The sequence below is a fragment of the Falco peregrinus genome, chromosome 3, assembly GCF_023634155.1.
Source record: "Falco peregrinus isolate bFalPer1 chromosome 3, bFalPer1.pri, whole genome shotgun sequence".
NCBI classification, from domain to species: domain Eukaryota; kingdom Metazoa; phylum Chordata; class Aves; order Falconiformes; family Falconidae; genus Falco; species Falco peregrinus.
The window spans coordinates 110051880-110156658 of NC_073723.1; the positions used below are offsets into that span (position 1 = coordinate 110051880).

Sequence of the window (104779 nt, forward strand, 5' to 3'; positions counted from 1 at the left end):
CAGCCCATCGCTGTCGCAATGTCTCTCTGAGTCATCCCTTTCCTCCCCGTCACCCAAAATGGCCTCAAAGTTTGCACAGATGGTGCTTAATCCCGTTTGGACAATGGGTGTTTGGGCTTTTAAACGACAATTACTAAATGCAAGCAGGGGGAGGGAGGGGAGGCAGCAAGGGGTGGGAGAGGGCACGGGCAGGACTGCAGGATGGAGGCAGCAGTGCAGGCAGCACTCAGCATCCAGCAGGGATGCAGGCAGCAATGCAGGCGGTGCTCAGCATCCAGCAGGGACGCAGGCAGCGGTGCAGGCAGCACTCAGCATCCAGCAGGGATGCAGGCAGCAGTGCAGGCAGTGCTCAGCATCCAGCAGGGATGCAGGCAGCAATGCAGGCGGTGCTCAGCATCCAGCAGGGATGCAGGCAGCAATGCAGGCGGTGCTCAGCATCCAGCAGGGATGCAGGCAGTGCTCAGCATCCAGCAGGGATGCAGGCAGCGGTGCAGGCAGCGCTCAGCATCCAGCAGGGATGCAGGCAGCGCTCAGCATCTGCAGGCAGTGGTGCAGGCAGCGCTCAGCATCCAGCAGGGATGCAGGCAGCGGTGCAGGCAGTGCTCAGCATCCAGCAGGGATGCAGGCAGCAAAGCAGGCGGTGCTCAGCATCCAGCAGGGATGCAGGCACTGCCCAGGCAGCCTGGCTTAGCCCGTAGAGGCTCAACACAACAGTCACTGCTAAGTCTCAGAGGGATAAGGCCCAGGTGACGTGTCCACCCCAGGGACCTCTGCCTGCCTGGGGCTTTCTGTCCTTGACCTGGCCATGAACCCTCTCCCTGCACATCGCCCTGGGGGGCCGTGGGTCAATGGCATGGCCATGGCTGCATGAAGGATGGTGGTAGGGTTTGTGGCCTCTTCCCAAGGCCAGAACAGCATCTAGCAGCACCTCCTCCTGCCCTAGATCTCACCCAGGTCTGGGAAAGGACATCCCCTCCCACCACAGATGGACACAGCTGAAGCTACAGGGGATGACGGTGAATTTGGCCTGCTCAAAGTGGGGTGACGCTGAACGATGCTGTGTCCAGCCTGCCAAGGGAAACGCTCAGCACCCTAGGGCATACACCCAGGTGCTGGCATGTCTGGAGGTCCCAGAAAAGCCCTGCAGAGCTCTCAGGATGGTGTTTTAAGGCCTCTCCTCCTGTCCTCAGCTGCACTCATACCAAGGTGAGGGAACTGAACCCCTTTGCATCACCACCTCAGCCCCAAAGCAGGGCCAGGTACAGGGAAGGGACAGTGATGGAGGGGGTCGGCCTATGCTCGTGTGAGGGGGAAGCCCTTCCGTGGGGCAAAATCTTCCTTTCCCACCCCTCATTCTTCCCAGCCACGGCACTTACAGGGGACTTACAAACAAGCATGAGAGCAAACCTGGGCTGAGAGAGGGCAGGGAGAGCCAGCAGGGCTCAGCACCTGGATGTGGGGCAGGGAAAGCCTCTTCCCTGCCAGTTCCCTCTCTCCAGCCCAGGAGAGATGATGTGGGGCAGGGAAGGGGGTGGCTCTTTCCCCACCGAGAGCAGAGCATCACTCCTCAGTCCCAGGGCTCCCGAGCAACTGGCTCACGGCTGAGAAACCTCCGCTCCCCGCAGATTAAGCGGGGTTGATGCAGCCAGGAGAGGCGAGATACAAAGGTCTTGAGAGCCCTGAGCATGGGGCCAGCTCTCCTCCCCGGCTGTGCTCGCTGTCCCCGTCACACGTCCGTTTGACAGAGCCCCGCACTTCAGAAGCAATTAGCAGCCGAGTTCAACTAATTCCCCGCCACGGTCCAACACAAACAGCGCAGGCTGGCCCGCGCCCCACACCTCCGCGTGCATTCACCTCTGTTTCGGAGGGCCAGGGCATCCCTGCCAAAAGCAACACAAATAACCCGCTGCTTCTCCAGGTTAAGAGGCAGCCCTGGAGGGCTGAAGCTTGGTGGCCGGGGCCATGCACGCCGCTGCCGGCTCCGAAGCTGGCAGAAAAGCAGCCTCTGTTCCCAGCTCGGGTCAGGGCAGAGGCAAGCAACAAGGATCCGTGTATGCAGCACTTGTCCCGGGGGGCTGCCGGGGGGGAGCGTGAGGTCTGGGGGCAGGCAGCGAGGGAGCCCCGAGCTGGGGAGCGGGGGGGTTTTGGGGTGGAGGGGAGAAGGTACTTGCAAACAGCACCTGCGGGGTGTTTGTCAGCCCCGCAGAGGCTCCGGCAGCTGAAATAACAACCTGGGGAAGGGTGGGGAAACGCTGCTGGGCCCCCTTGCCCCGGCACTGGTCCCTGCTGCTGGGCTCCAGCACTGCTGGGACGCAGGCTGGTGGGTCAGCGCAGGGATTGCTCAATCCCTTCTGGAGCCAGGGATGTTCCTGGGCTTGGTGACAGCCCCTGGCAGGGGTCTGGGACTCATCCAAAGCCTCCTGCTTCTGTTTGAGCCTCACAATGCTGCAGCACTTTCTTTCTGCAGGTTGCCAGACTCTCCTGAGGTGCATCGTGATTTTGGGTGCCAGGGGGTTGCAGAGTTAAACTCAGGTCCTCTCTCTCCAAGAAAAGAATGCAGGACAGGTCTTGTGACAACCAAGGAACCCAGGCTGCTCTCCAGGAGACAAACCCACTGAGGGCTGAAGACAGGAGGGGAGAGAGCAGCAAATCCCCCCGCCTTGGCATGCCAGCCTGCCCAGAGCCCTTTGGCACAGGGCACCACGCTGCTATGGCCAGGCCAGGATGCCACCCCCACAGCCCCAAGCAGCTCAGGGCTGCCCACCTTGGCAAGCACACCAGGACGGCTCCAGGGCAGCAGCTGAGCACCCATTGGAGCCGGCACACAAAGGAGACGCGGTGCGGGAGAGCAGCCGGCAGGGTTACGGCCGCGCCAAGCACGGTGTCTCACCTGGGATCAGCATGTACCAGGGATCCCCGGTGGCACCGGCGAGGCTGTGACCCCGGTGTGCCAGCTCTTCCTCACTTCTCACTGCTCCTGGAGTTGGGGCCGTATTGATCTCACGCATCACCTGTGCCAGGACACAGCTGGGCTCATGCTGGGTCACCGAGGAGAGGGAGAGGGAGAGGAGAGGGAGAGGGAGAGGAGAGCTGTGCCACCAAGCACCACCCCCAAACCCACGTCCCACGCATGGCCAGGGACAGTCCCCTGCCTCCCCAGGGTCCCTTCAGGTGCACTTGGACAGGCAGGGGCTTGGCTGCCCACGCTGCCTGTACTCCCCCAGCCAGCCCAATGACCCAGCAGAGGGGTAACCACGTCCCCCCGCAGACATCAGGCTCACACAGCCCACCCAGGCAGAGGGACCGGCGTCTCCCAGAGTGGCAGTGCACACAGGAGCCGTTGGCCCACAGATGCTCAGCCCTCTGCTGCGAGGGGAGGTCTGTCCTGCCCCTGCTGCAACGCACGGCCGCAGATCCACCCCAGCGGAGCAATGCCTGGCTCAGGACACGTTCCCACACGTGCTGCAAAATCCCAGCCGCTGCCCCAAGCAGGCGATGGAGAGGTCCCGGGGTCAAGCTATTAAGCCTCCTATCTGTTTAAACCCTTAAGCTGTCCTGTGATCTTGGCCAGGCATCCCCGTGCTGGAGCCCACGGCAGGGAGGGAGAGGGGCATTCAGCAAACGATGCTGCAAGCACCCCAAGGAGCCAAGGATTGGGGGCTGCCAGGATTTAGGGGGGGGGAAGTGGCAGAAGCAGGGTTTGGGGGGCTGCCAGCGGGCAGGGAAGGCTCCGCGGCACAAAGTGTCCCATTTTCCACCTCTGCCCAGCCCTTGGGCTCCTTTCCACCACGCCTGCACGAGCCCAGCAGCTTCCAGCCCCTGAAGGCATCTGCAAGGCCACAGGAGAGGAACAGATGGGGGGGCCAGGGCAGAGACTGGCGGATGGATGGGGTGGGTGGATGCATGTGTTGGCTGTGGTGGGAGAGCCAACCAGCCGTACCTGGCAGGACCAGGTTGTCCTTGGGCACTTACCCCAGGCAGTGGCTTGGCCTACTGCTCGGTGTCTCCTCAGTGTGTTCCACTGCTCTGGTGCATCCAGTGGCTGAGATGTGGCTGCTGCCATGTGCCCAGGGTCCTACCCTCAGCAGGGTGGGCAGGAGGGTGAAAGAAGCCACAAAATGCGAAACATGCCCTCAGATGAACTATACAGATGCCACAGCAGTGCCAGCTCATTGCAGGAACGTCCTGCAGGCAGGAGAACTCCTGGGACACCTACCCATGAGATCTCCACCCTACTCATGCAAGATCTTCAGGGACAAGGGAAGAGCCAGAGCTAAGGTGGAACCTCCAAAAGCCAGGAATGAACAGGCTGCTCCATAAAGCTCCAGGCCGGCTGGGTCTGACCCAGCCCTCTCTGCCACCAGCCACGCCACCAAGCAGACTTCTACTCCAGCATCACTCCAGCTGCAGGTAGGATGCACAATGTGTATTGTCACCCATGTCCCTTGAAACCAGGGATGTGCTGCAAACACTGCTCGGGCTCAGGCAAGCTTGGAAAAACCAATGCTTCCATTTTATCTTGGTCCCCAAGTCGCCCAAAACAGAGGAGACCCTCCCAGCCAGCCCTTGTGAGATGCTGATCCAGCTCTCCAGCCACCACACAGCCAGGTCCCAGCCTCTGCTGTTGGCTGTGGTGTGGGTCTCCGCTCCTTCAAGCTCCGACAGCACCCAGAGTGACCGAAATGATCCTTCTTGTTGCTGCAATGACATCAAACAGATGTAAGCACTCGTTCTGCCCATGACTGTGCCTTCCCCCAGCCTTCAGGAGGGAAGCAGGCAAGGAGCCAGAGCTGGCAAGCTACGCCAGCAGGTTCAGGGGCATTTTTTGGATGGAACAGTGTCAAAAGACTGACAGACCCAGCTGCATACCAGAGCCCTGGTTCTCTGAGCTGCTCTCAGGAATGAAAATAGAGTGACGCAGACCTTCCGAAACTAGCACCCCTGTCCTGAGACCTTCCCGTGGGTCATCAGAGCCAGCAGAAGCCCTGCCAGTGCGGTTTGTTTTCATGTTCCCCCCTTACTCGTCCTCATTCTCCAAGACTCCAGGTCCCAGTGTTGTTCTTCGGATACGGGCATCACCCCTGGAAAGCTGCAGGATTGCTTGGGTACCCAGGAAGAAGCCTTGTTCCCCCTGTCCCAGGTTTCTTGGGGGTAAACCACGGAGAGAGAAGGGGGTCTGGCGACGCACACGCAGCACACAGAGCCTCCCCTACCACCCCGGCTGCGGCGGGACCCGCGGGGTGCACCACGCTCCCTCCAGCCTGACATCTGCTAACTCCACCCAGGACAGTAATAAAAACGCATCCGGCACAGATGGGGAATAATACAGCTGCAGCTCTCCGGCTTCGTTATCTGCACGCAATGAGATCTCCCTCCTCAAAGGCAGGGGACAGGCAAGGAAGGGACTGGAAACCCGGCTTCGCTCGCAACGCAAGCCCGGAGCAAGTCTTGGGTGTCCTGGGCTTGGGCTGAGGCTCCTGCCAGGCAAGGTGACAAGGGAGCCAGGCTCACCTGCACCTCCAACAAGCAACAGCTGCCCCGAGCACCCCCACCCCGGCAGCACGCCTCTGCAAGCACTGCGCAAGTCCCTCCGCAGCTGGAGAGCTGGGAAGGGGTGCTGGGCATCACCTCCGGCCACAGCAATGGCACCACTGGGGGACTCAAAGCCATTTCAGAGACTTGGAGCTCCCCGTGGCAGAGATGGACAGTGCTCCATCCCCCTTCCCATCCCACCACAGCCTCTGAGCAGTGCCCCAAGGCTCAGCACTTGAGGGAGGGTGGGCAAAGCCTAAGCTAACCCCCCAGCGCCCCAGCCACACGGCAGGGAGGGCCAGCACCCGATCCCCTGCTCCCTTTTGCAGGCTGTCCCCACACGGGACACGAGTAGCAGGTTGAGTGACCACCACACTCACCTTGCCACGCGCTGTGCTAATTTTTAAACACCATGATAGTCAGTTGCACCTTTTGCAGAGCCGGAGCCTGCCACGTAAACTCAGTTATCTTCAGCAACCAAACCTGCAATCTCCCCAGAGAATGAAATCAGGGCTGTTAGACCAGGACTATTGTTTTCGACCCCAAATTGCTGTAGATCCAAGATCGTTCATTGTCTTCTTCGTAGGTTTGTTAAAAACAGCCTGACAGATTAACCCATGCTGGAGCCAGGCTAGAGCCAAGCCAGAAGGGACTAGAAGGGAGCGGAGTGAGATCAAAGCAAGAATCGAACTCCAGGCTCCTCACTCAGAGGCAAAGCCTGCACCACGCTGCAGGGATCGGAGGAAGGACCAAAAAGCAGATGCCTCCAGCACCACGCTGAGGCTTTCCTGCGTTCACAGCCAAGTTCATCACTGAAGGGCAAGGCAAGCACTGCGGGCATGCCACGCATGCCCCATTAGCACTGCCGACACATCACGGCAGCCCAGAGGCTTTCCTGCTCCTCCCAGGGTGAGAAGCACATCTGAACACCCCCCTCAGCCAGCCCCAGGGAGAATCATCCCCCATCATGTCCCAGACAGGGCTGGGGAACAGGACAGGCTCGGTCAGGGCATGAGGTCAAAGCTCACATTCCCAAGACCCCCTGGAGCAACACAGTCCCATCTTCAAAAGCAATATGGCTTTCTAGGCACAGCAGCTGAGCTCCGGCCAGACACCATGGACAGGTTTTCAGAGAGATTTCAGCCCCTCATAACCCAAATTAAAGTCTGGAGGGATTTGCAGAGGCAGCTCTTTGGGCACCCCAGTACCTGCATCCATGAAGCTCCTGAATTACTCGGGCGTCACAAAGTCTCCTGCTCTGGGGCATCTCAAAGAGTCTCCTGCTCTCCTGCAGAGGCACTGGTGTCCCCAGGTTCTCTGGGCAACATCTGAAGCCGGCAGCAGCTTTTCCGTTTCACATGGGACACATCAGCCCAGCAGATTCAAGCTGCCTCGCTCTCAGGAGACAGAAGATGCTGCCACTGTTTCGCTGAACCCTCAAAAGAAAAGCCCCAGCCTGCAAAACTGAGCAGCATCTTCCAAAACGTGAAAGCATCCAGAAGCCAAAGCTGGGGAGAGGCATCAGTCTGGTGGCCACGTCCTCCCTGGGACAGGTTTGTCCCACTCCCCTTAGCGATGTCTTTCACCAAAGAGGCCAAACCACGCCAGACTCACTGGGGCTGGACACTGGGGGACAGGGAGCACCCCTGCAGGGACATCTGCAAAGAGGGATGGGGTGCCTGGGCAGCATCACAGGTGGGCACAGGCTGCTACAAACCCGGATCAGGGTCCCTGAGAGCCCGCTCTGTGTGCCCGTGCAGAAACCACCACGCAGGGACACAGCTTGAGAGCAAACAGGCGCTTTGGGTGAACTTGCTCAGCAGCCAGGGGGATGCGGGGAAACCCAGGCTGCTCAGCACAGCCCATCCAGGGAACAAACTCCCGCACGAAACCCCCTTGCCTCTCTCCTCTTCCTCCTGATCCTCTCTAAACCAGTTCAGCCGGAGGAAGCCAAAAGCAACAGCGCCTGGGCTGCTCCCGGCAGCAGTCGGAGCCCAGCTGGACGCTGCTCATTCAGCCACGCTCTGTTGATGGCGAAGCCCCGGCGCAGTTGTAAACAGCTCAGCAGTTTGTACACTCTTCCAGTATTGATGTTATACAAAGGAGCTGGAAATGTAAATGATTGCACTAGACCTACAGCCGGTGGCTGCTGGTGCAGACGGCCTTCAGGAAAATAATAATAAAAAAGAAATTAAAAACAAAATAAAAATCTCCAACCCACTCCTTGGCACTGCAAATAGGGCCTGACTCTGGCCAGGAGCGGAGGAGCAAAGCTTTTACATGTTTGCCATCTAGTGGGCTTGGGAAAGCCTGCACAGAGGTGCAAAGTTTCACCAGGTTGCAGGACTGGAAAGAAAATCACCGCAGTTTGGCCGAGATGGTCGCAGTTCTGCCCACCGATGCTTTGCAACGGAGTCAAGGCAGGGTGGCAGAGCAGGTCCTTGCAAAGTATCCTGCTCGTGAGACCCCAGCTCTGGAGGTCACACATCTCGGGACAAGACAACATCCATCAGGGGCCAGGGGTCTGCACCTGCAGGGTATGAGCATCAAAACCCACCCCAGGGCAGCTCAGGTGGCCGCATCTCATGGATGCAAGGATGCCGCCTGCATGACATCTGCTTTGGCTGTTCATAGAGGAGGCTAACTACTATTTTTAGGAATAATATTTTCATTTTTACAATCAGCGGTTTCAAGGGAAAAGGGCTTAACATTTCCACCATGCTCCCAGCCAACTTGGCTGCTAGCTCAATTAAAAATCATTTGGGCTGTAAGGACCCACACAGGCCTGCTGCCCCATAGCCCACTGGAGTGTCTTTAGGATCATAAAGAAAAAGGGGCATAAGAAGAAAGAAAAACACATGATACTATGCCATAGCACTAACAAGTAAACTGTTTTAATTTTCTCTCGAATAATAATTCCTAAGGAGGAAAAACAAAGTTTGTTCAGCTGTAGTTAAGGTTGAACAAACATAACACTAATCGCTTTTGCTTTGCCTCTTGGAAAAGTGTGTCAGATTTGGGAAAAAAAAAAACCCAAACAAAACAACCAAACCACCAAAAGTACCCCAACCACCACAACTCTCAGCCCCTGGGAAAGCTCTGAAGAGCCGGTGCTGCTTCACCTCCACGGGGTTTAAAAGTCTTGCTGCAACCTGGAGCAAGTGACCAGCTCCCCCCACACCTGCCCAGCTCCAGCAGCACGTTTTCACCCTCCAGAAGGCTCCAACCATACATCATCCCACGGGAATCAGCTGCACAACTGCTGGCAGACCCTACGGCATGCCGAGATGGCTGCAAGAAGGCTTGAGCACGTGGGATCTGCTGCCTGGCCCCATCTCACGGCCTTCTTTGCCGGCATCTCACCACGCTCCCTGCCTTTGGGAAGGGGGGGACCTAAGGAGAGGCAACCCAAAAGGACAGAAGGTGGAAGGAAAAGAGAGAAGGATGCTGCAGAGGGAGGGATAGATGGAAAAGGAACACTTGTGGAGAATACGAGACAGGTGGAAGGGGTTAGAGGTACAACAGAGAAGCAGAACGAAGCCAGAGGATACTGGGAAGGCATGTGGGGGGCCAAGAGGTGGGAGAAGACTGCCAGTGGGAGAAGGGAAAGCAAGGGAAATTCAGCGGGAGCTTTCCCTCCCCTCCTCCAGCCTGCAGGGACAGTTCAGTGCAGCGCAGGGTGTCACTGCTCCAGTTAATCCCCTTTGGAAACACCAGGCTGCTCCTAAACCGCTCCTCTCAGGTCACCAAGGATTTGCCAACTAGCCCACAAGGAGCAGACAACAAGCATCTGCAGAAAAGGGGGTACCTTGCCCACCCCACAACCCCGTACCCAACCCAGCTGTACCACCCCTCTGGTTTGTCCCCACGGGGTCCACCCGCAGCAGAGGCCAAGCACTGGGGCAGACCCTGGTGCCCAGCTCCCTTCCAGCTTCACCCACAGCTCTGGCAGCGGTGCCGCAGCCACCCTGCACGCACAGGGACCTGAGCGGGCAGGAAAACTGAAAACCTCTGTCCCAGATGGTAGATTTCATCCCAGGGAAAGCTGCCAGGAAGCAGGGAAGGGGACAGCACGTCGCGGCGAGGTTAGCTGCACGGGCAATAGCAACCCATGTGCTCAGCAGCAGTGAGAAATTCCAGGTTATTTCTCACAGTCGACTCCGTCCCTGCGTGTTCCCCCTCTGCACGTAGGTGACAAATTACCATCTTTGTTATTCGAGCACATACCGAATCAGGGTGATCAGTATTTGTCAAAGAAGGGAAGAAAAATACATTGCGCAAAACATTTCAAGGTTTATTTTAACAGGGCTTTCAGTATCAGTCAGTGCCAGGTTCATAAGCACCTCTTGGGACGGTCGGTCCTGGTTTGCCATGAGACTTTTTATTTTTTTTCCCCTTCCCTTTTTCTTTTCATTAATTCAAAGGAAATAAAAAAAAAAGCCTGCTGCCTATCCCATCGGAGGACAAACCCCGCGCTAAGCAATGCCAGCTCTGCTGTACAGCAATGACTTATGCAGAGCTGGTGCTTCCCGTTGCATCCATGCGAGCCCGAGACAGGCAGCAGAGGCTAAACCCCTGCCTGTACACGGAATAAAACACTTTTCAATCCCCAAGCAGTAACGGGGCTGGACTCATCTCACCCTGCACCAGTGGGCAGAGCTCCCAGGAGATGCCAGTCCGCACCAGGCAGAGGGGAGACCCACACCAGCCTCCATGGCTGCTGGTCTCCCACAGCATCAGGTGTACTGACACAGACAGGCAGCTGGCCAGCCTCAGAAAGGCCGGCGGGCTCATTTCTTTGCCCCCCACCACCCCCCCAAATCCAAAAATCACTGCAAGCGCTCCCCAGTCCTGTAAAAACCATGCCAACAGCAAGTGGTACCTGCTGGCTTACCCCCAGAGCCCCACTGCGGATGCAGAATGTGAGCAGAGAAATGTGGCGATATGGAAGATGTTTTTTCTTGCGCTTCAGAGCCAGATCTGTGGGTGCTGGAAAGCTGCGATTGCTGCTGTACGCTCCGGTGAGACTGAAGGCAGGCGATGGTACAGGACAAGCTTCAGAGCGACCCACAGGTATCCTGACAGCGCAGGACAGCAGGGCACCACGCCACAGCAGTTACAACCACGGTATCTCCCGTTTAACCCTACAGGAGCCGCTGAGTGTCCAGCTCCGGTCCCACAGACCAGGAGAGCAGAGCAGATCCAATCCTCCACCAGGATCTGACCCAGGGTCACAGCTAGATCAGTGCTCCTTAGCTCACCCTTCGCTGGCACAGGAGGCTCCTAAGCAGGGCCAAATACCTCCAGGGATCTGCCGTAACCACCACCTTGGTTGCCAAGTATCCCCTTGTGGTGGCCACAGCAGCCACCTGCACACCCCAGTGTTGCCACCACTCGGGAGGAAGCCAGGGATGTCGCGCTCCAGGATGGGCCAGCCAACACCCCTGAAAACTGAACTTAGGATGAAAACAGAGAGCAGCAACCATGCAACAATACCACTGCCTTCTGCCCGCCAGCCCCGCCGCTTCTTCCCACTTCTGCGTTTCAGGAAGCGGAGCGGCTTCTCCTCCGGAGCTGCATTGCTCAGACATGGCCAGACTCCCCCGTCAGCACGCCGGCAGGTCGGACACGGCCAGATCCCCCCGTCAGCACACCGGCAGGTCAGACACGGCCAGATCCCCCCGTCAGCGCACTGGCAGGTCGGACACGGCCAGATCCCCCCGTCAGCACACCGGCAGACCAGCCCCTTGTGCCTTCCCGCAGGAAACAAGCAACAGCCGCTTGGCTGCCAGGACGATGCCTCCACAGTTTCTAAAAGCAGTGCCCGAGTCAGACATTGCCCAGGCGAAAGGAAGAAGCCGGAGCACGTTTACGGGGCAAACCCTTCACATGCCATTAGCTCCTACGCAGATCCAAGCATCCCCTCCACACCCTGCAGAGCCCCGCACCTCCACAGCGCATATTCAGCTCAGACAGGGCATGAAGGATCCCACTGCACCGTCGGGCCACGGACGAGAAGGCTGACGCACTCCTCGAGGGCCAAAGCAGCCACTTACCTCGCTCGGAAGACATCGGTTCCCAACCCACACGCAAAGGTGCTCGCTGCAGGCTTCCAGTCGCCGTCCGACATCCGTGCCGCTCTGTGCCCACGGCTGCATTGCAGAGGGATTGCTTCTCGCCCTGCGGCGAGCCTCGGGTGTAAGGAAGGTACCCAGCCCAGAACTGGGACGGGCAGGTGAAAGGCAGCAACTAACGCATCGAGAAGCAGGGGGCCGCCCTGCTGAGAGCTCTAGGAGGCAGGCTGTACTGTGCTGGCATCTCAAGTTCTCCTTGGGTACCAAATTGCGAAAGGCGGGAGGGAGAGGATTTGGGAAACAGAGAAACCAAAGCAGGGCAAGCCACTGAGCGGGAGCACAGGACTTTTTGAAGGCTCCGTCCTGACAGGAAGAGAAAAGCCTTCAAACCAGCACAGCATCATGAAGAAGGGGGCAAGATACCGACCTGCTTCACTGCCACCACAGCTCTCGGCAAGGGAACCTCCCCACCCATCTGATGCTCTCAAAACATTCAGGAAGAGTCAAAAGCTGTGAGTTTCTCCTGGGTAAGCCTCCTTTAGCTGTAACCATGCTATCAGGAGCACAGGGAGGTCACATCCACGTGAGGGATAGCACCCTTTAGACTCTAGAGCCCATGCTAAACTTGAGGAAGACGTATGCAGCACTCTGCTGCCCACCTGTCCCTCTTTCCAGGGCTGCATGTCAGATAAAAGTAACCATTCCCCCTCTGCGTGGATGTGAGGCATCCTCTCCCCTCCCCGTGCAGTCACAGCTACACTTTGGCGAGCATCATTACCGCTGAAAAAGAGATGCTGGTGTCCTCCCACACACTGAGCGTTGGCAGGTCGGCAGTGTCCCAGAATTGTGCAGAAAACACTTTTATTCAGGAAAGAGGAGCCAGACTTTTCAGCAGCAACATTTCCTGAGGCGTGGGATATCTGCAGGTACCGCGCTGACGTTTTTACACAGCTCAGGGAAATATCAGCCCATCAGACAACAGGCAGATGTATCTGGGGTCAGTTCGGCAGGAATAAGCCACACAAACCTGCCCAGCGTTCATCCAACTCCAACCAGTGCCTCCAGTGACTGTACAGATGGGACCAGTACACAGCTTGTACTGTGGGGTTTAGGCTTTTTGCTTGCACGCTTACGGCGACATCTTTCACACGGGCACTGCTCTAGCTTGAGAGGTGCAGCAAGTGGAGGTGAAGGAGTGAGCAGATGAACACACATTCCCTGTATGTGTAGGCGCTAACCCCATGCTGCACTACATAACCCTCAGCAGGGTCCCAATTTCTTCAAAACGAAGGAAAAGCCAGAAATTCACAACTAACAGAAGTATTTTCACACACGCATGAAGTCTAAAAGTCAGGAACTTAGTAAACATCTAGTTCAATTTTTTGTTTACGTAGTTTAGCGCACTAATACTGATGGTAAGGTGATAGCAAAGCTCTGCCCCAGAGCTCAAGCCCACCCCTTACCAGAAAGCCTGTAAGACAGCTGCTGTACAGCCCCTGGCTCGCATTTTCCTGCTCCAGAACTCCACCACCGCACCCCGAAACCTCCAGTCACCTCCCATGCACCTACTAACCCGTGTGACCCTTACAGCTGATTCATTTAGTCCCTCATCAGGCTTTATTAGCAGCACCCATGACCCAGGCACGGCTGGAGGCCATCCAGGAGGCCCAGAGGGCTGCTGGAGTGGAGCCCACCATGTCCCACCCTGCCAGCTCCTGCTCCGAGCTCCGGATGCTCCCTGGGTGTGGTGCGGGGAGCGCTCGGTCCAATTTGCTGCAGAAGCTCTTACCAGCGGCTGACGTAACGGAGGCTGATTTTTCATCTCATCCTTCTGTCCAAAACCACCAGAGGGCAGCTTGAAACATAACCATTTCCAGGCTTGGCGGCATTAAATATTCCATTTCTGAGCACCGAAACCTGCCCCAACAGCAACTTCAAAGTGACACCCCACCCCACCCTCTCTGCCCTTTGGATGAGCTTCAGGTGTGACGAGGCGGCTGTTGATGTCTCAGGGAAGCCCTCTTCCCTGCTGTAAAGTATTCCCAGTGGCCTGCCAGCACGCATCACAGCGGGTCTGTGTCTATTTGTCTATTTATTTGTCTATATAGCAGCAGGCTCACCTTGAAACTCAGGCCCAAAATCTCCTGGGAGTAAGGAAAAGACTTTACTAATTTCGAGGGACCGCTAGATTGGGCGGTGAGCAGACAAACACCCTGCCTTTGTTACTCTCAACCTCTGACAACGCTGGGAAGCAGGCAGAGGGCAGCAACATCAGGCAAGGGCTAAAAAAACCTCCAGAATCCATACCCAAGAGAGTGCTCAACATCGGACAAGAGCCCTGCTGTAACATCAAAAGTTTCATTCTGCTCCCCCTACAATCCAGGCTCCTCTGTCTGAGCCAAAATAAATGTCTTTTTTATCCAGGCTTTTTATCCTGGTCTAAACCCATGATAAATTATATTTTTATCTCGCCTTGCTATAATGGGGAGTTGATTAGCTGGCAGCAGCTTACCAGGGAGGGAGGAGGTCCTGGACTTGCCAGTGTGTTTATGACTGGGCAGCAGGATCTCTAGTTAAGATAACCTTGTTGTTGAGCTCAAGCCTGTGCCCTGCTACCAGTTTCTTACGCAATGCTGAGCAAGTCATTTAGGGCAGGAGTTCACAGGACAGCTCCCAGCCACTGACTCCCTGCTCATAGTTTCTTTTTTCCCAGGCTGGGTTTCAGGAACTGATTCAGCATATGAAAAGGACGGGACTAAGGTAAAAAAAAAAAAAAAAAAAACCCACACACACACCAGAAATGCATGGCCAGGAGCAGGGGTCTGCTTCTTTCACCAGCAAGAACTAATTTAATTCTTAGTTCAATCCCTTCAGGATTATTCTTTACAGGTTCTGAAGCAGTACTTCCCTTTCATGCTTGACCTTCCCTACTTGTTTTACCACTCGCTAACAGGAAGGTCTCCAGGCACCCAAATGGTGACTTGCAATCCTGAGACAGGAGACCAGGGGGTGAAGAGGAAGAACAGCAAGGAGGAGCGTTTCTCAGAGGAAGCAAAGAATGGGCAGCCAGAGAGCAAAGCAACGCATCTCCCCAGCACAGGACCCCAAAAGCACCCCACATAAAATAGTTACACAGCGACAGAGAGGCTGGTCTAATAGAAGTTAAGGCAAGAGGAAAGCTGGGTCAGGGGCAGTGCTGACAAAAGCTCTTGCAAATCCCACTCAAAAGTCTGTTTTTAAAAGGAGGCAGCTGCTGCCAGCTGCAAAATGAGACCTAGATGGTGGCCAAGTAAGAGAGGACACTGCTGCCGCTTGGGAAGATGCCAAAATCATCAGTCTGTTTTTAGCAGCAAACAGCAGAGATGGTAGGAGCAGACCTGCCAAGTGAAACCGTACCCCACAACACCACTGCGTGCTTCTCAGGGGGCCCTTCAAACAAACTCCAGCCAGGTCCCAAAGACCCAAACTCCATTTGCTGCTGGAGGACAACATCCACGTAAATCTTACCTAGTACAAATCCAACTAGCACACTCCAAAAGCACCCTGGGATGTGAAATCAAGCACGTAAAGTATGGACAGCTTGGGAGATTTGCACATCGATCTGACCTAACCATCACTGAGCTGCATCTTGTCAGATCTCCTTTCTGGGAGTCCTTTAAGAAAGGAAGGGCAGACAGACATGACCCAAGCAGAGACAGTGAACAAGGCAGAGGACCATCCCCAGGTCAGATGAGGCACCGCGCTGCTTGGAAAGCCTTTTAGGTGCTGGGCAGCATTTGCCCGGTGGCGTACCACAGTTTGGGCCACACCGTGAAACAAACAGCTAAGGAGCCTGGGTGACTCAGTGGTGCTGGTAAAGATGCAGTTGCTCCCAAAAGCTCCTCTCTCAGAGGTCTTATCAAACGTGCTCATCTTTCCTTACACGATACCCTACCCACGTTTTAATAAGGGCCACACCTAGGTAAGTATAATGCACAGTGCTGATGGCAAGAACTAGCACATTACTAGGGAGGAGAGGAGGAAATACGGCTGAGCAAATGAACTCCCTCCTGGGAAAGCTGCAGAGCTCAGCCTATCTCGCAAACACTTAAAAAAAGATGACTCTAGCTGCGTCCGTTCACAGCAGCACCATTTCTTTCAAGACATAACATCGCTTCCCATTGCCCCATCGAGAAACAGGCAAGGGGAGAGCAAGTAAAAGCTCACGTTTTCAGCATGTTCCTGATGGCACAGCACAGGGGAGCTTAGGGACAGCTTCTGGTTTACCAAAATCCTATCACCGGTCGGAGTTACAGCAGCCGTGCAGAGACCATGCCTGCACCAGAAGCTACAGAAACAGCAGGGTAAGTTACACCAGCTGACACACAGTGGGGAATTTCCACATATTAACCAAATCAGCAAGGGAGGAACTGGGCATAAGGGTGTGCTTAAAGTTATCTCCTGCTCAGGGAAGCAACCGCTGCCCTGGAGCACTCTTCCCACCAGTAATCAACCCTGGAGTCCAACCTCTTGTTTTGGATTTCTGATGCAAGTATGTCCCTTACAAGAGAGGCAGGACTTTTCTCCACGTTAAGTACTTGCCCATTTAGCTGACAGTCCTCAATTTCCACCTTACAACTCTGTTGACAACAGCACAGTGGGAAAACAAACTGATTGAAGCTATTTGTCACCACAGCATACATGTGTTTACCTGATACAGCTGAACTGGCCAGCCTGTGCGTATGCTTCCACCTCCTCCCTAATCCTCTGAGCCAGATCTGCTCCCCTACCTCCTCTCTTGCAGTCATTTTAGCATCAGCTTGACCATGAAAAACAGGCAGTAGAGTCCACTAGTTCAGCAGGAAAGTGTCCTGCAAGATTTTACTTCTCCGTGCTGAATGTAAACATCTTCCTATACAGCTTAATAGAGTTAATATGAAGGATGGGAACACGCAGAGACGAGGCAGGGAAAGGGGGATGATCGCTGCTTCAGGGACATCAAGCAGCTGATAAAGATACAGAGCAGCCTACAGAAGCACGAGCTCCACTCGCTACCTGCTTTTCAGTAAAACTGATTTAGTACCAGGAACTGGAGGTTCACACGAGAGCCAGCTGAAACCCAGAACTCGCTAACCTATTCCTTGTGCAGGAAAAACCAAAGCATTTCATTAAGGAATCGCTGTGTGTCCCAGCCACTAAAACAAGAAGCTGCTCTTCAGCTTCCATGCCTTCCATCCTTGGAGCAATTTTAATATCATGCCTTCCCATCAGAGATTTTTAGCCCTTTACAAGGGACACCATTAACACGTGTAGCAGCTGGTTAAGCAGCCAGCCCGGCCCTCACGAGTGGTTTGTGCTAGCGAGCTGCCACGGGAACCTCAAGAATCCTCAGAGATGAGAGAGAAAACAGCCTTGAGCTGTGGGTGCATCCTCAGATAGGCAAGTCCTCTACGGTAAAAGCAGTCACATCAGACAGCCCGGCTCACACCATGTGTTAGCTTGCCAAACTAGTATCAAGGGAAGTGGCAAGCATTCCCACCTGCCTCCAAGACCTTTGCTTTGGAAGAAAGCGGAGGTTTTGCCTGCTTTTGTGCCAGTTTTGCATGCCTTCACGCGGCGAGACAGTCATCAAGGAGCTCCTACAACCTGGCAACACAGAGCACATCTCACATACCCAGCTTAACACAGACCTCACTACTGAGCTCTAGCGGGGTGGAAAAAAAAGAAAGCATGGAGTGAAAAAGCTGGTGAGCTAAGGGGTTTGAGCTTCTTTAACAGATTCCACCACCTTGTCCTCTCTTGGGACTGGGACAGCCATGTCCTAGCAGATTTATGGAGCTATCAGACAGATTTTTGCAAAGCTAATTCAACACCGAGGGGAAGGAAGCAGCACCACTCCTTGAAGTGGATGTTTTTCCATCATCCAGTGCCTCCAGGATTCCCTCCAGAGCCAAGTTTAACCTCGTGGCACCAATTTAACAGAACAGACTTTATTTCTTTGCCAAATGGACCGGCATGAAAGGACTGGCACAGATCACTGCCATAAAAATCTATGCAGAGGGACCAGACAGCTACAGGCAACCCTCATGTAAGGATCCATCCAAGACAGAAAAAGCTTGACAGGGTAACCCTGCTACTTAAAAGCAGAAATCCTAAAGCGTTCTCTACTTCAGAGGCAATTTCCTGCTTGATTTCATGCAGGCCAACCCTTGGTCACCAGTCCTGCTGCTGGCTTTAGACAGACAAATTTGGTTTAGCTATTAGAAGGTGCAGAAGCCCATTTCAGTCTGCTGCGAGCACGTGGAGCAGCCACCAACGCTGAACTGTCACCAAGCATTACAAGTACCAGCCGTCCTTTGAACTGGGAGCCACAGACCTACAGCCAAGCCTCCCACCAGAGACAGCAATTAAAAACTGAATTGCAAAGTTGAACAGCACCACTAATTGCTAGGGAAAGTGAAAAAACACTTATTTTACACTAAGCTTCTGGATTACAGCACTCACAAGGCAGCTTCTTAAAATAAAAGTGACCTTTAATAAGGCCCTTTAGAATGTGTTTTTATCATTAATACAAGTTATGCATCAACAGTGTGAGACTTCACCTTTTCTTTAGGGAATTAATGAAAAGGTGTAATTAACCCTATGTGCATTTCTGGGAGGGAGATGGGTATGGTGTCATTTGTCCCTTTAGGGTTTTTTTTTTTTTGCTATCTGCCCATGAAGGGGGAAGAACAGGAAACTTCCCCAAAGACTAGCTTCTTGACAAAAGACGTGCAAGAGCCCAATAACCCCCAAAAGCCAACTTTTCGTATTTGGGAACACACACAACAAGGAGCATTCATTCCACTGAGAACCACCGTATCCTCTCCTCAGCGCTGGGTATGACAGCAAGGACATTGCAGCAAAGATTAGAGCAATCTCGACAGAACTGAAGCCAGCAGCAGAGATGAGGGAAGACATGAGCTGACAGGATTAAGCATTAAGGAGAGACCCAAACTAACTTGCAAGGAGGAGAGTAGGGCTCGCAAGGGGATAAAATCTGTATTTACAAGTCCTCCACACTCAAGAGATAGGCAAGGTAAATAACTACCCTCAGGCAGGCTTGTGAAGATACTTTATGTTTAATACATCTGAAAAGAATGCATATACAAAGAACTTAGACATGAAAAAGCATTGGTTCAACACTAATGAGTCTACAAGAAATCGGAATTTTGGAAGATGGAGAAGATTCCTTAAGTCTTAAAAAACTTCGAATTTGCAAGCCGAAATATATTTTTGGTAAAATCCCTCCAACGTTGCAGTCAGTCTACATAAAGACCCCGCACACAATCTTCAGCGGGCTGGAGCCAATCTTACAGGTTCAAGGTTACTTAGAAGCACAATGCAGAAAAAGGGGATTCCCTCAACTGGTCCCTATATGGTGCCACGCTAAACACTAGAAACCCTTCCCTGCAGCCCCCTCCTACTGACACAGGTCTAGCTTTCCACCCCTCCCTGAAGGATGACAAACCATCCAGCAAGAGATGCACCACCAGGGCCAGCTCCAGAACTCGTCTTTTAACATACACCACCTGCCTTCAGAGTGTCCAAAGAGCAGTGCATACACTGGTCACAGTAAAGTTTCTCTAATAATTAAGGACTGGCAAGAGATGGATTTGTTAAAAGCCAACTGCATCAGTTGGGCGTGCTTGAAAAGATGCCGTTACTTCTTCACCACGTGACAAAAGCTTAGAATGTGAAAGATTAAGAAAGAGACTGGCAAGCTAGTTTCAAGTCTGATGGTGCATCCAGAGAAAAAGATTCTCCTATTCCTAAGGCTTCATAACTTAGAGGATGGGGTAGAAATTCATGACCTGCACAGTGGAAAGCCAGGGGAAGAGATACAAGGCAACTTCAGAGGAGATGCAGATACATTTTCTACACTCCTCCTTAGAGGAGCACCAGCTTGGGACATTTTACTTTCCTGTATTTCTCTTAGTACTAAAGTCTTCTCACACCCAGGCTGCTGGCTGGCTGCAGATAAGCCCCAGAAGTTCTTGAAACCAGAACCAAGTCTTGCCAGACTTGCATAGGGGACAAGGCTTCAGTAAAACAGCCTAGAATTAGTCTGTTACGGAAAAAGTCATCACAAGCATGCCTGGATTTTAAACAAAAATTAGAAACAGTAAACAAAATAAAAAACTAGTACTGATCAGTGTTTTCTGATAATACATAATTACTCAAAATTAACTAGTTTAACTGAATTGAGGGGGCACTGGGGAATAAACACTAACATTCTCATCTCACACAAGGATCGTGTGGGGGAGATGGGAGTGCAGGGCATTTGTCATTATTGCGAAAACAAATTTTAAAATTTGTATCTTTAGTTTGATTTAAACATTGCTTTTAGTATGACATCAAACACCAGCTTTGCAGAAGGGGCCATGGAGGGATGTTCATAGCAGCACACACCTGCGAGTCTTCTTCGGCTCCGGAGGCTCCAGGGCAGCCAATATCGCTTCGTCAAATACATTCTTTAGGCCTTTCTGAAAAGGGGCAAAGAGAGAAAGGGGCAGTCTCATTTTTAAGTTTTCACACAAACAAAACCACAGAAAGCCAAGTGGCAGACAAACCCCTCCAATGCCGAATCGAGGTTTGCCATCTACAACTCCCAGAGTCTCCTCTGCGTTGCTGTGGTTCGCAGTTCCTTAGCACAGCAGCTGATTTTCTGAACAGGAACGCGAATCCTTCGAGACCAGACCAGTATACTTCACGAGAAGCAAAAACACACGTACCAAAGTCATTTCCCTAAGGCAATTTTTTTTTTCATTAGTTGGCTACTAACATGTTTCACATGCTAATGACAAAGCAGAAAGTGCCGCATACAAATGGAAGAGCTCAGTTTGGAGCACGTCAGGTACAGCAGCGCAGGCACCCAGGTGTCAGGGGAGAGAAGAGACAAGGCAAGCATGCAACGAGATAAATCGGTCCGGTACACACGCTGGTCACACCTCCGGCCCCAAACACCCGATGGTTAGAAGCAGCCAGGTAGAGCCCAGAAGCTGTGCATGGCATCAGAGAAGTCAAGATGGGAGGAGGACGAAGCAGGTACTGTACGCTGCGTTAAGTGTTAAACTGAAGCCAGGAAATGCAAATCGGAATAAAGCTTCATCAGTCATTTATACAAACAACTGCAATTTTTAATTTCAAAATTTAAAGACAAGCTACAATTGATGTTTTCTCCTTCAAACAATAAAAATCAGAAGCATGATATTAAGAAGCAGCTTTACATCTTACAGTAACAGGCTTAAGGATCTATTATTGAAACGAAGAGGTCTACCATGTTAGGGAAAGCAAGAATTTTAACAGTTCATAAAGCAGTAGCAAGTACATTGATATTTCCTTCCCCCCAAGGACTGACAAATACTCCACTATAGCACAGACAGCCAAAGCAATAGCAACAGAAAAACATCTCACTGCACAAAAGGAGAACCAGAAAACCCTTCACATTACAGCGTAACTTGCAGATCACCGTTTCATGTACTTTTGTCATGCAAATACAGTTAACAAGAGTCACAAGTAGAAATTGAAAAACACACGTATCGTTTCTTCCAGCTGGATTCAGGAAGATCAAACAACATGTCTCATTCTTTTGATCTTTCTTTAAATAATGATGTTGTAACCAGATCCTTTCCCCCAAACAGCCTGAATTATAAAGCTACCCACATCTGGCAACCCAAGCAGCAGAGAGTTAAGCGAGTCCAGTTCATGTTCCACGGTCACGTTTTACTAAAGAGCTTAAATATATTGTTTTCAGTCCAAGAGTTAATACAGAGGTTGCTCTAAGATGGTAAGCAGACACAACAGCTTTCAATCAAGGTGGTTTTATTCTTTTTTTTTTTTTTAACCAGGTTTCTACAGTAGTGGGACAGAGGAAGCAGCAGCAAGAGGGGAAGGAGAAAGTTTAGAATATACAGCACTTCCTTTTGGGCTGAGTTTCCGGAGGCTCGAGGGCAGCTAGGATAGCCTCATCAAACACATTCTTCAGACCTCTCTACAAGACAGAGGGGAGGAGAAAAAACAGCAGCCAGGTTAGAGGATTAGAGAAAAACAAGCAGATACAAAGAGCATTCAGGATAGACCAGGCTGAATTCACAGAGGCAGTAAACAGATTTACTTTGCAAAAAACAAAGTAGATCCCAGGAGGAAATCTCATGTAGATGACCCAGAAGTCAATGTCAGAGACAGACAGGACACGTGACAGACCAAGTTGGACAAAATGAACACCCAGAAGGGCAGAGGCACAAACACAGCAGCAACTGGCAAGAACACAGGGGTGGGAGGGGCTACACAAGAGATGGTGCTTTCCACTTCACTGCTGAATGTACACTGTGGGAGTTTACAAGGGAATAAACACAGGGGAGAGCAGCTTGCCCCACCACGGGGATCCAAAAGGTCAGGTAAACCTTTTTTAGTCACCCACTGCGGATAAGCAAGCACCTCAGATGCACCGACTTACTGCTGCCAACTTCCCCAGCGGCAGCTAGTCCAGAGCAAGGACTCCAGACAACTCCTCTACTTTGTGAATTCAGCCCCTGAATAACTGAAGATCTCCAGATGGCTGGGAGAACAGGATCTGGGATCGAAGCAGTACCTCTCTGGTAAGCCATCATCACCTTCAGACATTGGCTATCGGTCTTTTAAGAAGCGATGCAATACCTTACCAGCGCTGCTATTTCGACATTGCGAGCCAGCATGGAAACGATGCATTTCAGTTATTCAGTTTAGTTACCAAAGCAAGTATAACCACTCAAGTCACGGGAAAAACAGCAACGGTGTTAGGATTGGAATAACGGAGCTCCAACACCAGACAAGCAGTCACAGAGCTGCAAGGAGTCTGCAGGGATCACACCGGAGCACGAAGCATGCGTTGGGTTTGCTGTAAGCACAACAGGAACACTGCAGTGTGTTACCACTCCCACAGAACTCTGCCAAGTTACACAGAACACCAGGAGTGAAACCTGGCTCAGTTTATGCTAACTGGACTCGCCTAAATCTACTGTCATGAGTACAACCTTCATAAATTCAGAAGAAATGCTTTATCCCAGCTAAAAACAAACAGAAAAACTTGAATTACTTCCTGTAAATAATTGCAGTCTTTGCAAAATTAAGATTTTAATTTTCTTTTTTTTTTATATCATTTAAATGTAACTGGTTTCTCCCTCACAGGTTCGACTGGGTATAACCCTTTAAAAAGGTCTTTAATCTTATTTTACTGAAGCACATACACGGGCAATCTCTAAGGCAATTCCATCTGGAAGCATTTAAGTCCATCACGTTACAAGCAAGATTATACTTGAAAGAACAGAAGTTAAGAAAATTACCATGTACAATCATCCTGTACATCTTCCCCAGCAACTTTTTTTTTTTTAACCCAGCTGACAAAAGAGCTAGAGACCTCAGATAAATAATGCCTATGTGAAGTACTAATTAAAATTCTTCTTTCTTTGCAAGAATGAAGTCGCAGTATAAACTCAATTATGTACTGTTAGATAGATTAAGAACCCAGGCAGGCCAAGAGTCAAGAAAATCTGCTTCCTTAATTCTCCTACTCAGGGACTTCTCTTTCGGTTTCCTGTTGCACAGGAGAAAATTTGTTCAAGAGAACAGAATCTGGGGTTTGTTTTGAAGGACCTAACAAAAACGTGGGATAAGGGAAGAGGAGAAAAACAAACAGCACAGGGACAAAATTGTTGTGAAAAATGGGCCTGGGGTTAAGAGCCTGGATGATACAAGAGTAGCCACAGGAAGGGAACTGTGTTGGATGCCACTGGCACACAGACCTCAATACTCTGGCTCAAGTAATGGCTCTGTGCTGCACTGGGGAACAGGCAGAGCTCAGGCTCCCTTCACCCCCTCCATTCATGGACAGTTTAAGACCCTTTATAAAAATCTGTCAACCCAGCATCGGGGGGGGGGAGGGGGGGGGGAAGGAACCAATTTCAAAGTTCTCCCTTGTGTTAGGTACCAGCATTGAGCTTCAGAAAGTCTGCTCAGACCATTTAACTCTTAAGTGTAACAGAAGCAACTATCATTTTAGTTGTAATCTATTTGTCAGTCACCCTCTCCTAATAGCAGTGTTACCTACTTTTTACAGTGGTATTGGGTACTATTTTTTAGAGAAAAGTTGAAGACAGACATTGAAAGTGCCTTCATCACAAAAAGGGATTCCACAACCTGAGGAAAGGAGAGAGAACTGACCCCTCAGTACTGCAGTCATCCAAACTCAGGGAGAAGATACTCTGTCTTTACAGAAAAGACTCAGAAACTCAGCCTCGTAAGGACTCACCTCGTACTTGCAGAACATCGATTCTTCCACACAAACAAGCAAATTCCTCCCAGGAGAAAAAAAAACAAAATGCTCTGGCTCCAGGATTTTATGATCACTTGCTACTGTGGTGTCAAAGTCGTTTGTAAATTAGTTGAGAAGGAAAAAAACAGCCTAGACTGCCGAGGTGAACTGTGCAGACAGGAGCCAAGGTAAAGAGAGATTGAGCTAGGCAGGTAGTCTAGCTTTAGTTGAAACCAGCTACTACAACACTGCCTGGCAGGTAAGAAAACAACCCTCCTGGCTAGGGAAGCCAGCCGACTTGTGTTTAGCTAGCTGCCAGCTAGATCAGTGCCGGGAACTTCAAACAACCCTTTGTAGATAATCAACACTTCTGTTTGGCAGCTGTTACTGACAGCTGAGGAAAAAGGTGTTTTGTGAGGGGAGTCAACAACAAATGAAGATGAACAGAGCAGATGCGAACTGACTAGTCTTCCAGGTGAGAAGGCTTCTGAAACCTCCTCCCAGGTTACTCTTGATTCCTAAAACCATCAATGGGTTTGCAAGCACTAGTGCGCTGGAAGAATTCAGGCTGAGCTTCCAAGTGCGTAACGATGTTCTCTGCAACAGATACAGTTTAGTCTATCTGGAAGTGGGGAAAAGAGGAAAAAAAAAGGATGAACACTGAAACTTTTAATCATGTCAGCTCTTACTCGGGTAATTCTAGGTGCTCCCGTGCAATTTGAGCAGACTAAACAAGGCAAGTTTAAAGATAGAGGAAAGGGTCTCAGTGAGCAATACAGGACAAAAGTCCTGGTATGTATTTATCTAATTATCAGGTTCTACAGCCTAGTTAGCAGCAGCACTCAGGATGAGCCAGACACCATCTATAAAATGGTATTTTGGGACTGAACGGATCTAAGAATTACAGCACAAGCACGATTAACCCTCAGTTTGCACGTGGGCAGTAAGGAAGCACAGCCAAGGCCACCTTTTGATCAGGGATTCCCAGGATGAAATGCAGCGTGCCTTGGCACAATACCTCCAGCACCACTGTCCTGCACCTTTCCATCAAAAGCCTCTTCCTTCTCAGCAAACACTCAAAGCTTTGTTACAAAAAAAAAGTCTCAGGATCCCAGATGGAAGAGTCAACATGCAATCTGGGCAAAAGGTGCAAGACAAGGAGAACTTCAGGCTCCATGATGTTTGGCAATAAAGATTTGTACTCAAGAAACTCTAGAGATGAACACACAACAAAACTGAGAAGAAGAGTGAGGGACGATACTGTGCACCCCTAGTTCCCTGCACATCAGGTAGAGACAAATTCTTTATACAGTAACATTAAGGAAATCGTTAAAGAGTTGTAGCCAATTCTGCAAGAGTAGGCACACAAGATTCCCAGGGCATCCAAAGTCAAGGCAACATGCCAGCTAGCCAGCCAACAGCTCCCATCCACTCCACCCTAGTATTCCTAACTTAAAGGATAACCAGGTTTCCTGGCCTCAAATCAGCTATTTTAGCCTGCTTTAGACTCACATTCACGAGTTAGTCCACACAACGTCACAACGTTTACATCTTAAGAACTACTTCATTGTTATTTTCTTTCAACACTTGCCTCTTAAGGTGGACACAGGAAACTTAGCTCATCACCAGCTGCACAGGATGAGAAAGAAGCTCTCAACTATGAAGGCTTCTAGTCCTACGAAGTACCAAAACTGACTTCTCCAATAGGGTTTTTATTTTTCTTTGCCTGCTCTCTTCTACAGTGACCTGCATTGTGTCTTAACCCACCTACTGTCCATAAGACACCCTCTAAGTTTTCAATAATTATCTTCCTCCAACACAAAAGCAAACATGGCAAGCACATCCTCCTCCATCACCCCTCTACACTATGCCTAATCTTCACAGGCTGGTTTTCTTCGTACCACTGCCAGCTCCTTGTTCCTTAGATCAACAGGACAGAAGAGAAAGCTACACCATCAACAGCACAAACAGAGCTTATATACCCTCTCACATCCATATTGAGTTGGTTTTCCCCAATACTGAAAAAAAATTATGGCATACAAGCAAACAAAAATAGTCAAAGACCAATCCTCACCTGCGTAAGTGCAGAGCATTCCACATATTTGACAGCCTTCAGGTCCCGGGCCAGTTTTTCAGCCGTCTCTGGAGTTATGGGCTTCTGCTTATTCTTGGCAAGTTTCTCAATTGTTGAGGGATCATCTCTTAGATCAATCTGGGTCCCAACAAGCAGGAAAGGAGTCTTTGGACAGTGGTGAGTAATTTCAGGTACCCACTAAAGACAGAGAAGACACAATTATTTGTTACTAACCACCTAAGATAACGCCTGATGTATTTCCAGAACCACTGCAGCAGCCCCATTTTTAGGCAGAGTTCAACCAACCTTTTCTTTCACATTTTCAAATGAAGAAGGAGACACCACTGAAAAACAGACCAGAAATACATCTGTCTGTGGATAGCTGAGGGGTCGTAATCTATCATAGTCTTCCTGACCTAGAGAGGAGAAAATGAACACAGTATTAGACCCAGACAAGAAGTACTGCCCTTTACAGGTGGTAGGGTGCATATTCTGGCACAACAGTATTACTGTGATTAATCCTAACTCTTAAGCAAATACACATGCCCTGAACCCAAACATTCTAAGATCCTAGTTTTCAAATCCAGAATTTATTCAGTTGCTATGTCACAGTAAGCTGCCTAAAGTCACAGGAGAGTTGGGAAGTCTGATAGGAATATGATCTAATAAATTTTTAGATCAAACACGCTTTAGACTGCATAACGCTTTTCTCTATTATAATGAAGTTTCAGAACATGGATCTAGTTATAGATGAGGTCTTCCGCACCTAGTCCATTCATTAGAATTATTATGCCATCAAATTTCATTATCCTGCAAAAACCCTGCAGTTTGGAGGGGAAAAAAAAGCAATTTTGTTTACTAGAATGTTCTGACATGCTTGCAAATGCTTAGTGAAGTGTCCTCCAAGCAGTAAGAGGAGAATGCTGCTGTTACAGGTGAGACTGTGTTCAGCTCGTCCAGCGGCACTCCCCCAAAAATGCACCAAATTCCTGGCGCGGGCTGTGCCTCAGGGGAAGCCAGGCTCTCCCCTCTGGGTCCGACAGACAGCTGGCAGTCCTCGCAGGGCACCATCAGCACTGACCCACCAGCCTGACTCTGCTTGAGCTCATCCTTAAACTTCCTCCTGCTCAATTCAGCAGTATGCTGTTTTTAGAAACTACACCTGGCACTAGAGAAACTACTGCACCAGCTGGCAACCAAATCAGGACCGCTTGCTCAAAATGCCTCGGATTTCAGCTGACACTCTCTTGCCTACAATGCAGGACAAAAACCTCTGAGATTCTGAAGGAGCCAACCGAACCCTGGGGACATCTCAATGGAGAAAGAGCTACAGTTTGAAGATGGAGGTCTAACAGCTTGTTACAGCTATCATGCTTAGCTGGACACAGAGGAGCTAAGCACTGATGAAAAAAATTCATTGCAGTTAACAGACTACTCGAGAAAGCTTTGTCTTCACAGCCCAAGTTCAAAACAAGGACTTTGATTTTCTTTCTAAATTGGACAGTTAGTAATACAGGGTTTATCCATTGTTAAGATCTGTAATTTGTGCTGGCCACTATTTAGCAAAAAGCAGGTGACCCTTAAAGCACAAAGGCCACTCCAGAAGCCCAGCTCCAAAAGGAAAGCCTTTACATTCACAAGTACGTAGCATCACCCACATGTGCTAAAGCCACTTTCTTAAGTTTTCAGAATTACTAGATGGTTACTGCACTCATGTTGCTAGACAGTACACAGATCTGCCCGTCTATGCATGCAGCAGCTTCCAGAGCCCTGAACCTAGAGGACCTCCACAGAAAACCAGGCAGAAAAGGACCCAACGCAGCTTTTACCCACACAGGTAGAAGAATGCTTATAACAGAGACCCATCTAAGTACTGATCCCTACAGCAGCCTATACAATGTCCAGGAAGGAGCCTCTCTTCTCTACTTACCTCCTTTATCCATGAACTAGGGAGTTTGCAACACCTAAGCACACGAATCACATTTGGGAGAAGAATGTGAAGAGCTAATTGAAGCTCCAGTGTTTAATTGGAAGCCTAAGACCATTTCATTCATCAAATAAAGACACTAATGATGCATCTGTACGAATACAGCTGGCAACAGTCAGGTTAAGTTCTATCAAGACAATTTTAGGTAACAGCTTATCAACTAAGCTCTCTGGAAGGACTCTCCTGAAGAAGACTTCACAATACCAGATGCTGCCATACCACTTTGATATTATTACAGGTTGAGGACTGGTAACTAGCAGTTGAACCAGTTTCTACCCTTTCTTGCTAAATCTTCACACGTGCAAAGCAATGTGTGTAGCTGTTTAATCACTGTGCAGCTCTCCAGCCAGAAACTGAGATACAGTCTAACAACCATAAACAAAGAAGCCTGCAGATTTATTTTTCATTTTAAAAAGGCACACAATGCGAGGGCTTACAGAACTCCAGACATCCCGATTTCATCCGTGTTAAGAACACGGACACACATGCACATCCAGGATTTTGTAATATTAGTCATTCTGTCTTGACATTTGGTCAAAAAAATAGGCTATTTACTAAATAAAAACTACACAGAATCCACGTATTTTATTCAACACAACTTCTTCCTGTAAGTTTTGTTTAAAAACATAAAACCCCTTTATCTTTCAGGTATCCTGTAGATGAGAGGTGCAAGTTTGTAAGTTGTCATCTGGTGTCACAAAATAGCTCTAAAAGAAGTAGAGGGTTTTCTTGTCTTGGTTTGGTTTTCTGTTGTTTGGCCGGGTTGGGTTTGGTTTTTTTTTTTTTTTGTTTTGTGGTTTGTTTTTTTTTTTAATAAGTAAACTGAATTTAGCAAAACCCCCCCAAAGGTCAGGAACAAAAAAAATGATGAAAAGGGAAAATCTTTCTGGAAAACAAAACAAACCGTATGTCTTCATGTTCAACACCACCTCAGCTAAATCTTGGGCAGTTGCAATGATGCAAGCACTTGATTTCTCACCTGCAGTATCAAAGAGGCCTAGGGTGTAAGGCTCTCCTCCAATCATCACTGTTACAGCATAGTTATCGAAAACCTGGTAAGAAAAGAGAAATATTTAAGAGGATGTGAATAAGCTATTTTTTAAACCATCACCCTACTCACCTTGCCAGACAACCCCCACCTTGTATAATAGCCACCTGCACAGGATAACAGAAGCCATCAGGCTTACAACACTATCATCATTAAGGCTGTTAACAGGCCAATTCAACTGTGAATAGGGGTGCAAGAGACATTTCCATGAGGTATCTAAAGCAAAGGCACCCTAGGCACATTGCTGCATTCAACAGGGTAAAAGCAAAACACCTGCAACAGCTCTTGCCTGTAACTGCAAAGAGGTCTGCCACATCGCCACAGAAATTTCAAGCAGCATGCCTGGGTCTGTATACAGTGAACACATCCCCACAAAGACAGAACTGATAAATTCCAGCCCTGCCCTTCAGGGCACAGAGGTACGAGGCTTCTTCTAACAGGACCCAAGTCCTCTGATGTTCATCTTTCTGAGCATCGATGGAATTCAATACAGGGTCCATCTTTTCAACAGGAATTTATCCTCCATCTCTGGAGGAAACCATATAGTTGGCCACAATCAGTCTGTGTCAAATTCACTCTCAATCTAAACTGAGACTTGCACTCCAGAAGACCAAGACAGATTGTCTCGCTGTACAGCATGTGGCACAACAATCCTGTCCTCAAGGGCAGACCGACTACCAAAAATGTTTCACCCAGTAACTTGTTTACAACACAACTGAGCACAAGGGCCTACACAAAGCTTTCTCCTTCAACACCCACATACTCAGCATTAAGGAGTATACCGTCTGAGGTCAGTATCCTTCATTTCAAAAACAATTCTATCTTCAGAACCACGATAAGACAGCATTTCAGAAAGTAACCTCAGCAAAAAATCCTTCCCACTGGAAAAAAACACCAAACCCTGTCCCTGCATACAGTGCTGCAAGGTTACCCAGAGAGTGTCGAGGTCTCTGAATAAGGATAAGGAAGCCCTGCTTCAACACAGACCTAAAGTCTGAGCAGCCCCACACCTGCAGGAAACTGCAACATCGAAAAGGCTAGCAGTCACCTCAAAAGCTTTTCATGGAGGCTAGGAGGGAGGAGCATGGAAAAATGAGGAGTCACATGCATGTATTTAGAGGGCTTTAGTAAGAGCTTAGGTCCTTGAAAAAAATCCCACTAAAAACGGAGGTAGGACCAGCAAGACAGCACTTCAAAGCTGAACTTCCAAGAGGTCAGATGTCTCCTTTCCATTCCACCTGACACCACACCGAGTTTTTTCAACTTCTCGCAGCTCCCAGTGACCAAGCAAGCAGCTATGGCCAGAGCATGCTGCATACCCCCAAGACCACCAGCTAGAAGCAGAAGTCCACCTCGTACAATTTTCGATTAGCATTCAAGATTTTTAAAGCACTGCAAGAGATTTCACCACTTACCTCCGTCATCTGCAGCCCGATCCTTTACACATTGCACTGATTTTGCCTTACTGAACACCTCAAAGCATCCAGCTACAAATAAGACCTTCAGGCTGGAGGAGTGCGGAAGGCATTTCACATCACAACTACTACTTCAAGACTCCAAAGGACAGGTTCAGGATGAGAACTCATCTATTGCCAGGTACAGAACAAGAAACTAGTATGCTCTGCGCTGAAGGTCAGAACACATTCACTCTTTCAGGTATCAGATGGTTGGCAGCTTCATCCCCCAAAGATATCCCCTCATTTTCACCCAGTGGACAGGGAGTCGATAATACTACTTGTAGCTGCCCTTTAGGGGGATCAGCATGCACTCCCCCTCATTTTTATTTTATTTATTTTTGTTTAAGCTCTCAATTTCCAAAATGGGAATAATTTTTTTTTTTTAAAAGGTACAGCCACTATTGAAAAGGTCTGGGATTCAGCCCTAAGGAGGCCAGGATTGCAAGGCTAGCCTTCAGAACAATCCGGCAACTAATCTCACAGCATAATCCACAGACGATTCCACCCTCAGTGACACCAAACAGGCTAAAAACCAGAGCAAAAATTAGCCCAATAAGGAGTTTTAATTCCTGCCAGTGCCAGACATCCCACCACAGCAAGTGGATGAGTTTGTTACAGGACTCACACCTGATCTGCCACTACCCAAACGTTACCAGTGCCTTTCCACAGCCATACCCCTCGCTGCCATTTTTGTGAATGGCAATGACATCAAAACCATGCAGGTGACAAACCATGTGCAGAACCAGTATGAAACCCATCTCCCACTGGGAAATAGCCTCAAAAAAGTGAAAAGGTTGCAAAACACAGAGCCAAGTGAAAGACTCATCTGTCAGTCTGAACTGGCGCACTCTCCAGCAACATTTTGGCCACAGAGCTGCACAAGCACAGCCACGCAGGGCGACAGCACGGGCAGGTTACACCAGCCACTCCAGTGCTCGCACACACGGAGTAGCTCGGTTTGAGGCCAGCCCGTTAGTGATTTGCCTCAGCACCCCAACATTTACTAACTTTTGTGCCCTGTACTGCTGGACACCCTGAAGAAAGAAAAATGTAACCTTCCTCTCAAGGGAGGCCTTGCAGCAGCTGCTGCAGCTGGATTCCCAGTGTCTGTGGGCACACTGGCCTTGAGCTACCACCAGTGTTTACCAGGATCTCAACAACAGAACTTTCTCTCTGGGTTCTCTTCCTGCTTCAATGTTCTCGTTAAGCAGTTTTGAGTCCTACCTACTTTTCTCCAGGGTCCTTATTCAGCCACAAACATTCTGAGGACATTAAGGCTTGTTGGCTCTTGGACAGCTTGCTTTCATTTTGGGAACAATGCTACCTGTTACATTTCTTCGCCTATTTATTACAAGTATTAGCTGGAATATCAGAGGTTACTTACCAGTTTCCAGAGTCTGAAATACACCTCTAGGCCATACACAGAATTGGGAATAGGCTGTGATATCCCCAGAACAGTGAGTTCCTCAAGCCGTGAAGTACAGAGGTAAATACTATTCCAGAAACACGGGACAGTTTTAAAAGGCGCTATAAATAAGCCTTAACACACCTTGGTCACACTTTACTGGCAAGTAACTTGCTTTGTTTTTCCACACTGCTCATTAGCAGAGATTTACAGACAGTACTACAATCTGCAGGACAGCAGACAAACTCGCAAGCTTTCAAAAATACACATTTTAAGATTATAACATTTTTCAACATAATTAAGGGTCATTTCGCTAGGGGCAAGTATAGAAACACTCGCTGCCTGAACTCACCGACCACTTTCATTTTGTCTTGACCATAAAGAATAGCTTAAATAGGGCAAGCAGTCTCCCACAGGTTCAGCACAGGATGTGGTTGTCCTAGAAGCATCACAGCTGGCTACTTGATACGCCTCAACTTGAGAATGGCAAAAGGCAGTTTCAAACGTAACTTTCTCTCTACCCATCCCTAAGAGAGGACCTCCGTGAGGGAAGCTGAACGTGGGTCTCCAAGCCTGCAGCACAACCCTCAGATTCCTAGCAGCGACCACTGCATCCAACCTGAATACCCTCGGGTTTAGGAGCCCTTTCATCTTTAGTTCCTGCACTACAACTAAACACAAACATTTTCATTCTGTGGAAGCCTGTCCTATTCTTAAAACTTTCCATTTGGCAGGTTGCAAAAACAACTTTGGATAGCGTACAAAGCCAATACCTCAAAAAGAGGCAGTGACATTCACTGCAACTTATCTTCCACAAAGAGAAAACATTTTTATGAATTTTTATGAAGTAACTTCCAAAAGAGCTGTAAGGCAGAGCTACCTGGCATCTCAGAGGAGCTATCTGTTCTTTTAAGTTGCTTTATAATAGCAGAAAATATTATTGACTCTTTCACCAGCAGGTGTTCAACCTCTTTGCAAGGCATTTCCAGATCCGAATTTGTTTGAAGTAACTCTGTAAACTCTTCAATTTTCCTATCAGTAAAGATAGATTTTTTGGGTCCATAACAGAAAACTAGTAAAAAGAGCATCCAGATGTCAAAGTCTCTTGCAGCAACCACACTAAAAAACTGAACCGCCTCAGTGTCAGTGTGCTGATCTTGTATATGCAACATTAAGAAGAAAAGGACTGTTCTATTCGAAAGATAATGCACATGCCTCACAGGCAGTCAGCAAACTGCTCCCAATCTGATCTTTAGGTAAGCCAAGGGATTCAGTATCTCAAAAAACTGAGCCTGTAAAACTCAGAAATGTTATTCATAGTGAGGGACTACACACAAAGTTGGCAAATGTTTGGAAGTTCAAATGAATGAGACTGCGTGGTCTAAATCCAAACGTATTTCTCATGCTTAGCTGGAGCGAATTAGCCATGCTCCACAGTTCACTGCAAGACCTCAGGATCTTTCAGAGTTGCAAAGCACAAATCTACATCTGAAAGCATTAACTGTAGTCACTGACTATTTTAACAACATAAAATACTACTTTCCCTAAAAATGAAGATGTAGCAAGAACCGAGAGAGCAAGCTGAAGAGCAGGTGTTCCTGCTGCTTGCTCTCCACTTAGCAGTCCTAACTGCAAATAATTTTGTTCACTGAATCCAGCCAGTGGCCATCAACAAACAGAAGCTCAGAGTCCACAGAGCAATTAAGCAGCAAGAACTGACCAGACACAGGAAAGGCATCCCAGCCCTACCCCATAATATGAAAGATAGGTAGCAGCAGTGTATCAGACCAATCGTTACTTTTCCATCACGTATTAGTCTCCAAGAGGAAAGCAGACTGTAGGGACAAGTATTAGGGCATGCACGCTATAAAGGTTAGTTATAAAGGAAACTCATGCTACCCGACCCCATCATGCCCAAAGAACTGGAGCCATTCTCACACTTACCGTTGGTACATATTCCGATGGGAATTTATTTGTTGTGTAAGAAATTAAGAGACAGGTTTTACCGACAGCACCATCACCCACGACTACGCACTTGATCGTCTGCATTGCTGAAGTCAACTAGAATATCAACTCCAATGAGAACCTAGGAAAAAAAACACACATATTTAGATGTTTCTCATACTCACTAGATAACAGTACATTTCACTGATGAGCTCTGATGGGAGCCCAAACCACTAACAGCACATTTGGGATCTAAAACCAGGACATTTCTAAGTGAGTTGGTAGATCCATCCCTCCATCTCACACACACACACAACAGGAAGCTGTGCATTTGCATAAATGCAAATACCTCCTCCGTACAGTTAGACCCCTCTCACTGCACACAATTGCCAAACACCACCCAAGACTATGGCACCGTCACTTTTCTGCACTGGGAAGAAGGACTAGGTAAATACAATCTCTCTAACACAGTGCCATTTTTGACTAGTTATCTAAAGGTGGGCAAAAAAGGTCTTTAGGCTTTTCCAGACTGTTTTTAATGCATGGAAGCATCCAGTCTTAGATGCACTGAAAGCCTAAGCTTGGGTCTTGATAGCTGCTAAGTAACACACATGCCTCCCAAGAGATCTTCCCTCTGGAGAGCCCTTCAGCCAAGAAACCTCAGCAGGAAACAGCAGTATAAGCTTTGAAACTAGTTTATGGGATAAAAATAAGCACGTACAGACAGAAGTAAACATGATTACTCCTCCCCTCACCTTTAAGGCCTAAATACAGTTCCACAATCTTTTGGTTGAAGTTGCTACCTAACACATACCCCTATCCCCACTCTGAAGCAGCTAACAGCACTGAGCAGCTCAGCAGGGCACGCAGCTCCCAAGGAACCGGATTGCTCTCCAGCCATTACAAAATCACGATGCACCCAGCTACTTCAACACCACCCCAACACACACTTTAGCACGTGAACTAAATCAGTATTTGCCACCAAGAGCCCCTCCAAACATGAGCTAGCTACCTCCAGTTCCAGGCACAGCTGCCTTTCATTAATGTATTACTTTAATTAGAAAAGCAGCAGGCCTCTGGCCATTCATTCACATACAGGTGTGAAATCCTGACCCCAACAGCCTAGTGGCAAAGCTCCCACTGACTTTCAATGTTTCCATATTATTGGAAGTACTTTTATTTACAGCAAGGAAGACTTGCAAACCAAGTTACCCCCTGCCAGGGTGTGGGGGGAGGAAAGAAGAGACATCCCCTGCCGCAAATTTACCCTCAGAAAGGTGGCAATCCTTTAGCCTAGCAAGGATGTTGCAATGGCTCTCAGTTCTGGGTAACTGCATTAAAAAAATTGAGTCAATCCCTACTGAACTATGTATTCCAGCACTTCCTGGGGATTTAACTTAAGAGTGATCTGGAAGAAGTCCAGTGCAATTCCAAGTTTTTGAGCACTCTGGTCACAGCTAGCAACATGATTTGATATTGCAATTCACATTTCCAAGGAAAGACAATTGCTAGTGACTCAAAACAAACCTCACGCCACTAGCTTTTTCTTCAGGTGCTGCAGGGATGCTCACAGATTTAGACAAAGCCAGCTACCTTCACAATAAACATCCTCAAAAGTTCCTAAAAACAGGACTTGAAGGGGAATACTAATCACACACACACCCTGTTCCCACAAGCCACAGAGATATCCACAAACAGTCAATTTTAGGAAATAGCAGCAGACTCTTTCTCAGAGCAGGACATCAGCCAGTACCTGGTACATCACACACTCACATTGCTATCTATACATCTTCTTTCAACACATACAGATGATTAAGGATTTGCACAGGCATCAGGCATTATCGCCACTCCTCTACTTGATACTGTATTTCAATATCAAAATAATAGAATTTGTTGATTTATGCATCAGACCTCAGTTTCACACAAGACAACCCAGCAATATGCACAGCAAAGCCGTATCAACAGGCCCTTTATTAATACTACAAAAAAGTCTGAAATCTGGCCCTGAAGCGCGCACACATTTATTCAGAATGACAAAGCAATTGTTTCCATTTCAAAAGACATTTTCTACAGCTCAAACGTTTGTATTTAATATTAGTCAATATTGCCTCAGCTGCGAGGGTGCTCACATAGTTCTGCCTCGCCACACTGGTGGCACTGATCACAGAGAAAAAGGTCACATTTTAGAATTTAAAAGTCACCAGAAAGCAGGCAATGGAACAGAGCAGCTCAGTCCTCAGTCCCAAATTAAGAAAGGCTTCATGCTCTAAACAAAGGTGGAAAAGGATGAGTCACTTGTTGAGTACGTTTTAAAAGGAACACACATCAAAACAGGTATCAGGCCTAGCTAACCAGCTCAAGCATGCTCCAACTAAAACCAGCCTGAATTACCAGCATGCTCCGCAAGCTTGCCAGCCTTATCCATGCAATACGGCACCGTCATTGGCCTTTTGGTTTGGGATTTGCCCAAACACAGCCAGCCATTCAGCTGTGTCACTGCACAGCACAGGTAGCAGCCTTTGCTAATTCCTTTCGGAGTTAATAAATCAAGTGCAGAACAACTCTTCGCACTGGGTTTCCCAGCCACTGCTCATATGCTTTTTCAATTTCAACTGGCACTCATTACAGCGCCCCCCAGCCCCAGGGAGCCCCTGCTCCAGCTGTCCTTGCTCACTCCAAGTGCTATCACAGAAGGATCAGCACATCCACCTCCAGGCTAACAGCACTGTGCAACCACCCCTTGGGAGAAACCCGGCCCCACTTTCCACCCTGCCCTCCCCCCAGCAGACGCCTCCTCCTTCATCGTGTATTCTTCCCCTCCCTTCCTGCTCTACCTCCTCTTCTACCCTCTTGCCTAATTATTTGTATTTCCTTGTTTACCCATAATTTGCAGGTTACACATCTGCTTCAGACAGCCTACCCAGAAAGCACACCAGAGGAGAGCACTTCCTATGCACATTGCAGTGCACCAATCCATGAGCAACTATAAATCTTAAAATTCTGTATATGCACTTTGTACAAGAAAAGCTCACAGATGCCTCTGAAAAAAAAAAAGGGGGGGGGGGCAGGGAAATGTGTTTAATTGTGTTTAATGTTACTCTTTGACAACTTATTATTCCAGACAGCATAAAGCAAGCAACAAAATGAAACCACAGTATCAGAAAGCACAGGAGATCACCCGAGGGTGCTACATCCCTCTGCTTCTCTCCTGTCCTCAGACACAGCCAAGCCCGCCGCCGCCGCCGCCCCCCCCCCCCCCCCCCCCCCCCCCGGGAGACAAGCTGCTGTGCTCTGCTAAGGGCTCAGGTCAAAGACTCCAGCAAAGCCAAAGCACAAGGTGCGCACACGTGCCTTGCACGCCGATTGCACTATCCCTGCAACAGTCAACTCTGACTTTTCCAGTGAACCATCGACTTTACCTACACAATTACTCTCACACAGCAGAGAACACCAGCAAGGCAAATTAGGAGTATTTCCTGCAGAAGACTGCTTATCCTCAAATTCATTCGCAAAGTAAAGAGCGAGTATGGTCCACATCACCGATTCAAACAGGTACCACCCTACACTGGGGCATTAGTGTGAGGCAAAGGCTCTGAACTGAAGCCACACACCACCTTTTCCTGCCAGATGCCCCAACCCTTTAAGCTTTCTGGCAGCAGGAACAAAACAAGAGTGCAAATAACCCGAGGCATCACTCTGGAGGCGTAAAGCAGAACCTGAACTGCACAGCAAGGGACCTGGAAAAGCCGGAGTGGGGGTGGTTTGTTGTTCTTTATTATTATTATTATTTTCTAAAAGAAGAAATTAACAATATTTACCATGAAAAACACTGAACTGGCCCACCAGAACTTCTCTAACTACCAAGCAACTAATCACTTCTCTTACAGTTGTTTAATTGCCCCCCTACCCCACCAGACACTCCAGGATCACATCCTTAAAGGACCAAAAATGCACTCAAGCACATATTTAGGTACAGGGATCTCCTCACCTGTTTGGATTTTTTTTTTTTTACGCATATATATCTTTAAATACTGAAATAAGATGGGCTAAGTTATAAACAGATTTGGAGTCTTAAGCATGGGCCTCCAGAATCTTACCAGTGGGAAAGCAGAGCTGTTGAATACGTTATTTTACTTGGATTAGTAGGCTTTCTAGATTAGCTAGATGAGCTACTTCATGTTTCCTACTTCTAAGGAGTCCACAAAACACAGCTGAAAACAAGCCCATTTTTTAGGGAGCTTAAACATAATATCCTGGGACTTACTCTTCCATAGGAATGGCTTTAAAGACGCATAGAGTTTAAAAGTAATTTAATCCAATAAGAGATATGACTAGAAAATAACTCATCCCCAGAGTACAATGCCAAGGGAGGTAGAAACAAAGAAGTTACAAGGGGTCTGGGTTTGTTCCACCTCCAAAGTAACCTAATAAAAGGAAGTCTACATAAACAACACCCAGCAGGACAAGAAAAGTAGTTTTAAATATCTGAGGGAATTGAAACAGACTGGAAAGTGCACAAGTCATCCCAGTTTGAGGGCAGTGAGTGGATTCTGAGCCATGTAATCATGAGCAATCTGGCCAAGCCCAGAGAGGAGAGCTGATAAAGAGTGGAAATGTAATGCAAGTCAGTGTGACTTCATTCTGTTCAACAAGTTCTAAAGATTATTTTTAAAAAAAAAAACCAAAATCCAGAACAACTGAATTAATTTCTCAAACTTCTCTGTATTGTAATCAAAAACTTCAGTGCTGCAGTAAAGTACACGTTACCAGACCATACTTCAGGTTGGATTTAACCTGTTCAGCATGTGATCACACCAGCAGGATTTCACAGAACTCAACAGCATCCCGGAGAGCCAGGATCTAGCACCCTGGAAACTGCAGATTACAAAGCCTTGTAAACTCTGTTAAATTCATCATAACCCTATCCCAGGCTGAATAGACCCCTTTTACAGAATTTTGGTTCAAAGCTTGGTTACGCTTTTATGAAAGGCAGCTGATCTGCATTTAGGATTAATCCCAAAAAGTGGTAAAGACATGCAAGCAGTGCAACGAACAGTTAACCGAAGTCTCCAGTGGGGTGCTGTGTAGACAGGCAACGCTTCCTAGTGCAAAGGAAAATTTGGAATTACACACTTTCTTCACACAGGCCTGTGCATGCACCAGAAGACACTGACAGGCCGCTAAAGGCTGAAGAAATCCACGGTACCTGTAGCAGGTTCCCATTTACCAAGCACAAGTTGCAAGAAATGCTGCCCCAAATGCACCCTGACACCGCAGGCCACTGCCCCTCTTGTGCAAGCCTAGTTTTCCCACCTTAACGGCAAGCACATGAAATGTGCTGTTATTGTGGGAGCTCTTTAGTTTTAAAAACTGTCTGTAATTCAGAGTAGCTGCAATATATTCTAGTTGCTGTATGAACTACCAACTAAAGAATTAAGTGAAATTTTGTGGGTCTTTGTACACAACCAGTGTACCCCTACTACACCAAGGGGTAAGAATCTGCACGATCTTGCCCTCACTCGTAACTAGACATGCAGTATGAAGTAGAAACCACCAGCTTTCAAGCTTGTTAAGATGCCTTTTATTTTTAAGCTACTGCAGTCTGTTTTCAGGTTAAAATGTGTACATTCCCCTAGCCAAAGGAAACCGAGCTGTCAAATCTGTCTACACATCCTGCACTAGCTTCCTGTGGAGCCTCAGCAGCACCATGACTTCCTCTTTCAGGCGGGACTGAAACTGCTGCCATTTCATCACAGGTACCGGCTAAACTCAGCCTGCTGCAAGCAACCGCCACTGATGACCAAGAACCATTTCAGGATGCCCTTTAGCACACACCATTAACTCACAAATGGAAGCCTAACCAGTCCGTCACGGCTTCCAGATCCTGTTTGAGAGCCTGCTTCACACATTGCAAGGAAAGAAACACAGGCATTTCTAAAAAACTAAGAATAAGACCTCCCTCCCACAAGCAATGCAATTTTATAGTGAACAGGTTCTATAACCAACGCCTGTGGGGTCAAAGCACTCCAGAGACCACAAGGAAAGCAGCAATATTCACAGGATTTTACTCGTGATCTCCATTAACCACTTCTACACAACTTTCGTATCTTATAAAAAACCACACATTCCTAAATAAAGTATTTGTTTGAATTTCATAATTTGTTCCTAGTCACACCAATTTCAAGGTACCCCTGCCCCACCATTTCAAGGTCCTTACCCTTTGCCACCTCCTCTATCCCTACTACAAACTAATATTTATGCTTTTCAAAGTGACAAGGCTCCCAAATCAAGAGCACCAAAGAGAGATAATCAGCTACTACAATCCAAGGCGTCAGGTTTTCCCCACCAGAGATAGTACCTTCTCCATATAATGCTGGTAGGTAACTGCACACGCCTATGACAAACCTGGCGCAGCAAACACTTCATCACAAAGATCACTGCATACAACACGCCAGTTCTCTGCAAAGATTGCAAACCACTAATGAAGAGACAGCACAAGTTCAGTCATAGAGTTAAAAAGACCTTGGACCTCTTGGTACACCGCTACTGTCGCAAACCTATGATGCAAAACACCAACACAAGTCACTCCCTGATTGAGAGCAGAAATCCAGAAAGACTAACAGGCACAGAAGGCAGAACTGGTTTCAAGAGCAGTATTACCACGGCCAGCATTGTCCTCTGCAGGTACACAGCAGTCATTTTACAGACGAGACCGAAATCTTCCAGCTTGCTAGGAATCATCTTCGTCAAGATCTCACCCCAGGACTTCAACACCTCTGCCACTTCTATGCTAGTAACGTGGTAAATGACATTTAAAAGAATGTGGTATGCTCTAAACCACCTGGTGCCCGAGATCACCTGCTTGTCTTGCCCATACCTCAGGCTGCCGCAGGCACATAAGCTCTATACACAAATGTGTTTGCTCCCAAGGGCATCAAGTTGAGCTTAAGACCAGAGTATTTAGTTTCTTAAGCAGAGCTTAAAAAAGGCTGTCAAACTACAAAGCACCACAGGAGCTGCACTCCCTTAGAATAAGGCAAATCATGAAGTCCAAGGCAAAACCTGCAAAAAGCAGAAGGGCCAGACTCAAGAAACAATCTTGTACCACATCAGTTCAGGATCTTGGAAAAGATACCCTTCTTTTTAAGCACTGGTTGGCTGGCTGGCTGGTTGTTTTTAAACTGCCACTAAGTAGTCAGACAATCCTTTAAATCTTATCTCAGAATTTGTACTCCACCAGGGAGAACTATCTCCAAAAACCAGTGCTGCTGTTTGGTTTATATGGCAGGTGTCTAATTAGGAGACGTACAGCCAAAAAAAGCTCTGTTGTGCTACAGGCTGGTGTTAAGACAAACAAAAATTTGGGTAAAGATCCAGACCTGCAGCCAGCAAGCCTCAATGTGCAGCTGGAGAGACTCATCACAGCAGAGCACGCTGGTGGGCTCTGCCTTGCGTGCCTGCTCACACCCACACTCAACCTGCTGTTGGGTGGGAAATGTTTAGGCAGGCCCAGAAAGCGAGCTGTATGAAGAGACACAGACGGGATCACCATCACCAAGGTAGCTGGACCAGCACCACAACAGAATTGATTTAGCTCTCAGGCTGATGTTCTTGAAACCCACAAATTTGCTACCTTTATGGGAATCCCTGTTAGAGATGAAGTATGTGCCTGGGATCTTGGCACATCCCTACGTCTGCCACTCGACAGGGCTTATCCCAACATCTCTGGTTTTGAAGCATCCATTTCTGGACAAGTTACTATGAATTACCAAGGAAGTAGTAAGAGATTTAAGAGGTTTCTTCTCAAAACACAACTGTCTGAGATCAGACAGTATTTTCTACACTTAATTCAATTTTCTTTTTCTGATTAGGCAAGAATTGACAGCTACTTTGTACATCTCCATACAGGCTCCTTATAACAAACCAGTAAAGCAGAGATGTACACAAGATAGGAAGCGAAGGTAGCTGGGTGGATGAATTTTAAAAGCCTGAACCCAAGCTACCAGCAGTACAGTAACATGTTTCAAGTTCTACAACTTCAGAAAAAGGTGAAAGCCATGTCATTTTGGTTTTAGTCCTCAATTCAAAACAAGAAAGCTGCCTGTGCAGCCCGATCAGATAGAGCGCGTGACTCGGTGGGCTCTTTGCTGCCACACCAGTTACCCGCCTGCTTTAGCACTGGCACTGCTGATCTATCCCACTTCACGGCTCAGAAAACCTGCCTTAACTTTATCAGGAACTTGACAGAAAGAAGCAAGTGTGTCAACTTTTCTGTTATCGCTCTGATTAAGGTTACACTGTCAAAACTAGCCATCAGCACTGGGAAAACCTGCTCCAGACTAAACACTGGGAAGTATGTGGGCTTCCATTAAGTCCTTTTCTGTCAAAGGCATTTTAATCTTACATTATTACTCTTCACTTGCATACTCTACAGGAAGCTGCTGTACTCAGCCATGTAACAAAATCCTGTTCAGTATTTTAATACCACATTAAAAAAAATAATTACTTCCAGAGTGTTAATATTTAAAAACACAAGCTATACCTATACTCCTGTTTGCACATACTACCAAATCACAGCGCTCACTAGCCCCAACATTTCTCTCCTCATACCCACAGCACGCTACATTTAGCGGTGGTAAAACAGAAGTTCCTCTATTTTGAGGCACATTTTTGCATAATGGGAAGCACCCTGCATGCACAGCGGTTGCAAGACATTACCCCCATTTCGGTTAAGCCCAGGGACCAGGACAGTTGCAGGTGCTCTGTGCACACGGCCTGACAGGTGCCTGGCGTACAAGGTGCTCAGGTGGAGGATAGCTCAGGCCAAGTAACATATACTACCTGAGGAGTGAAGAAAGCAAGCTTTGTTAAAAAACACTGCAAAAGCAACTTTCCCCAGAGATTGAGCTACCTTGGTGTTTCTGTTGAAAGTAAGGAAGTAGCTAAGAAGCTCACTGACTCCAGGACTGAAGAGGGAGAGGTCGCCCTGCACTCACCTAACCAAAGGAACTACAGCAGCCGAAACCACCCTCCACCACACAGCAGAAGGCAAGCCACCTGCAGCGCCATGACTCCAGCCAAGGCTGCAGGACCAAGAGCATGTTGGGCAACTGGTTTCTCAGTTTCTCAGCAGCAGGTAAACACAGAATACTCAAGAAGTAAAAGCCCCCACTTCAGGATGTACAAAATGAGGATCCATTCTCATAAGGAGCCAAGCCTTTAGCTCAGCAACACTTCACAAGCACTAAAAAAAAAAAAAAAAAATCACTAAACTTGAGCTAACTGGTCAAACACACCAAGGTGAACCGTAACCAGAACATGCCTGCCATCAAATTCAAGCCCAGCACAGCCCTCCCACAATCGCTTTTGCATTCAGCTGTTTACCAACCACAGCTGGCCCAACGCAAACAGCTACACCGTTTACGAAGTGGCAAATGCCTTCTTTCCTTACATCCAAAGCTGCAGGAGCATTTTTGTCATTTTTTTCCCCCAAAACAGAACATTCATCATTGGCCAAAAACATAGCACAGGATCTTTCAACTTGAGAAGAGCTGAGCAATTCAAAACAGCTTGTTGCAAACCAAGACAATTCTGGCAGCCTTGGCTATTGCTGCGAGGCTGGCACCACAAGTGACAGCAATCCTCTCCAGGCGTACCCGGCCGTCTGCCTCTGGGCCTTGATGAGTCCCACTCCACCACACAGTGTAAGGTTTGCTCCAGCACCGTATGAGCAGAGTAAAAACCTTCACCTTGCCATAGTTTGATCTACACGTAGAAAACACACACTGATCCCACACAATCTGACCACAGGCACAGGAGTCTTAGTACAGACCAGCTAGTACCTGCACACCGCCTCCAGACAGAGAGGCTCAAAGAAAGCCCCTGCGTTACTTTTTTAATAAAGGGTTTGGATTTTTAATGAGACCAGAGAACAGCGCACGGACCAACTCTCCTGCTAGGAATTACACCATAACATTTGAAAGTAATGCAGTGAATTAGCAGTGCAACAGCTTAAAATAGAACAACGGGTTTTAAAAGCTTTTGCAAAACTAACTCCTTGTTTTCTTTTTATAGAATGTCATTATTTTAGAAGAAAAGTCAATACATCTCAAGAACAGAACAACTCCTTTACTGAAAACAGGCCAAATACAGTATTTTGAAGTTTTTTTAAACCTCTTTAAAACTGAACCCGCTATCTGAAACTCAATGGGAAGATTACAAAGATTAATTACACAACAACAACATTGAAACTTGGCTTCTTGCACTCGCCACTTTAAATTTACTGCACACATAGGGCTGGTGTGCAAAACAAATCCAGTTCTTCCATCCAAGAACAGCCTAAAGGTTCCACACCAAAAGCCGGGATACCTTGTCCCAGCACCATTTCTGCCATCTCCTACCTGCACAGCATTGTAACGACACAGCAGGGACTGCACAAGGCAGCTGACCACACACAGGGGAGGGCTAACTTTGTGCCAGGCTTTAGCCCTGGGCGATACTCTGGTGAAAGGCTTTTACCTGCCATTTCTAGGGGAAAACAATCCTTTCCGATGGTGCAAGTCTGGTGTAAGCTATTTTAAACAGAGCATGAAGGAAGCCACTTAATTAAATGACAATAAGCTGCAGAAGTGTAGAGATACTTCATGTTTCTCTAAAAACTCAGCCTAAAAGCTTATCTAGTCACTAAGTTATTTGTCATATATTAAATACTAAAAATAGGGCTTTTTTCACCTGCTATTAGTGTAATGGGGTGAGAGGACCCAAGGCAGAAGTCTACAATACATTAAGTCGTTAAAGAGAGCTTCTTGCTACCTGGAGTACCAGAAACCAGTTTCACTTCCATTTAATTTGACAGCACCTTCATCTTCTACAAAAGGTGCTGTTCTTTCCTCAAGAGCAAAGATAACTACACCCCCTGCAATTCCTCCTTACAGGCTATTTACTCTAGAAGCTCAGATCATTGAAATTCTTATGATCGAGCCTAATGACAGCATGAAGGCTTGGCTGACCACAAAAGGCAGGGAGAGGAAAGAGCTAGCTAAAATACACAAGCCCACAGATGACTTTTAAAAGCTGTGAGCGCTCACATTAGCGTAAAGCAGAGTACACACACCTCAGCTGCAATGATGCATGTTCATTTATTGTACAAAACCCAGCTATACCAACACGCTATACTAACTTAGAAGCTTGTAGGGTAACAGATAGCTGTTGAAAAAAATTTTAATTAAAGATGTCCAGCTGTCTATATGCTTGTAAGACTTGGAAATTTACGGTAGCACCACAGCTGCATTTTAACCAGAAGGAACTTTTACATCAGGATTGGCGGTCAACTTCATGCTGCACTTCACATTGGCCCTTCACATGCTTTACAGGAAAAGTAAGAAAAGCACAGTTGCACACTCATCAGGGAAGTCCCTAGGAGTTTCAGATGGGCTCCATTTCTCTTCACTATTTTTCTTTTTGTAGAAGATCCCCAGTTTCCATTTCAGATATTCTAGGATTTTCAGAGCATTTCCATTAAACAGTGAAAACATCATTCCCAAAACTGGCCATCAGGTTCAGGCAAACAAACAGCCCCAAAGCACAGCATAATAATGAATTAAGAGCATCAGTTCCAGGTCATGAATAACCAAGTTCAAAGTATGCAAATCTAACGATTAAAATTTCTGCCTAGAACACATTACCAAACTGCAAACATGTTTTATCTTGCATTGCAGTAGTTTTTATTCCTTGCCAAGACTTAAAAACCCTTTTCCTCATTGTTACTGAAGCATACAAATCAACAGTTTAAACACAGAATCATTTCTACAGTTAGCGATACACTGATTCAAGTTTTATGTGCATCCGTAAGACCTGTTTCAAATATACTTTGCCTATATTGCCTTCCCCATAATCCCACACTAACAAGAAGGAACAGTTTACAAAGCAGAACAACAGATTTTCCACATATAGCTAGCCGAATACAAAGGCTTTCTATCTAAAGTTGGTTTTGCATGAGACCTTTTCGCTAATTGGGGGGAAAGAAAAAAAAAAAAAAAAGAGAGAGAGAGAAGCTTTAAATGCTTTCTGAGTTATTCCAATTAGCAACGAGGGGCTTGAACCAGGTTTCAAATACACTTCCAAAAAAAAAAAAAAAAAAAAAAAAAAGATATTTGAGGCACTGCGGTTTAACACTTTGAATCAAGACAGCTAGCACCTCCTTTCCTAGGAGAGAAGGAGCAGAGATGAACAGGAGACAAAGACGATCACAGATGGCCACACCAAACTACTTCTGACTACCCGCTTGTCAGTTAACATGGCCTCCTCCTTACGGCCTGGTCTCCCCCGTGTCTTTCTCAAAGGAGAGTAACAAAGCTGCTGTGGCTCCACCGGCTGCAGTACCCACACAGACAGGGCAAGAGGAATTTGAGCATTTTACAATTCTTCATTAAGCACAGGTTTCCCGGTGCTGATTGGTATGTTTGCAGCTACCTGGCTCGCCGAGCGTCTCCCGCTGCCGCTGCCACCAGCTGCAAGTTCTACCCGCATACAGGAAACAACACACGGCTGAAGTCCAGATCACTAAAACAAACCTTTAAAACATAACTAGGTGATGTGCTGCCGCAGTGTATACACCCTGATGACATTTTTCACAGGAGAAACATATGTCAACACCAGCCACACCGGCTCCGACCCGGGCCAAAACCAGCGACATCGTTGGCACCGTGCAACAACAGCTACCAGGCGGTCTTGGAGCAAGACAAACACCTCGCACCTAGGGAGGCAAAAGCCAAGAAGCGTCTCCCAACTCCTTTTTGTGCGGGAACTGAGTTTTTGCGGTGCATCCAGCTTGAGCTAAGCCTTCCACAGCGCCTGCACCCCCCCAAGGCTCACCCCCTACCAGGGGAGCCGGCGTTGCTCGCCTGAAAGCGGCACGACAGCTCAAGCTGCAGCCCCATGGGCCCAAGCAGCCCTTGGGACGCTCCCCAGCCCCAGGAGCAGCACAACCCCGGTGGGGAGCGGGAAGCCCCCCGTGACGGCCGATGCACGCAGCGCCGCAGCGGCCTCCCGAGCGCCGGGGGTCCGGCCCCCGCCCGCCGCGCCAGGAAGCGGGGGAGGGGAGGAGGCGGCGGCCCGCCACAGCCGCCCCCCGGTAGACCCGACCCCACAAAGGCCGAGCCCCCCCGCCCAGCACGCACCGGAGGAGCTCCGCAGAGCCCACACACACACCCCTCCTCCGAGCACCGGGAAGGGCCCCCACACACACACACCGGCGGCTGCCCGAGGAGGCCCCACACACACGGTGGGCCCAGGAGAGCGGCTCCCTCTCCGTCCCCGGGAGGGACGACGGGGAAGAATGGGGGTGGGGGAGGTCGTAACGGGGGGGGTCGCGGCGCTCCCGTGCCCGCCCCGGCGCGGCCGCTCACCTCAGAGTCTCCGCCGGGCGTTGGCAGCTCGCTGCGGGGTCTCCTCGGCTCAGGCACAGGGGCACGCCGCCGCTGACGTCATCACGCACCGGACGTCGGGCGGGGGGGGTAGCGACGGGTGTGGCCGGTAGGGGTCGCTGCTGGTTTGGCACGGCACGCCCCGCCCCTCCCCGCCCCGCCCCGGGCGCGCGCGCGCGCCCGGGGCGGGGCGGGGCGGGGCGTAGGGAGCTCGGCTGCGGCTTGCCCGCACCCTGGGGGTGGGGGCCCCGGCCACGGGGGAGGGGGCCATGCCAGGCGTGCACAGCCCTCCGTACACCCCCTGAGGCCGTGGGATCCCCCAGCCGCACCGCCCTGTGTGCACCCCTGGAGGCTGCAGGACACCCCCCCTCCCCACATCTGCATCACCCTGCATGCACGCTGGGGGACCCTGCACCGCCTTGTATGCACCCGGGGGGCTGGGGGACCCCCACCCTGCATTCATGCTGGGGGCTGCAGGACCCCCACCCTGCACCGCCCTACATGCACGCTGGGAGCTGCAGGACCCCACAACTGCACCACCCTGCATGCACCTGGGGGGCTGAGGGACCCCCACCCTGCAAGCACCCTGGGGGCCATGGGACCCCGCAGCTGCACCGCCATGCAGGCCCCCCTTGGGGACCGTGGGAGCTGGCCTGAAGCACACCACTGCTGAGTAATTCCATTTTTCGAAGCCAGGAAAGCCCCCCGCCCCAAAGGCCAGCGAGCGTCGGCTCTGGGGAGCAATGGCAAGTGGCTCAGGCGTTCGGAGCATCCTTCTCCGCTGGCTCTTCGAAACGAGCCCTGGTTTATCTGCCCATCCAAAAACGGAGCAAAACCCACCCTGCCCAAGGCTAATGGTGTCAGAAGCACATCCACGTCTTCTCCTGCAAAAATGGTCCATCCCTGGGGATTTCGCAGCCAGGCGCTGCCTTCAGACCATGTTCACTGCTGCCCTGAGTGCTCATGAAAGAGCAAAAGGAGAGGAATATTTTCAAAATGCATTTTCAAGACAAAATCGTGAATGGAAATGAAGTCTTGCAGCAGACTGCTGATTCTTAACCTTTTTTACCAGGAAATGCGTTGCAGACTGCAGCTGCGACAGCAGCATGAGCCTGCAGCCCCCAGTTCTGTCTTCGTCACCCCTTACCAGCTGCTCCTCTAAGTAGAGGGCACACGCTCGCCTAAATGAAGGGCTTGAAAAACATGCAGGAGCGAGACATGGCCCATATCTCACCTGCGGACAGCGTGTGCCCTCCGGCACCACGTCCCACTGACTCTTCCCAGCTGCTTTTTGGATTAAAACCCTGCCCCGTTGAGCCAAAAACCCATCAAGGCACCGGCTCAGTAGAGGCTGAGCCAAGCAGATGAGATCATGAACGAGGAGTCCTCCACCATGCACCATCTCCTGGGCTCATGGACACCCATCCTCGCTGCGAGCGCTGCAGGAGGCTCCGGCTCATCTTCCTGCCACCAGCCCCATCCCTGCCCGCTTTCCAGAGGATGGGTTGCTCAGCTCTGCAGCAGCACCCTCCGGTATTTCTGATGCTGCCTCGGCGCTTTGGGTTTAATCAGAACAAAAACCAGCTGAGATGGCGACACTGGGCGAGCTGTTTTGGGGGGGAACAGTTCCCCCTTTCCAGCATCACCTCCCTGCACCGCAGCAGGACCATTTGGGAGCCACATCCCTGCTTCCCGCAGAGCAGGGAGCACCGAGCATGAGCCCACCGTCTCCATGTCCTGCCTCTTGATACCTCCTGTGTAATTTAATACAAAGCTACAGCCAGAGGTTTTGCTCTTCTGGGAAGAATCCAAGAAAAGGCTGGCAAGTGCCCAGAGGAACTGCAGGACACCGGCGAGTTGCGGGGTACGGAGGGTCAGGGGGGCTTGTTGGAGGTGTAGGAAAGCACACGCCAAATCCCACCAAAGGCCAGCGTGTGAAATCCCAAGCTAGAGCTCTACGAACTTCACCCCGATCCCTTCGTGCATTTCATTGTACGGATTTTAATGATAGGAAACAGAGATAAAACTGGGGCAGGAATCCCCTCTTCCCACAGGAGCATAAATCAACACATGAAGGTCTGTGATGTTGCTGTAATTAGCACCGTGGCAAAGCCCATGCAGTAATTAACTTTCTCCCTTCCAACTTCAGATTTAATAACATGCAGTAAAATAAGACCTAGGGCATTGAAACAAGCAGGGAAAAACCCCATCAAATTAGACACTTGCGACTCGATAAGGAATTAATTATACTCTGGGCTAATAATAACAATCATACATTGCTTTTAATCTGCCCTTGTGCTCCAAGTGAGGGAGGGCGCACTGGGAAAAGGTGACTGAAATGTCCCGCATTGACTCCGAGGAGCAGGGTTCTGCCAGAGGCTTGGCCACACTGGGATGGGGCTGAGCTACCACACCTGGCAGAGCTGGGAGAAGAAAATCTAGGACAAAAACATCCTGGGCTGACAGGGAGCTGTCCCAAACCGCCCATCCCTCTGTGATCCTAGCAGGGAACAGCTCTTCCCATGGGGAACAGGCGCTGCCAGCAGCCTCGAGCATCAATCAAGGCAAATCCCAGGGTGTGCCAGGGCTGTGGGGATGAGAAAAAGAGGGAGACCAGAGGCAGGAGGAGAGGCTGCACCCTGCCAAAGTGGGAATAAACCACAGCAATGGCAAGACCCAGTGATGGTGCTGGTCCCCAAGGGTCTCTTGGGGATGCAAAGAGGCCCTCCCCCACCTTGGCAGTCACTGCAGCACCCAGCCCAAAGCAGCAGGTTCTGACATTGAGATGGAGAGGCACAAGACGAGGGTGACCTGGGAGAACGTGGTGCTGAGCAGCCTCCTCTGTAGGACTCTGGTGGGGCACTCAAACCCCTCCCAGCTGCAGGTGAGGGCCAGGAGGAGCACAACCCTCTGGGGACTTGGCATAAGACGAACAAATCAATGCTAGAAAGGGAAGAAGGAAGTTTGGAGGAGTTAAGAGATTATTTTGAGACCGTATGCATGAACCGATCCAAGATTGATGCACAGAATTGTGTCAGGCATCACCCAGCAGAGCTGAAGGCAGCAGTGTCTTCCTCAGCAGTGGGTAAGGGGAGATGGGCAATGCCTGGGAAGGTCACTTGGAGCTGAGTGATTGCCTGGAACAAGCCAGCCCCCAGGAAGGTGAGCAACTGCTGCACCCAAGGCCATGCCGCGGGGAACAGAGAACACCACTCTTCCACCACCACCTCGGAAGTCAGGAGAGCCCGACCACAAAGGCTGGTGGAGGTAGAGCTTCTCGCTGAAGCCCAACTGCAACTGCACTTCGGTTGGGCTTCACCAAGAAGCACCACCTCCACCCTTGGTGTGCCCAGACACCAGGGTCACAATTCTCCTTCCACAAACGGTCCCCAACCCTTACAATGTCACTGGTGGAGGAGGAGGCTGCAGCCAGTGTGCACATGCAGTGCCTTGAGCAGCACGTAAGGTCACTACCTTGCCATCTCAGGGAGGTGAACAAGTCATAGGAGGGTCTGTTATATGCCAGGATCCAACCTGGATGTCTCCTTCTCCATCAGTACATTCCCACCTTGGCACTTTTCAGGGGAGCAGGCGAGCTCCTGGAGGAGCCCTGTGCAGCTGAGCTGAGGGAGGACACCTCCACAGCTCTGATCTTTGCTTCTCCCCAGTTCTTGGTAGAAAAAGAGAGGCTGGAGATGTCCTACCGGCTCCACGCGCCACCAAGTCTCCCTGGTAAAGCCAAAGGGATGCTTGCCGTGCAGAGAGGACACAGGGCTTGTCTTGGAGGTACATGTGAAATCAAGATCGGTTTATTTCCTCCACAGCTCTGGCACAGAGGCGTTCAGTGTTCCTGCACGTTCCTGTCTCACCCTGGCTAATCCGCTTAAAACTAAGGGCAACACACGAGGACTGTGAAACACCCACATTTTGAGGAGCACCTGAAGCCTGCACAGCACTTTTGAGGACACTCTTCCCAGAGAAGCGAGCTCCAGGTCACCTCATGTCCCAGACTCAGGGGTCTAGACAAGCTGCAATGCAGACCAACAGACTCCAGTCACAACAGACTCTTCTGCACAGGATTTTGACCGCTCTTCCCAGGCCAAAGAGCTTCCTAAATAGGTGCATTTTAACGAGAGGCAAAATCCAGCCTTGAAATCATTACCTGCTGCAGGTAGTCACAGGGAGGTACACCAGAGCCGAACAGGTAGGACATATTTTATAGCATTATCACACCTGCCCCGAGCAATTTTGCTTTTTGCCCCAAGCCCTCTTGGAATTGACTCCACCTATTATCCCTCTCTCGCTACAGCTTGGCATAAGTCGAAGAAATAAATTACTCAATTACCAGAAAATCCAGTAAGACTGAATGCAGAATTAGTCTCTTAAAGCACAGAGCAAGTACTGGCGGCATCAGCATTTTTGGTTCTTGGTCTCCTTCCTTGCCCTGCCTTTGGCAGCATGCAGGGACTCTACTCAGGAGGTCCTGTATGGTCACTTGTGTCACTTGGTCAAGCCCTGGAAGTTGGGCTCTGTACACGGAGGCAGGGCTGCCTGCCGGCTCAGCAGCTTGTCCAGGATGTTTATTTCAGCATCTCGTCTCTCAATGTCCTCAAATGGAGTCCAGGACATGTCGTGCTGGAGCTTATAGGCACCAAGAAATTCATGGGGACTGGTCCCCCATTCCTGAAGGAGAAAGGAGATATTCACATCACTGCTCAGTTTCCCTTGGAGCTGGGCTGCGCTGTCCCTCAGCCCAACTTCTGCCCGTGCCGGATAGCCCTACCACCTCTGAAGCAGTCCCAGCGATGTGACCATCCAGTTTTCTAACTTAAAAATAGGCTCAACTACCCTGAGTCTAGGACTCGGTAGAGCTACAAGTGCTGCTGACGCAGGGAGGCTTGGGCATACAAGATCTCCCTGACCTGCACAGAGCTTCTCTACATGCTCTGTGCTTTGCTCTGAAGCCTTCACCCTGCATGTAAGAAAATGGGTGGCCTGGAAGGAGGATCATCTCTCCGAGATCACCCCTACCAAGCTGCAGACAAACTCACTCCCAGGGCTGAAGCACCAGAGGAGACAGTACTGCCAGGCAGGGAAGGCCCTGGGCACGTTTGCAGTTCTTTATTTCCAGAGAAAGCACTGCAGGAACCGAAAGGCAGAATTCAGGACCAGACACCAAAGGTCTTCTTGCCCACCATCCGCTAAGAGAACTTCATGATACGGTTCTTACACCAGCAGAGTAACTCAGACCAAACACCAACTGAGCAGGGGCCAACAAACACCCCCTCGGTGCTTTAGTCTGAGCTCAGAAGTACCCAAGCACCAGAAAAATGGGGGGTTTCCCCTCCATGCTTCCCCAGGGGCTGTAAACCACCCACCTTCGGAGACAGGATGGAGAAGTATCGCTGACCACTCTCCCGCCTGTACATGTAGTAAATGTTTCCTGGCTTCTTCACAAGGTTGCAGGCCACGTGGTGCAGGTCAGCGTCTCTGTTAGCTTCATCCAAGACCTAAAAAACCCCAAATTTAAAATTTCCCCACTTGAAATAAAATGACAACATGCTACTGCCTCTCAGCCAGAGCCCAAGATACATCGCTTGACACACCACTTGCAAGGCCTCATCCTCCCCCGCGCACATCTGACTTCAAGCGGCACATCTTTACTTGCCCCAGGAAGGAGATACTTTCCAAAGAGAGAAAGTTTTCTCCAAGTTTCCCCTGTCAGCTGAACCTCAGAGCTCCTGCAGTCCTCTACGGAGGTGGAGATAGCTCCAAGCATCAAGGACCTCTTCACCACAGCCCCAGAGTTCACCTCCGTGCCTGACCCCACCATGTGCTGGACTCGTTCTTTGTCTCCCTATGCAGCTGCTGGACCCCGGGGGCTTCCCTGCTGCCATCCCCAAGGGACGGGACAGCAAACAAAGGGGGAATTCATCTCTCCAGCTCCACCAGCTGACTGCGCCACAGCTCTGGCTCCACCAGTTAATGACTACATGACGTAGTGGCCTTGATGGCAGCAGGCCAGTCACAGTGACTGGCAGATCCTTTCCCACTCAGGCTCCAAGATTTCACCCCCAAGGATGAAGTCTGAATTGAAGAGGACAGCCGAGCCTTGCTGGGCTTGTTGCCAGGGCCACCTGCTCCAGCAAATGAGCTGGGACAAACTGGAAAGCCAAACCCATCATCAGGTAACAGCTCATCTCCCCTAGGGACTCAAAATATAGCCAGAGCCACCACCTGTCCACCCCACTGTGCCGAGTCCTCCTGGGAGCACAACACACACACTACAGTGACAGGAGTCATCTGTCCCCAAACTAGTCATCTCTCTGTCCCTTCTGACACCTGGACTGCTTCTGACTAGCCACCGTCTCCTCTGCCATAACAGAAGTTCCTCTGATGTGCAGAGGACTCGGGGAAAACACCACAACCAACCTTCCCCCCTCCCCAGCTGATACCAGACAATGAACCCTCCTTGTTTCTTCACCGAACCGTCTCTGCTTGTCTCCCAGCCATGACTCACATCCAGGCCATGACTCACATCCAGGCCACAGCTCTCCCAAGTGCTTGGAGAGCTCGCAAGCCCCTCGCAAGCACAAGGTAACAAACCTTCTGCCCAGCAGATGCACCCTCACCTTCCGAGCCTGCTCCTGCAAGTACCGGATCTGCTCGGCGATGACGGTCAATTTATTGCAGGCGTTCGCTCGGATGAAGTCGTCTGCCTGTGGGGAAGAACGAGGTTTGGTCCGGACAGGGGAGAGCCGCGGCCACTCAGATCCTGCCATGTGCATGCCAGTGCAGCAGCGGTGGTGGCCTCGCTCGAGCCTTTAATGGGGCTGTGGGTGCTGCAGGAGCTGCCCCACGTGTGGCTGTGGGGCAGCTGTGACACCCCACACGGTGGGGCAACAGCCACGGAGGAGAGACCAGGCACTGGGAGCTGCCTGAACATGCTGGGTAGCAGTGGGAGCAGTAGGGTGTACTGGGAGGCACTGGGGTGGACCAAGAGGTAGTGGGATGCACTGGGAGGAGGCAGGACTCAGGGAAGCATTTAGTTGGACTGAGAAGCTCTGGGGGGCATACTGGACGGAGAGGTATTATTGGAAGGCAATAGAATTTACTGGGAGGCACTGGGGGTGACAGGAGAACATACTGGGAGGCACTGGGATGGACTGGGAGTCGCTAAAGGGGCAACAAAACGTATCAGGAGGTGCTGGGATGGAGTGGGAGAGCAGGCGGTAGGCCACGCTGAAGACACTGGGGTGGACTAAAGGCAGTGGGGCATGCTGCAAGGCAGCAAGCTATACTGGGATGCACTGGGAGCTTACTGGGACGTTCTGGGAGTCACTGGCGGGCAGCAAGACGCGGCAGGAGGCACCGAGGCGTAATGGGCGGTACCGGCAGCATGTGGCGCACTGGGGAACACTGGGGCGCACTAGGAGGGGACGGCGGGATACGGTGGAAGGCACCGCGGAGCACAGCGGGAGGCCGTCGGGGACAGCGGCGAGGGGCGAGATGTGCTGGGAGGCACAAGGGCCGCCGGCGGCTACGGAAGCCCTACAGGCGGCCGGGAGGGAACCGGGACACCGGGTACGCTGCCTCCGCCGTCCCGCCGCCGGGGCCCGGCCCTCACCTGCTGCACCTGCCGGGCCAGGGCCACCAGGTCCCCGGGGTCCCCGAGGCGGGCGGCGCGGCCCGCACTGCCCTCCACCAGGGCCAGGCCCACGCCATGGGGCTCCGCGCCACCCTCCGCCGCCATTACCGGGCCGCTAAACCCCCCCTCTTCCGCCCGGCGAGGAGCGACTTCCGCCGTGGGGCGGGGCCAGGGGAGGTGCGGGCGCTGATTGGTCGGCGGGCGGGGCGCGGCGGAGGGGCGGGGCGAGCCGCGCTCCGGTGCCCGGTTCGGGGCGCGGCGGCGGGGGCGCGCGCGGCCCCGGGCTCGGCCATGGCGCTGCCCGCGCTGCTGTCACTGCCGCTGCAGCTGCTGCTGCTGCCGCCGCTGCTGCTTCTGTCGCGTGCCGCGACGCCACTGGAGTCGGTACCGGGGCCGGTACCGGGCGACCCCCCGCTGCCGGCCCAGTCCCCGGATGCTCTGTTCGCCGCCGGTGCTGAGGCGTACACTCGGGGCGACTGGCCCACCGTGGTGCTGCAGATGGAGCGGGCGCTGCGGGCCCGGGCGGCCGTGCGCTCCCGCTTGGTGCGGTGCCGCCTGCTCTGCGCCAACGGCACGGCCGGACCGGCGGAGGGCACCGGGCCCCAGCTCGAACCGGTGCTCCGGGACCTGCTTTTCTTCCGGGGGCTGCTGCGCCGCGCCGCCTGCTTGCGGGGCTGCGGGCCCGCTGCGCCCACCCGGTACCGCCTGGGCGACGAGCTGGAGCGCGAGTTCAGCAAGCGCAGTCCCTACAACTACCTGCAGGTCGCCTATTTCAAGGTACGGCACCGGCACCGGGAACGGGAACGGCCGAGGGGGGGGGGGTGCCGTGACCGGCGGGACCGGCAGAGCCCCCGGGAAGGGCACCGGGATGTCCCGGGGAGGGATGGGCGGGATGCCCGGAGGGATCGCAGAACCGGGCGGGGGGTGGTGGGATGGAACCGGGGAGGGAAGGGGGGTCCCGAGAGGCGGGAGGGGCCGGCTGTCTGCGCCGAGGGGGGGGGGGGGCGCCGAACGGCGGCCCCGGGCCCTGCCCGGCCCTCCCCTGCCCCCCCCCCGCAGTGCCACGTCGGAGCTCGCCGGGGCCGCCCCCCGTCCCCGCCCTCCATCCCGGCTGCGGGACCCCCCGGGGCCACCGGGATGCTCCGGCGGGCGGGAGTCCGCCCGGTACCCCTCGGTAGCCCACGCCGTGGGGTCTCACCTCTGCTTCTGGTGCCACCCAGCTGAACCGGCCGGCAGCGGCGGCGGCAGCGGCTCACACTTTCTTCATGGCCAACCCTGCGCACCAGGAGATGAGGCAGAACCTGGAGTACTACCAAGCCATGGCGGGTGTCCGCCAGGAGGACTTCACCGACCTGGAGGCCAAGCCCCACCTGGTGAGACACCCCCACCCCCCCCAAACACCCATCAGCTGCTGGACCCAGCCAGGTCCCGCCACTGCTGTTGGCTTGGCAAAGCTCATGAGATGCCACCTGGGTGCTGTGAGGTCCATCCTGGGGGGGTGAGGCATCCCCGGGGGCTCCGTCAGGGGGAGTGGAGTCTTCTGTCCCCCCCAGCCCCTCGTTTCTCATCCCTCCGCAGAGCGAGTTTCGGCTGGGTGTCCGGTTTTACACGGAGGAGCAGCCGGCTGCCGCCATCCTGCACCTGGAGAAGGCGCTGGAGGAGTATTTTGTGGCAGACGCCGAATGCCGCGCCCTCTGCGAGGGCCCCTACGACTACGAGGGCTACAACTACCTGGAGTACAACGCAGACCTTTTCCAGGCCATCACAGGTGGGATTCACTCAAGCTGTGTCCCCATCTCAAGAGTTGGGATGATCCTGGAGGGTGGTGGTCCCCAAAGAGGGCAAACCCCATCTTAGGCTTCTCTAGGAGCGTGGCCAGTAAGTGGCAGGAGGTGTTTGCCCACGCTTAGCGCTGGGGGTGATGCCCAGGAACCCCCCAAATTCCAGAGGGATATGGAAAAACAGGAGAGGGGCTAGCGGAGGGTCACCAGGATGCAAGGATGGGAGGCTGAGGACGGCCATGCCATCTCCAGAAGACGGCACAGCCCCATCACCGATATGCGGAGGTGGGCAACCACCATCCTTGAGGGCTTCCATCACCAAAAAACTGGCAACAGCCCCGCTGTGAGCCGGAGATTGGAGTGGAGGCCCCCTCAGGGTGCTGTCCTCCAGCCCTTGGGTGACCACGAGTGGTGACCTGAGGGTTTTTTTCCAACAGATCACTACATGCAGGTGCTAAGCTGCAAGCAGGGCTGCGTCACGGAGTTGGCCTCACCGCCTGGTCAGGACAAGCCTTTGGAGGATTTCCTACCCTCGCACTTCAACTACCTGCAGTTCGCCTACTACAACAGTAAGCAGCTGGTTGCTGTGTCCTCCGATGGCCATCGGGGCTGGACGTCGCGTTCTGCAGAGGCAGAAATCAGAGGTTCACCAGATGGGTTGGGGTTGGGAAGGGACCTTCAAAGATCATCTAGTCCAAGCTGAGATGGAAGGACATCTTGCACTAAACCAGGCTGCTCAGAGCCCCATGCAACCTGACCTTGAACGCTTCCAATGATGGGGCATCCACAGCTTCTCTGACTGTCCTGTTCTGGTGTTCCACCACCCTCAGCGTAGATTTTCCTCCTCTTGGCCAACCTAAACCAACCCTCTTTCAGGTGAAAGCCATTGCCCCTTGTCCTGTCGCTACAAGCCTTGGTAAAAAGTTGTCTCCATCTTTCTTGTAAACCCTCTTTATAGACGGAAAGGCTGCCAGAAGGTCTCCTTAGAGCCTCCTCCAGACTCAACAACCCCAGCCTGTCCTCAGGGGAGAGGTGCTCCAGCCCTCAGATCATTACTCTGGCCTCCTCTGGACACCCATTTCCCCAGTCTTTACTGATACTGGTGGAGAACCTTACACTTGACCTTGTTGAACCTTCCACTTGACCTTGTTGAACTTCACGGAGATCTGGATCTCGCTGCACCAACCCTCCACATCGCTTTAAATGCTCAGTTCCCAGGCAGCTTCGCTTTCCAAGTGAAATAACAGCCTGGAGAAACATAGTTTTCCTTTTTTTTTTCTCCCAGCTATCCACCTCTTGCTCCAAACCACAGAGCCACCCTCCCCCTCCAGAACAGTTTTGTTATAACCCAGGCAAATCCACCCTTTTTTAAAAAATATTTTATCTTTTTTTTTTTTATTCACCTCCTTAGAAAACTATAAGCTGTTTCTGTACAAATTTCTCCAAAAGGAGGAGGAGGGAAAAAAATGAAGTCCAAGAAGATTGAAAGGCTGGAATTCTTGGCGTGAAAATGGGTCGGGATGCTTAAGTGGCTGAAAATTGGGAATGGTCGGCTCTTGCTGCCTGGAAGTAGGTTCAGGATGTTTTCCAAGCAAGAAAATTACCCAGGCAGCCTCCCCGATTTCTGGCGAGATGATTTCTGGAGGCAGGAGAGTGTCTTGGACTCTTAATTTTGCCGTTGTGGCAGCAGTTGTGTTTGCTTCTGGGCATCTGCCCTCCTTGGGAGACCCTTTGGAGAACAAGAAGGACTTTCTTTCTTGGTTCTCCTCCGTATCCCTGTTTGCTCCGTCTCAGATGCTCTTGGACGCGCCGTTAACGGCCCCGTTTCTCTTTGCAGATGGGAATTATGAAAAAGCCATTGAATGTGCCAAAACATACTTGCTCTTCTTTCCAAATGACGAGGTGATGAACCAGAATTTGGCCTATTACACCGCTGTCCTGGGGGAAAACCTGGCAGGACACATCCGACCCCGAGAGGTGAGCAAGGAGCTGGGGTGAGCCCTTGCAGGGACATCTTTTCCCCTCCTTGGAGACCTTGGCAGAGGTTTTGGGGTCTGCTTTGGATGGGTCTGCTCTGGGCAAGCCACCCTTTTTGGTGGCAAAGTGGAGAGGACTGGATGAAATGCACGACCCAAGAAGCTAGAAAATAGCCGAGAGACCAAAAAACATCCTTGGCAAAATGTCTTTGGCCAAGTGAAGGCTTGGTGGCTTGCCCAAGGGGACCAGCTCTTGTGGGAGAGGGCTGTGAGAGGCAGAGGGACAGGCTTTTTTTGGAGGATCTGAGCCCGCCTCTGTGACACATTCCATAACGGAGGTGAAATTGCTGAAAAAGGAAAGGATTTGGCTTCAAAATAGCTGGATCCGGACGCTCGCGTGCTGCCTGGGAGGTGGTGGGCAGGGATGGAGGTCTCTGCCCCACGTCAGCTGGAGCATCTTCTAAAGAGCTTCCTGCAGGAGGGATGTGCATGTGCCTCTGTCTCCCCCGTCCTCTCCCCAGGACTCGTCCACGTGGGACAGGGAGGTTCATGCAAGATGGGGAAAGCCACTCGCTTCCCGGCTGCCAGAGGGACCGGGAAACCAGGGCTGTGGGTCTGGAGCGAGGACTGCGGGAATGATGTAAACCCTGCGCCCTCCCGCCCTCGCTCGGGGTCTTCCCAGAGCCCTTGTGCCATGCCCTCACCCTGCCCCCTCTGCCCCTCGCCGCAGGAGATCCAGGCATACCACCAGCGAAGCCTGATGGAGAAGGAGCTGCTCTTCTTCAGCTACGATGTCTTTGGCATCCCCTTCGTGGACCCGGTGGGTGGTGCTGGACCAGGCTGGTGGTCCAGCACGCAGTGGCCAGATGGATGGGGCGTGAGGGGTCTGCATCCCAGCCAGATCCTCGTCCAGCTCCTGATGTTGTTCTTCTGGCTGCAGGACACTTGGACACCCGAAGAGGTGATACCAAAAAGGCTGCGAGAGAAACAAAAGTGAGTGCTCTCCCAAGCTGATGGCCAAGCCAACCCAACGGGGGCTGACGGGACGTACCCCTCTTTCTCCATGGGCTTTGGGTGAAAGGCCATGGCCATGGAGCTGCTGCCAGGGAGGGGGGGTTGGTGTTGGGTCTGGAAGAGGCTGCTGGAGGGCAGAGCTTTGTTCCCTATGTGATGGGGTGGTGGTGATGGGCATGGGTAGGTCATCCCAAGCAGCTTGGGGTGAGGGATGCGTTGAGATGACTCTCTCCAGCCTTGGGCTTTGTCACCGGCCCCTGGAAGCAACTTGTCCTGGTGCCCCTCGTTCCTGATGTGGGGAAAGTGGGGCAGTGGAGCTGATGGCTGCCGCGTGCCCAGGGTGGAGCGGGAGACAGCAGCGCGCATCTCCGAGGAGATTGGCAACCTCATGAAGGAGATCGAGACGCTGGTGGAGGAGAAGGCCAAGGAGTCCGCCGATATGAGCAAGTTCATCCGAGAAGGTGTGGAGAGCTGGGAGGGGAGGTGGGATGGGAACCTCCATGTCCTCTGCTGCCATGCCAGCTCATGGTCCTTCCTGCTGCCAACTCATGGTCCTTCCACATGGGTGGTGACAGGAGCAGGTCCCAGGACCACAGCTTCTCCCAGGACTGGTGGCACCTATCCCCACCTCCTCCTGATCCTGTTTGTGCCACAGGTGGCCCTTTGGTGTACGAAGGAGCCAGTGTCACCATGAACTCCAAAGCTCTGAACGGCTCCCAGCGTGTCGTGGTGGACGGAGTCCTTTCTGCTGAGGAGTGCCGGGAGCTGCAGAGACTCACCAATGTGAGTGGGGGGACGGCGGGCAGGGGTGGGACAGGGGGTGCTGGGGGGGCCCCGTATTGCGGCTCACAAGTTGGACCGGTGGCACCGATGGGGTTTTGCAGGCAGCTGCCTCGGCCGGGGATGGCTATCGTGGGAAGACATCTCCTCACACCCCCAGTGAGACCTTCTACGGCGTGACCGTCCTCAAGGCTCTCAAGGTGAGGGTGGCTGTGGGGAGCGGGGAGGAGCAGGCTGTGGAGACAAGGTGGGTGGTGGTGGTTGCCCAAGCCACCTGGGGCTGAGCCCATGTCCCATCTGTCCCCACAGCTGGGCCAGGAGGGCAAGGTGCCCCTGCAGAGCGCCTACCTCTACTACAACGTGACGGAGAAGGTGCGGCACATGATGGAGTCCTACTTTCGCCTGGAGGTCCCGCTCCACTTCTCCTACAGCCACCTGGTATGCCGCACGGCCATCGATGGTGAGCATGGCCTCGGAGGAGCACAGCCTGAGGAGAAGCAAGTCTCCTTCAGCTTCTTGTCCTGTCTGGGTCCCCTCCAACAGCTGGGGTGGTCTGGGCTTGGACCTTGCCTTGGAGACCTCCTTGCTGCTCCCAAACCTGCTGCTTCTCCCTAAGCCGGGTTTGGGAAGATGAGCAGCTCCAGTGGTTGCCCCCAGCGGGGCAGGTGGCTTCGTGCCACACAGGGTTCCAGCGCTTGGAGGCGGTTGGGATCGGGTGCTGGGAGAAGCTGGAATTGGAAGGCCATGGAGATGCCATGGGACAAGTCAACAGAGGCTTGTGCCACCTGAATGGCCTCTCATAGTCCACGCTCCAGTGAGTGGAAGGGCTGTAGGCTACAGGTGACTTTCTTGTCACCTCCAAGCACGTGACGCTGGGGGACAGACCCTGGTCCTGCAAGGATGGAGTGGTCCTGATGTGCCAGGTCTCGTTCCACCCTAGAGAAGCAAGAAGGCCGGAGTGACAACAGCCACGAGGTGCATGTGGACAACTGCATCCTCAACGCAGAGGCCCTGGTGTGCCTGAAGGAACCTCCAGCCTACACCTTCCGGGATTACAGGTATCAGTGGTGTGTCCCCCACGAGGGCACCGTGGCTTGGTGGCACCTGGGTTGGGAGGACAACCCAGCCTGGGCTCTCCTACCTCCGGCTCTTGCCATGGTGTTGGGGGAGCTCCAGACCCACCTGCTTGCTGGAGCTATGGTGATGGTTGTCACCTCCGCTTGTCGCCTGCTTCCTTCAGCGCCATCCTCTACCTCAACGGGGACTTCGAAGGAGGAGCCTTCTACTTCACCGAGCTGGATGCCAAGACCGAGACCGTAAGTAGCTCAGCTCCTCGAGGATCCCTGTGCAGCACCAAAGCCACCTCCTGCCTGCTGGGGAGGTCCCCTGTGCCACCCACCGTGAGGGATGAGCTTGGGGAGGGACCCACTCGCCCCCCTCTTGTGCATCCTGACGGGGGGGTCTCCCACCCATCGCAGGCGGAGGTCCAGCCACAGTGCGGTCGCGCCGTGGGCTTCTCCTCCGGCTTGGAGAACCCCCACGGGGTGAAAGCCGTCACCAAGGGCCAGCGCTGCGCCATCGCCCTCTGGTTCACCCTGGACCCCCGGCACAGCGAGCGGGTGAGCTCCCTGCGGGGCAGTGGGTCTGGGGGGGGGGAGGTGTCAGGGGCCGCGCTTATCACCATGGGTCTGCCCCACAGGAGCGCGTGCAGGCAGACGACCTGGTGAAGATGCTTTTCGGCGCAGAAGAGGGGGATTTCCTGCAGGAGACGGAGCCGCAGCAGGACCCGCCGGCTGCCCTCGCGCTGGGGAAGGACGAGCTGTGACATCCCAGAGCTGTGACATCCCACAGGCACCGGGACATCCCTGCCGGGACCAGCGATGCTCAGGCTGGATGGGACCCCCCTCTGCCCCCCGCCGGTGTGGGAAGGGGATTTGGGGGATGCCCTGCACCCCGCTGCAGAGCTGACCTGGGGGTATCACAGGTGGAGCTGACCTGGGAGTATCACAGAGACTCTGGGGCGGGGGGGGGAGGTGACATGGGGGACAGGTGACATGGGTGACAGGGGAGGGATGCTCTTTTCAGGGCGAGGACCCAGTGCCACCGTAGCAGACACATGCCTTTCTGCTCGGCTGAACCTGCGGCTATTTAAGTGCCTTCTGCAGAAAATGGGTGAATAAAGGTGGGTTTTTTCTAAGCTGTCACTTGCTGAGTGGGGGGCTGAAGGATGCCCCCCAACCCCTGCCCTCTATGTCCTCTGGCCTTGGGACACATCCTGCCCTCATTCCAAGCATTTTCCCGAGGGTTCTACAGCCCTGCAACCCCAGGAGGGCGTTTTGTGGGGACAACAGGGGTGCTTTCGGGGGGCGAGCATCTCCCGTGGGTGCCAGGGGACTTTTTGGCAGGGGCCGTGCCCCCCCGCCCCCAGCTGCACCCCGGAGCATCCCCTGGCCCCTGCAGCGTGGGAAGGGACCCACAGCTTCAAGGGGGAGGCAACCGTCCTTGAACAAGAAGGACATTGAGCGTGGCGGCACCCCCGGAACAGGGCATGGAATTGTTCATGTCCAGCCCCAGCCATTTCCATAACCATCCCGGGAATGCGACTCCGTAAATCCTGCCCCACGCCACCGGCACCCGCTCCCCCATAATACCGGGGGACGGCGTCGGGCAGGGCCCGTGTGGCATCCCGGTGGGGGCTGGGGGCTCTTGGGGATGGGGTTCTCCAGGCTGGTTGGATGGTCCCGTTGGTGGTGGCCCACCATCCCTGTGTCCGCCACCTCCACCACCCCGGTGTCCGACCCCGGCCGGGCGCGTGAGCAGACTGCTGATGAGGCCGGGGCGGTTAACGATTGCCAGGGCCTGGGGCTGCCACCGGGGCGGGGGCACGTGTGTGTCCGTGTCCCCCCCGCGCCCCGTGTCCCCCGTCAATGGCGGCTGTTGTCGGTGCCCCCCCACCACGGGGCGGAGGCGAGGGGCAGGCGTGGGGGGCACGACCCCCCTCCCTGCTCCCGGCTGAATTGCTGGAGCCACCCACCCCCAGGGCCTCTGCGGCTGAGGGGGGGTCCCACAGCAGGGGGGGAGGGGAACCTCCCCCAGTGCCCCCTCCCCACCTCCCACGGAGACCCCCATTTTCCCATCTCTCTCCGCTGCTGTTGGGAGGGGGGAGGGTTCCCATCTTGCTCAAGACCCACATCTCCCCCCTGGAACCCAAAAGCCCCCCCATGTCTGAAATCTGTCCCCCCAGCACCCAAATCTCTCCCCAGGACCCTGAATCACCCCTCTCCGGACCCAAACCCCTTCCCCCCCAACCTCCCCCCTTCCTCCCACCCACCTCTCCCCTAGAGTCCTAAATCCCTCCCCCCCAGACCCAAACCTCTCCCCCCACCCCAAACCTTCCCCTCCCTCCCACGCAAATTCCTCCCCCAGAGACCCAAATCCCTCCCCCTCCCCACCCCCCACCCCCCAATCTCTCCTTGGGACCCCAAACCTCTCTCCTCCCCCTCCCTTCCACCCCACCTCTCCCCCCACCCCAAACCTCCCCCCTTCCTCCCCCCGAAATCCCTCCCCCCCACCCCAAACCTCTCCTTGGGACCCCAAACCCCTCCCCCCACCCCAAACCTCCCCCCTTCCTCCCCCCGAAATCCCTCCCCCCCACCCCAAATCTCTCCTTGGGACCCCAAACCCCTCCCCCCACCCCAAACCTCCCCCCTTCCTCCCCCCGAAATCCCACCCCCCACCCCAAATCTCTCCTTGGGACCCCAAACCCCTCCCCCCACCCCAAACCTCCCCCTCCCTCCCACCCCATCTCTCCCCCCCAGTCCCCCCCACCGCGCCCCCTACCGCCGCGGGGGCGGGGCGGCGGGCGGGGGGCGGGGCGGGGGGCGGGGCGGGCGGGCCGTGGCGCGGCGCGGCGCTGGGCAGCCCCGCGGCGGCGGCGATGGGCGGCGGGGCGCGGCAGGTGGCCGGGTACCTGGCGGCGCTGGGCGGCTGGGTGGCGGCGCTGGCGGCCGCCGTGCTGCCGCACTGGCGGCAGAGCTCCTACGCCGGGGACGCCATCATCACGGCCGTGGGGCTGCACCAGGGGCTGTGGATGAGCTGCGCCGCCCAGAGCACCGGGCAGGTCCAGTGCCGCCTGCACGACTCGCTGTTCTCCCTCAGCGGTGGGTACCGAGGGGGGGGTGGGCTCCCTTGCGCCCTGCAGGGCTGAGCCCCGCCGTGGGGCTGACCCCCTTTATGGGTCTGAGCCTCTGTGTAGGTCTGACCCACCCCTCCTCCCGTAAGGGTCTGTGTCCCGTCCCCACCCATATGGGTCCGAGCCCCTCTATGGGTTTGACCCCCCTATATGGGTCTGAGCCTCTGTGTAGATCTGACCCCCCCCGTAAGGGTCTGTCCCCCCCCAGGGGTTTGACACCACCCCCCCCCATATGGGTCTGAGCCCCTCTATGGGTTTGACCCCCCTATATGGGTCCAAGCATATATACAGGTCTGATCCCCCCTATACGGGTCAGAGCAACCCCCTGTATGGTTTGACACCCTCCCCCATATAGGTCTGAGCCCTTCTATGGGTTTGACCCCCCCTGTGTGGGTCTGACCCCCCCCGTAAAGGTCTGTGCCCCCCCAGGGGTTTGACACACACCCCCATATGTGTTTGACCCCTCTATATGGGTCTGAGCCTATATATAGGTCTGATCCCCCCCATAAGGGTCTGTCCCCCCTATATGGCTCTGAGCAACCCCCCTATACGAGTTTGACCCCTCCCCTATATGGGTCCGAGTCCCTCTGTGGGTTTGACCACCCCTGTATGGGTCTGAGCCTCTGTGTAGGTCTGACCCCCCCCCCCCCCGCCTAAACGGTCTGTCCCGCCCTGTATGGGTTAGACACACACACTCCATATGAGTCTGAGCCTCTCTATGCGTTTGACCCCCCCCATATGGGTGTGAGCCCCCCCATACGGGTCTGAGCTCCTCTATGGGTCTGTCTCCCCCTGTATGGGTCTGTCCCCCCCCATATGGGTCTGAGCCCCTCTGTGGGTTTGATGCCACCACCCCCCCCAACAGGTCTGTACCCTCTCTACATCTGAGTGCTCCCTTGGGCCTGAGCTCCCCTGACCCCTCCAGGGGTCCGAGTCCTCTGCAGGTCTGAGCCCTCCTAGCCCTTCCCCCACCCCCAGGCCTGAGCCCCTGTACTGCACCTGAGCCCCCCGCAAAGGATCTGAGCTCCCTGCACCCTTCCACTGAGTCAATGTGGGTCCAAGCTTCCCCCCTGCACCCCGTGGGTCTGAGCCCCTCTTGGCCCCCATCCCCAACTGTAGGTCTGAGCCCCTCTTGGCCCCCATCCCCAACTGTGGGCCTGAGCCCCTCTTCCCCCCCTCCATGGGTTTGAGCCCCTCTGTATGTCTGAGACACCCCTGGCCCCTGTGGGTTTGGGCTCCAGGGTGGGCACCACATTTGGGGAACTACAGTGTCCCGTGGGGACATCACAACCCTGGGGCTGCGCATCAGCCTCGTGGCATTGGGGGACTGTGGTCCCGCTGTGGGCAAGGTACTTCCCCAGGAACCCATGGCGAGGATGAGTGTGGCAGCGAGGAAGGTCAGGGAAAGCAGTGGGAGCAATGCCCTGAGCTGAGGTCTCCCCACCGGCCGAGCAGAGAGAGGGGGTGGCATGGGAGCCATGCAGCAAGGACAGGGTTAAGGCCAAGTTCATCCCCAAGGTGGGACCAGGTGATGGTGGTGGAAGGCACATGGTGACCAGCGGCTTCTCTGCCCCTCTCCGCTGCAGTTCACATCCAGATCTCCCGGGCTCTCATGGTGATTTCTCTCCTCCTGGGTTTCTTCGGCATCATTGTCAGCGTGGTGGGCATGAAATGCACCAAAGTTGGTGAAGAGGATCCTGTCACCAAGAGCCGCATCGCTGTGGCTGGAGGCATCCTCTTCATCCTCTCCGGTAAGGCAGCTCCAGCCTTAGCACCTCTCCCCCACAGAAGACCCCAAACACCTTCCAAAAACTGTTTGATGGGGCAGGGGAGAGGTTTGCTGGGGGGTTGGGGATGTTCTGATGTTCCACGCCTCGAAGAGGTGGCTGCAGGGGACTGGGTGGGCTTTAGGGGTCCCTTCCAACCAAACCACCCTGGGATTCTGTGGTTCTGGGTCCAGGTCTGTGCACCTTGATCGCCGTGTCCTACTACGCCATGCAGGTGGCCCACGAGTTCTTCGACAAGAACCCCTTCCCCGCCAACGCCAGGTAAGCGCCTGGCTCGGGGGATGCTCTTTATCTGCATCCCACCGCGCTTCCCAGAGGACCTTCCCTCGGGAGGGGGAGGGAGTGGGGGGTGGGTCGTAGGCGGCTGTGCCACGTGGTGGGACCTCTGCCACCCCCCCAGCTGCTGCGCTGGGGCAGATCTCCCCGACGCTAAAGCTTTACTGGGTCCCACTGCCGGTTTTGCACTGGGATAGAGCAGGAGCTGCAGCCCCAAGGAAAGACAAAAGTGCCGGGAAACGGAGCAGCGGGGTCCGGCCACCGTGAGAGATGGGGGTGGCCAGGGAGAACCAGCATCTGCCTCGACAGGGCTTCGAGCATCGCGGTGGCCCTCGGGGTGTCCCCCCCCGCCAACGCTCCCCCTCTCTCTCTCTCTCTCTCTCTCGCCGCAGGTACGAGTTCGGCTCGTCGCTCTTCATCGGCTGGGGGGCCGCCAGCCTCTCCCTGCTGGGGGGGTCCCTCCTGTGCTGCTCCTGCCCCGCCAAGGAGCAGCGAGGCCAGCAGTACTATCGGCAGTCGCAGCCTTCGACGGCTCGGGAGTACGTCTGATCCCTAACGCTCCCCTCCTGCTGCCCAGCGCCCCCCTCCCCTCCCCAAACCAGGCAAGACCCCGGCGCTCCCACACCACACCACACGGTCCCTGGATGCTCCCTGAGACCTTTCTCCTCCTCAGCTTCCAGGTTTCGGCACCGTTTGCTACACTGTCCCCTAAAACAGGGGGGCTGGGGGCCATCGCTCCCATATCCATCATTGCCAGGCCCCCCAGCACCGGGCAGGTTGCCCCCCAGCCCCCTGGGGTGGGCAGGACTGTGGATGCTGGGCAGAGCGGGACGATGCCGGGGGCACGGCGCCGGTCCCGCGGGGGTGTGCTGCACAGAACGGCTTTGTGCTTTCGCCCACCCCCTCTCCATCCCGTTCTTGGGAGCAAGCAGGGAGCGCAGCCAGTGCTTGCTTTTCCCGGGATGAAGCTGCCGTCCACCTCCATCAGGGGCTGGAGCATCCCTGCACCCCGCTTTTGGATGCTGCCAGGGTGCAAGTGTTCCCCTGCCTCACTGCTACCCAAAAAGCAACATTTTTTTAAAAATTATTAATTTTTCAACCGAGCCTGGTTGCTGGTGCTCCAGCTGAGCTCTGCCAGCTAAAATCTGCCCTGGGTTTATTTCTCACCAGGCACAAGTATGTGGCCTTGTTAAGCAGAATAAATGGCATTGGGCAAATTAAAGCAGGCAAAAAGGGGACTTTGAACACAAAGCAGCAGTTTGTTTTTATTTTTGGTGCCCAGCGCAGCTATTTCAGGTAGCAGATGGACAGACCCATGAATTTTGATGCCTCCCCACTGTGTCCAAATCCCTTTCCCCAACAGGATCCCCTGGAGCGGGCGGTGAAGTCTTCAAACGCCGACAGTGCTAATTGCCTCCACCTCCTTGTACCTCGTCTGGACCGCTACTAACCGCTCTGCAAACACCACCGCTCCAATTTCATCAGTAATTCCCCCAAACCACCCCATACCTCCATCCATCCATCCATCCATCCATCCATCCATACTGATGTGCTATGCCAGCTAACCTGCAGGAAAAACCAGTGGAAATTACCCAAAGAGCTTGATTATGTATTTTTTATTATTATTATTATTATTAATATTTTTTAATCCATATAGCCAAAGTAGCTGATTTTTTAAAAATTTATTTCATTTTTCTCTGGTTTATTTGATCTTATTTCCTTTGATTCTCTTTTTTTTCCCCCTCTCTTTTATTTTATACCCAACTGCTTTGGGTCCTGGTCTATGCTGGAGGGGAAGCAATGCTATTTTTTGGCCTGGGGGGGTTGATTTCTTTCTCTCAGGTGGGACTAACAGCCCTTTTTCTCTTTTAAATTGCAGACCCCCTGTAAAAATGTCTTCTTCACCCATCAGGGGAGAGCAGTGCTTATAGCCTGGCTTCACCCATCAGGTGCTTGGTTGGCTGAACCCCTCTTACGGGGTTCCCCTCCAAAAATACACACCGAAAGCTACTGCAATGAGGATTGAAAAGGAAATTTGTGTTGGTTTTTTTTTTTTAAAGCCAAATAACCAAAAAGGTGTTTTATAGCAAGAGCACCGCATCGCGTAGAACGACATATTTTTTATTCTTTTCCTATAAAATTGCATTAACTTTTCTAGGGGATGCATGGCCGTGGGAATGGGACCGATCGGGATTTTTCAATGCATTCTTTTGCTGATTGTTTGTACTAAAAATTGTGACTCAGTGGTATTAAAATATTTCCAATCACGGGTATCTTGCTCAAATCGTCTCTTTGTTCTCCGCACTTCCAAATCTGGCCCAGTCCCCTGCGAGTGACAGCTCTGCTGGGTCAAAGCCACTACAGGCGGGGGGCTCTCCCCCGTGCTGAAGGTTTTTTTGCCCTCCTGGGCAGGTGCTAGCCCAATAGCTCAAGTCTTTTGCCACATGTGGCTCTAGAAGGAGGGGACATGGCCTTAAAAATTGCTTAGTTTAAGGCGAAACCCCTGGGAAACTCGGCATCTTGCGCCCTGGTCCCTCTGCAGGGCTGAAGTGCCACCAGCATCCTCCTCTTATTGCCTCGCATGGACCCTCGACCAGCATCCTCCTCTTATTGCCCCCCATGGACCCTTGCAGCTGGGCTCTGCCTTATTTTCTCCCATTTTCCATGAATCCAAATTCAAATCCAAAGTGCCTAATTGGGCACTTTGCTAATTTAACTTGATTTTTGCTTTCTTCGTGGAGGAGCAGGACCCCTGGCCCCGTAATGCTGTACTTGGTTCTCCTCAGGGGATGATGCTTTCCATCCAGCTTTTTGCATGGCTGCCGTCTTGTCTCGGCATCCTCATCCCACCTGCAGCACCTAGTCCATAAGTACATCCCATCCCACCTCAAAAAGCAGGGATTTGTGGTCCAGGGGGGCTCCCGTGACATCTCCACAGGTCACCCGAAGGCTCCTGGGGAGGGACGCTACGGCTGGATCAAAGTGGGTGGTGGCAGGGGGAAAATAGCAGAGTGGTGATAATGTGGCTGGGGGTATAAAGGCCCCCACTGTCCTTGGGACAATCCCTCGTGTGTTTTACTCAGGGCAAAGCGGGATAAAATGTGGGAGCAGGACACAGGGCTCGCTGCAGTACATGGGAGCTGCCTCCATCCATCGCACCCCGGCCAAAAGTTCTCCCCCCCGGCCCAACACACATATTGTATTGAATAAAACCAGTAAGATGAACAATATGTAGGTTGCAGGGCACACCGCTTGCTGGCACCCAAACCCCCATGGAATATTATTAATTTTTAAATGGGTAGACAAGAGGGAAAAGGGAAAATGACCCCCTGGAGGCCAAGATCACAGCCAATCTCACCAAATTGCCGCAGCACTGAAATTCCATGTAAATAATGAGTAGAAGGGGGGGAAAAAAAATCACGGTTTTTTCATAAAAAAAAAAAATATCTAAAAATCCATCTGGGCACGCCTCGTTACATTTAGCACGAAGATGCTTCTGCAGCAGCACTGCCCTTGGCCGGGGGCCCGCAGCCGGTCCACACGCAGAGGAGCTTTTCTCACGCCTCTGAGCTGTGCCTGTTTTAATTCAATGCTGGTTTTATTCTTTTTTATTCATTTTTATACGTTAGCTTGCTCCAACGGCATCTACAGAGCCCTCTCCAGCTCTATGGCATGGCCCCATCAAAGAAAACATCTTTTATTTCTTTTTTTTTTTTTTCCTCCCTTTCCAGCTGTAAGAGGTTTCCTCTGCACAACATGTGCTAAAATACAAAGCTTTGGGTCTCCTGTTAGCACTATTTTTTTAACACACTGGTTTTACAGACATAGTGGGACACAAGATCTGATTTTTACCTTCATTAACCAGGGAAATAATCTTAATTATTCAACTACTGATCGATCTGCCCCTCTGCCTGCATTCTTTCAACCCCTCCCAAAACGTTTCAGTTGAGAATTGACCAGGCAGATTAGTTTGACATATAATAAAGGGACCGTTTAGATGAGCAGAAAATAAAAATAAACCTGTTTTAGAAGCACCACCAGGGTGCACAGCTGCAGTTCTGTACTGCTTGGGGTCACACCAGAATTTCAAATGCCATGGACGTCCAAGTACCACAAAATCCTGAGATGTAAATTTTGGAAAATGAAGGTACAAACCCTCCTGGATGTTTTCAGCACTAATTCATTGCTCCACGCTGAAGCGTTGGAGCTGTCATGTGCCAAAATTCCGGGAAAACAGGATAACCCCCCCAAAAAAAGTCAAGCACCTGGGTGCCTCTGCAGGGCTGAAGCTCAAGGATTTGCCAAGACCCTGGTGCGTTGCCAAAATCCCCGCAGTTCAACGCTGCAAAGGATTATCTAGAAGGAAAAAAAATCCACCAACCAACTCGAAAACAAACCTAAAACCCCCAAGGGCTTCTCTTAAATTTAATCCACGAAATGGAAATAGGGATGGAGCTGAGGGTGCAGCCATGCCTGCGAGCCATGGGGCGCAGCTGATCCCAAGGATGCTCAGAGGACGCTGCAACACGCTTTGCAAAAAAGTGAGAGCAAAAGGGTTTTTTTGTTTGGTTTTTTTTTTTTTCCCCCAAATAGTAGGGGACCAGGGAACAAACCTGAAGTTTTCAGGACAGCTCCAAGTGCCAGGCAGCTGGGACACAGCTTTCCACGGTCACAAAAACCTCCTCGGGAGCTGACTGGACACATTATCTGAGCCATAACCACCACATATAATGGGGCGGGGGGGGAGGGGGGGCGGGGAAGGGTCTTAATTATTGGCTGCATGCCTGGCCAAAGGGTTTTAATTATCCCCTTTGCATTTTAGCTTCTTTCTCTGGCCGCCGCCACCCCTCTGACTCTCTCGCACCGGTCCCAGGGACCCAACATGTCTCAGGCCACTCACCCCTAGGCAGTAATTAAAAGGTCTAATTAAAGAACGGGGGATATTTGCCTGGGACACAAAGTCCCCCACCTGGGGAGTGTTCCCAGCAGGCTGCCACAGGTTCCCCACGTGGTATTTTTGGGGGAGGCTCCCTTCCCAACCTATTACCATTCTAACCGCAGGGATGCCCATCACGCCTTGGAGCCCAAAGTCCATCTGACGTGCCTTGGACCTCGGAAAACCGTTAAATAACCCAGCACAGGCTTGGGCAGGCGTTGCATTTCCCTCATTCCATCAGGTGGGTCAGGATCGAACCCCACCGGTACTTGAAAGTCTTCAAGACCCACATCCCCAGCCATCGTCCCACCCCGGCAAGGATGAGCCTGCGGTGAAGGTAACACTTACCCCCACCAGCCCCTTTTTATTGCTAACACAATTTCTTTTCTTTTCTTTATTTCTTTTGCTGGTATAACTCCGATGGCTGAGCAGATTTTCTTCAAAGGCTCCAAAACAGCCAGAGTCTAGTGGAAAAAAAATCAGGTTACGGGGAGTTAGTTCAGAAGAGAGCCTGGGAAATTAAAAAAAAATATTGTAAATTGGGGTCTGAGAGGCTGCCTGTTAATTACAGAGATACACTCTCTGGGTGAAACTGATGGACATGCTCACAGAGATGGGGTGAGCGGTCCCTCTGCTCCCAGTGACGTGCCAGGTGGGATGTGGTGGGAGATGTTGCACCCCAGGTATGGGGACCACGACCCTCCCTCCCACCCCTGCCCCATGGGGAAGCCTGTGCCGCGCCAGGGTTGGCAGCACCTGGCTGGAGGTCAAAGCCAGCGATGGTGAAGAGTCATCACCATATGATAATTAACCCATGCAGCTCAGAGAGCTACCCAGTCTCATTAATTAAGCCATTAACTCACAGGAACCCCTTTGCCCAAAGGGCTGCAGCTTCAGGTGCTGAAATATTTAGCATCTTGGGTTGCAAAATAGAGCAAAGGAGGATTTGTGTCCAGGCTTCGGAGAGACGATGTCCTCTGCTCCACACCTTGGGCACAGCTCCCCTCCTAATGTCCCTCCATCTCTGGCAAGGATGGAAAACAGACGGTCCCATCCCTTCTGGTCTTCAGGAAGCCTTGGCAGCACTTGGGGGCACCCAGCAGCCCTCACCCACCTCCGTGGTGGGAGATGCTTTCCTCCTTGGGCTGGCCACTTGAGAGAGGGACACCTCCATGGGACACTTGCTTCTGCTCCAACCTGGCTGTTTCAACACTTCATTGCTTATCTTGGGGGGACAAAAAAAAAAAAAAAAAAAAAAAAAAAAAGCATGCAAAGGCAGGTGATCTTCCCGCTGAATCACATGGCTGCAGGGATGGAGGCATCAAGGAAACCTCGGGGTATCAGGAGCCACATGCTGAAGTCACAAGTTTAGACAACAAGAGTCGTTTGACAGCAGTTTCCAGCAGCTCGATTCCCAAAGGACAAGTAGTACCGGTGGGCAATACCAGGGGGTCTCTTGGGATGAGGGAACATCTGGAGAGCCGCCCCGTGGGGGTACAGCTCTACTGCAGAAGCGATGTGTCCCTATGTACATGCAAAACTGGCTCTGCAGCTCCATTGGAGCATTTTGGCAGCGCTGAGGACCACGAGATGGGGTCCAGATGCCTCTTAGGGATCCAGGCGACGCCCCAGCCTAGGTGGCACTTTGGTGCCTCAGGCAGCTGGGAAGCAGCCCCAGCAGAGGTGATGGACATCTCGACGCCCTCGCAGGTAACCCCATGAGCGCAGCTTTGCAGCTGACAGCGTTCGGTCTCGTTCTTCTCTCAAGCCTTTTCCTGCTCCTCGCCACCTGCACCGACTGCTGGATGGTGAACGCTGACGACAGCCTGGAGGTGAGCAGGGCAGCCAGCTCCCAGGTTAGCAGCCGGGAGCAAGGTGGGTGCCTCGCCATCCAGGGGGTCCCACCGTGTCTCCCCAGGCTTGGAAAGGGGGTGTGGTGGGACAAACCTGCTGCTTTCTGCATCAGTTGGAGGGTTAGAGGATTAGAGAGAGAAAGAAATGCTGGAGCAAGAGGAGGAGACAGAGAGCAAGGTATGGGTAGGCAGTCACCAGGACACGTCCAGTGGTGGTGGGCTATCTCTGGGGGGAGCTGGGGGGCTTTTTGGTGCTTTCTGCTTGAGCATCTTTCTCCTGCTTCCAGGTAAGTCACAAATGCCGGGGGCTTTGGAGGGAGTGTGTCACCAACATGCAGGACGGGGTGAGAACCTGTGACCAGTATGACTCCATTCTGGCTGACCATCCAGGTAAGCTGGCATGGCCTGAAGGCATTTTTCAAGTTCACAGCGAAGAGTTGTCCCTCTTCCCTTTCCAAGAAGACGCGCCTCTTGCAAGGGGCTGCCCTTCATCAGGTAGCAACGCAGGGCCGGGGCTTCCCTGGCTCTCCTGCCCCACCAGCACAGCCTGGACAGCCACCCATGGTCCAGCCAGACCTGCCACGGGGTCACCAAGCGGAAGAGAAGCTGTGCCACCTCCCAACAAAGGTGTTGTGGCACGTAGAGCCCAGGCGCCGCTCCTATCCCCCACCGCACGGTGGGATTTGCAGCCCCGTTGACGTTGCACGCAGGGCTGAGGACCACCCCCACCAGCCAGGGACTTGTGTCCTCAGCTCCTGGACAGTCGTGTCATGGTGTGGAGACTTCTCCATACCACGGATGGTGACAGGGGACAACACAGATTGGGGCGGTGGAGAAGGGAACAAGATGTCCGCACGGACCAAGTGGGGCTGCTGTGCTGAGAAGCTCTGCAGGAAGAAGTCGCACTGCACTGGTGACATCACAGCTGGTGACGTGCCTCATGCCAGCTCCACATTTTTCCCCGCTATTTTTTAGAAAAAAAAAGACATTTGCTGGTCAAAACACCAGTTACACAACTGGGAGGAAAACCAGGCAGTCTGGACAGCAGCATCTTCTGTCCAAAGCTGTGCAAGAAGGTCTTGAGTAGGTGATGACACCCTGGGTGCCGACTGGTGCGCCTTAAATGTCTGGTTTCTTGAGCTGAGCTATTAACGAGCTCGTTAAGTCCTGTTGCAAGGTTTCTGGGGAGCACTTTGCCCAGGGCAGGTGGTGGGTCCCAGTGTCGGTATCTCCTATGGACACGGCCACTGGTGAGCTGGGTGACTCTAGCAGGGACACAGGCAGCAATCCGGAGCGGGGAGACCAGTTCCTCTGACCATTCCTCAGTCCCTTCTTCTGGGTTTTTTTTTTTTCTTTCCTTCCCTGCCCAGTGAAGATCGTGGTGACGCGGACCCTGCTGATTGCAGCGGATCTCCTGGCTGGCCTGGCTTTGGCTTCCTTGCTCCTCGGGCTTGATTGTGTCAAGTTCCTCAAGGAAAATCCTCGTGTCAAGCTGAAGATGCGCTATGGGGCTGGTGTCACCCTTGGTGTTGGCAGTGCGTGGCTGGGAGCGCTCGGGGGTCCCATGGGGAGCTGGGAGGGGTGCCAGGAGCTCGGGGCACCCTCTCAGAGGGGTCCTGGGGGGTTGCAGAGTTCTTTCTTAACCAGCCCTGTTTCTCCTAGGCATCCTGGGTCTCGTGGGCTCCGTGTGGTACGCGGTGGACGTCTACGTGGAAAGGGCCACGCTGGTGTCGCACAATATATTCCTGGGGGTCCACTATGACTTTGGGTGGTCGTGCTGGCTGGGGATGGCCGGCTCAACGGGCTGCTTGGTGGCATCTGTCCTGCTGACCTGCTGCCTCTACTCCTGCACAGGTCAGTCCGCCCTGGCCCCCCACAGCCCACCGCAGCCCGATTGCTGCCCTGCAGGGACATACGTGGGGGGAAGGACCAGCTCAGAGGGTGCAGACACTTCTCACAGGGTCCAAAGGGATCTCCATGGCCCCTGGGGGGGGCTGGGTCACGCCAGGCAGGATTGGGCTGCGGGAGGATCCCCGAAGCCTCGTGAGGGGATGGAGGGGGGGTGCAGAAACATCCCAGCCACATCTCTGGGACCTTGAGGTCCTGGTATGTTGGCATCTACCCAAAGTGGTGGCCGTGCTGCAGCTGTGTCACTGTGACCAGCCCAAACCTGAGCGGGTGACCACAAGGATGTGCTGGTGAGAATCTGGTCCCACCAGCAGGGACGTGGGACAGGCGATGCCTCACCAGACACCATCTCCACTCCTGACGCCTGGTCCCACTGGGTGGAAGCTGCCCCCACAGAGCTGGCTGTCCAGCTTCATCTCTCCTGCCATGTCCCCACACTGCAGCAACCCCCCTGAGTCGCCCCCCCCCCCCACTGGTGGCCATGACACAACCCCCCATTCTCTCCTGGCAGACCCCAGCAGGCACCAGCAACCGCAGAGAGCTCCCCAGCCCCAGGGCCACACGGCCACCAGCAAGATGTATGCTGTGGACTCTCGCGTGTGATGGGCATCAACACCTCCCGCACCCTGTCCTGCTGTGGGATGCTCCCCTGCTCCAGTCAGACTCCATTAAAGCACCATCACCTATACTGGGACAGCTCTGCAATCGCTTTAAGGCTCTGACTGCAGGGTTCATGCCAGCTGCAGCACCAGGGGCTGCAAAAAAGTAAGGATGCTGCAGAAGCCACCCAGAGAACAGGTTTTCCCCCACCCCCCACCCCACTTTCAGCCAGGTTTGATGAAAATAAACCCCAGAAAAGTGTTGCTTTAAGAAAAGATCGCCTCCAAATCCCCTGGGGAAGCCGTTGAGCAAAGAGCTCTTATGATGTGGCTTTGGAGGACTTGAGTGGAAAGCCTTTTCTGCACGGAGCAACACTGACTCCACGTGGCTGGTGGCCCCGATCCCTCGTGCACGAAACCACCCCTGCGCTCAAAAACTTGGCAGCAAAAGGTTTGCTTTTAAAAAGCGGGTAAAGCGAGCAGCCCGCAGCATTAACGAATGCCGCCATGGGGTGGTTGCTGGAGGATCGCTACCGCCGCACGTCAGGCACAAGGAGGGGAGTCAGTTTGAAGCCTACCCGCCGTGCTCTACTTGCAACGTTGGGTTTTTGAGTCCACGCAAAAAGAGAATCCTTGTTTTCCAAGCGATTTACCATCCTTTGCTTGCAAACCATGATGAAAACAAACCAGAATCCAAACCCACCAACAACACCCCCCCCCCTCCCTCCACCTCCAATTGCTGGTTTTGTCCTTATTCCCTTATTTCTCCAACAGTTCGCACACAGACAGCATCGCAGCGCAGGGAGCTGGGCAGAGAGCTGCCCAACACAGGCTCTGCACCCCAGAAAGCAGCAAACCAAGCCCCCCCCTGCCCCAAGCAGATGTTGCTGCAGGGCCCCAAACAGCCCCCACGAGGGAAAGGCGCAGAAAAGACACACAGTACCGCTTCTGTAGCCTAGGCAGGCTGCAAAACACCTACACCCCCAAACCAGGAAAGCTGCAAGGGTCCTCCCAAGCCCCCAGGGAAGGCAGGGAGAGAATTCCCAATCTCACCTAAAGCTGAAAAGCAGCAAAGCTGTTGCTTTCTTACAGCTCCTCACTTCACCTGCTAAGGCAGAACCGCCAGCGGCCAGCTGCTGCATCCTGCAGCACCGGAACGAGTCCGTCGCGTTATTAGCAGAGGTTAAAGCAACGCCACGGGGACCTGAGGAAGGAAGAAATGCGATCACTAACGGTGCACGACAGAAACAGAGCGTGACCGACAGCTTGCTGGTAAACAGCAGGCAGCCGCGGTCCAAAGGCTGGGCAGCCAGCAGCGTGCTACGAGGTAGAGAGCAAAGCCTAAAGCCCAGGGCTGCTACCAGCTGGCACTTGAGCGCACAGGAAAGCGATTCAAAAGAGCAAACCCTCGCACCATACAAGCACTAAGCACCTTAGTGCATGCAAAAGCTTGCAAAAGCTGCCATCAACCACACCGCAACCACTGGGTGCTCTCCATCGTATGCGTTACTGGTGATTTGTAACTGGTTTGCACGCAGCAAACAGGAGAAAGCTCCATCTCCCACCACCAGGACCCCAGACCGAGCAAGAATGCTCCTGTGCTCTGTCACCCCCGGCGTGACAGCAGACCCCGTGGTCAGTCACTGCGGGGTACAAGGAGTGTGTCACCCCCTGGAAAGGCTTGGTGTCACAACAGGGCAGCTTGGGGGCAGCTGTGGGAGGCTCTGGATGCCAAACCCAGCCGGGAACTCACCTCTTCCCCTAGTTTTCCCCTCAATCCCTCTTCCCACACACCAGCAACTCGTTACATCCACGCTCCAAGATCCCAGAGCAGCAGGGCTCTGCACAGCTCAAAATGAGTTTCAGCGTTTGGGTTTTTTTTTCTTCTTTTTAAGTATTTCACACCACCTCAGTTTTGAGACTACCCCAGCAAACAGCTCTTGGAAACATGCACCAAGCACCTCCCCTCCAAGCCGTGCCACCCAGTTGCAGTAAGGACTCAATCGATTTTTAATTATTTTTTTAACTTCGATTTTTTTTTCCTTTTACTCCAACCTGCCTGCACACTTCAGAAATAAAGCAGGTTTTTTTTCTCCCCCAAACTTTTTTATGAAAACTTAAACCCTTTCACACAAAAGTGGGTATAAAACAACCAAGCACACAAGGCAATTCTTTAAGACCTTTATTAACAGATGCTTGCAGTTTGACTTGAAAAAATCAGGTGTATATTTCATACAAATTAAAAATGAGGTTCTTAAAAATCTCAACTTGACCAGATATGAAACAATTTAAAAACCTTTAAAGGTATATTGAGAAAAAACAGGCTTTTAAAAAACGTGTTTATCGTTTCCAAAAGGAGACTTCTTTAGGTAAAAATAATAAAAACCCCATGCTGCATAGATAATGCAGATAGTTCTAGTAATCTGGTCAACAGCAAAAAGCAAGCACTTAAGGTCTTCAGTTCCAATTCTTTTGTTCATTTCTTATTGCTGGAATTTCATTTTCTTTTCTTCTTCATTTCTTAAGTCTTTTCTTTGATGACTAAACTGAAAAAGAGGAAGAAAAAAAAAAAAGGATGATCAGACAGGTGTCAGGGGGTTACGCAGACATTTTGCCTGGCGAGCCTCACCTGCAATTCACAAATTCTGGCTAAGCCACCTTTCCTGCACACACAGAACCTCACCAAATGCAGCTCTTTAACATCACCAAATGCAGCTCTTTAACATCAGCCCACTTTCAGTGGCCAGAACAGCCATCTTCCACACAAAGGACTCCAGAAAGAGAAGAGATGATGAAGTTTAAACCCAAAGGGATCCCACTTCCACCTCTCCCCGGCCTCCTGGGGTGAGCTGCTGATGTTTGGGCTCTGCTGACACAGCCGGCTCAGCGCCAGGGGACCAGGCCTGGAAAACCAGGCTGGAGAACCCCAGACAACCCCCGGGAAGGCAGGCACGAGGGCAACTCCAGACCTTCAGAAGGTGGCTGAAGAGCAGATTTCTACCTGTGCCTAACAGAGGCAGCATGGCTTCAGCAAGCTGCTGCCCAGACCGCAGAAACCACAATTTATATTCTCCCCTACTACCCAAGAGACAGAAGAGCAACCAAAACTTCATCCTGGTGTTTTTTAAAGCCCATGATATTAAGAATTCATCCAGCAGGTGTTAATCATTACAATGAACACCAGGAGAAAACAAAGGTTCCCATCACGTGCACAGAAAACACCGCAGCAAGGCTTGAAGAGCCATTGAGGAATCCCACTGGATCCAGCAGCCCGCGAGCCCTGGAGCTCTCGGAGCTGGGAGAGGTCTGCGGCTGCCAGTGGCACCAAGCTACTCCCCATGTCCAGCCCCTGCATTCCCTGCTCATCCCCTTCATGTGACCCTGCACCGTCGCTCCCACCAGGACCCAACGCCTCTTTCCGTTTGCCTGCCCTCCTGGCGACGAGCGACCAGCGAGACAATAGGGATGGGATATGAACGCTGGCGAGAGGAAATACAGAGAGGGGAAGGACAGAAAAGGCAGGCGCCAGAAAAAAAGCAGAACAAGTACAAACAGTCCTAGAAATGAAAATACTTTCAAAATAGCCACTGTCCATTGGAAGACAGCACCAAATCAGGGCCAGCCCACCTTGCAACAGAACTAGTTTTAGCATCAACATTTAGGCAATCCTCCCAAGCAGCAAGCCACACCAGCACCTCAGAACTTCAACCACCACCACCCTGGATGCCCCTTAAAAAAAAGCCTGTCTCCCACTAGTTTTTCCAGCACTTTTTTCTTTAGATAAAAAGCCGCTACTGACACGTTCTTGCAAATCTTGTGTCAACTTTCCAGAAATTAGTGCCTAGAGGTCTAAATGCCATTCACTTCCCCTTGGGGACCGAGGGATGGAAGCTCGGACACTTCGGAGAAATTAAAGGAAAGCATCGAAAATAAAAAGAAGGGTCAGCAGATGGACACGCACCCGGATGATGGTAGAGATGGTAAGCCGGTATTTACTCAGCCCCGCCCTGCTCGGCCTCGGGAGCGGACGTGTTCTCAGCTGGTGGTTCGGCTGTCTTCGTCTCTTTGCCATCTTGTGGTTTAGGGTTCTCTGGGCGTCTGCGTCTGTAGTTGAAGTTACGACGGTACCGACGTTGAGGTGGCTGCTGACTTTGGGTCTCATCCCCTTGGTTCTCCTTATCTTCTTCGTTCCCATCCTCTCTAGGCTGTCTTTGACGAGGAGGACCCCTGAAAGTCAAGCTAGGCTTTAACAGTGCAGCAACTGACCATCGCCATGTTCTGTCTCTGTTGCCAGAAGGCAAGGTTAAACCAAAAAAAGTCGATCTGCCACATACCTGCGAAATCGGGGTCTATAACCTCGATACATGTTCTGCCTGACTGGTCTGCCTTGGTCTCCTGCACTCTGGTTGTCAGCACCCTGGAAGACATCAGGCAACAAACCATTTTAGATGCAGGAAAAAGCACGGGAACGCCACAGCTGGCCAAGCGGTGAGGGGGACAGCTCTAAGGGGGCTGTCGGGTTTGCTCAAAGGCGTACAAAGCATCCTAGGGTGGAAGAGTACACCCCATGCAGAGTTTCTGTTTCTTCCATGCAATCCTATAGAAGTTAATGCAAATTGCAACACTCTGGCTTTTAAAAGCTGTGACATCACCACCTTCAGCCTATCCACACCTGCTACAGGGTTCATCTTCCTGCCAAATCTTGCCAAGAACACCCCCCAGTCTCCAGGAAAGGTGGCAAAACCCTGCGTCCCACCACCCTGCTCCAAAGCAATCGAGCCAGTTTGAGTGTCACGCTTCAAGCGGCCGTTACGTTACCTCCACGATCTCTCCCTGCACGGGAGGGTTGGAATATTGTGGTCGACGCCCGTAGGGCCTACGCATATAGTAAGGTGGGTACCGCCGCCTGCGATAGGGACGGCGTTGCTGGGCTTGACCTTCTGGTATGTTCTCTGCTCCTTCGTTCTTTTCCCCACTCTCACTGTTCTGGTAGTTTTGCTGGTAGTTGCGTGGAGGACCCCTACGACGTGGATATCGTCTGTAATGGTTACGGTCTGCTGCGTATTTACTGCCTTGCACTGGAACTCCACCGGGACCTGTAACATTAGCTGCCTCCGCACCCTAAAGAGCGGGGACAGCGTGAGGTAAACGGTCAGCATCGTTATCACTTAGAGCATAACAGAATTTAGTACTGAGCAACGACTGACATCCACCTTGTAAAGCCATGAAAAAACATTCCGTCTCCTTGGATGGCATCAGGCACCGACTCAAACCACAGGCACCACACCACAGCCTGCAGACCGATTTTTCCATGCACACTCCAACCCCCGAGAGATGTGTTTACCTTTTCTCCCTCAACCACATCAAACTCCACGGTCTCTCCATCTCCTACACTGCGGAGGTACTTCCTGGGGTTATTCTTCTTTATGGCAGTCTGAGAACATAACATTGCAGGATTACTTTTACAGGCACAGCATGAGAATGCTACTTAGCACATCTAAAGACTTTTTTTAAAAAAAAAAAAATTGAGAAACTTGAGTATTTAATATCTTAGGAGAAAGACCTGTACTCCTGAAAAAGCAATTAAGCCACCGTGAAAATCCAGGAAGCCAGAAAATCTACCTGTATTACTATAGTTATGGCCTATTTGAAATGTACAACAGCTTTACCACTGACTGGAAACATCTGTCAACACGCTGTCTGCGAGCTGAAAAAGCAGTCTGAAAACAAACAAACAAGAAGCACCCCACAATACAAGCTGGCCAGAGTATTCCTAACCAGAGTTCTGCATTTAACACCCCCGTAGTATTTATTCATCCCTCTGAAGCACATACACCAACGTGTAAGCCTTTCCAATCCCATCCACAGACTTCAGCCCTCTACCATTTCCCACACCACCGCAACAGCCTACGTGTCCCAAGCTACATAAACACATCGACAGCCAGAAACCAAGAGATTTCTTTCTCTCAGGCTTCCAATACCATCACTCCAGCCGCAGCATTTACCAGTCAATCACAAATCTACTCTAGCTGCGTGCATATTATACACCAAGGATTAGCCCTTCCAAGGTGTCAGCACCAGACAAGCCTTTGTATCGGTATCTGCATGTTAAACGACATTACTAGAAAACACTGAATTTTCTGTGCTGTTCAGCAGCGGATTAAATTTTTGACAGATGAGTTAACACTCAATATGCACTGCTCTCTGCCACGTTATGCTTATCAAAGGCTTTAACTGAACAGTAATACAAGTGTAAGTGTAACAACTTTACAAAAAAATACCAGCAACAGAATCTGACTGGATTTTTTTTCCCCTAAACGGAGCAAAATCTATGGGAAAACATGCCCACAAGCCTCAGCCTATAGAGCAGTGATTTTAGGGAAAGAGAGGAAGCTTTATTACAACAGCTCTGCATGAGACCCAAGCTTGATAATGGGGATGGGGAAAAAGTATACAGCTGTAACTCCTAAAACATGCCCATTTCTTCCAGATGAGACCCCTGAAACTGTTTTGCTATGAAAATCATTACTTGAAACAAATCACTGCCAAACTTGCTTTTACAACCACTGACGGTAGTTACAGGACAAGTCCTGAAATCTGACTTGTAGGTCAAGGTCACTTAGGGGTTACCCTACTGCAAATCAAGTAATAAAGCCTGAAAGCTTTCCTTCAGGGTATGTATTCCTGCCTCAGCACACAGGAACACGGTGGAGTCACTTGGCCTTCCTCCACTGCCCATTATAGAATAACCTTTGCTAAACAAATGCCTCTACATTTTAATAGCAGGTAATTTAGGTACAGCACAAGCAAGAAGCCGAGAGCTGACAAATTAAACTGGAGTCAGGATACTTCCCAGGGGTTACTCCTCCCTCCCTCTGCGTTTGCAACATCAGTAGTGTACCCCTAACTCAAAACAAACCAACAAGCCACAGGCTCCTAAATGCCAGAAGGAAACCATGCCCTGCTAAGAACTCTTTGTGGGCTGCTGCACAAGAAATCCTAAGACAGAAAGGAAAAAAAAAAAAAAAAAAAAAAAATCACACTGCTGATCACAGCCTTGTAAGTCCGACAAGAGACTAACTAAAGCCAACCTGCTCCATGAAATAAGCTGCAAGTGCAGTGTGCAGTCTCACCCTGGTCTAGTTTCCAGAGGATTACATGCTCACCAGACATTGTATCTGAGTGTACATATCTGTTAAACAGAAAATATACCTATTAAAATGTTTGCAGGCTTTCGCTGAAAGCCTGGAGCAATAAAATCTACCAAAGTTCTGCCTAAAAAAAAAAAAAAAAAAACCCACCTTCACTGGTGGCACTTCATCCCTATTACAGCCCAATTAATTTCTCTCCCTGCTGCAAGCTTTTAATTTAACTTTATTTCCATATGCTTATTTAACAACTATATGGATCCACAAGGCAATTTAACTGGACTTCAAAGAGTTATCCCCAAGCCAACAGAGCACACTTGCAGACAGCGCAATTTTCATCACTATAGTGTGTCAGCCCGCTCAACCCCACAGATCTTGTGTCCTCACGATGGATGTGCAAAACCCCCAGCCGCAAGCTGGCTCTACATGCCATCCAATAGTGAGAAACAGTTGTTTGTGTTGAAGTAACGGTTTTTGGAAAAGGTGAGGCTCCCTCACCACCTCAGCCCTACTTACACAGGTCATGCATAGCAAGTTTCAGCGAGGTAACGCATTTTAGTTCCGAGGAAATCTTACCTGATGGACAAACACATCTTCCTTGGTGTCATTCCTGCAAGACAACAGGACATTGAAATCCATGCACGAAATGCACAGTCAAGTTAAAAATTCAATTGTCTGGGGTGGGAACAAAACACAGATCTGTCGAGACAACTAGCTTTCCGCATCAGCCTTGCTCCTCAACCTGCTCTCAGCTAGTCCCTCTACTAGTTTACTGCCTGGAGTAAGGAGATGGCCAGGTAGGTTCAGAGCGCAGGCTGAAGCGCAGCAAGTTGCAGCTGAAGGCATTCTTCCTCCCTCCTGCACACCCCTCTACCTGTCACATCCCACCGATGGAGATGTTCGCAGGGGAGAGAACACCCGACAGTAACCTGACAGTCACTCCTGGCAGTGCTCTGCGTGGGCATGGGCCGCCACAACCTTTGGAACAGGCTGTGACACCACCACCCTTGGGTGATCTCTCCAGAGTTATATCCTCTCAGCCTCAACATTTCCTTGGTTTAAGAAGCCAACACCACCAGCTGACCACTGAAGGCAAACAGGGTTAGTCAAGCTGCGTTTGTGAGCACAGAGAGGGAAGAGCTTGGGTTTCTCACCTCACAAGAAACAGAGCAGCTCAAGCCCGCACCTACGAAGATCCAAGAGCATCCTTCAGCGCTATCACAATACACAATTAACACGCTGAGGCCAGACAACCCCCCTACGGTACCAACCTCGGTCAGAAAAGTTTCTCTTCTGCAATTAAGAGGTACAGCAGAAACAGCCTCTGTGCAGGTCTGAGCGCTGCACGCGCCGTTTCTACCGCTCATGACAAACTTACAGCCGTAAATCCCAGCTCGCGTTGCACCAATTGAACCTCACCACGGGATGAGTTTCATTGGTTTGACTCAATAGCAAAGTGGCTTTAATTTCCTAGAATGACTGGTTAAAGACATTACAAAGCAAGCTTGCATGAAAATGTGCTCAGAACTGGAGAGCTTACAGGTACGGGTAACAGAATTAAGAATTTTTTTTTTTTTAAAAAAAGATAAAGCCAAGTGTTCCTCACCACTGGCTTGAAAACGTGAGGATGACAGGTAAGACTCTTCCAAAAACTCAAGCCCAGCTATAGTTACTCCATCAGACAGCACTAGAAAAAAAAAAAAAGTCCCCGTGCTTAATCATGGAACTGATGTCTACAAACCTCAAAGGTTACTGGAAAAAGCAGAGCCAGCCCAATCACCACAAGGCAGCTCACTTCTGAGGTGCCACGATGCAGCATCCAGCAGCCCTCACAAAGCCTGAGCCTAAATATTTTCTTCTTTACCATGCAAGGTCTCTTGCCAGATGCTCCAAAAGCTGAAAACCTTCAGAAGATCCCACTAACAGGCTTTCAGTAAAAATGCTTAGCACCTTCCTCCACTCTCAACTGAAAAAAGGTGGTAGGAAGCGCTCATCATCTGTGCTCTGCAAGCACGGATGCTCTCGTTCTCGCTTAGGTTTTGGGCAGCCAGACCAGACATTTGAAGTCCTTTTGAAAAGTTTCTATTCAAGAAGACACTGGAGGTTTAGATCAACAAATGACACTGTTCCACAGACCCAGCTCCAGGTGTATAAACAGTTAAAAAAAATAGACTGTCCAATTTTAAAGCCCAGTGCCACACAGCACACGATTCCCAACGCTGTTTTCCAGCGAGCACATCTAGATAGTGTCATAGTAATAGCGATCGCTTTCTCAAAATAAAACTTGAAATGGTACCAGAGAAACTCCCATTCTGAAGGCCCAACAAGCCATTCAGCTTATCTTTGCCCTAAATGACTCCGCTTCCAACATTCTTAATCCATGAAAGTGGGGAAAAAAAAAAAAATTGGACAAGCAGACAGATTAAGAGAACACAACCAGTTCAGCAGAGCACTGAATACAAATCCAGATATCAACATGCAGCTCCAATTATGGTAAGAGGACCAAGCCCCTGGCCTGCAGGTCCATTTATTATTTTGACAACTGTGAGAAACAATTGACAGATGCTCAGAATTCAAACCGGCATTTCACAACAGGAGCGTGCTTTGACGGTTAAGAGGAACGCAGGAAGCACTCAAAGCCAACGTGCACCTACACCAAAGGTAACATTTTACTTCCAAAGTTCACGTTAGCTGCAAGCAGACCCAGCTGAAGCAAAGACAGGCAAGGGCAGGAGCTCCCGTGAAGTTTCCCTTGCAGCAAACCAGAGAGATTCCAGAGTTGAGGAAATGTCCTCCAGTTGAGTTCCCATGCTGCCGCTCTAATCTCCTGATAACACGAGATCACGCTGGGTTTCTCATTAAAAATGGCAACCTCAGGGATTAAACAGCTGCCAAATTAATGACTGGGGAAGCCATTTGGATGTCTTAACTAACTGCTGTTGCTTCCTCGCTTGACTCACATCACTCAGCATTTCCACTACTGAGGGAAACAGGAAAAAAAACCCTTCCCTAGAGGTAGAGTTTGTGGCCTATGACTTTATACACGTTTACAAAAGCCAAAGACATAAAAGCTTACAGCACCATATAGAACACGTAACACTAAAACACTTTTTGAGGAACGCAAAGCGGGCAGACTCAGAGTCAAGTTTTTAAAGTTGCAGATGCAGAACCGATTGAGGAGCTTGGCAGATGCTTCAGGCTAAGTCATCAGGTAACAGACAGTTTAAAAAGGCAGAGTTTAAACCGAACCTAAGCAAAAGGGCCAATAAAAGCTCCAACAAAGATGGAATCCCAAGTTTTCAGCCAAAACTTGGGGTTTGAAGCACTAGGTGGATAAGGGGAACAGTTCTTTGGAATATGGCCTCTGCAAAATAACCCCCGGGGAGGCCCTCCAGAGCTGGTGGGTACCACAATTTCCCATTTTTCCAGATTCAATTCGCAGAGCAATTCCAGGACTCCTCTACTACTGGATAGCTACACTGACACACCTATTTTAAGTACTTACACAACTCAGTAAGTGTTAAAATTTTTCTTTCAAACCAAGCACTGTCACAAAAAGAACCTTCTAGGCACTTGTTTCTCGAGACCCCTTCGTATCCCAGCCCTGCGGCCTAAGACAGATCTGGATTTTGCTCATTTCCTTAAACATTCAGGTTTCCCTCATGGGAGCACATTTTTAACTACCAACCCCTCCAACCTTATTTTTTTGCTGGCATGGCTGTGAGCGAGCTTCATGCAGAGGTTTACACAAGAATCTCCTGCATGCGAAGAGCCACCAGCCTTTTATACCCTTGAAAACGACCCCCTCCTCCCAAAACCCAACCCCCCATTAAAAATATATCTTAATATTAAGAAATATCAGCAGGAGTCGCTAAGGGAGCACGGCTCCTGCTGGGATTAGCACAGGGTAAAGCCAGCCCAGTGGGAGACACTGGGATAGGGGTAGGGCCTGCCTCGCCTGCTGTCCCCAAGCAGGGCAGCAGTGTCCCCAAACAGGGTGGCGGTGCCCCCCAAGCAGGGCCTCCCAGGCAGGGTGGTGGAGCCCCCCAAGCGTGACCCCCAAGGAGGGCGGCAGTGCCCCCCCGAGCAGGGTGGCAATGTCCCCTAAGCAGGGCACCCCAAGCAGGGTGGCAATGTCCCCAAGCAGCGTGGCGGTGCCCCCCAAGCGTGACCCCCAATTAGGGCGGCAGTGCCCCCCCGAGCAGGGTGGCCATGTCCCCCAAGCAGGCCCCCCCCAGCAGGGTGGCAATGTCCCCCAAGCAGCGTGGCAGCACCCCCTAAGGAAAACCCCCAAGCGGGGCCCCCCGGGCAGGGTGGCAGGGTGTGACATAAGCACAGCCCGCCCCCCCCCCCCTCCCCCCCCGTGTCACCGCGCCCCGCAGGCCCCACCCCCCCGGGCCCCCTCACCTGTTGATGAAGCCGTAACCGTTCCTCACGTTGAACCATTTCACTGTTCCCAAAACCTTCGTTGCTGAGGGAGGGGGGCGGGGGGGGTGACACACACACACACACATACACACACACACACACACAGAGAGGAGGCGGCGGCGTCAGGGCGGCACGTGGCGGGGCGGCGCACACAAAGGCCCCGCGTGGCGGACATTTTGAGCCGCCCCGCCCCCACCCGCCGACACGCGGGGCCCGGCGGCGCGCGCGGGAGGAGGAGGAGGAGGAGGAGGAGGGCGCCCAACGGCCGCCACGGGCGCGCGCGCCGGGAGGAGGTGGGAGGGAGGAGGAGGAGGAGGAGGAGGGGGAGGAGGAGGCGCGCGCCGCCCCTCAGCGATGGCGGGCGGCGGGACGCGGGGACACGCGGGGCCGCCCGACCCCCAACCCCCCCCTCCCCTCACCGATGACCTTCTTGTCCCCGCCGGCGGGAGGCGCCGCCGAGGCCAGGCCGCTGCCCCCGTTCCCGGTGCCGCCGTTAGGCTTAGAGTCGGCGGGGGCGGCGGGGGCCGCCGCGGGGACGGGGGCGGCGGGCGGCTGGGTCTCGGCCTCGCTGCTCATGGCGGCGGCTGTTCGGTGCGGACGGTGGTGGTGACTGGCTGTTTGCGCCGCCTCCCGCGGTGTGATGGTGACTGAGGCCGGCCGTGGGGGGGCTGCTCCCTGCTCCGGGCTCGCTGAGCTCCGCTCTCCGCTCCCGATACCGATCGAACTGGCCACAATGGCGGCCCGCACCGGCTAGCCACCCCGCGCGCCCCGCCCGCGCCGCACGCTACTCGCCGCGCGGCCCGTCCGTCAAGCGCCCAGACAGCCCGTTGGCTCTTCCCCTACCGGTCACCGCCCCCCGCCGAAAGCCTATTGGTAGCCGCACCTGCCTTTCCTCAGGAGCGCGCTTCCATTGGCTGTTCCGCCCGCGGCTGCCAGGCTCTCTTTTCTCACCGGCCTACCCGGAGTCCCCGCCTCCGCGCTCCGATTGGCTGCTCCCGCCACTCCCGCCCCCAACGGGCCCGACCGGGGAAGCGCGCGCGACCATGTGGCAGCGGCGGCTCCGTGCGCTCCCGGCCCGGGGGCGCCGCCACCGCCAGCCCCCCCCCCCCCCCACTCCCCCGGTACCACCGGGACCCGGCCTCGTTCCAGGGTGAGGCCCAGGCTTCCGTTAAAAAAAAAAAAATCACGATGGGAAGGAGCCCGGAAGCGTTAATTACCGGTGGGAAATGACGGATCTGGAGACATGGCGGAGCTGCTTCAAATACGCCGTTACATGCAGTTCCAGCGCCGGCACCAACCGCCCGAGAAACGGCTGCGGGGGTTGCGCGGCGGTGGCGAAATGCCCCGAGTGCCACAGCTGGCGCTTGAACGGGGGGGGCTGGACTCACCCCTCTCCCCCAGGAGCTGGGGTCCAGGTCTACCCCACCATCACCACCACCCAGGAGCAGGGGATCCTGGTCTAACCCGCCTCCTCCCTCCCAGGGAACAGAGATCCAGGTCTAACCCCCCCCCCCCCCCCCCCCGCCCAGGAACAGGGGGTCCTGGTCTAACCCCCTCCCCAGGAGCAGGGGGCTGGGTCTAACCCCCCACAGGGCAGTGGGGTCCTGGTCTAACACCCCCCCACCCCACCCCCACGAGAACAGGGCCCTGATCTAACCACCCACCAGGCGCGGGGGCCTGGTCTAACCACCCCCTCCATGGAACAGGAGCCTATGTCTAACCCCACCCGCAGGAGCAGGGGTCCCGATCTAACCCACCCCCCCCAGAAGCAGGGGTCCTGGTCTAACCCCCTCCCCAGGAGCAGGGGTCCTGATCTAAGCCCCCCAGGTGCCAGCAGAGGCACTGAGCCCATGCCAAGTCCCCCGACACGGAGGGGAAGCGTCCCTGGCATCGCCAAGGGGAAGGGGGGCTGCACCCACGCTCCCCCAGCTCCTCTGACCAGGCAGTCACACCCCCCACACCCCCCCCCCCAGACACCCCCTAACCCAGCCCTGCAAGCGCCAGGCTGCAGCCCCAGCTCAGAGGGCTCCTAAGAAAAAACGTTTTGGCTTTCATCAGCCTTTTCCCAAGAATCCCCCCTTTTCCAGTGCCTCTCCCAGAGTGGGGGGGAAGCTCACCCTACCCCGAGCCTTCTCCCCACCCAGGCTGCCAAGAAAGCATCACCGCTGCCCTCTTCATCCTGCTGGAGCCCCCTCCAGCCACCACCTTCCCTCTTTGCCACCCTTCCCTATGCCTTCCCCCTACAGCGGCTCAGACAGACCCCAGACCTCTCCTGGATCCCACCGGGAAGGGCCAGGGTAAACCCAGCATCCTGGTCCACCAAGTTATTTCCCTCGGGCACCTGAAAAATGCGGTTGTTGGCCACGGATTCCCAGCCCGGCCCCCAGCTAGGTCATTCCTGCCGCACAAGAGGAGGGAAAAAGTCACCAGCGACCACCAAGGTGGTCTTTGGGAGCTGACCCATCGCTCCATCTTTGCAACTGATGTGGAATCCCCATGGGATCAGCCTTTCCAGCATCGCACACAAATCACTGTCGATTCCCACATCCCAGTGTGAAGAATAGATGCTGGTTCCCCCATGACACCATGGCCAGGTGAGAGGCTCAGGTGGGGTCAAGGTCAACCCCCCCAACCACCATGGTGGGTTTATGGACACAGGTCAAGCTGCCTTGGTAACTTTTCCATGAGATCTCCCACTCAGCTAATGAAGGAAAGAGCTTTAAAACTTTAAAAGAATACAACTCCACAGGCTCTCTTTTCTCACCGGCCTACCCGGAGTCCCTGCCTGCATGATGAAATCTGTATCAGGATTACAACCTTGATAAAGGAACTAAAATGATATCAAAGCTGGATGATGCTTAGGAAATCAACTGAAAAATACATCTTAAAGTATCATGGCAAATAGGGAATCCACCACACGGGAAACCCTAAAGGGAGAAAAATGGGGAGAAAACTCCAAACCTCAGCGATGAAGCTGGTGAGGATGTCAGAGCCATGCACCAGCAGAAAAAAACATGGGTCACCCGACAGTTAACGACATCTTCTGGGGGTCCCAGAGGCCAATCCGCTCCCCAGATCCACAGAGGCAACCAGAAACATCATTTCCAGTTGCAGCATCCACAGCTGGAGGGAGATGCTGGAGCTCAGAGGGAGAAGATCCACCAGCTGCTCTACAGCAGGAGATTCCAGAACTTGCTACATAACTGGTGGGGGAACTTCATCGTGGCGGGATTAGACCTACAAATGTGGTCTGAGAACACTTTCAGCCAGCAGATGAGGGACGGCAAGATACAGACGCTGGAAAGCCAAAGCTCTGCACATTCAGCATCAAAGAGAAACATAATGGGATATAATTACCCGCTGGAACAACTTTCAAAGAGGCTGTAATGGATTTGCCGCTGTTAATTAATTTGGGGAAGCTCTGTGACCCTTGCTATGTGGGAAGTGAGACCAGCTGATCACAGTGGCATAAATACATCAGGCTGAGAAAGTGCTGCTGAGGCCAGACCCAGAAAGAAGCTGTTTTTTCCTGGTGAAAAAAGTACCGTGGATTTGGGTACCAAATTCAAACTGCAAAGCTCAGCACTGAGGGGCTGAGCTCCTGCCTAAATCCCACAGGGAAGTGCCATCCGGACACGTTCCTGGAGCAGGACCAGCAGCCAAATTCCTCTGGTTTTGGTTACCTCCACCTCACAGCTGTCACCCGGCTCCAGTTTTCTCCTTCCTATTGGGAATCTTCAAGCCCCATCCCATAGGAGAGTGCCTGCCCTCTGCAAAGTCTTTTTGGGGCTGGAAAGGGATGGCATGGTTTGTGATTCTTTCCTCGCCTGATGTTCTGCAGGTCTAAGAAGGTGAGACATTTCAGGCTGGAGAGAAACAAGCATCCTCAGCAGCCATGCAATCCCAGGAATGGTGACCCGAGAGCCCGAGCCTGCTCCAAGGACTTTGAACAAGTCACCAGATAAAAAAGCACACGCCAAAGCACACCTGCAGGATCTGCACTCGCTCTCCAACGCCGTGTAACGTGCTAGTAAGCACACCACCTGCACCACCCCGAGACAGCCCCACACAACGCGCTCCCGCTGCCCAAGGAGCGAGGGGCCGTATACGGATGGCGTGAAGTGCCCACACGTGACACAACAGACTTTGTCCCAACTCCTTTACCTTTAATCTGCAGCCCAGTCACCAGGAAGGGTGCTTCCTCGTCCCCCAGCGGGCAGGCCAGTTTGCAACCCAATTGCGGGGAAGTTTTTCCACCAGCCTGCAGCTTCAGCTGCGCTTTTTGTATCCGTGCAAGATAAGGAGCCCCAGTTTCTACTCCTGCAGCACAATCCTCCTCTGCTTCCCAGCCCAAAGCCCTGCTCCAACGCGCCTGCAGCACCCAGGTGAATCCCTGAAACACTGGTGCCGCTGTGTGCCAGGGGAGGCGTTACCAACGCTCATTTACAACATAACTCACCCCAGAGCCCAGCAGACTCACGGTGATGGATGTCTGCGCCGTACCGATTCCTTCAGCCTCAGTAATAGGAATGCAGAACCAGCAGAACACCAAAAAAACCCCACCAAAACCAAACTCCACCAAGTGACATGTCACATGGGAAGAAAAATACATGAGATCAAAACAGTGCCACGCACTCTCTCCGTGCTGGTTCTTGAAGATCCTCCAGATGCCCAGAACCTCTCTGCCAGGCAGCCTTACTCAGCTGCCCAGTAAAGGAGCTGGTGTAGCACAACTCTGCTGTGCTCCTTGCACCCCTTTGTTCCCATTTTGCAAATGCCCAACCCCACGCACGGTACATGTTCCCTACTGACCCAGCCAGGGATATTGCATATTGCTGAGGATGCCACAGCCCTTCTTCCCTGAAGAATCTGTTCCCAAGCACATTAACTGATGTGCACTGTACAGATATTTTAACAAAAATTCTTTATTTACATTGCAAAACATTAAAAAAAAAAAAGAGTGATGCCAATTGTTAAATAATTTCAGGAGAACATCGAGAGGACGGGGGCAGTGGGGGAACTGGCTGGAGTTGGAAGTGGTTGGAGTTGGAACTACATGGAGCCAGCACAGGTGAAGGAACACTGAAACAAAGAAGAAACAGGTCCGAAATGCTGGACCAACTCATTCCCAACAAGCCATTCCTACAACAACAAGGCTGCACAGTGACACTGGGTGCCACTACAGTGATTTGCAAGTGAGTGCTACTCACTGCATGCACTAACTCACTTCAACCCAACTCTGAGCTAGAAAACTTGGGAGTGGTCCTGGCTCTCTGTGCCGGGCATCCCCCGCTACCTCTGAACCTAAAAAAACCCAACAGTGCCCGTTTCTCCTGGCTGATTTTAAAGGATCTTGACAAATACCCGCTTTAGCTGCCTGAAGCTGGGCAAGACAAATGCTGTCCATGTCTACAGCGGCAGAAGGATACAGGAAGGCGCTTCCAAAGACCTGGCTGGGACCTACACGTAGTGACACCAGCCTCGTACCTAGAAATGAAAACCTGCCAGTCTCAAGTTGGATGTTGCCTAGGGATCGTGGACGCCCAACTGAAATGACCAACAAGTCTGGGCTTGAGGACAACCCTAAAGGGGACCTGACCCATCAGCACGGGTCTTCCCACCTGCAAGAAAGCCCGTTAACGAGGTTGTCCCCTCAAAAACCTACAACCACCACCAGAAGCACCAGGAAAATGAAAGAATGATTGCATTCCCTGTTAGCACTTCATCAAACAGGAGGAGCTCCCAAGAGTCTGAAGCTCTGCAGATCTGAAAGACCTTTTTTACAGAAGCAGGGACACATCTTCATGGGCAATTCCAGATGTCTTTAGACATCATTTAATGGAAGGTCAAAAATGGTGGGGATCTGCTTTTGTCAGTGCCTGCCCACTGGCTGAAATTTGAAAAATCCGCAACCAAAAGGCTAATACAGCAGATTTTTTACAAGCTGCAGCCTGACACATTGAAATCGAGACAGATTTGTTTAAATGCTTGTGTTTTTTACGGCAAAGTGGGCGGACAAATGGAAACAATACCGTACGTTAGCCTGAGCTCTGTCTTGAGCCTATTGGTTTAGTCAAAACGAAGCCTGAATAATAGGAAATGCTGGAAACATCTCCCTTCAGATGAGGACAGTGGTATTTTTTTGAGTTGTACTGAGCGAGGAGGCTCAAGTCCTCTCTTTCTCCTCTTCTTTCCTTGATCACTGCCTGCCCCACACATGGCTGCTCCTCTTTCTATAGCGATCAGAGGGTTCACCCACCGGCAGGTCAAAACGAAGCCTGCACCCACTCGACTGCCCGGGTAATACCGGCTGGATTCCTGCCACAGCTCCCTTTCATCCGCTGGTGTCTAAAGCCAAGGCTTCGAGGCAGCCCAACCCCATCTTCCCCTCGATCCCAGCTGCAAAATCTCACCCCTCCAGCACTGCCTGTGGTGTTGGTGTAGCCCAGAGGGAAGCCAGTTCAGGCGGTTGAGCTGGCAAAAAACCCTGACGCTGTCAGAGAAGCATCTTCTGGTGCCTCACGGAGCTGAGTCAGCTCTCTGCAGGCTCAGATGGACGTGGAAATAAGTCAAGAGAAAAGCAAGGCGCAGAGCAGCCTGGCGTTCAGCTGCACTGGGTGCCTGTGATGAATGAGACTTACCACATTTCTGCTCCGTTGCTTTACATTTCCCCACACTGAGAGATCACAACCGGCAGCTTGGGTTTGTTATTGGGACCCGTAGGCACGTTCTGAGGACAAACATAACGTTAAACGTTATAAAAACACGGCAAACTGCTCACCAGTGAGTGACAGGTACCTGAAGACTGGCTAAGAGATGCCTGTACAGCAGGAGCAGGGAAATCGAGACTCAGCTCCAAGTAACACGGAAGCGCCGTTACACGTTTTGGCAACGGACCCAGCCAGATTCCGTGCACAGTCTGGGATACTGACAGACCCCCCATCCTTGGAACAGGAGGGAAGAAACAAAGCAAAAACTGGAGAGCTCCTCACGAGATCACTTGAGGCTGCTCTGGCTTAAATCTTTAAAAGTTACTAATTACAGCTGCAACAAGCAAAGCCAACTTGTATTTGTACAGAAAGGGAATCTACGCACGAGGCAGTCACAACACAACCCTCATCCTGAACCTCTCGTTCTGCTGGACTCAGCTGCTCTTTCACGAGTCTCTTATTTATTTCCTTTAACTTGCCCCTTCCTGCAGCGATGCACAAAGCCGGCACACCACAACCCTTCCACCAGTGCGTCTGGCAAAACACAGGCTGTATCATGCTCTACAGCTCCTTGCACGTGACCTTTTCTCCACACCTCACAGCTCTGTGTTTGCCCCACTTTCTAGACTGAGATTAGAGACCCTCGTGCACATTATCCCCTGCGTGTGCAGTGAAGCTGTGTCCACTGCCTTGGAGAACTCAACGCTCTTTGTTAAACCTACTCGTGATCCTGCCATGACACCCCGGCACAAAGCTGGTGGCAGCTACCACCCTGAGTGTCTTTATCTTCAGCTCCTGGAAGCCCATCAGAAGATCAGTTTAATTTTTCTTATTGCATATGCTGATCACGGATCAGCAGAACTGATGATGCAGCATCCACTGAATAATCCCAGGCAGTGGCACAGAAGGGATCTGCTTTTTGCTCTTGTCTGAGTTGCTGATGGAACAGCTTTTTAATTCAGCTTCCTGAACAAATGCAAAGCGTTGCAAATAAAGCCACAAGACCCAATCCCCACTCAAAGACCAGCCAGCAACCACAAGAGCACAGTAATTCGAAAGTCAATCTATATGACAGCCTTTGCCTCAACAGATTTCCTGCTACTTTATAAAGATGAGAACTGATAATACCAGTTATCAACACTGGTATTCCCCAGTTCCTGTAAACAGGCAGTGGGAGAGAACACAACAACCCTTGCTAATCCTCTACGTGACTTTCCAACATGGATATTCACAGAGAGAGAAGAGAATTCCACTTACTTCGATTTTTCTCATGACCAACAGCCCATCAACAATTTTACCTAGAATGAGAAAATTGATCCGTTTCAATACGGCCAGTTTTTACCGTTGCTCCTCCTGACTCATGACAGGTACATTTTTGCCCATCCTGAAAGCCTTGGGCAGTGTATGTAGCTACTGGGCACTTCAGGGTTTGTTGCCCATCTCTAAATAAAGGAAACAATCCCTCTGAAAATACTTTCCTCGTGTAGAACAGATCAAGTGCATTTTCCCATCCCAGGGGTGGCGCCTGTAAAAGTCTAGATTTTGAGACCTACAGCCACCAGCTGCGCAAAAATACAGCCCAAACACCCACCTATCAACACCACCCTCGTAATGATGCAAAACCAGCGACGAATGGCATCAGGGTTACTGAAGAACTGGAGAAAGCAGTAAGCAGGAATCAGCTTAAAGGCTTGGAAACCCTACAGCTCAAGTGGCACTGCCTGAAACGCTAGCAGACGTGGTTTCGCAGAGATACTGTCTAAAAATTCTGCTGAAAATTCTAACAGCGGAGAAGAAAGGCATCCCTGCACTCATCTGTCTTCTGCACTGGCACAAGGATTTGTGTAGGAACACGATACACCGATCAAGGAACTGATCTGGATTAAAGCTAACCAGGGAAAAAATAAAAGTGTTTCATTTCAATAGCGTTCCCTCTCAGTGCCTGGCAGCACAGGTACCTCTGCTAGCACCGGCGCGGGGGGAAGAACAAGCCGTTTATTTTAGTGTCTGTGAGCCGGTACCGCGGCCCCTGTGGCAGGTACTCACCGAACACAACGTGTTTTCCATCCAACCAGTCGCATTTGGAGCACGTAATGAAGAACTGACAGCCGTTGGTGCTTGGACCACTGTTTGCCTGCAGGGGAAGAATGGCAAAATACAAAAAACGTACAATTTCAAGACTTCCCAAAACTGAAGGCAGAAAAGAGCTGCTGCTCTAGACCTACCCTAGCTTATTTTTAATTTATTGCTACATGAAGGAAGGAAGGAAGATAAACATCTGGAGGGGAGTACCCTGTGCTGGGACGCAGCACGCCACGGCTCGTCGTGCTGGTGTGCACAAAAGCCACATTACCAACTTTTTCTTACACTTCTACAAAAGCACATTCAGCACAAGGCTGTGCTGAAATCTGGGTGCTAGAACACGCTCCAGAAAAAGGGCTGAACTTTTTGGTGGTGCGCACTTACTGGCTGCAGTATTTCCTAAAGGAAAATGGAAAGCCAGGAACCAGGGCAGGAAAAAAAAGCGGCCGATTTCTGCTATTCAGAAGGTTTCCTCAGAATTAAAGAAAAAAAAGTGTCTGTTCTGATGTCAGGATGAGAAAGGTAACGATTGTATCGGCGCAGGGCTCACGGGAATAGAGTGATGCAGATGTGGAATTTAATTCACACCTGAGCGCAACACCCAGAGCATTCACACTCTCCTGAGAAAACATCTCGGCAACACTTAAATCCATTTCAATTTTTCAAAGCTCTGCTGACAACCAGGCAATACTAAAGCACGCTTCTGTGCCGACAAGCAAACTGGGCAAGTTTTGCAGCTGCAGGACTGCACATGGTCACATTGGATTTTTACTTATTGCTAGCCAGTTCCAGAAGCATCCAGCTGGGATGGACCATGGTTTGGCCCAGCAGAATGACTCCAGAGCCATGCCATTTTAAAACAAAGCTGGTAATACCAGCGTGGATCCCTTCTCCCACACCACGACACACTGGTTGCTTAGCTGTGTCGTGACACCTCTTTTTGGGCCATGTTTTGAACCAGATAAATAACTAATCCAAACAGTGAACGCCCTAAGCAAGCGGTTCTAAGGGCAGGGCAGCTGAAAGAGCTGGGGAAGCAGCAGTTGTGGACAGGAACGCTGAAACACTGGCCCCACTTGCTTTCCCCTGCAAAAGTCAGCGTCATTCCTACCAGGCAACATGCAAATGTTGCAGTTTTTCCTACGACGCTGAACTGGAATATGTTATAAAAGATACCATGGTAACACCGCTACGGCTTTGAAACTCCCAAATCTCTCTGTTTCATCCTTGCCGAGGTCAATGTTTGACAACAGTATCAGGGAAGAAGAAACCACCACCACTCGCCCCTATAAAAAAGCTGGAAGAATCAAGTTGTTCCAAAAGCTGATAAAAAAAACCACCTGCCCCAGCACTCCAACAGGTAAAAACCAAAAGGATGCAGCAGAATCCAGACTTTTGTGTTACTCAACACATTAACCCATGAGTAGACTTCTGACTAGTAGTTGTTACAAAGCAGACCCTGTATCCCAGGGTGGGGATTTCTGTTGTCTGGCAAATAATTTACACACTTAGGAAAAGGGCAAAGAGGAAGTACCAAAAGCTTTTTTTAGTCTTACAATGTCAGTATTTTTTACTCACCATAGAAAGCAGCCCTGGAGCAGAGTGTTTCAGCTTGAAGTTTTCATCTGCAAAAGGACCCCTATATATACTGGCTACTCCAGTGCCGTCTCCCTGCGTGACAGAGGCACCCAGTCAAGCCACAGCATTTGTTCTGGAGCAACTGCTACAGAACAATTTAAAAATTAAATTTAAAATCCCCAGGCAAAGGGACAGGGTGAAGCAGAGCCCCAAATGGATGCTGTAACTGCCCATTTATATACCCTGGCAGCAAACACATTCAACACTTCATCGCTGAAGAGGAACAGCAACTGCTTTCTAACCACAGCGCACATCATTTGCCATCCCCACGTTGGCAGAACCCCACGGAGATGCTGAGGGTTAATCCAAGCCTCCCAGAGTGAGATGGAGCCTATAGATGGCTTGGTACGGACCCACCTGGACTTCGCAGAGAAAAGGGAGGGGACACAAAGGTATGGTGTGACAAGGAAAGCAGAAGTGATTGTGTGGAAAAAGTTGGTAGCTGATGGCGTGCTGACTTATTTCACCTTATTTTCTGTGACTTTACTGGAAACGGGGAAATGATCTCTCTGTTCAGCAAGGACAGTTTCTAAACCACGGAATTTCCAATCTCTGCTGCACTTTCTACCAAGTCAAGGCATCTGGTACTTAACTACAAGCCCCGGCACTCCGATCTCAAGACAATTATAAATTCAAGCCGCACGGCCCATAACGGCCGCAGGTTGCAAGCTCTGACTGCTCACAAGTTTGTAACTTTGGGGAAGGATGACACACGGTTCACATGGGACGCATGAACTTGTGGGACTGATGAAAGGCCACCCTGCCTCGGGTGCAGCGCAGCAGAGACACTCCTGTGTGATGCCAAAAGGACCGAGCAGGGACCTTTCAACAGACAGAGTGGCCTTAAAGGCGCTGCAGTGAGGAACCCTTCGGGGAAAGCCGCAGAAGCAATGCAAACAGGCACCTCTGGCACAGTCAGATTTACTATTCTGACCGTAATTTCCAGTTCTGTGTGGATTTTCCCTGTCTGTGGCAGTTCTGCCTTGCTGCAACCTGTCTCCCTTTATCGCCTTTCTGCTTAATGTATGCATTCTTTATTAGGCTAAATTTAACAGGAAAATAAACGCCAGTAATACAGCAGCACATGCAAGTCCACATCTTCTGCTCTGCTCGCCTCGCCTTCGCTTCTCTTCCTCCTGTTCTCTGTGGTTTGCTTCAGCTGTCAGCTCTGAGACGGGAACACAAACCCTACCTTAGTGGTCAGCATGACCCTTCTTGCTCCTCAAGTGGCTTTTTAATAAGTGTAAGATATAAATTACAAATACTGGTGCAATCCGTAATGATTGTTGAGCTTCAGTGGAAGCAATAAAGCCCACTGGGACGTTTGAGTGGCATCACAATTGACAAAATTAGAAAAATTGGCTAGAAGTCTGGTGTGGTTGAGCCACCTGCTGTGTGGGTCAGTTCTCTCAGTGACTTTCATGCAACCAACTTTTATAAATTTGGTATTAACAAAAGCTTCATCACCTCCCTGAGATTCTGAAACATTTCCAGAAGTGAAATAATTTTACTGGGTCCTAGGACAGCGAGGAGACCCTGTGGGCCTCCAGCCTTCCGCCGGCACTCTGCGTATCCCCAAGCCAGAGTGTGACCACCTCTGTGGGCACGAAGTCTTTTCACAAAAAGTGAGTTTTCATTTAAACTATCTCTTGCACTAGATACTTGGTTCTAGACTTAGAGACTCTCCCTCCACAAAGCTAATAGAAATTCACAGGATTTCTTGTTTGGGGGGACAGGAGAACAGGGAAGGACAACAGCGTTAAAAAAAAAAAAAATCTTTGAAAGTTTCAAAAGCCTCTACCTGTACTGCCATGCTTTTTTTTAAGAGGAAATATTTTGGAAAGAAGGTATGTTCACCCAAGACTCTGGATTTGTTTTCCAAGTACGTTCTAGTCTCTTGCAGTAAGATGACAGCAATGCGATGAGGAAACCTCCAGCTACTACCGGGGACCCCAAAAGAGAGGCAACAGATCCCACAAATCAGCATGGGAACAGCTGCACGTTATACCACACGGAAAAGTACAAGAGGAATACAGAAGTACATACGTTTACAAAGTCACCTCCCTGGATCATGAAATCCTTTATTACCCTAAAAAAGTAAAACAATACTTAGTTCTCAGTAGACAAATGGCTCAATATGTGCTAAAAAGGAGTTGTGCCTCACAGCACACACAAGTTATCAGGGTCTATGAATGCTACAGTCTAAAATCTACAATAAATATTAACTACTAGCTAATTTGGGACCTATTGCTCTTCGACCAGGGATAGTGATTAGGTGACAAGATGCCAGAAAACGATCTCTGACCTGGCACACCAGTAATGGGGGATCCCTCCCAGTGACCCCAGCGTGCACACCTAACAGCACCCCCAAACCCACAGCAGGATGAGATCATGACCTACAAATGCCCCCCAGACCAACAGTGCCTTGAGGCAGGTCTCAAACCCACACCTAGCTCTGACGGCCAACACAAAAGCACATGAATTACCTGTGGAAAGTGCTTCCTTTATAACCTATAGGGACACCATCTTTCCTGGAAGGAAATAGAAAGGAAAATCATGGCAACTTACCGGATATGCCAACACAAAACCCTCCCAGAATTCCAAGTCCCAAAGGGTTGCCCTATACATTAGTAGCCAGGCTATACGACCGAGCGCTGCAGCCTGGCTTTCAGCTGGTGCTAACAGAGGGAAAGGGAAATCTCAAATGGGCTCTGCACATTAAATGACACACGATTTCCTACAACTTCCATACCGTCACGTCTACGAGATGCCACTGCAACCTGAAGCGTGAACAGGTGGGATTTGCAGACAGGGCTTTGTAAAGCAACCTAAGCACAAACAAATTCATGTCTAAAAGGGAAAGTCTGCCGCCTCCATGACTGACTGAGCCCATCACAATTTCATCAGAGCTTATTTCCATAACTCTTTTTTACTGGCAGAGTAAGAGAAACTTCCAAGTGAGCCTTCTTCCTACTCACTCAGTCCCATTTCTTTGAACAGGCTACTTAAAACGACGCTATAACCCACATACCTGAATTCACCTGTACAAAACTGCCTGGAAAACAAAAAAAAGAGAGCAGAGCGTGAGGCACATCTGAACCCTGAGGACACAAGGGGCTCCGTTCAGCAAACTCGTACTGACTGTTGGGATATCCCCAACAAGACTGGAACCGGCAGTAACTCCTCCCAACTCCCATTTCACCACAGATTTCGGCGCTATCTGCAGCTGAGGAGGTCACTGAGGCGGTAAGAGGTGGTGAATGGGGAGCAAGCACCACATTTCACAGAGAACAGGGCACATCCATTTCTCCCCTGGAAGCGGGATGTCCAAGTGGCACGTCCTTCAGGCACTGGCAAGAGAACTGGGTGCCAAGGAGACCTCCACCGTGACACTGAGATGCTGCCTTTTATAAATGGAGTGAGCGTATCAGAAGCTCCGAGAGGGGCTGGGGTCCTTCACCTTCCGACCAGGTGGGCTCCCCTGAGCGGTCAGGATGCCGCATGGTCACACCGCTCCAGGAACGGAGGAAGGAGCAAAGCAGCTGCAGTGGTTTGGGGGGACAGGTAGCCCCTCTGTCACCAGAGACAGTCCCAAATAGAAAAGCCTTTGCAGCCAGGTCCAGGTGGCGCTGCAGGAGCACAGGCTGCTCCTTACCTGAAGTTCTCCGCTGTTTTGGGGACAACATCAGCAAAGAGCTCGATCTTCATACGCCCGACCTCCTGGGGAGACAGTGGCCAGGTCAGCTTCGCACACACCACCCTCCCCCCCGCAGGCAGGGAAGCTCCAACAGACCCAACCCCTGCTGCACCCCCACCCCACCAGCCCCCTCCTGACGCACCCTGCACCCCCTGCTGCACTGCTGCAGACCCTTCCTAGTGACCCCCCATAACCCTACAGCCCACCACCACCCCCTGCACCCCCCACTGTACTGCTGCAGGCCCTTCCTAGTGCCCCCCATAACACTACAGCCCCCCCACACACACTCCCTACACCTCCCACTGCTCCCTGCAGGCCCTTGTCAGTGCGCCCACCGTAATCCTACAGCCCCCCCCTGCTCCCTGCAGGCCCTTCCCACTGCACCCCCATAACCCTACCGCCCCCCCCTCTACTTCCTACACCCCCCACCGCTCCCTGCAGGCCCTTCCCGGTGCACACCATAACCCTACAGCCCGCCCCCCCCCGCAGGCTCTTCCCACTGCACCCCGATAACCCTACAGAGCCCCCTCTGCTCCCTACAACCCCACCGCTCCCTGCAGGCCCTTCCCAGTGCACACCATAACCCTACAGCCCGCCCCCCCCCCCCCCCCGCAGGCTCTTCCCACTGCACCCCCATAACCCTACAGAGCCCCCTCTGCTCCCTACACCCCCCACCGCTCCCTGCAGGCCCTTCCCAATGCACACTGAAACCCTACAGCCCCCACCTCACTCCCTGCAGGCCCTTCCCAGTGCCCCCCCGTAACCCTACAGTCCCCTCCCCCACTCCCTGCAGGCCCTTCCCAGTGCCCCCCGTAAACCTACAGCCCCCCCTCTGCTCCCTGCAACCCCCCCACTCCCTGCAGGCCCTTCCCAGTCCCCCCCATAACCCCACAACCCCCCCCCGCCCCCTGCACCCCCCTCCCGCTGCACCACTGCCGGCGCTTCCACCTGCAGCGCTGCAAGCCCCACAGCGACCCCCTGAACCCCCCATGGCCGCAGCCCCCCAGGGAACACGGTGAGGGCCGCCCCCACGCCGGGCGCTCCCCTTCGCCCCCCCCCCCGCCACCTCCCCGGGGGCAGGGGCCCTGCCCAGCCCCCTCACCCAGCCCACCTGCCCGCCGATGCTGACATCGAAGAAGACGACGGGGTTGTTGGGATTGGAAGCCAGCACCGCCATTGCGGCCGCCTCGCCCCGGAACCGGAAGTTGTCGGGCCCTGAACCGGAAGTTGTCCGGCCCGGAACCGGGGTCGGTCCGGAACCGGAAGTGGCTGACGCGAGGAGCGGGGCGGCGCGTCCCTAGGCTGTCCGGGGCTATCCCTTATCCCGATGAGCATCCCAGAATGTCCAGGCCCAGCTGGGGGGGCCTGGGCCGCCATGGGGGGCTCAGCACGGCCAACGGGTCGGTCCTGGTGCACCAGCGACCCCCTGAGCGCGTTTCTGATAGAAAGCTTAGAAATCACTAGATTAACAGGATATGGAAAACTTAGAATAATGAAAACTCTCACGGTACGTACAAAGAGGAGATTCACAGCGTGACTTTGCAAATCAGGCCCCGTCCTGGGGCCCGTTGTACTGCTAACGTGGGCCTGGGGTGCTCCTGTGCTGGTAAGACACCGGTATCAACCGTCTGCGCCTTGAGATCTGAAAACTGGATCTGTTCTGTTTTATGGTCTGGAAGAAACTCAAGACACAACTGAGTCTGCGCAAAAGCAAAGGTGACAAGTTCGGAGCGAGGGAGACTCCTGAGCCTTCATCCTCACCGACTTCCGTGACCACCACCAGGAGACAGCGCGCAAATGGGAGAAAACTTACGTTAATGACTTCTCGGTAGACTAGTTATCCTAACCCCACCTATTCTCAGGCATCTCTTGAATATGTAAGAATGTATACTTTAAATCACACATGCACTAAGAAGTCAAGGCACCAGGTGTTTTTGGAATTACGCACCCTGATGCCTGCCAGTGAATTAAACATACCTGCTTTATAACCTATCCTGAATTATAAAGTTCAATTCCGCACATCGTTTCTGTTCCAAAATTCCCAAAGATTTGTGTGCGGTCTGGGGGTGTCCACCATCTCTGCTGGCAACCTGTGCCAGCCTTTCATCATCATTCTGAAACATTTCTTCCTCACATCTAGGCTAAATCTACCCTCCCTTACTTCAAAACCATCACCCCCTGCCCTATTGCTACAGGCCCTGCCAAAAAATGTGCCCCCTCTTTCTCAGAACCCCCTCCAAGCTCTGGCAGGTCTCTGGGGTCTCCCCGGAACCAGCTCTTCTCCAGGCTGACCAGCCCCAGCTCCCAGCCTGTCCTCACGGGAGAGGGGCTCCAGCCCTCGGAGCAGCTCCGTGGCCTCCTCTGGACTCGCTCCAGCAGGTCCATGTCCTCCTTACGCTGGGGGTCCCGGAGCCGGAGGCAGCGCTGCAGGGGGGTCTCACCAGAGCAGAGCAGAGGGGGAGAACCCCCTCCCTGGCCCTGCAGCTGGGGGTGCAGCCCAGGGTAGGGGTGGCTGGCTGGGCTGCGGGCACGCATTGCCAGGACACATGGAGCTTCTCACCCACCAACACCCCCCAGTCCCTCTCCATCTGCTCCCAGCCTGGATTTGTGCTTGGGATCACCCTCGCCCACGTGCAGGACCTTGCACCTGCTTGTTGAACTCCATGAGGGTCACTCAGGACCACCCCTCAAGCCTGTTGAGGCCCCTCTGACTGGCACCCCTTCCCTGAGGCAGCCCTCCATGGTTGCAGCTCTTTTTTTTTTTTTTTGGAGGACCTTCCTCCTCCAAGCACTCAGATTTCCTTGGTTCCCATCTTGCAAACTGTGATTCCTATTCATCCCACGCATGGGAAAACCACTTGAAGGTGGGAAATTATAGAAAACTGGCACCTAACAGAAATTATAGGATTATAACCACCTTTTTAGGGTAAAATACAGTTGCCACTTCCAGGACGGTTCACACGTACGGAATCTACTCCATCAGGGTTCCCTAGGCAGCACCACCTGCTAGCCTGGAGGAGCAGCGGAGGGGGGAGTGGGGTGGAGACCCCACAGCCAGGCTGTGCTCCCCA

At 52.1% G+C, this 104779-nt stretch overlaps 6 protein-coding genes and 1 long non-coding RNA gene across 19 annotated transcripts; 2 read left to right on the forward strand and 5 right to left on the reverse strand.

Annotated features, from left to right (window-relative positions):
* Positions 1 to 18687: 18687 nt before the first annotated feature.
* On the reverse strand, positions 18688 to 47338 carry CDC42 (cell division cycle 42). 9 transcript variants are annotated; one of them, XM_005237979.2, is made up of 6 exons: positions 47238 to 47338; positions 33832 to 33973; positions 28957 to 29029; positions 26297 to 26406; positions 25991 to 26188; positions 18688 to 20110 (listed from the first exon to the last, which is right to left on the reverse strand). In XM_005237979.2, exons 2-6 carry the CDS (start codon positions 33934 to 33936, stop codon positions 20021 to 20023), a joined length of 576 nt encoding a protein of 191 aa, XP_005238036.1. In that variant the 5' UTR covers positions 33937 to 33973; positions 47238 to 47338; the 3' UTR covers positions 18688 to 20020. The 9 variants fall into 9 exon arrangements, with proteins under 9 accessions (XP_005238036.1, XP_055654970.1, XP_055654974.1 ...); XM_055798995.1 differs by lacking the exon at positions 47238 to 47338 and adding an exon at positions 47082 to 47104; XM_055798999.1 differs by lacking the exon at positions 47238 to 47338 and adding an exon at positions 46404 to 46425.
* Positions 47339 to 51755: 4417 nt separating this feature from the next.
* On the reverse strand, positions 51756 to 54043 carry C3H1orf50 (chromosome 3 C1orf50 homolog). The gene is made up of 3 exons (XM_027787540.2): positions 53888 to 54043; positions 52634 to 52765; positions 51756 to 51938 (listed from the first exon to the last, which is right to left on the reverse strand). Exons 1-3 carry the CDS (start codon positions 54041 to 54043, stop codon positions 51756 to 51758), a joined length of 471 nt encoding a protein of 156 aa, XP_027643341.2.
* Positions 54044 to 54577: 534 nt separating this feature from the next.
* P3H1 (prolyl 3-hydroxylase 1) lies at positions 54578 to 62458 on the forward strand. 2 transcript variants are annotated; one of them, XM_055798950.1, is made up of 15 exons: positions 54578 to 55680; positions 56124 to 56276; positions 56482 to 56671; positions 57122 to 57253; positions 58522 to 58661; positions 59391 to 59480; positions 59601 to 59653; positions 60014 to 60135; positions 60330 to 60457; positions 60559 to 60654; positions 60764 to 60914; positions 61395 to 61512; positions 61695 to 61770; positions 61933 to 62073; positions 62154 to 62458. In XM_055798950.1, the coding sequence occupies exons 1-15, from the start codon at positions 54637 to 54639 to the stop codon at positions 62277 to 62279; spliced, it is 2760 nt and encodes a 919-aa protein (XP_055654925.1). In that variant the 5' UTR covers positions 54578 to 54636; the 3' UTR covers positions 62280 to 62458. The 2 variants fall into 2 exon arrangements, 1 of the variants encoding a protein (XP_055654925.1); XR_008746306.1 differs by lacking the exon at positions 62154 to 62458 and having other exon boundaries at positions 60764 to 60892; positions 61933 to 61996.
* A 1903-nt stretch (positions 62459 to 64361) lies between these two features.
* Positions 64362 to 68980, forward strand: CLDN19 (claudin 19). 2 transcript variants are annotated; one of them, XM_055798993.1, is made up of 5 exons: positions 64362 to 64614; positions 66233 to 66397; positions 66607 to 66694; positions 67102 to 67248; positions 68073 to 68980. In XM_055798993.1, exons 1-5 carry the CDS (start codon positions 64392 to 64394, stop codon positions 68092 to 68094), a joined length of 645 nt encoding a protein of 214 aa, XP_055654968.1. In that variant the 5' UTR covers positions 64362 to 64391; the 3' UTR covers positions 68095 to 68980. The 2 variants fall into 2 exon arrangements, with proteins under 2 accessions (XP_055654968.1, XP_055654967.1); XM_055798992.1 differs by having other exon boundaries at positions 68589 to 68980.
* On the reverse strand, positions 68688 to 75815 carry LOC129784048 (uncharacterized). Its single transcript, XR_008746339.1, has 2 exons — positions 72509 to 75815; positions 68688 to 72109 (listed from the first exon to the last, which is right to left on the reverse strand). It is a non-coding gene; the product is annotated as an uncharacterized LOC129784048 (long non-coding RNA).
* Positions 75816 to 79960: 4145 nt separating this feature from the next.
* YBX1 (Y-box binding protein 1) lies at positions 79961 to 88333 on the reverse strand. 2 transcript variants are annotated; one of them, XM_055798988.1, is made up of 7 exons: positions 88001 to 88333; positions 87561 to 87624; positions 83730 to 83763; positions 81350 to 81439; positions 80824 to 81126; positions 80340 to 80422; positions 79961 to 80232 (listed from the first exon to the last, which is right to left on the reverse strand). In XM_055798988.1, exons 1-7 carry the CDS (start codon positions 88155 to 88157, stop codon positions 79998 to 80000), a joined length of 966 nt encoding a protein of 321 aa, XP_055654963.1. In that variant the 5' UTR covers positions 88158 to 88333; the 3' UTR covers positions 79961 to 79997. The 2 variants fall into 2 exon arrangements, with proteins under 2 accessions (XP_055654963.1, XP_055654962.1); XM_055798987.1 differs by having other exon boundaries at positions 79961 to 80244.
* Positions 88334 to 90538: 2205 nt separating this feature from the next.
* Positions 90539 to 102971, reverse strand: PPIH (peptidylprolyl isomerase H). Of its 2 annotated transcripts, none has more exons than XM_027786982.2 (10): positions 102820 to 102971; positions 101667 to 101731; positions 101043 to 101066; positions 100498 to 100542; positions 100058 to 100100; positions 97952 to 98044; positions 96338 to 96425; positions 95549 to 95589; positions 94223 to 94311; positions 90539 to 91416 (listed from the first exon to the last, which is right to left on the reverse strand). In XM_027786982.2, exons 1-9 carry the CDS (start codon positions 102883 to 102885, stop codon positions 94243 to 94245), a joined length of 534 nt encoding a protein of 177 aa, XP_027642783.1. In that variant the 5' UTR covers positions 102886 to 102971; the 3' UTR covers positions 90539 to 91416; positions 94223 to 94242. The 2 variants fall into 2 exon arrangements, with proteins under 2 accessions (XP_027642783.1, XP_005237634.1); XM_005237577.4 differs by lacking the exon at positions 90539 to 91416 and adding an exon at positions 92489 to 92663.
* Between the last annotated feature and the right edge of the window lie 1808 nt (positions 102972 to 104779).

What these genes read in the sequence shown, in the direction of transcription:
- CDC42 (XM_005237979.2), bottom strand. Translation starts at nt 33,936, where the DNA reads ATGCAGACGATCAAGTGCGTAGTCGTGGGTGATGGTGCTGTCGGTAAA. An exon ending in TTGAAAATGTGAAAGAAAAG is followed by an intron (nt 26,189 to 26,296) that starts GTTGGTTGAACT and finishes CTCTGTCTTTAG; the next exon opens with TGGGTACCTGAAATTACTCA. An exon ending in AATGCTCTGCACTTACGCAG is followed by an intron (nt 20,111 to 25,990) that starts GTGAGGATTGGT and finishes GCCCCTTTTCAG; the next exon opens with AAAGGCCTAAAGAATGTATT.
- C3H1orf50 (XM_027787540.2), bottom strand. Translation starts at nt 54,043, where the DNA reads ATGCACATGGCAGGATCTGAGTGGCCGCGGCTCTCCCCTGTCCGGACC. An exon ending in TGCAGGAGCAGGCTCGGAAG is followed by an intron (nt 52,766 to 53,887) that starts GTGAGGGTGCAT and finishes GGGGTTTTTTAG; the next exon opens with GTCTTGGATGAAGCTAACAG. An exon ending in TCTCCATCCTGTCTCCGAAG is followed by an intron (nt 51,939 to 52,633) that starts GTGGGTGGTTTA and finishes TTTCTCCTTCAG; the next exon opens with GAATGGGGGACCAGTCCCCA.
- P3H1 (XM_055798950.1), top strand. Translation starts at nt 54,637, where the DNA reads ATGGGCGGTACCGGCAGCATGTGGCGCACTGGGGAACACTGGGGCGCA. An exon ending in CCTTTTCCAGGCCATCACAG is followed by an intron (nt 56,672 to 57,121) that starts GTGGGATTCACT and finishes TTTTTCCAACAG; the next exon opens with ATCACTACATGCAGGTGCTA. An exon ending in GCATCCCCTTCGTGGACCCG is followed by an intron (nt 59,481 to 59,600) that starts GTGGGTGGTGCT and finishes TTCTGGCTGCAG; the next exon opens with GACACTTGGACACCCGAAGA.
- CLDN19 (XM_055798992.1), top strand. Translation starts at nt 64,392, where the DNA reads ATGGGCGGCGGGGCGCGGCAGGTGGCCGGGTACCTGGCGGCGCTGGGC. An exon ending in CATCCTCTTCATCCTCTCCG is followed by an intron (nt 66,398 to 66,606) that starts GTAAGGCAGCTC and finishes TTCTGGGTCCAG; the next exon opens with GTCTGTGCACCTTGATCGCC. An exon ending in CCCTTCCCCGCCAACGCCAG is followed by an intron (nt 66,695 to 67,101) that starts GTAAGCGCCTGG and finishes CTCTCGCCGCAG; the next exon opens with GTACGAGTTCGGCTCGTCGC.
- YBX1 (XM_055798987.1), bottom strand. Translation starts at nt 88,157, where the DNA reads ATGAGCAGCGAGGCCGAGACCCAGCCGCCCGCCGCCCCCGTCCCCGCG. An exon ending in CGGGGACAAGAAGGTCATCG is followed by an intron (nt 87,625 to 88,000) that starts GTGAGGGGAGGG and finishes CCCCTCCCTCAG; the next exon opens with CAACGAAGGTTTTGGGAACA. An exon ending in ATGTGGTTGAGGGAGAAAAG is followed by an intron (nt 81,127 to 81,349) that starts GTAAACACATCT and finishes CCCGCTCTTTAG; the next exon opens with GGTGCGGAGGCAGCTAATGT.
- PPIH (XM_027786982.2), bottom strand. Translation starts at nt 102,885, where the DNA reads ATGGCGGTGCTGGCTTCCAATCCCAACAACCCCGTCGTCTTCTTCGAT. An exon ending in TTTTGTACAGGTGAATTCAG is followed by an intron (nt 100,543 to 101,042) that starts GTATGTGGGTTA and finishes ATTTCCTTCCAG; the next exon opens with GAAAGATGGTGTCCCTATAG. An exon ending in TGGTCATGAGAAAAATCGAA is followed by an intron (nt 94,312 to 95,548) that starts GTAAGTGGAATT and finishes GTTTGTCCTCAG; the next exon opens with AACGTGCCTACGGGTCCCAA.